The sequence below is a fragment of the Colletotrichum spaethianum genome, assembly GCF_022836535.1.
Source record: "Colletotrichum spaethianum MAFF 239500 DNA, contig09, whole genome shotgun sequence".
Classification (NCBI taxonomy): Eukaryota; Fungi; Ascomycota; class Sordariomycetes; order Glomerellales; family Glomerellaceae; genus Colletotrichum; species Colletotrichum spaethianum.
In genome coordinates, this window is record NW_026054779.1 from 12,905 (window position 1) to 148,820 (window position 135,916).

The 135,916-nt window shown below is 54.3% G+C and overlaps 34 protein-coding genes and 2 non-coding genes across 36 annotated transcripts in view; 16 read left to right on the top strand and 20 right to left on the bottom strand.

The window, feature by feature from the left end:
- Positions 1-2,817, bottom strand: part of ColSpa_04246 (uncharacterized protein) — a gene marked incomplete at both ends in the record, with an annotated part of 2,892 nt that extends 75 nt beyond the window's left edge. Inside the window, one exon of the mRNA XM_049270458.1 lies at positions 1-2,817. This exon is cut by the window's left edge and continues 75 nt beyond it. Within this exon, the coding sequence (XP_049126415.1) occupies positions 1-2,817 (2,817 nt within the window).
- A 1,539-nt stretch (positions 2,818-4,356) lies between these two features.
- On the bottom strand, positions 4,357-5,573 carry ColSpa_04247 (mitochondrial 2-oxodicarboxylate carrier 2; the record flags this gene model as incomplete). Its single annotated transcript, XM_049270459.1, has 5 exons — positions 4,357-5,065; positions 5,122-5,205; positions 5,276-5,319; positions 5,441-5,463; positions 5,528-5,573. 5 exons carry the CDS (start codon positions 5,571-5,573, stop codon positions 4,357-4,359), a joined length of 906 nt encoding a protein of 301 aa, XP_049126416.1.
- Positions 5,574-17,441: 11,868 nt separating this feature from the next.
- On the top strand, positions 17,442-20,365 carry ColSpa_04248 (autophagy-related protein 13; the record flags this gene model as incomplete). The annotated part of the gene is made up of 3 exons (XM_049270460.1): positions 17,442-17,666; positions 17,722-17,823; positions 17,897-20,365. 3 exons carry the CDS (start codon positions 17,442-17,444, stop codon positions 20,363-20,365), a joined length of 2,796 nt encoding a protein of 931 aa, XP_049126417.1.
- A 2,179-nt stretch (positions 20,366-22,544) lies between these two features.
- On the top strand, positions 22,545-24,985 carry ColSpa_04249 (class E vacuolar protein-sorting machinery protein hse1; the record flags this gene model as incomplete). Its single annotated transcript, XM_049270461.1, has 6 exons — positions 22,545-22,587; positions 22,670-22,830; positions 22,922-23,698; positions 23,761-23,833; positions 23,885-24,133; positions 24,192-24,985. The coding sequence occupies 6 exons, from the start codon at positions 22,545-22,547 to the stop codon at positions 24,983-24,985; spliced, it is 2,097 nt and encodes a 698-aa protein (XP_049126418.1).
- Positions 24,986-25,834: 849 nt separating this feature from the next.
- On the bottom strand, positions 25,835-29,233 carry ColSpa_04250 (putative ATP-dependent helicase; the record flags this gene model as incomplete). The annotated part of the gene is made up of 2 exons (XM_049270462.1): positions 25,835-26,218; positions 26,291-29,233. The coding sequence occupies 2 exons, from the start codon at positions 29,231-29,233 to the stop codon at positions 25,835-25,837; spliced, it is 3,327 nt and encodes a 1,108-aa protein (XP_049126419.1).
- A 737-nt stretch (positions 29,234-29,970) lies between these two features.
- On the bottom strand, positions 29,971-31,957 carry ColSpa_04251 (RanBP-type and C3HC4-type zinc finger-containing protein 1; the record flags this gene model as incomplete). Its single annotated transcript, XM_049270463.1, has 2 exons — positions 29,971-31,689; positions 31,820-31,957. 2 exons carry the CDS (start codon positions 31,955-31,957, stop codon positions 29,971-29,973), a joined length of 1,857 nt encoding a protein of 618 aa, XP_049126420.1.
- A 1,027-nt stretch (positions 31,958-32,984) lies between these two features.
- On the top strand, positions 32,985-35,340 carry ColSpa_04252 (eukaryotic peptide chain release factor GTP-binding subunit; the record flags this gene model as incomplete). Its single annotated transcript, XM_049270464.1, has 3 exons — positions 32,985-33,318; positions 33,397-35,159; positions 35,284-35,340. The coding sequence occupies 3 exons, from the start codon at positions 32,985-32,987 to the stop codon at positions 35,338-35,340; spliced, it is 2,154 nt and encodes a 717-aa protein (XP_049126421.1).
- Positions 35,341-43,585: 8,245 nt separating this feature from the next.
- Positions 43,586-44,546, bottom strand: ColSpa_04253 (uncharacterized protein; the record flags this gene model as incomplete). The annotated part of the gene is made up of 2 exons (XM_049270465.1): positions 43,586-44,411; positions 44,494-44,546. 2 exons carry the CDS (start codon positions 44,544-44,546, stop codon positions 43,586-43,588), a joined length of 879 nt encoding a protein of 292 aa, XP_049126422.1.
- Positions 44,547-45,619: 1,073 nt separating this feature from the next.
- Positions 45,620-47,368, top strand: ColSpa_04254 (cytochrome P450; the record flags this gene model as incomplete). Its single annotated transcript, XM_049270466.1, has 4 exons — positions 45,620-45,726; positions 45,755-46,047; positions 46,103-46,329; positions 46,379-47,368. The coding sequence occupies 4 exons, from the start codon at positions 45,620-45,622 to the stop codon at positions 47,366-47,368; spliced, it is 1,617 nt and encodes a 538-aa protein (XP_049126423.1).
- A 262-nt stretch (positions 47,369-47,630) lies between these two features.
- On the bottom strand, positions 47,631-47,702 carry ColSpa_tRNA_122. The gene has a single exon. It is a non-coding gene; the product is annotated as a tRNA-Met (tRNA).
- Positions 47,703-48,091: 389 nt separating this feature from the next.
- ColSpa_04255 (lysine-specific demethylase 8) lies at positions 48,092-48,844 on the bottom strand (the record flags this gene model as incomplete). The annotated part of the gene is made up of 1 exon (XM_049270467.1): positions 48,092-48,844. The coding sequence occupies one exon, from the start codon at positions 48,842-48,844 to the stop codon at positions 48,092-48,094; it is 753 nt and encodes a 250-aa protein (XP_049126424.1).
- Positions 48,845-53,077: 4,233 nt separating this feature from the next.
- Positions 53,078-54,358, top strand: ColSpa_04256 (non-reducing end alpha-L-arabinofuranosidase; the record flags this gene model as incomplete). Its single annotated transcript, XM_049270468.1, has 4 exons — positions 53,078-53,291; positions 53,352-53,400; positions 53,447-53,626; positions 53,683-54,358. 4 exons carry the CDS (start codon positions 53,078-53,080, stop codon positions 54,356-54,358), a joined length of 1,119 nt encoding a protein of 372 aa, XP_049126425.1.
- A 373-nt stretch (positions 54,359-54,731) lies between these two features.
- On the top strand, positions 54,732-54,813 carry ColSpa_tRNA_108. Its single transcript has one exon. It is a non-coding gene; the product is annotated as a tRNA-Leu (tRNA).
- A 1,824-nt stretch (positions 54,814-56,637) lies between these two features.
- On the top strand, positions 56,638-57,481 carry ColSpa_04257 (nuclear transport factor 2; the record flags this gene model as incomplete). The annotated part of the gene is made up of 5 exons (XM_049270469.1): positions 56,638-56,647; positions 56,945-57,009; positions 57,058-57,135; positions 57,204-57,302; positions 57,371-57,481. The coding sequence occupies 5 exons, from the start codon at positions 56,638-56,640 to the stop codon at positions 57,479-57,481; spliced, it is 363 nt and encodes a 120-aa protein (XP_049126426.1).
- A 559-nt stretch (positions 57,482-58,040) lies between these two features.
- ColSpa_04258 (carbonic anhydrase) lies at positions 58,041-58,953 on the bottom strand (the record flags this gene model as incomplete). The annotated part of the gene is made up of 2 exons (XM_049270470.1): positions 58,041-58,642; positions 58,938-58,953. The coding sequence occupies 2 exons, from the start codon at positions 58,951-58,953 to the stop codon at positions 58,041-58,043; spliced, it is 618 nt and encodes a 205-aa protein (XP_049126427.1).
- A 3,683-nt stretch (positions 58,954-62,636) lies between these two features.
- On the bottom strand, positions 62,637-63,577 carry ColSpa_04259 (60S ribosomal protein L8-B; the record flags this gene model as incomplete). Its single annotated transcript, XM_049270471.1, has 4 exons — positions 62,637-62,837; positions 62,901-63,410; positions 63,480-63,509; positions 63,542-63,577. The coding sequence occupies 4 exons, from the start codon at positions 63,575-63,577 to the stop codon at positions 62,637-62,639; spliced, it is 777 nt and encodes a 258-aa protein (XP_049126428.1).
- Positions 63,578-65,093: 1,516 nt separating this feature from the next.
- Positions 65,094-66,281, top strand: ColSpa_04260 (cytoplasmic tRNA 2-thiolation protein 1; the record flags this gene model as incomplete). Its single annotated transcript, XM_049270472.1, has 1 exon — positions 65,094-66,281. One exon carries the CDS (start codon positions 65,094-65,096, stop codon positions 66,279-66,281), a length of 1,188 nt encoding a protein of 395 aa, XP_049126429.1.
- A 257-nt stretch (positions 66,282-66,538) lies between these two features.
- On the bottom strand, positions 66,539-67,058 carry ColSpa_04261 (uncharacterized protein; the record flags this gene model as incomplete). Its single annotated transcript, XM_049270473.1, has 4 exons — positions 66,539-66,559; positions 66,609-66,771; positions 66,838-66,929; positions 67,011-67,058. 4 exons carry the CDS (start codon positions 67,056-67,058, stop codon positions 66,539-66,541), a joined length of 324 nt encoding a protein of 107 aa, XP_049126430.1.
- A 956-nt stretch (positions 67,059-68,014) lies between these two features.
- ColSpa_04262 (uncharacterized protein) lies at positions 68,015-69,469 on the top strand (the record flags this gene model as incomplete). Its single annotated transcript, XM_049270474.1, has 4 exons — positions 68,015-68,693; positions 68,763-68,791; positions 68,862-69,374; positions 69,410-69,469. 4 exons carry the CDS (start codon positions 68,015-68,017, stop codon positions 69,467-69,469), a joined length of 1,281 nt encoding a protein of 426 aa, XP_049126431.1.
- Positions 69,470-69,485: 16 nt separating this feature from the next.
- ColSpa_04263 (histone acetyltransferase mst2) lies at positions 69,486-71,507 on the top strand (the record flags this gene model as incomplete). The annotated part of the gene is made up of 1 exon (XM_049270475.1): positions 69,486-71,507. The coding sequence occupies one exon, from the start codon at positions 69,486-69,488 to the stop codon at positions 71,505-71,507; it is 2,022 nt and encodes a 673-aa protein (XP_049126432.1).
- Positions 71,508-73,780: 2,273 nt separating this feature from the next.
- ColSpa_04264 (epsin-1) lies at positions 73,781-75,633 on the top strand (the record flags this gene model as incomplete). Its single annotated transcript, XM_049270476.1, has 4 exons — positions 73,781-73,853; positions 73,928-73,997; positions 74,050-74,270; positions 74,360-75,633. 4 exons carry the CDS (start codon positions 73,781-73,783, stop codon positions 75,631-75,633), a joined length of 1,638 nt encoding a protein of 545 aa, XP_049126433.1.
- Positions 75,634-77,205: 1,572 nt separating this feature from the next.
- ColSpa_04265 (nucleoporin NUP145) lies at positions 77,206-81,381 on the top strand (the record flags this gene model as incomplete). Its single annotated transcript, XM_049270477.1, has 3 exons — positions 77,206-77,317; positions 77,415-77,534; positions 77,621-81,381. 3 exons carry the CDS (start codon positions 77,206-77,208, stop codon positions 81,379-81,381), a joined length of 3,993 nt encoding a protein of 1,330 aa, XP_049126434.1.
- A 141-nt stretch (positions 81,382-81,522) lies between these two features.
- ColSpa_04266 (nucleoporin NUP145) lies at positions 81,523-83,483 on the top strand (the record flags this gene model as incomplete). The annotated part of the gene is made up of 3 exons (XM_049270478.1): positions 81,523-81,717; positions 81,775-83,373; positions 83,454-83,483. 3 exons carry the CDS (start codon positions 81,523-81,525, stop codon positions 83,481-83,483), a joined length of 1,824 nt encoding a protein of 607 aa, XP_049126435.1.
- Positions 83,484-84,094: 611 nt separating this feature from the next.
- Positions 84,095-84,670, top strand: ColSpa_04267 (uncharacterized protein; the record flags this gene model as incomplete). The annotated part of the gene is made up of 1 exon (XM_049270479.1): positions 84,095-84,670. The coding sequence occupies one exon, from the start codon at positions 84,095-84,097 to the stop codon at positions 84,668-84,670; it is 576 nt and encodes a 191-aa protein (XP_049126436.1).
- Positions 84,671-87,183: 2,513 nt separating this feature from the next.
- Positions 87,184-92,112, top strand: ColSpa_04268 (ABC transporter A family member 3; the record flags this gene model as incomplete). Its single annotated transcript, XM_049270480.1, has 1 exon — positions 87,184-92,112. The coding sequence occupies one exon, from the start codon at positions 87,184-87,186 to the stop codon at positions 92,110-92,112; it is 4,929 nt and encodes a 1,642-aa protein (XP_049126437.1).
- A 562-nt stretch (positions 92,113-92,674) lies between these two features.
- ColSpa_04269 (satratoxin biosynthesis SC1 cluster protein 4) lies at positions 92,675-94,079 on the bottom strand (the record flags this gene model as incomplete). Its single annotated transcript, XM_049270481.1, has 5 exons — positions 92,675-92,794; positions 92,836-93,241; positions 93,317-93,671; positions 93,814-93,850; positions 93,906-94,079. 5 exons carry the CDS (start codon positions 94,077-94,079, stop codon positions 92,675-92,677), a joined length of 1,092 nt encoding a protein of 363 aa, XP_049126438.1.
- Positions 94,080-97,985: 3,906 nt separating this feature from the next.
- Positions 97,986-98,375, bottom strand: ColSpa_04270 (uncharacterized protein; the record flags this gene model as incomplete). The annotated part of the gene is made up of 1 exon (XM_049270482.1): positions 97,986-98,375. The coding sequence occupies one exon, from the start codon at positions 98,373-98,375 to the stop codon at positions 97,986-97,988; it is 390 nt and encodes a 129-aa protein (XP_049126439.1).
- A 52-nt stretch (positions 98,376-98,427) lies between these two features.
- ColSpa_04271 (cyanobacterial phytochrome B) lies at positions 98,428-102,519 on the bottom strand (the record flags this gene model as incomplete). The annotated part of the gene is made up of 1 exon (XM_049270483.1): positions 98,428-102,519. The coding sequence occupies one exon, from the start codon at positions 102,517-102,519 to the stop codon at positions 98,428-98,430; it is 4,092 nt and encodes a 1,363-aa protein (XP_049126440.1).
- A 7,080-nt stretch (positions 102,520-109,599) lies between these two features.
- ColSpa_04272 (uncharacterized protein) lies at positions 109,600-110,804 on the bottom strand (the record flags this gene model as incomplete). Its single annotated transcript, XM_049270484.1, has 2 exons — positions 109,600-110,536; positions 110,773-110,804. 2 exons carry the CDS (start codon positions 110,802-110,804, stop codon positions 109,600-109,602), a joined length of 969 nt encoding a protein of 322 aa, XP_049126441.1.
- Positions 110,805-122,164: 11,360 nt separating this feature from the next.
- Positions 122,165-123,772, top strand: ColSpa_04273 (copper resistance protein CRF1; the record flags this gene model as incomplete). The annotated part of the gene is made up of 3 exons (XM_049270485.1): positions 122,165-122,240; positions 122,470-122,628; positions 122,715-123,772. The coding sequence occupies 3 exons, from the start codon at positions 122,165-122,167 to the stop codon at positions 123,770-123,772; spliced, it is 1,293 nt and encodes a 430-aa protein (XP_049126442.1).
- A 3,249-nt stretch (positions 123,773-127,021) lies between these two features.
- ColSpa_04274 (putative transcriptional regulatory protein) lies at positions 127,022-128,352 on the bottom strand (the record flags this gene model as incomplete). The annotated part of the gene is made up of 2 exons (XM_049270486.1): positions 127,022-127,719; positions 127,794-128,352. 2 exons carry the CDS (start codon positions 128,350-128,352, stop codon positions 127,022-127,024), a joined length of 1,257 nt encoding a protein of 418 aa, XP_049126443.1.
- A 69-nt stretch (positions 128,353-128,421) lies between these two features.
- Positions 128,422-129,856, bottom strand: ColSpa_04275 (glucose transport transcription regulator RGT1; the record flags this gene model as incomplete). The annotated part of the gene is made up of 2 exons (XM_049270487.1): positions 128,422-128,851; positions 128,913-129,856. 2 exons carry the CDS (start codon positions 129,854-129,856, stop codon positions 128,422-128,424), a joined length of 1,374 nt encoding a protein of 457 aa, XP_049126444.1.
- A 1,296-nt stretch (positions 129,857-131,152) lies between these two features.
- On the bottom strand, positions 131,153-132,793 carry ColSpa_04276 (DNA repair protein rhp41; the record flags this gene model as incomplete). The annotated part of the gene is given in 2 exon segments (XM_049270488.1): positions 131,153-132,741; positions 132,760-132,793. 2 exon segments carry the CDS (start codon positions 132,791-132,793, stop codon positions 131,153-131,155), a joined length of 1,623 nt encoding a protein of 540 aa, XP_049126445.1.
- Positions 132,794-133,115: 322 nt separating this feature from the next.
- Positions 133,116-134,011, bottom strand: ColSpa_04277 (DNA repair protein rhp41; the record flags this gene model as incomplete). The annotated part of the gene is made up of 2 exons (XM_049270489.1): positions 133,116-133,127; positions 133,232-134,011. 2 exons carry the CDS (start codon positions 134,009-134,011, stop codon positions 133,116-133,118), a joined length of 792 nt encoding a protein of 263 aa, XP_049126446.1.
- Positions 134,012-134,601: 590 nt separating this feature from the next.
- Positions 134,602-134,820, bottom strand: ColSpa_04278 (putative protein 21; the record flags this gene model as incomplete). Its single annotated transcript, XM_049270490.1, has 1 exon — positions 134,602-134,820. The coding sequence occupies one exon, from the start codon at positions 134,818-134,820 to the stop codon at positions 134,602-134,604; it is 219 nt and encodes a 72-aa protein (XP_049126447.1).
- Positions 134,821-135,030: 210 nt separating this feature from the next.
- On the bottom strand, positions 135,031-135,255 carry ColSpa_04279 (putative protein 21; the record flags this gene model as incomplete). The annotated part of the gene is made up of 1 exon (XM_049270491.1): positions 135,031-135,255. The coding sequence occupies one exon, from the start codon at positions 135,253-135,255 to the stop codon at positions 135,031-135,033; it is 225 nt and encodes a 74-aa protein (XP_049126448.1).
- Between the last annotated feature and the right edge of the window lie 661 nt (positions 135,256-135,916).

Here is a 135,916-nt window from a genome sequence, read left to right on the forward strand (position 1 = left end):
GATGTGTGGATAGACAGGTTGAGAAACCATTTGGCGAGAGGAACTGGACTGAGAAGAGCTTGGATATGACGTCGCAGTCTTATCGTCAGCTTCGGTCAGGTCGATGGCGTTGCGGATATCTAAATCCTCAAACCCCCTCTTTCGAAGCGTTTCTGTCATCGTGGTGTGCTCGCGCTGACTACAGCGTTCTGTTGTTGTTGGCGAGCGAACGAATAGGCCATTGCCGCTGTCAAACGACCTCTCGCTCTCCCTGGACGAAACCGTGACCACGGACACTGCTACAGACAGCTCGCGCTCTATATCCCGTTCGTGCTGGAGCTTGGTCAGTCGTGGAGTCTTTTTAGGCTCGAAGAAGTCCAGCTCAATGGGACTGTCTGCGTTTGACCCCACTAAGGAACCCTCATTGTCGTAGTCATTCGCTACGTTGGCTTCTGTAACAATGGAAGCATTCGAGTAGGCCGATACAGAGCGGGCGTTGAGCACAGTCGCTCTTGGGGTGGTATCGTTATTCTCGGAACTGGAGCCATCTTCCTCACTGTCGTCTCGCACTTCAATGGCGGCAGGTGGTTTCCTCATGGGAGCAGTCTTCCTACCACCCTCAGAGTGTTCAACACTAGCTGCCTTCCGGGCTGTCGTCGCCTTGCGTTTCTGCGTGGAGCTCGTAATGTCTGACATCTTAATATCGCCATCTTCATCCTCCTCACAGATCGCTGGCGAGACGTACTTCGCGTCGAACGCTTCACTGTGTCTGTAGAGACTCTTGACCGCCTTCAGATACTCGTCCGGTGCCACAAAATTACGAAGGACTGGTGTCAAGTTCTCGAACTTTGCCGCCTCAGCCTGATTACCGGTCTTTGGCATAGCCGTCACGTTCTCAACATCCATGCCGAAGGACCAGTCACGGATGGGATGACGGCCTCCGTCTTTGCGAGCCATTTCATAGTCGTAGAACTGAATGAACTCCATTCCCCGAAGCTGGTGAATGAAATCCAAACCCTGGAGTGTTCGAAGCGATCTCGTTAGACGGAAGTTGGGCTGACCAGCGGTCAACGATGCCATGTGCTTGATGTAGCTGCACGGCTCGTGCCCACGTCTGTTGTAATCTCTGCTACTCTCGTCGACGTGGACAACCAGACTCTTCAGACGACGCATCTGACAGAGCCAAGAAACATCCCAAGTTCTTTTGGAAACCCATTTGAGATTCTTTTTGTCATTGCCTTCCTGCACTGGTCTGTTTGTGAGATACTGGTTTCCCATCCAGAGAAGCTCAACATGCTGGATCCGCTCTCGGCGCGCAGCTCCAATGCCAGTGCAGAAGCGACCAAACTCGCCCAGACTCGAGAAGGCAAATGTGTTGAGACCGTAGAAGGCATGAACACCAAGGTAGTGCCATTGCTTGCAGACAGAAAGAAGGGCAAGGTGGTCATTGGGATTGATGGCATAAGTGACGTTGCATGGTGTACCGGAAAGGTGGAAGCGATGAAGCAAGCCGCTTCTGTTGGCGTTGGTCTGAGTAGGCTTTTTGGGGGGCATGTACGGATCGAGACGGCTGATGCAGTGAATTAGTCTGTTCTCCTGAATAAAGATCCATTTGAGGACATTGGCTTGGATATTTGCAGGCAACTGCGCGAATGGGAAGTTACCGAGTACCGATTGCGTCTGCGGTTCCGCAGCTTCCGTCTGTTCGTCATCCTGTACGAACAACGCCTCGGGTCCGTCACGCTTCTTTTCTGCCGTTTCTATGTCCTCGTTGTCTGGCTCGGAGTCAGAGTGGTTCTCTGCGTCATTAACTAAGAGGCCGTCTAGTGCATCTGCCCGAAGTTCCTTGGTTGTAGGGTCTCGAAGTCGCAAGTTTGGATGGACATTTTCGCGTTTGGAGCTCATGTTCTCTTCCTTGCAACAAAGCTTGTATATTTTATCGTATTTCATGGCTTTGCGGTGGTTGGGATTGGTCATGAACAGACGAAGTTCTTTATGCCATGTTATCTTGGTTCTCTTCCCGGTAACTCGTTCCTTCTTCAATTTCTCAATCTGTCGATTCGCCTTGCCAACCTCGGTTCTCAGCTCATTATTCGTGATTGTAAGAGCCCGAAGCCTGTCTTCAAGTGCTTCAACTTGCTTGTCATAGAACTTGACACTCTGGCGGAAGTCCTTTCGACACTCATTGCTGCAGCCAATACGGTCGAGATCGACGGGAGGCTGAGATGAGTTGAGTTCTTCATCGTTGTCGTTTGCACCTGATATGTCGTCGTACCCGTCTCCTTCGCTGCCAGATTCACTTTCTGCGTCGTCGTCTTCTTCTTCTTCATTCACTTCATCGCCAACTTCAGCGTTGTCCTCGCTGTTGTTGAAGGGCTCGTCAGAACCAGACCCAACGTCGCTGTCGAGCTCCAAGCCATCCTCCGATACCACGTCGCCATCATTAGAATCAACTTCGTCTTCATCAGGGTTATAGTGTCGCCGTACTCCCTCGCCCTCGTGGGGATCCAAGACGACGAATCCGTTGGCCTCCAGCTCGGCCTCAAGGTTCGGGCATCTACTAGAACGGTTGGCTTGAACAGTTCGCGACTGTCCGGTGACTTGAAGGCCTTCCAAGGCGGATTCCAGACCAGAGTGATTCGCTGATGACGGACCAGCACTTGATGCCTGCCGAGGATTGGCGACAGTACTCTCTTGGAGTGAAGACGGCTGCACACTGGCCGACCGGTTGCTGCTGGAAAGAGGAGAGATAATTGAAGGCGAGTGTAAGCCTATTGTGGTTGAAGTAGCTTGTGAATTCGAGGTCTCTGCCGAGAGCGACTGAGGAATGGCGTCCATCGTGTTCGCGTGAAGGACCTGCCGGTATCGAAATGGTCTGCCTCGGGTCTTCGTTATCTGAGGCTGAAGCTGGTCGCAGTGTGTGAGATGGATATATCTTGGGGCAATGTGAGTTGAGGTATGCGAGTTAGTGTGACGTGGGAGGTATTGGAGTTGAAGTGAGTGTGTTATCAAAAAGGAGATTTTGCAAGATGGGGAAGCAGATCAATGCCAACAATTGGGTTTCAGGGAAGGAGCAATTCGATCCCAAGAAAGTGCCGTAATACGTGGAAAGAGCCAAAAGTATTTCCAACTAGACTGAAATGCGCTGTCAAGAAGCTTCATCGGGTGCGCATGGGGAGATGGAATATGCCGTGGTAAGTGAGTGTCGCGTTTGTAGTATGACCCTGAATGATGTGGTCACTGATGTATTGAACTGCAAGCGAGGCAACCTAACCTTTCACGTCGGTCCGTGGACGTATCTGAGTGAGAGAGAAAGAGCGAGAGGGACGGAAGTCAATACCAAGAGTGGCAAATGGAGAAGATGGTGTATATTGTCGAATTCCAGAGTGCAGAAACGTAGCAATCTAGAGGTGGTGAGGTGCGAGGTTTGGAAAAGCCTGTAAGTGATGTTGTTGCTGCCGGAAGACACCCAACGGCAACGGCAGGAGCAAAACACTGTGGAGGAAGGGCATGGCTCTCTGAGAGGTACGGCGTGAAGATATAGATAACAAGACCAGATTGAGCCGCCAGACATGCGTATGAGTTCCTCTATTACAAGGGATTAGCCAGAGAATGAAGAACTAGGGAACAGATACAGGAAAGAAGGCAAGAAGCATCGAGAGAAACGCAAAGCTACTGAAGCAGGTAAATCCGGCCACTTCTCCTTGAGACTGTGACCACACAAAACGGCTTTACCCCCATCCAGTCCAGGGCCACGCGGCTCTCAAGGGCAAAACGAGAGTCTAGAGACTACAAGGGCCCTACGTGTGGTCTGGTGAGAGCAACCGAGAGATGCCTCGCCAGCAAAGCAAAAAAAAGACAGGGCCGCCTAGATGAGCGGCATTGCCAAAACAAGTGACGGTACTAAGACGCCATTATAATGTGAATGTGGAGGCTCCGCCTTGAGAAGTGTATTCAGGTACTGCGATATTCAATGGGCTAACAAGGTGTGGCTTACGAAGCAAGCCGACGGAGTAGTTGATGGCGTGTACAAGCGCAAGTCTCTGTAGACCGATCAGCTGGATTTTGCCCCGCCAGTTCGCCGTCGTGGCCAGGAGGGACATGCATGTCACCCGTACGTACTGCTATATTGTCCAACTATCGAAATGGGTGATTTTCCAGCCTCAATGTCTGTCCGCGTGGTCAGCGGCATTTCCCTCGTCACTCCAAGCTATCACGTTGTGGTGCAAAACGACGCTTTGAAAATGATGGTTGCATTGCTGAGCGCCAGAATCCAAAACACCGGTGTTGGTATCTGCCTGTATACGATGTACGATCCCGGTTTTTTTTCCCTTTTGTCTTTTCCTCTCAGATCCTCCTCTTTTTCTACGGTCGAGTTTAAGCGTTGGTCTTGAGAGTGCGGAAGAAGTCCATGACGCCAGTGAAGACAACAAGCAGAATACCACCTCCCGGGCCGAGACGGAGAACCTTGGGCAGGAAACCCTTGTACAACGCACTGAATCCCTCCTCCTTGGCGACGGTGGCGACGGCGGGCCAGGCCCAGTTGTACTTGGGCGTCGATCCGGGGACCTTGGGGCTGTTCTGGATGCGGGACTTGACGACGTCCATGGGCGTGTTGATGACTGTACCGATGGTACCACCGATGGCACCGGACATCAAATCGTTGGTGACCTGGGCAGTCTTGTTCTCGGCCTTGGGGAGCAGCTCGCGGACCTGGAAAATGCAGCCAAAGTAGCCGGCGTTCCACAGAACATGGCGCCACATGGTGCTCTCGAGGCCGTTGTACATGGCCAGGATGCCCTCGGTCTGGACGGTCTTGCGAACGACGTCGAGCATGCCGTTGTACTTGCCGGCAGAAGCCTTGTCCTGTAACCTGATCTTGACGAGCTCGAAGGGGACGACGACGAAGGCCTCGGTGGCACCGGCGCTGGCACCGGTCAAGATGGAGAGGGACTGGTTCATCTTGGCGACGCCGAACAGGTTGCGGTAGATCTTGCCCCACTCATCGTTGGCGGCGAACTTGGTCGCACGCTTGGGAGCCTCCATGAGAATGGGAGCGGTGATTCCGCGGTATAATGTCGCGAAGCTGCGGGTCTGTAAGCTGGCGAACGCTCCAGGGCTAGGCGGGGCCCCATCACGTACCCCTCGTTGCGGACGATCTTGCGGAAGCAGTCAACCATGCCATTGTAGTGGTCGGCACCGACGCCCTTTCCGGTTTGGAGTTGCCTGAGAAGGTCGTGTCAGTCGGAATGCGCGCGCGCACGCAGCAGCAGCAGAGGATCGAGGCGGTACTCACACTCGCGTCTTGACGACGTCCAAAGGGTACCTGGCAACGGTTAGCTGTTTGGCCACGTGAGCGTGTGGCGCAAGGGTTGTGGACTCACATCACCAGAATCTAGAGTCGCGGAAGCGTGAGCATGTCTGTCAATGCATCTCCGTGCGGTTTGCTGGGTGTACTGACCTCCGAGACACCGGCAATGGCGCCTGGATGCAGCGGTCAGTATTTCGGGTCCGATATCGCGGCGGTGGGGGATTTGGCGGAACGAACCTGCGGCGAACTGGTAGACGAAGGGGAGGGGCTTGTCGGTGGACATTTTGGCGGCAGACAACTGTGAATTGTGAGTACTAGCCTTTCGAGAAGAGTGACGGGTGCGCAATTGGGAGCATACCGAGAAGCAAAGAAAAACGGGCGGGCTTGGTGCGTCGGTGGGAAGGTTTTGGGTTTGGGAGAGGGACGGGAATTAGATCAAGCGAAAATCGAACGAGGACGCCGAGCTTGGCGGGAACTGAGGGCGGGCTCTTATCGCAAGGGTCCCTTATCGGCTTTGCAGCAGGTTTCCAAGTTACCGAGCCGCGCCGGCCTCCACCTGAGGCGGGTTCTTTGGCTCTTTGCTCATCGTCCCTGACACTTGTGACGCCCGTGATTGGCGCGCTCTCGGTGAAGCGGCATGGGTTGGAGGTGAAGGGGGCCTGGCGGGTTACATACTGGCAAAATGCTCTGCAAGTCCGGGGGGGTCCATGGGGGATATTTCTTTTACCCCAGGGCCCGGGCCATCATCATCAATGGGCAGCCCCCCCGATATGCGCATCTCTCTGAGACTGTCGAGGGCCGTCTCTTGCCGAACTACGTGCGATGATTCCGACGCATGTGCGACAACGAGGTAGCAATCAAGCTTCTTTCAAGCAGTAGTACTGAGCGAGAACTGATCAATGTTTTCTAGTGGCAACTACTTTACAACTCGAGTGGTTGCTCAAAGCGGACTACCGAATGACATGTATGTGTGAAGTACTTACAATGCGTAGTCCATTCGGCCTTGTTTAGACAGACTTGGGGTCCTGAAAAGTGAGCCAAGAAGAGAAACTTCCAAGCCGTCATGTTCACCGTATCCTTCTCGGCTACACCAGGTTCTTTGCGTTCGAGAAGCAAATGTTGCGAGTTGCCGGGACCTGTGAGAGACTGCAACCAAGGTACCTAAGGTAGGAGGAGCAGAGACTCGGCACAACATAAGCGTGCCGAGCAAGCGTGCCAAAACTGAGCGGCGCGCATATGGCAGCCCGAATGCGATCCCGGCGCTTCCAGGTGCAGCATCGAGGCGGGGTACAGGAGCCGGCCGGGGTAGCTCTCCACACTGATCCAAGACAATGTCACACGCAAGCTGAGCTACCGTCTATTAAGTGTCTGCAAGTATAATAAGCCAACTCGGACAAGTGTCCGACCATGGTTTGGGGAACACCAGCAACGACAAAGAGGGTGGAACGCCATTCGCAACAAAAACCGTTCTCAAGCTTAATGGAACAAGTGATGTGATATAGAAATGAGATGATTGTCAACTCAACCTATGAGGACACAGCATTCAAGGTTCCCGGACCACGACCCCGAGGGACCGTCTTAACCAACAGATGGAAGCATAAAGTTCTTGGCCTTGCTGTCTTCCAACATGCAAGCTTACGCAGGGACAAGTTTACGTTATTCGGCTCCAGAAAGACTTGAACTAGACAGCCAGATGCACTTAGTTTCTGAGCACGGGGTGCACTTGTCACATTGAGACAAAGGTGCAGCCAGTCTTACACCCTTTCAAACAGACTCGACTAGTAACACGTTGCCAGGTGAGACCGTCAGGAATACTATCAACGCCATCCACAACAATAGACCTTCCACGAGGATTGCAGGCATGGCAGGGCCGGTGACACCCAGACCAGCCCGGCTTTGATCGCCATTGCTGCGCAGGGCCACTGCGTCGGGACAAACATATTGCTTGTCCCCGAGCACCTCACTTCCTTCACGTCTGGCCTCACTCCGAATACGGGCACACCAAGGCGGCGTTTTTGTACTTATTGCTTCCTCCCAAATCATATGGGTTGCCACGGATGGTTTGGCCATACTTACCGTAACTTCCCTGGGGCTTTGATTCCCAGTATGTTCGTATTGTCGGCGATTGGGATCCCTCATACGTGTATGCTGGAATGTTCTCATCCAAGGCATGCAGAAAACATTGTCATGCGCTTGACTACTATTAGGTAGAGCAATCTGCCTGGCGAAAGTTATGTCTTGCATATCGAATTACCAAGCTGCCAGGATACATTGGCTACCGGAGCATTTTGGCCCGTAAAGACAAGATCTGGTTGTCGTATGCAAATAAACAAGTCGAGGTTGGGACGATTCACGCCTTCTTCTCCACTGGATCCGGCGCCAAGGTCCGGACTGTACATAATACTCAGTACAGAGTGCCTGCCACTGTAATGTTCAGCGCCTCGGTCCCACTCTGCCCGGACAGGGACCAGGATGTGTCCCGTCCAGCGACCTTCAGTGCTCCTAATTAGAACAGCATGCAGCTGGACAGCACGCTAGCCTCCTGAAGCGAAGCTTGTCTGGCCTGCAACCAGAGCACAAGCTCCAAGAAAGGCGTCCAATTGGCTGCGCGACAACGGACGAAGCCACAAAGTTGTCCCGGGATTTCGCGGCGCGGCGGGCAGTCGGGCGGGCGGGCTCTGACGCGCACAATCGCTCCAGTGCCCTGAGGTTTGAATGAATGCCCTCAATTTCCCATCGTCAACCCCACCTCCCTCGCGACCATTCCTTTCTCCCAACCCGCGCCCCTTACCTCGTCCTCCGTCCAAACCAACTCGTCCAGCCATCCAAACCAAAGCGCCTACGTCCGCGACACTGCCAATTCCACACACGGCTCGACACCTTCAACCGCCATCGCTCAACAGACATCGGAAGCTCCAAGCTCAACGACCAAGTGGCAACATCGATAAACCCCTCTCCTCCTCCAGGGCTTCGTAACCTCGCAACCGACCTGACGCGTCCCTTGGCTGACCGTACCCGAGCCCCATCGATCAAAAACCAAGCGTACCGCTCTTCTCGCGCTCGGAACCGCACCTTTAAACAAGCCGTGATCCCAGAGAATCACAGCGAGGTGCTATCCAAGTGCTGGAAGGGTTCCTTGCTCACACCTGCCCATGAGTCACCTACTTTGGAAATACTACTGGGAAAACGATGTCGAAAGGTTTCGGCGTCTACTGGCACCCGCCGGCCACACGTCACAAACCGCCACGAGGAGTCCGGGGATAGGCGCTGGACCTCTGGGGGAAGTCCCGGCCCGTACGGCACCTCTCCCCGGAATGTCAAATCACGCAAGGCGTCCGCAGCTGGCATCGGCGCTGCCGCTTCCAAGAACGCCAACACGAATCTCGGCAAGGCTGAAGTCAATAGTCGCGACCACGCCGGCCTCACTGTGCTCCTCCGAGCCGCTTCCTCGACCGATTCCGCTGCGATCCTCTTCGTCCAGGCGCTTCTCGACCACCCCGCGATCGATCTATACGTACAAGACCCTGAGAGCGGCTGGAATGCTCTTCACAGAGCACTATACAACGGGAATGTCGCTGTCGCGCGCCTGCTGCTCGAACGAGAGCGCAGGATCTTGACGGAACAGACGCTGGGAAGCTCCGTGGCCAAGGCCGGTCAGCTGATCAAGACCAAAGACCGTGAAGGCAACAGTCCTTTCGACCTGTATAACTCGACTATTGCTGTTCGAAACCTTGGTAGCTCGGGGGAATCCGACGATTCCGACCTCGACTCGGATATGGACGACGCTTCTGATGGAGGCCAGGCGTTGATGCGGTCCGTCGCGGCGCTCGGTGACGCATCTGAAGGCGAGGAGGTCTTTGTGTTCGGAAGCAACCGAAACATCTCTCTCGGAGTCGGTGATGAAGATGATCGACAGTATCCCGAGAGGATCACTCTGAGGCGACCGGATCAACTCGTGCGCAAGTTCTATGAGGAGTATCTTGCAAAGACGAAGATAGCCGCCTACGGAACGCCGAATCTTGCGGTTGAGAACATGAACATGGAGGAGATACCCGCCTTGATTAGGAACCGGCCGCTGCGGATCCATGACGCCGTTCTGTCCAAGTTGCACACAGCCATTTTAACCACCGATCCGGTATCAAACCTGTACATCTGTGGTGTTGGCCGTGGTGGACGACTCGGTCTGGGCGATGAAAATACCCAGTTCCGCTTCGTGCCCGTCCAGGGAGGTCTCGCCGACAAGAAGGTGGTGCAAGTTGCACTCGGTCAAAACCATACCATGGCAGTCACGGATGCCGGCGAACTCTGGACCTGGGGATCCAACAGCAACTCTCAGCTAGGATACAGCTTGCCGCCACCAGCCAGACAAGACGAGGACCCGATGAGCACCACCCCACGACAAGTGTTTGGGACACTCAAGAAGGAAGTGGTCGTGGGCGTTGCAGCATCCGCCGTGCACTCTGTGGCCCATACGTCGACGTCCCTGTTCTGCTGGGGCAAGAACCTTGGCCAGCTTGCACTCATGGATGCGGATTCGAGGTCCTTGGAAGTCCAACAAACCCCCCGAAAGGTTGCTGCTTCACTCTTCTCCTCGCCCATCGCCGCAGTCTCCGCCATCGACAAGGCGACCACAGTCTTGCTGGCCGACAGCACAGTCTGCGTCTTTACCAGCTACGGCTACAACTTTGTCAAATTTCCCTCCCCTGACGTCTTTGTCAACCACCAGTTCACCACGTCCATGTCGACAAGGTACGGCTCAGCGAGAAATCAAGTTAGCCGCATCACCTCCGGCGGTGAGACAATTGCTGCAGTCACCACAAGAGGTGATCTTTTCACCATGACGCTGAACCACAAGACTGATGCTGCGCCCGTGGCCACTTCCACGACGAACCCCTCCAAGATTAAGGGCGCCGTCACAACACCGCAGTGTGTCTGGAACGCTCGGAAGGATGGTGTCAAGTCGGCGAGCGTTGGCGAGCATGGCGCTGTTATCATTTGTACAGAGTCTGGAGCGGTCTGGCGGCGTATCAAGCGTGCCAAAGCAAAGGATGCTGCCATTCCAGGATCATCCGACATCAAGCGAAAAGACTTCAAGTTCCAGCGTGTCCCAAGCGTCACGAACGCCGTTGCCGTCAGGAGTTCCACATTCGGCGCGTTTGCAGCAATTCGCAAAGACTGCGATGTCATGAAGCAACAAATCAACATCGATGAACAGTCTCTCTGGGAGGACGTGGCATCATTGCTCACATTAAGAGACTTCCAGGCGTCAACACCAAGCGGTGGTGACAAGGACACACTTGGATTCTGGAAGGCTGAGGACTTGAAGTACCGCATTGGAGAGCTGGCATACGAGCTTCTCAAGAGTGTGGATTTGGAGCATGATCTGCGTCAGTTCCTGCACATGAGTCCACTGGAGGATCTCGACATGGAAATCCGTACATCAACTTTCCCGGATATCAAGATCCCGGTGCATTCCTGGCTTCTGACAGCCCGAAGCTCTGTTCTGCGAGGCCTGCTCAGCGAATATCGCAACAGTGGAGAGTGCGATATGCCTCAAGTATTGAAACTTGAAGAGGAAGACGGCAAAACGGTCATCACGTTTGACTCAATAGACCTCCTCTCTTTGGTCAACCTGGTGGTCTACTGCTACGACGACACGATCATACCAGCTTGGAACCATACCCGTCAAGCGCCTTCTCTTGCACACAGGTATCGTCATGTTCGAAATGAGCTTATGAAGTTGGCGACCAAGCTCGATATGATGAAGCTTGAAGCAGCTGTCCGTCTGCAAACAACCGCGGAAAAGTCGCTGGACAAGGATCTGTTAAAGGCGACGCAAGACGCGAGGTACTTCGAAGACGCAGACGCCCTCGTTGAGCTCGATGGCAACGAGGTGCCGATTCACAGTCAACTTATGCGCCAGCGGTGCGAGTTTTTCGAAGGTCTCTTCCATGGACGCGCTGGCGGAATGTGGCTCGCAGGCCGCCGTGACGATCTGGACGAGGAAGAGCTCGTGCGGGTGGATCTAAGTCATTGTGACCCCGAAGCCTTCCAGTACGTCTTGCGATATCTCTATGCAGATGTCGGTCCTGAGCTCTTCAACGAGGCCATTGCAGCAAACATTGATGATTTCTCCGACCTCGTCATGTCTGTAATGAGTATTGCGAACGAGCTTATGCTCGATCGGTTGTCACAGATCTGTCAGTTCATCATTGCGCGCTTTGCCAATACTCGAAATATCGCCTTGCTCCTCAACGAAATCAGTGCCTGTTCGGTTACCGAGTTCAAGGACGCCGGCCTGGAATACATCTGTTTGCAGATGGAGGCTGTGCTGGAGAATCACTTCTTGGATGACTTGGATGAAGACCTTTTGGAGGAATTAGACAACATCGTGCGAGAAAACCAGCTGGCTCGCTATCCCTTTGCGAGGAGCGGCCGAGCCGAGTTGCTCTTGTTCGAAAGGGACCCTGATCTTGCACTGGACATTGACGAAGAGCGGAGACGAAGGGTGCGGGAGATGGCGTTTCGGTTTACGCAGCGGGAGGACGAGAAGAAGATGTCGTCTTCCTTCAAGACCACTAAGTTCGGCAGTCTTGACGATATGACCGCTGCCATGTCTCCCAACCTGGACAAAACCCGGCGCAAGTCCAAAGCTGGCCGCAACGAGCCATTTAGTCCCAGCCTGAGACCTAAGGACTCTCAAGCGGACCTGATGTTTAACATGGACGACGAAGGCCCATCTCCTCCTACCTCACCATCGCAAAGGGCTGCCGAGGCCAAGGGTCGATCCGAAATTGAACGGCTGCCATCGCTGCCGGGTCCTTGGAAAGACCACAAAGGCCAGGCTGGGTCGCCTCACTTCCCAGTGCAGAGCCCCCCGTCAGGCACTCCTGGTCAGCTTGGCATAAGCCCATCTCCAACAGACTCTCGCGGATTCGGCGCTCAGAGGTCAGGCAGCCCTTGGGCAGCAGCTTCCTTTCCAACTGAAAAAATGGACTTGCGCCAGGTCTTGACGGATACGCCGACCAAGTCAGCCCTGTCGGCTGGCATTGCCGCACAAAAGAGCAAGGAGGCTTCACCTAAACCAGCCCAGCCCAAGATATCGCAAAAGGAGCGCAAGAAGCAGCAACTAGCCCAGGCAGCAGCACAAGCAGCACTTGAGGCTGAAGCTCAGCAGCCCAAGGTGGCCTGGGACAAGGAGGCGGCTGCTAACAAACCCGCGCCTTGGAAGGTGGTTTCACCCGCACCAAAGACGTCACTCAAGGACACCATGGTCAAGGGCTCGGCCAAGTCTGCGTCACCATTGGCGGCGAACACCAAGCCGCTGCTCTCAGTAGATAACTCTGCGAGGTCGTCACCGCGAAGAGCTGCATCTCCCGACACGCGCTTCCCAGGCCAGTCTCGCGTGAGCAGCTCTCCTGCAGTACCTAGTGCCTCGTCAAGCCAGCCAACGTCGAAGCCCCTGGTACCGCACTCGAGATCGTACATCACCCCGGTCAGCAAGGCCGAGCCGATCCTGGGCTTGAGTCTGCAGGACATCATCGGGCAGCAGAAGCGAGAACAAGAGATTGTCAAGGAAGCCGTCGCGAAGAGGTCGATGCAGGAGATCCAGCAGGAGCAAGAGTTTCAGGAATGGTGGGACCAGGAGACGAGGCGCGTGCAGGAGGAAGAGGCTCGGAGGGAAGCCAAGGACAAGGTGAAGGAGGGGAGAACCCCGAAGGACAGCAAACGAGGGAGACGCGGCCGCGGTGGCCCCAAGAGTAAGGCCGCCGGCCCCCCTGGGCAAGAGCAAGGTGCTGCTGGCAGCGGCGGCGTCGAGGTCGGAGTAGGTCCGGCCAAGGCGCCGAGCGGGCCAGCAAGCAACGCCCGGGGGCGGAGCAGTCGGGGGCGGGGGAGGGGCGGCAAAGCATCGACATCTGCACATTGATTATTTGAGTATTGTTTATAGGCGTTTCAGGGAGTGGGTGCCACGGAAGCCAGGAACCAGAACAAACAAACACACGGGTCAGGCATGGTTAGTTTGGGAACCACAGTTTGCGGGGCGGATTCTTTTTGATCCAAATTGTTGGCCGCCAAGTCTCATAGACGATAGGACGAGACACTGAAGAAATAGAGAGAGAGAGAGAGAGAGAAAAGACTTCTTCACTCCAATTCGTTCGTGGTTCTGTCCTACGATGGCGTGTTACCAAGTCTCCATTAGGGATAGGGACTACTAGATTGAGTGGTTGTGCAGAGGCCGAGCTAGACTGGTTGCACCATGTGACGGGAGAAACGTGGCCAAGAAAGGGTTACTCCGGATCGCAAGTCCCATCGGCGATTTTGTTGCCATGCCGAAAATCGCCATGCCGTGGCTCTTGGGAGATCGGGGGTTGGTTGGGCGGGAAGGGCAGCATGAGTAGTACAAGTACCATCGGAGGTTGGGTCCGATCTGCGGAGGTGCTCCATACACACACACACACGCACAGGCGCGGGGCGGAGGCGGGATGGGGGGACGGATGGCCTTACCCTTATCAATGGGTCGGACGGGTCATGGTGGTGATGCTGATAAGAGATGATGTGCTGGTGTTAGTTCATTGGCGATCCGAGAAGGATGACTCGTTCAGCCTGTGAGCGGGTGAGAAAGAAAGAGGCCGCGCTTGGCTGCTTGGTTGGGGTTGCCGCACATGGCGCCGGGGGAGGTAGGTGGTCTGGGTTATCTGCCTAGATGCTAGGCTGCATAGCTACCTACGAAGAAGGGTAGGTCGCGAGAGATGGACTGGGGGACCGTATATAGAGGACCTTGTGGAGGGGAGGACGGGTGTCTAGGTAGGACTCGGCGCCAGACTGGGACGAGCAGGCCGTCAGTCAGAGCCGGTCGGCGTCACAGAGTCGCAGAGTCGCAGAGACGGCAAGATAAGAGTCGTGTCGTGTACTGTCAAGGATCCGAGGAACGCTGGGCGCCTACGGAGCACACTGTACGTGTAACGCTGGTGACGGCAGGGCCGATTCCCGGGGTCGGCCGAGACGCGGGTGCGTTGGTCTAGATACGTGACCCTGTCCGTTCGGTGCTGCCTTTGGAGTTTGCCTGCTCGACAGGGAGCGGCAGAAGATGATGGGACCTTGTTGGCCTGGCCGTTCACTTGATGGACAACCAGGGGTTGGCTATCAGCCGCAGACTGGACTGGACTGGATTGGAGGCATGGGAAATGGATACATGGATGGACGGATGGGCTCGCTCTGTATGTAATGCGTGGATGACCCCGGGCCCGAATCAGCTGTCAGCTGCCACTTGGGAGGACTTGGACTCGGGGACCCGGCGTCCGACTCTCGACTCTTGCGGGTTGCATTGAACGAGGCGGATTGCGTGCTGATTGTCAATGGTCTGTGACGCAGGCCGACGCCGAGGACAGCTTGACGCATCAACGACAAACAATCAGCGGTGGGCCTGGACCTGAGGCAAAGCTGAGCACAGGGACGAAAATGGGAGAGAGAGAAAGAGAGAGAGAGAAAGAGAGGCTTGGTCTTCCGCGTGACTCAGCAGAACCCTCGATCCCTCTTCTCCTCTCCTCTCGTCCCAGGACCCAGCGAATCGCCTCCGCGGCAATGCATGCGTGGTTGAGGCCATTCTGGGGCCCGGGCTTGGGCACGCCTACCTACTCTTCCACTCCAGAACTTGTACACATTTGGAGGTGGAGGGCAGTCGAGTCTTGGGTGTTGAGCCAATCCAAGGGGACGGTTTTCTACATATACAGCTGTTGGCGGCTACTGTACCGCCGCATCGGGGGCAAGTATGTTACTACTCGACTGCATAGTTCCCGGGCGGTCCCCATACATGCAGCATGCCCACGTCCCAAACAATGGCCCGGTGAACTGTGGATGAGCCTCGGGGGGAGTTGGAGTCATCGAGGTTGGAGTCGATGTCGTGTCGTGGATGAAGTCAAGGTTCAGGTCAATTGAGGAACCGTTTCCCCACCGTGACGCTACCAAAGTGCCTTTTATTCTTCTTTTTATTCTTTCTTTTCTTTTCTTCTTGTCTATTGTCTCGATGTTCTGATAACCGGTTGCTCTAGGGCCTCTTGAGCTCTTGAGGAAAACACAAAAGTAGATCTAGAGACTTGCCATAAAAGAGCGAACAATACAAAAGAAAAGAAGAAAAAAAAGTGGAAGAACGAGTTGTTCGCACCAGGCCTGCAAGGTGAGGCGGCAACTGTGTGCGCGCCCACGATGAACGGTCTAGAGCATGGTACATGTTTGATACTTTGAGGCACATCAGGGTAACGTGAGGGACTAGGTATCTCGTGCATCACCGATTCACCCGTCTGTTCTTCCCACACATCCTCCTCCTGTCTGTTGCAGCCCGCCAGTGACGACCACCAACCAAGTATTGTGCTTGTTGTCTGGTGCCTGAGGAAGTCAAGTCGCAACTTTCTCTACCAGGCCAGGCCAGACCAGACCAACCAACCACTGCTCTACCCCGTCCCATCCCATCCCATCCCATCCCATCCAACTGCATGGCTATGTCTCTCTTTCTCACTTTCTGCCTCTCTCTCTCTCTCTCTCTCTCTCTCTCTGTCAGTGTCAGTGCAGCCCCATCTGCCCATCCATGTCTCTATGCCCCATGTTGCTCCTCCCCCCATGCCCGTAACCTAGCTCACGGATGCTTGTTAGGGGTGCCGGTGCGCTTGCGGATGCGCTGCCGCTGCAGGCCCCAGACCCGTCCACTGTCATTGTCTCGCTGCTCCTGTGCTCTTCATCTTGCTCCCGAACCCACACAACCACACATCACTGGTGACTGGGGGGAGTCAACAACACTGGAACTGGGAGCAGCTGCAAGAGATCCATGTCATCCGCTGTCTTCGTGTCTTGTCCCTGTCTTGCTTCTTGACCTTGCCTGACGTCTATCCCTCTCTCTCTCTCTCTCTCTCTCTCATTCTCCCTTCCCGTCTCTCGTCTCCTCGACCGCCGCATCACCCAGCAACTCCCCAGACGACAATCCCTTTGTTTCGCCCGTTTCTTGCCCTCTTTGCATCATCAATATTGGGTCATTGCGTCTTATCGCCATAGCCCCCCCTCCGACTCTCTCTGTCTCTCCTCTCCTCACCTCGCCTCACCTCCCGCTCTCCGTCTCTTCTCTTTTCAACTCTTTCCCTACCTAATCCTTCCCGTCCCTCTCTTTCTCACTTTCCCGCTTTCCGAGTCAGCATATACCGTCTGATCTTTTCTGGTTTCGTGCCGTCTTGAACCTGGCCCCCCCTGGCTTTCTCCTACGAACGTCTACACAACGTATACACCGCCTTGGTTTCTCGCCTGAAGTACACTCTCCCCCAAAGCAGGTGACTCGATGACGGAAGGGTACTTGTCAAAGATCACGAGGCTCAACCTTTGAGCGTATGACACCAACGCCGACAACCCCCCCCCCCCCCCCCCCCCCCCCCCCCCCCCCCCCCCCCCCCCCGACTCGACTACCACAAGACGGCACCCTCCGCATATCCAACTCCCGCTGCCCTCCAATTCTTCCTGGGCAAACCACCACTGCCAGTAGTGCATCTCGGAGCGACTTGTTTGTGTTGTTGTTGGTGGACGTGCACAGGAGGTCCCTCGCTATACCACCAATCTTAGGCAACCCGAAAGCCATGGTCGAAGCCACCGCCTAGCTCGTCCATTTTCGCCCTGCAGCCCTGCCCACTGCCTGCTAAACGCAACGCAACGCAACGCAACGCCCTTGGCCTGCTCGTGCGGTATCGGTAACGCTCCTCCGTCGCCCGCCCGCCCGCATCGTCTCCACGTTGACCCTGCCTTACCCGCCGTTGCCTGCCTCGCCGCGCCCCAATTCCACATAGGCTCCCACTGCCTCCCTTGCGCCGCATCGAGTTCCCCTCCTCCACACCGAGCGACCCTCCGTGGGCGCACGCTTCTGAATTGAGGCATCGACGTCTTGAACCACCCCTCGTTTCTGTTGTCATGAAGGATGGATGAGCAGGTTCGGTGCCACCCCGACTTCGACACCGCGAATCCTCTCCCGCACCCCGCCTAGAGCCTCTCCTGCGCAGTAGGCCTGCACCGCACCACACCGCATCCGCTTCGTTGCCCTGAGAGACGGCCTCGCCGCGACAGCTACACAAACACACTCTCGCCGTTTCTCCTGCCCTTGGGGCTGCGATCCCGAGTCAAGATGCATCAGCAAGCTCGCCCTGCCCCGCGGGTCTCCTCCCCCGCTTCCGCCCCCCAGACAAATCCCGCCCGAACAAACAACCCGAGAGAAGGCATTCTTGGTGCCCGTGATAGGGCTGGTTCGGGCGCTTCTGGCCGCGACTCTGCTGCGGCATCGCCGACCGCTGAGACACCTCCAGGCACAGTGTCTGCCGATGCCGTCAAAAAGTTGGATCAGATAATCCAGGTAGGTCGGGGAGTCGTCGAGTGTTCGGTCAAGGACGCAGGCTAACTTTGCGCAGAACTTCCATACCAAGGCTGCATCGTTGGTCCTGCATTCGCGCATGAAACTCAAGCCCATATATGCAACCCGTGGATCCGGCAACAAGAAGCTCAACAAATGGGTAAGTGCTGGCCCTTCCGCAGTCCTCGTCTTCTGCCTTTGCGCTCAATCACTGACGTTCCGTGCCTCGGCAGTTCCAAATCGAGACGGAAGAGTTCGACGACTTCAAGGAGGAGCTCCGGATCTGGCGAAACTGCGGCAGCTTTGAGAATAAGCCTATGCCCCTGATCATCGAAACGTACCTCGACACCTCTCGTCTTACCCCGAGCCAGAGTTTGGTCATCGTCGACGAGAACGGAAAGCGGTGGGACGTGATGGAAGCGCTCAACTCCTCTGATTCGAGCGACGACGGGCGCTCAGTGCCCTCCAAGAAGAATACAGAGGTGATTTTGGAAAGATGGCGCATTGAGCTCAAGACGATACCCACCACAGATATGGACGATTTTGGCCCGACGCTACCGACGATTTACAAAAAGAGCATTGTCTTCTTTCGGTCGCTCTTTGTGGCGACAAGGATTCTTCCAGGATGGAAGTTTTCCCAGTCTTCTTTGACCAAAGGCGTCCACCCGTCCTTGGAGCCCCGGTGCCGTATCCGAACTGGCGAGCCAGACACTGGCGGTCTTGACCGGCTTAGGCATCCGTTGTACGACGGCCGGCCGGATGTCGTGACCGACTACGTTTTTGGCGACTTGGAGGTGCCCGTCGGTCGCTTCTATGCATCGGTGACGTACAGGAATGAGTGCAACTTCCGGGTGGATGATTCAGAGGCGCTCCTGAGTTCGCGATTCATGGGTGTTGACGAGAATTTCTTTAAGCCATCACTGCCGCAGCGGCGGGAAAGCACTCGAAGGAACGACCCCGAGGTTGGATCCCTTCCATCTCATCGACGAAGCCGGAATCTATCAGACATTCACCAAACATACGGCAGCCTCTCAACCTTTCACGGCGACGGTGCTTTGGGTACCAGTCCTATATCTGCCCTTAAAGCTGTGAGACCCCCCGGGTCCGACACAAGCTCACCCCCGGAATCTGTACCAACAGGCAACGAGCTAAATCCACCAAACTCGTTGCCCGTCACCGGTCTCGCAACGAGACCGTCCATGAAGGGCTTCAGCACCAGCGGCCGTCGGCCATCCGTCTCGTTTCAACCTTTCAAGGCTGGGTCTCTATCTGGGTCACCCATTCCGCGGACGCTGGATTCCGAATCACCCGCTTCCCCGGTCTCACGTGCCGCGGCTCTCAACGCCCTTACTCAACCCCGCAACCGCACTTCTTTGACAGCAGGAATGCCTGCTTCTCTTCGAGGCGGTCCCCCGCCGGTCGAGGCAGCCGTGATAGGCTCACCGCGGCCATCCTCGACCAGCCGCTACAGCAGCAGCTTCACACATCGCAAGGGACGACTGTCATTCGGTGGCGCTAGCAAGGCCGGCGATGACGAACAGGGCAGCAGTGGACGACAGAGCTTATCTTCGTCTGTGGCCCAGCCGGGATCTGGCCTTCTGGCTGAAACAGGTGGAGGGGGCAGCTCGGGGTCTCTGCAAACCGACGACGACCAAATTTCAGAATTCCTCAAGGCACTGGACAGCAAGAAGACGCTCAAGAGCTTCGAGTCCGGCAAGAAGGGTGAAGGAGCGACGAACCGGACAGTCGCCCAGCTTTCGAGGTTCCACCTCATGAAGGAGTCAAACAATGCCCTGACTGACTCCATGACATCGTCGATGCAGATGCAACGTTCGTCGAGCTCGTCCAGCCGACAGCTCTCCAACGTTCCCAGCATGGCCGCACCGGCTTCAGTATCGGTATCCTCTTCGCCAGGGAAGCCTTTGTCTCCTCATACCCCTCACACGCCTGCTGTTCCTTCACGCCTGAGCGAGAATTCGATCATCAACTACAACACCAGTCAGCCTCGGAGTGAGCGAACCAACCCGAGTGCGGAAAACACACAGCTCGCCAGGGAAGACACCATTACTCAGGACGGGACCACTGCTATTGACATCCCCATCTCACCCAGAATCGGTACTCATCCTCGACGATCCAGTTCGGTGGCTCAACAGAACCGGGCCTTAGTGGACGAGGATGATGGGGACCTCGCGTTTGCCGCGAATCGCAGCATCAGTCTAGGCGCGGAAGACCGCGAACCGCCCACGCTTAGCATGCTGTTGGGCAGACAAACGGAAAACGAGTCGGCATCCCGCCGAGCTGGCACCTCACTGCAACCCGCTTCCGATGTACCGTCCTCGGGCTCGGCAGACATGATGAGACAGGGCTCATCGGAAGGTTCTAAGCCTCCCGGCGGCCTAATGGCTGTCGCGCCTTCCAGTTCGCCCTTTGGTAGACGGCGGTATGCCGGTATGCCCTCGACGGGCGGGCGAGGTCAGACTCCTCCTCAGTCATCAAGAGGCAGCTTCACAGGCTCCAGCGGTCGCTACGGACGTGGCGAACACGACCTGATGGACGAGGAGCCCCTTCTCTTTGACATGTCAGAGATGGACGCGCAGTCACGGAGGAGCTTGGAAGAGGGGCGAGGCGGTGGCAACGTTGGATCTGGGTCGGGAAGCCGCGCCGATTTTGAGCCTCGGGGCATTAGCCGACGAGGCTGGTGAACAAGGAACTCACCACAACGATGACCGTTGCCAATGACATGGTAAAACGGGCCAGGAGAGCAAGAGGACTCCAATTTTTTTTTTTACGTTCTGCGACGGGGCGAGGCTGCGGAAGGGAGCGCGCACCCGGTCATGGGCCCCAGAATGGCCCAGGGCAAGTTAAGGGAGAACTTGCCCCAGAAACATTTTTTCCTCTCATTACAAAGATACATCATAGGGGTTCGGCGGAGAGGGTTTACGGCGTTTGGCTGAGACGGGGATGACGAAGAAATATTCCACTGCCGGCAAAGAAGGCTGGAGTTCCTTGGGGAATCAAGGATTTACTACAGATACGATAGAGAATGCACAAAGACTGGCATGTACACACACTGCAGCAGCATGGCGCATCTGGCGGCAGGCATCGTCACTTTGACGCAGTACGTTTGGAGCAACCTTGTGTGAGTAGGTTATGGCTGACGGCAATGTGCCACGCCATGGATGCATCTAGAGCACGATAATGCGCGCAGGTGTCGCAATGAGCTTCGTCCGATGTTGACGTAGGCATCGGAGCTAGCGTAGGCAGAAGGGCGTTTTCATTTGGCAAGGTTCCATCGACAGGCGAGGAGAAGGACGCAGTCAGGATGTAGCTCGTTTGTGCCATTGCCCCGGGCTCAAGTATTGATGTCTCGAAACGAGCCGCCGGTAGCGTTGCACATGGAAGCGAGGGAGGGAGACCGATGAAGAAGAAGAAAAAGAATCACACACCAAATTGCCAGCAGGTTTGGGTGCCAGGCGTCTGGATAAGGCTCGACATTGTTTTCTCCGCTGGGTCTTGATACTGTCCCGGCGGCTGGGTTCCCCGCAGCTGTGGTGGTGTGGCGCATATATGACTGACGTTTGTTTCTTGGATTGTGTGACTGGGGGGGTGTACAGTCCCACACGAAGGAAGGGAAGGGAACAGACGGCCGCGGCGGATGTACACTAATCATGAGAGAACAGGCTTGGTGATGGGGCCATGGACCATTTTTTGTACAAGGTTGAAAGGGAAGGGAGGGTGAGAAGAGAGTCCAGCAGCTGTTTCTGGGCTGTGATGCTCAATAAACTACCTTAGAAAGAAGCCACTCTGGATTTTAATTGCAACACGCAAGGCACCGCCCAGATACCCACTTCTGTGAGGTGTGAGGTGCATGGCAGTTTATCAAGGCATAAACTAGTAAAAGGCTGTAGAACAGTTGTGGTCGAGTTGGGCTGCAAGAGCCCACGCGGTTGGTTACGCATGCCTCTGGGTCTCTTTGGAGATTGAGCGCGAGAGGATATGCAGTGCATGTCATCCACAGGTGTGGCGGTGCGCAGAGGCGAAGAGCACCGCTTGAGGGAAAAGTCCGCATAATTCGTGGGCGAAACGGCTCAGCCCCTGCTGGGTTGATGATGACGATGGGTCCTCCTCCCTGTCGTCCCTCTCGGATTCCCCAAGGCGCATTCGATGGGTGGAGCATGTATCTTTCCCGGCTGCACAGTATGGGGGAGGTACATGTGGCATCATGCCTCCCCCACTACCGTAGCTGGTGTGTCCTCTGTGACGGCCCATGGCACACCTACTATGTACCTACTTTCTCTGGCCCGCCCCATGCCTCATCCATCGCCGTCCATGTCTATCTGCGCGTCCATCTATACGTCTGTCGGCCCCGTCCGTCCCCATACCTACCTGACCTCGCCTTGCCCGACTACGGATACACGCTTTCTTCAAGGGTATCCAACTCGGCCTTGCCAGGCGAGCCTTACGTACCCATTACTGAACAACCCTTTGGTGACCGGTACCTTGACCTAGGTAGCTTACCACTGTGCTGTATGACGACCGTCCGGGCCACACCCACGCACCCACCTACAACCATCCGACCAGGCTCCAGCACCTTACCAGCAGCAGCCTACCTTAACTGGCTAAACTTCACTCCGTCCCGGCACTTCAACCTCTCATACCTACACACAAACACACACACGCATTCCACCACTCGTCGCGGCAACATATCGCATTCGCCGAACGCTCGCAACGACTTCTATTCCTTGTCGACTCGCCAAGCTTACAGTCCTGACACGAAAACACCCCCGAGATACTTTAAACTGACCGGACCGGACCGAGCCAGCTTTCCCAGACCAACGGTCACTGTAGAGCATCCGCAGCCGCTCGCAGCATCTGCCCAACATGTTTCGAGCTGCCGCAGCTGGTCCCTTTGACGAGGGTGTCGGTACGTCTGTTGCTGTCCAATACACGACCACCGCCAGTATTTAGGGGAATTTCTGCTAACCCGCGTGTCTTGTGTCATCTAGCCAAGGCGACCGATGAGAACCTGACCTCGGAGGACTGGGGAGCCATCATCGAGGTTTGCGATCGCGTAGGCAGCGACCAGAATGGACCCAAGGAAGTTGTCCAGGCCATGATCAAGCGCTTGGCGCACCGCAACGCCAATGTGCAGCTTTACACCCTCGAGGTGAGTTATCCTCCATACGTGCCATCTTGTCGTCGGCCGCCCGCCAAGTGCGACGAACCATCGCTGACCTCATCGCCCCTCCCGCGCACAGCTCGCAAACGCCCTCAGCCAGAACTGCGGCAAGAACATGCACCGCGAGCTGTCCAGCCGAGCCTTCACCGACGCCATGTTGAAACTGGCAAACGACCGCAATACCCATACCCAGGTCAAGGCCAAGATCCTCGAGCGCATGAAGGAGTGGTCCGACATGTTCAGCAAGGACCCCGATCTCGGCATCATGTACGACGCATATTTCCGACTCAAGCAGAGCAACCCAACCCTTCAGGCCCCCTCGGCGCCGCAGAAGACGGGCCTGACGGAGGTGGATCGCCAGAAGGAGGATGAGGAGCTGCAGATGGCGTTGAAGCTGTCGCTGCAAGAAGAGGAGAGGAAGAAGGCCCCTGCCGCGTCCAACGCCGCCGCTTCGTCCTCTTCCGCAGCCCCTGGATCGTCAGCACAGGGTGCCCAGCCGCAGGCTTACTCCACACCCGTGCCCGCAGGCACGACGGCCGCTACGGTTTCGAGAGTGCGAGCACTATACGATTTCGTCCCCTCAGAGCCAGGCGAGCTGGAGTTCAAAAAGGGCGATGTCATCGCGGTGTTGGAGTCTGTCTACAAGGACTGGTGGCGGGGTTCGCTCAAGGGCAAGACGGGTATTTTCCCCCTCAACTACGTCGAGAAGCTCACGGACCCGACTCCCGACGAGCTGGCACGTGAGGCCCAGATGGAAGCCGAGGTGTTTGCGGAGATCAAGAACGTGGAGAAGCTGCTTACGCTGTTGAGCACGTCAAACACGGCGCCGAGGGAGGAGGACAACGAGGAGATCTCGGTAAGTCGGGGAGGGCAAGTGTGTACACCGCCATCGGCTTGATGCTAACAGCGGTCGCGTAGAAGCTTTACCACCAGACGCTGGCCATCAGGCCAAAGCTGATCAAGCTCATCGAGAAGTACTCGCAGAAGAAGGGTATGTCGCTATAGTCTTTTGCTTGAGGAGCTGTCGCTGACCAGAACGTAGACGACTTCACACAGTTGAACGAGAAGTTCATCAAGGCTCGCCGTGACTACGAGTCGTTGCTGGAGTCTTCCATGTCACACCCGCCTCAACCAAGTTACCACCAGTATGCGATGAGACCGGGCCCTGGTGGGTACCCTGGCGGACCAGGAGCAGGATATCCTCCGCAAGGTCCTCCTCAAGGGCATCCCCAGCAGCAGCAGCAGCAGCCGCCGCCGCAGGAGCAGAGATATTACACTCCTGCGCCCCAAGGTGAACTACCTTGATTGCCTTCTTCAGGTGCACCAAGTTTAACTAGTTTTGTATATAGACCAACCCCAATACCCCCAGTCCACGCCCTCGCCGAACTTCCAGCGTCCGGCCCAGGCCACGCCAGCCCCTTTTTACGTAGCCGGTGCAGAAGTCCCTTCAGCGGGCGGTCCGCCTCACAACCAGCAACAACAGTATCCCCCGCGTGACCAACGTCATCCGTCCAGCGGAAAAGCCCAGGTGCCGCCCATCAACACATCGCCCACGCCGTCAGCCAACACGTACTCTGCCTATACCGTGCCCCCTAACCAGAGACCTCAAAGCAACTATGGCGCCCAGGAGCTGGCGACTTCGGTCTACGACTCGCCCATTGCCACCCATAACCCGAGCTCTGCTGCAACGTATACGTCATCCGTCTACTCTCAAGATGACCCGTATAACAAAAACAGCCCTGCTGTGGGCAACTCGACCGTACCCGCGCCGTCTTCTTTCCAACCGTCGGCACCACCGCCTGGACAGCCGTCTCAACCCCCTCAACAACCACAGCAGTCGCACTACCAAAGCTACCAGCCACCGGGAGCCCAAGGCCAGGATAACTACAACAACGCTCCGACTCAGGCGCCGCCGCCCGTGCCAACGGGGCCTGCTCCGCCCGTTCCTGGCTCCGGGCGGTCTGAAGTCTTGACACCGCCGCCTCTGCAGCCTGGTGGCGCGGCGTATGATGCCAGACAAAGCCTGCCCAGCCAGAGCCCTTCGCAACAGCAGTATCGGGCGTACGTCCCGCCGGGCGCTGCTGCTGAGGGGCCGAGTGCGCCACCCCCAGCGGATTACTATCGACAAAGCGGGGTGTACTAGATGACGAGACGGGGGGGGGGGGGGGGGGGGCTGGAGAGCGATTGAATACATAGGCTCCCGCATCGAGGGGCATTGAAACCGTGCGAGAGGGCACTGTTCAGAAGGAAGGGAGGCTACATGATTGTTTAATGACATACATTCATTTCCCCGGATGCTAGCGAAGGCCGTTTGTCTCCTTGTTTTCTTCTCCTTTTCTCCCCCTGTAATCCATTCCCCAAGGAGGCATAGCAGTTATTCGCCGCCGTTCCTCGTGCGGTGTTGCGCAGTCAACCGTCCTGTGTGCGACGATGGTCCTGAAAAGGAGACGAGGGCGGCATATCCGCGCATTCTCCAAAGTTCCATACCCAATTTGCAGAGGCTGTGAGTTTGTCGGCTGGGAGGGGAGGGGGGGAGGGGGCGGTGGTGATTGAGAGAAGCAGGGAAATGCGGGAGTATATATATAATACGCAGAAATCTGTACCATACTTTTTGTCATTCATACTGTTCCGTTGCGATGTGACCGTGGTGGCCCTGGTGCCGCATTCGACGACGTATGGTGCCGCCTGGGACTTGCGCCGACAAGGCCAGCCTGGTTGTCACTATTGGTTTGTCTGGTCAATCAATGCCTTGCAGGAAAAACCATGTTTCGTTCAGCCATCGTATCGATAAAGAAACCCCTCTTCCCTCCGTGACGCCCCCAGAGTCCTGTCTGTAATCTTGCCAAATCATTGCTTTTCTCCCGCGCTGTAGCTTCGGCCACGAAGGCCAGCGGAATCCATCCACCACAACTCCGTGAAACTGCTAACCACCCGCCCAAGTGTTTCCCATCCAAAACATACTAGCATGCCCACCCAGTAGACTCGTATCTGCTTACCATCGCCGGCCAAACATCTCATGCTCGGTCTTCTTGGGCGCCTTCCTAGTCTTACTGGCCAGCAAGCTGGTCTCGGGAGAGCCCTGCCTGCTGGTCCTCGCGGAGGTGGTGCGCGAAGACGGCTCTACGTAGCTATCGTCGCCACGGGACGCCGCGCCGGATGCGTCGCGGCGGAACAGGTCCATAATCTCCTTGAAGCCGAGCCTGAAGGCGTCCTTCTTCATACCACCCTCGATGGCCGTCTCAGCGAGCAGACGCTTCTTCTCCTGCAGCGCGAGGATACGCTCCTCGACCGTCTTCTCAACAGTAAGCTTATAGACAACGACGTCGACTGTCTGCGTGAGGCGGTGGACTCGGTCAATAGCTTGCTCTTCGACGAACTAGCGTATTGTCAGTTTGATGTTGCCAAGCGAGAGAGAGAGAGAGAGAGGTGGAAAGAGTTGGAAGCTTACGGGGTTCCAGAAGGGCTCCAGGATGATGACACGAGTGGCTGCCGTCAGGTTGAGACCCAAGCTGCCGCACTTGAGACTGCACAACAAGATGCGCGTGTTCTTATCGTTACGGAGACGGTGCAGACTGGCTTCCCGCTCGTCGTTCTTCATGCTGCCGTCGTACCGAGTGAATTTGAAACCCTCCTTGCGGAAGAAGGGCTCAACGAGGTCCATCATGGAAGTGAACTGCGAGAAGACGATGAACTTGTGTTGATCAACCTCCTTGTGCAGGATCTGCATCATCTGACGGATCTTGGCGGAGGCTAGGATCTGAGACACCTGGCCGTTGGGGTTATAGTTCGTGTCGTCATCAGAATAAATCTCCGACTCATCCACGCCGGTGTCCTCGTCTGAGTCTGTTTCACTTTCAGAGTCGGTCTGAGATGACGGCGACGACTTGAGCTTCTCCTCCTTGACCTGCGACGCTATCGCCGTTATCGAAGGGAGGCTGTCATCCGATGCGTAACTCTCTTCCACGTCTCGCCCACGCTCGGCTTCGTCGTCCTTGACAACGAAACTATCAAGCTGACTGCCGCCTTCCTCATTCTCGGAATCGTGCTGGGAGTCGTCGGATCCAATCCAGTCGCCGCCGCCCTCTGCATTTTCGTCCTCCTCGCCGCCGGTCTTGCCTAGCCGTAGTTGATCACGCTGATCCTCGGGTACGAGCCAGCTTCCATCTGCTTCTTCGTCGTCACTATCGAGAACGACGTTCCTATTCCGGGGCCGACGTGCTTTGGGCTTGTACGGCGTCTCATCTTCGCCGCCGGCTGCCACGGAGTTCTTCACAATGCTTCTGACTTTGGCCTTCTTGTGCTTAGGCTTCTTCCTCTTTGGCGTCTCATGCTCCTTAAAGTAGGCCAGGTCATCGTAGCACTCCTGGCAAGTGTCTCTGTCGCTGTTGACAACATCCTTGGGAAGGTTTCGCCCGCAGATACCGCACGTCTTTGTGGCGATGCCCATCCCGCCAAACATATCGGCGAGGGAGTCAACGTCTGCTGACGAGTTCTTGTTGGATGTGTCGGTGGACAATGCATCCTTGTCCTTGTCGAGCTTGCCTTCCAGTAGCTTGGGGTGATTGCAAGCTTGTCTGAGCCGCAGAAGGAGAACCAAAGCATTAGCGTAGTCGACCTTCCCCTTGAGCATTCTCTCGATACTTTCGTCAGCTCGGGTTTCAAGCCTGTCATAGAAGCGACGCTCGGCAGGAGAGAACGTTGTGGCGACAGTGACAACCTTGCGTTCGGTGACCTTGAAACCTGTGCTAGACTTTTCTCCCTCTTTCGTTGGCTTGCCACCCGGGTTCAGAGCTCCCTCCTCCTTGAGAATGTCCTTGGTACGACGTTTCATGAAGCACCGTAGGAGACTGTGAAGGCGGCGAATAGCAACGTGTCCTTTGCCGTTCTTCAAAGGCTTCTCAATCTGCTCCTTCCATTCTTTCAGGTCGTCATAAGGCTTGATCCGCAAAAACTTGATAAGGGACTGCAACTCTTCCAGGTTGTTTTGCATTGGCGTTCCCGACAAACACCACCGGTACTCGGATCGCAGTGCGTAGCACGCTTTTGTCGACTTTGCATTCCGGTTCTTGATGGTGTGTGCCTCGTCGAGTACTACACGCCACCAATGGAGGCCGAAACATCCTGCCTTGACGCCGTTCTCATCCTCGGACGAGTGGCCCCATTCAGAGACCAAGACTTGGTAAGTGGTGACGACCACATCGTAGGCGGCGAGATCCTTGAATCTCTTGGTGCGCTGGGGTCCATGATGAACGCAGACATTGAGCCCATGCGTCTTGGCCACCTTTTCCTTGATTTCCGACTCCCATTGCCTGATCAAGGCCAGAGGCGCGACTACAAGTGTCGTTCTTTCGATGCCCTCGAAGTGCTTTTTGTAACCCTTTTCGCCTTTGGCAGGCTTCTGATTGCTGAGAATCAGGGAGATGGTTTGTAAAGTCTTACCGAGACCCATGTCGTCTGCCAGAATACCGCCCTTGGGAACCTTGCCTCTCTTGACCGGGCCGAGCTCGCGACCTCGCATCCACTCAACACCTTCAACCTGGTGGGGAAGGAGCTTCACCTTGAGACCCTCCATAGTGCCATCGTTAACAGTCTCTTCGGCTTCCTTTTTCTGGGCTTCCTCATCGTCTGACTCCATCCCACCCTCCAGCAGTGCCTTCAGATCGGCTGAGGCTTTCGCCGGGTCGGTGTAGAACTCGGCTTCTCCGAAGCTGCCGGGGGGTCTGTACGTGGAGGGATTGGCGTCGGGGCCAATGGAGCTGTACAAAGTGCGCGGCTCCGGTTTCTTGTCTTGGTATAGAGGGACAGATGGTACGGCTACGTTTTGGGCTCTGTGGTGCTCAGGTCGAGATCTGCGTTCGTTGAAGATGCCTGTAGCCTTTTGTTTAAGAGAGGACAAGATCTTAGTCGGGTGGCCAAACACTGGCTGGTGTGATGACGAAGGATGGAAGGCATCGCGACGCTTGGTATCGGAGAAGAAGGATTCCAGCGCATCGGAGGGCAGTATTGATTTGTTGTGCGAGCTCGCGTCGCTTTCCTTGGAGCTTGGTCGAGGCGGTTGCTTGAAGTCGTCGCGGGTTATCTCTACAAGGTCAGGGCTGGTTGGGCGTTGAAACGGCTGACTGCGTTGTACAGACGTGTTTGGAACCGCCGCGGGGGGGTTCGATTTCGGTGTTGTTGACACGCGCATTGCGTCAAATCTAGCAGTGAGGGCATCGGGGTCGAAAGATGGTGAGTCGCTGCTCTCGAGTCGGAGTGGCTCACGAGGGACACCGCGAAGCTTCTTGGTAGGGGTGCCTGTCTTGGGCACTTCGCGTGTGGTCGAGGACTGTGAGTCCTCGTTTGGGTTGATCGGGCGCAAAGGGCCCTTTACTGGGCTCCGTTGGTTGACCATGACTGTGTGACGTGGCCGCGACCGGTCTTCGTAGGTGGTGCTGGACTGTAGTAGCTGCTTGCACGATGGGTCGCTATGATTGGGACGCTCGACCACAAGACGTCGTGTTTTTCGGGCTGGAAAGCAAAGTTGACGCCTAGTTCTCTGTTGTTTCAAGGAGGAGGGGTCAGATGTTGACCTTCGTTGGAGGGGGGCAATAAAAAAAACAAGCGAATGTGGGCTGTACTAACTTCACATTAGTCTTATGAGTGAGATCGATGTAGCGCCAGGACAACAATGGACTCCAGCGATGATCAAGTCCTATTTATGGTAGAGGTCTTCTGCCTTCTCGGAAAAGCCCAAGACGTGTAAGTGTAAGCTGCCGCGATTGATGGGAGACTGTGATTCAGTGTCAATGGGATGTGCATGCTGTTGGTACCATTTACCAATGACATAACTCTCCCCAGCAACGGGTAGGCAACCAACTCGACGCCACGGGGCAGGTGTGGAACATAATCAGGGGTCTCGTGTGGCGGTGCACACCATCCAGCCGAGTGCCGCCTTAGCAGAAGTGGCAGACCAGCATAGCTCTACTTGAGTTGGGGAGACAGTGCAAGACCCGCAGCTGCACTTTGCGCCGTAGACCCCGGCCCCCTTTTCACCGAGTCTCACCGAGCTACAAGCCAGTAAACGTCAAAGAGAAAGTGCATGGCGACTGCTTCCACTGTCATGCGCTTATTTTCTTCTTCTATAGTCTATCATCTAGATGGGGTATCAGTATATGGGTCAAACCCAACACGCTGCTTCGCTTCTGTCCTCGCCCTCAATCGCTCTTCTCCTGTGAGTCCCGTCGTCGACGATTCTTCCAAGAAGAAATTCAGGATATGATCATGCATGGTAAGGTGCGGTGCCTGTTGAAACTCTTGTAGACTCGTCAGTCTTATCAACATCTCCATGAGGGAAAGAGATGTGACAACCGCGCCAAATGGCGATCTCGCGACAAATGACTCCGTGCTGTCCATCTGGTGTTTGGCCAGCTCCTGGGAAAACGGTTGGACCGATGCGGTTGACCTCGTTCCTGTGGCGGATGGCGACGACTGCAGTGACAGACTCTGAATCTGTGCCATGAGTCTCGTGTCTAGCGATGCTCTTGACCGACGGGAGTCTGTTTTGGGAGACGCAATTGCCGAAATTGGGGTTGAGCTCAAGGGCAACCTGGGCACCTCCTCCCCGAGATCCTCGTCTTCGGTCTCACTGCTTTCTGACTCATCATCGTCTTCAAACACTTCTACAGCCAGCCATTCCGGGTCCAGGTGGCTGGGGAAGCTCCTACGAGAGGACTTGGCTGGCATTTTGGGCATTTCCTCCAATATGTCCAGCGCTGCACTCTCTTCTCGAAGTTGACGATCGATATCTTCCTGCTCATCTAACCCCTCTTCATCCTCGGCCTCAGAAGCTATGATGGAGTCGGCTTCGTCACTGTACGCCATCATTTCTTCTTGCATCTCCAAAGGTGGCTTCGCAAGCAGGTCTCTTTTCAACAGCAGGACGGGATTGTTGTCTGTTCCGCCATCGCCAATGTTGAGGATTCGGCCAGTGTCGGCATAGAATATCTTGGATATCTGATGAATCGGGATAGACTCACGGATGCCGGCGCGTCTGATGTCATCGTACGGGGCGGCCTCGGCATCCAGGTCATCGTGAGCTCGGCCGTCGTCCATATCCTCAATGATTTCGAGGTGGTAAGCATACTCGTTACGCTGACCCATGCCATATGCATTCGACTTATAGAACTGAGACTTGGTGAAGCTGCTGGGTCCTGCTCCTGACGGTCGAAAGCCCTTGTTGGGATCGAAAACGTGCCCCATCGGTGTCCGACACAACCGAACCCTGGCTTTATGAATGACCTCCTGCCATAAGGGTTTACGTTCTCCCTCTCCGAGGCCATACGGCGCCGGTGTGTCTCCCGAAGAGTTGTTTTGCGGCTTTTGAGGGGGTTGAGAATGTCCTTCACGATGCCCGGGCTGTGTTGTAGGGGTCCTCGAGGCGTGGCCGAGGAACAACATGTAGATGGACAGTGTGAAGACAGGTCCAATCTGCACAGGACGAGTAGGATCAGCAGCGAACTGACTATCCCCATATGTGAGGAAAGTCCCCGCTTGCAAGAACCGTGACGGCGATACGCTTGGAGACATGGCAGAACTGAGGCTCTCCCCCGACGCAGATATGGCCATGTGCAAAAGGGGTATGTCGTTGTCCAGTTGGGCCAAGAGATCTTTCATATCATCGATAATTGCCCTCAGTTCCTCAAGCTGCTGTTCAGAATCCAGACTCCGCCGTGGAGCCTCGTTGGTTGCTTCGCCAGCCTGAGCTGCCTGCTCGACGCGGCGACCGAGGGCAACGATGCTCCGCCGGAGACTCTTGGCCAGGGGCAAGGCCGATTCCAAGAAGGCATTGCCTCTGCCGGACCTAGATAGCTGTTAGCAAGCAAGTCCAGTCTGCGGCAACGGGAAGATGTACTTGAACTCTATGAGATCTATGGCAGGAGATACGATCTGCAAGCTAGGTTAGCGCGATGGCCACGGCGCCGAAGATGCGGGTTCTCACCTTGATCTTGCTGTCCAACCTCTTCTGGAGCTTCTTGATATCTGAGCGAACAGCCCTGTCGTCGACAGTCTTCATGAGGCGTGAACATTGGGAAAAGGCGTAGGTCGAGGTCAAGGCAATGCCTGACCTGATGGCCATGTTCATTGCCTGGGCTCCCAGTCTAGCAAGTAAGGCATCCATGGTTGTTCAGATTCCATGCTGGTATTGAGAAAGGCCGGTCATGAGTAAAAATTCCTGGCCGGCAGGGGTTTAGTTCGTTTGCGTGCAACAATAGGCGAAGGTCAAGCTTCTGCCTCGAAGAGAGCAAACAAATAGGTACAGGTATGGTAGAGACCCCCTGCAGCTGGCTCTGGTGCGAGTCTTTTGACCGGGATACCTCAGGCAGGTTGCCATAGGTGAACCCAGACGGTGACGGGCTCGCAGGGTCTAGCAAAGCGTGGAAGCTGCCCCTCCACTACAAGACTGGAGTGGGAGCCCAGCCTACGTGGGTAGGTGCCCGATTTGGGTGGATGGGGATGGACCCATTCCACAGTGCGAAGGGGGCACCCAGCCCCGCGCTTCTCACGTGCACCTAGCGAGGGGCATCCAATGTGCTGGGGATTTGGGCGGCGCAAACTACCCCTCAGTTGGCCAGGCACATAACTGTGGACAGTGCGACGTCAGCGTCGAGACAGCGCCGCGACGACCCCGCCGAGCGGTGGAGCCCGCACTTCAAAACGTTCGTCAGGTCTCTACGCTGGCAAAACCTGAGCCGCTGCGTTATATCATTGAAGAAAAAAATTGAGAGGGCCGCAAAAAGCTTCGTAAAACCTGGCAACCTGACGATTCGAACAAAAGACAGAGCCAGAACAGGCATTAATTCGGTGGCAGGCAATAGCCCGAGGTGAGTCACTAGAGCCCAATCCGAGTCACCTTCTTCCCATTCGCCTCCCGCCGTTCCACGTCCCTACTGAAGTCACCCACTGCCTGTGTTGCCGCCGCGGGAAAAATAAACCCTCCAGCCCCTCTTTAAATCTTTCTTGGGCGCATCTCGTTAACGTCCCATCCCACTTCCAGCTCTGACCGCATTCTCTCACCCCCGATCCCGCTTCCGCTCTTTCACCACCTACCTTGCCTCACTTCTCGATAATCCATTCCATCTGCCCCGCCGCTGCAGTCCATCACCATGTCGAACCTCAACTCGTGGGAAGACGACCCTTCGGCCCAGGACGACAACCTGTCGCGCCAGGCCCAACAGCAGCTCAATCTCAACCAGCAGCAGAACCCTCAAGCCGGCTCCTTCCGTCCCGGCGCCTCTTCCTTCACCCCTGGAGCCCAGGCATTCCAGCCCGGTCAGCAATACGGAGGCTACGCCCCTCAATACCAGCAGTACTACAACCAGGGCTACGCTGGTGCTGGTGGCTTCCCCCAGTATGGTGGTCAAGGCCAACAAGCTTTCAACCAATACGGACAGGGCAACTATGGCGGCTATGGCCAGCAGGGCCTCCAACAAGGCTACGGTATGTTTGTCAGGGAGACATGGCCCTTTCCGTCGCAACAAGTCGTCGTAACCCTCACTAACATGAAGGACTTTGTAGGCCAGGGCTACCCCCAGTACGGCCAGCAACAGCAGCAACAGCAGCAGCAGCCGCCGCAACAACAACAGCCCAAGCCCGCCCCTACCATCGCCAAGCGCCCGGCTGATGCCCCAGCATCCGGCTCCGATGCGCCCGCAGCCGCGCCTCAGGCTACAGTGAAGAAGGAGGGCGGTGCCAAGGTCTTGAGCATCGGTGGCGACGCCCCCAAGCCCAAGGCAAAGGTCCTCTCCATTGGCGGCACTGTTCCGCCCAAGAAGGAGGAGAAGAAGGAGGAGCCTACAAAGGAGTCTGGCGCCGCCGCCGCCGAGGCCGGAGCCAAGGCCACGGCTACCAAGGCCATCGAGAAGACGGGAGCTTCTACCACTAAGTCTGGCAAGACCTCCCCCTCTCCCTCGTCCGGCCGCTCGAGCCCTTCGGCCGGTGAGAAGAAAGCCGCCGCGAGAGACGTCGACGCCGTCCAGAAGGAGCAGACCGCCGACGTCGACGAGGCGACCCTCAAGGAAATTTACGGAAAGGAGCACGTCAACATCATTTTCATCGGTCACGTCGATGCTGGAAAGTCCACTCTTGGCGGTTCCATCCTGTACAACACGGGAATGGTCGATGAGCGGACAATGGAGAAGTACAAGAAGGAAGCCAGAGAACTCGGTAACCCGTCTTGGTACCTCTCCTGGGTCATGGACTTGAACAAGGAGGAGAGATCCCAGGGTAAGACGATCGAGGTTGGTAGAGGTTACTTTGAGACCGAGGTGCGACGATACAGTATCCTTGACGCCCCGGGCCACAAGACCTACGTGCCCAACATGATTGGCGGTGCCTCGCAGGCTGATGTCGGTATCTTGGTCATCTCTGCCCGTAGGGGTGAGTACGAGACCGGTTTCGAGCGTGGTGGCCAGACCAGAGAGCACGCCATGCTTGCCAAGACGCAGGGTGTCAACAAGTTGATTGTTGCCATCAACAAGATGGACGATGCTACTGTCGAGTGGTCGCACGAGCGCTACCAGGAGTGTACGTCCAAGCTGTCCCAGTTCCTCAAGGGCACTGGTTACAACCTGAAGACGGACGTCTTCTTCATCCCCGTCGCCGCCCAGCAGTCGATCAACATCAAGGAGAGGATCCCCAAGGGTGTTGCTGACTGGTACGATGGTCCCTCATTGCTTGAGTACCTCGACGGTATGAAGGCTCTGGAGCGCAAGGTCAATGCGCCTTTCATGATGGCTGTTGCAGGCAAGTACCGCGACATGGGTACCATGATTGAGGGCAAGATCGAGGCCGGTGTCATCAAGAAGGGCATGTCCCTTGTCATGATGCCCAACAAGCAGAGCGTAGATGCCTCGGCCATCTACGGCGAGACTGAGGAGGAAGTGCAGGTTGCTCAGTGCGGTGACCAGGTTCGTATCCGTCTCAGAGGCATTGAGGAGGAAGACATCATGCCTGGGTTCGTCTTGTGCTCGCCCAAGCGTTTGGTGCACAACGTGCAGACTTTTGAGGCGCAGATCCGCATCCTCGAGTTGAAGAGCATCTTGTCGGCGGGCTTCAACTGCGTGCTGCACGTCCACGCCGCCATCGAAGAAGTGACCTTCGCCGCCCTGCTGCACAAGCTGCAAAAGGGTACCAACCGCAAGAGCAAGCTGCCGCCCTCTCACGCAAAGAAGGGAGACAGCATCATCGCTCGTCTGCAGGTCATTGGCGGTGCCGGCTCAGTATGCATTGAGAAGTTCGAGGACTACCCGCAGATGGGTCGCTTCACCCTCCGCGACCAGGTTCGTTCCGCTCCGGCCCCACAGCTGCTTACCCGAGGACTAACACGTGGGAATAGGGACAAACCATTGCCATTGGCAAGATTACGAAGCTGATCACTGATGAAACTTCTTAAATTGACACCAGATGACGCGAAACCAAGAGTCGACTTCGGGCGAGAGGATCGAGCTGAGCGTCTCTTGAAAATAGCAGGCGCAGAAAAGCATTCGCAGCAACGGAAGAATCAAGAGGTTCTGGGCCACGACCAACATGCATAGAGATCGGCCTGAACAGTGTAAAAAGAAGACAGAGCGACGTCATGGGGCAGGGCGGCAATGCCGTGACACGGACGGGCCGCGACACGACAGGCTCGGCATGACAGGACCGACCGCAGGTAACTTTCTGGGGGTGGGGGAGGATGGGAGAAGGGACGGGAAGACGGATCTAAAACCAAAAATCAATCTCAAACCCTACAAAACACGCGCATGACGATGGCTTCACGTTTTGACCCTGTACGTGTGTGAGTGTGAGCGAGCTGATGTGGCAGGAATCAGGTTTGTGGGATTCCGAGGTGACTGCGTGGAACAGTTGGGCCTTCCGAGAGATCCCGATGATAAGGGCATTCTCGGGGGAGCGATGATGGAGAGTCAGGGAACGATAAGGGTATCCCCAGCGCCGTCGGACGTTCCGAGATATTCTCGTATGGGAGTGGGCTTGGGGCGGACAGCCCAACTGGGAAACTGACTGGGGGGTTGGTTTTTTTGGCGTCGAGTTCGATTTGTTCGGGCAGAAAAGCCTGTGTGGAGCTGAGATACCTATGACGGGCCACGGCAATCGGCGGGTGGGGTTGAGCGGAGCCGAGGGGAAACCCGGCCTGACGGAGGCGCGCGTCCCAGTTTGCATTTCACTCCAACAGTATCCCCTATTGTTGCTTGTTCTGTGAGGTGTAATACGGATGTCCTGAGACGCCGCCAACTTGGCATCGTGGGGTCGATGCAGAGTACGAAGACGGTCATTTGCCCTTGCGCCTCTGGCCAGACCAGTCCACGAGATGTTGCAATGTCGCTTCCTCATTCCTTTACCCCAGGAAATATGGCCAACGTGCCTGGTCAAGCGACATGTTGGTCCCATGACGAGCTGTTTCGTCTTCTTCTCCTCCCTGTTCTTCATTTCTCGAAGAGTTCTATCAGTCACATGTGCTCTCGGGACGAGGGTCATGTACGTAATGGTAACCATCGTCAAAGCGATGGGAGGGACATGACATGGCTCTCATAAACCTAGCCGGTCTATGTACCAACATTTTCAACAAACCCCCGGCTAAGTTAGTTACCTAGATACGGCACCAGATGACATGGCGATGGATCAACATTTTACCAAGGTGGGCCCCGTAGCCCCTGTCCTAATCTTGCGTGTGCGTGTTTGTGTGATCTGGAAAATGCATTGCATTAGGTGCTGCGACGAATCGCACACTGTCCTATCTTGGAGACGCAGTCATGATACAATCAAATCAATCAAAGACTGAACGAGAGAAGTTGGAATTGTGTGCGCCGGAAGATGTCGGAACACGAAGCTGAGAGTGAGCCTCTTTGCACGGCTGGCGGCGGTGATTGGGCGGGCGGTGGTGGGGCGCGGGGTAACTTGCACTAGACCCATGGAGTCGCTCGGCTACTTTGGGGATTCGCAGCGGGGCTCACATACACACACACCAAGCGGCTCTCTCTCTCCTCTCGATGCAGCGGGCTAACGTCATCTTGTTGCAAGGTTGTCCCGGGGCTCATCCCGCTCCCTATGGAGCAAACAGACGCAGCCGTTTTAGTTGGCTTGCCTTGCACACACTCCGTACCCGTGAAAGCCCGATGAAGAGCTAGGCTGCCTGGCGGAAGGGGTGTGTGTGTAACGCGATGGAAGAGAAAGGGAAAAGGAAAAAAGAGGGGCATGGCATTTTTGTTTTCTCGCATTGCATTGCCGCGATGCGTTGGCGGGGTTGGGTTCAAACAAAGGCAGAGAGAAGCAGCATCGAGTCGAGATCCCGTTCCTAAACATTATCGTAGACGCCGTTTCAGCTTGTTCACTTTGCGCGCAGAGCAGAGCCAACGGGCTGTTGCTTGCCGGTTAGAAGAGCCGAAGAGACAACTTTACAGTCTGGTCCCCGAGGAACAGGAACAGCGGGAAGCAAAGCAGAGGAATCAGAACAGTAGCAAAAACACAAGGGGATTCAAAGAGACGAAACGGGCGCGTGGAAGCCAGGCGATTAGACTTTCCGTGTAAGCGCTGGCTCCCGGGTCCAACTCCAGTCACAAAGGACCCTAACTAGGCAACCCCAGTTCCCAAAGGGAAGATGGCAGGGTAACACGCTGATGGGGGAGCCCGGCAGCAAACTCGCAGCGGGAACAGCGCGCGGCGGGCGGCGGCAGCATCAGCAGCAGAATCAGCAGCATCGTAGCATCGCAGCATCGAGCCACAGCATCGCAGTGCAAAAGATCAGACCAAAAGGGAACCTGCCTATTCGCTCCTTGTCGAGAACTGTCTTGAAATCTTGGCTTGCTTCTGCTGGGCCAGGCTTGGGATTGGGCTGAGGTGGGATTGGGGGGGGGGGAGAAGGAGGGGGGGGAAGGGAAGGATCGGGGCGGGGGGGTACAGTGAGTCTACGCACCCCTTACCCACGACACGGCGACGAGGGGGGCGGGCAGAAGACATGTGAGTCTCGTGCTCCCCGGCCAGGTACGGCACGGAACGGGTACTGGATGATTTGTTCTTGCTTGATTCTTTATTGTTTTTGAGACGCCTTTTTTTGTTCATTTTTATTTTTATTTTTGCACTCTTTACACCACACCTGCGCAGAGCGCTGTTTGAGGCTGACTCGGTCACGCATCGAACAAGGCAAGGGAGGAAAAGTCAGTTGGCCGCCAGCTATGCCTACCCAATGCACGGTTTCGTAACTTTGACCGCGGTGAATTTGCCCCTTGGGAAGAGGAAGAACAAGATTTGAACAATTATCCGGGCGAGCGGTGGGATAATCGATCATCATGGGTTCGTCGGGTTGGGCGCTGGCTGCATGGCCACACGGACACACGGGCCACGGCACTACCTACACTACCTACTGCCACCAACTCACCTCGCACACACACACACGGGTGCGTAGTATGTGCTGGGGTAACGGTAGCATTCTCTTGTACAAAGTGCATTGCATCGTGATGATTCCTGGATCTTTTCGGCCTCGTCATTCCAGAAACCGAACAAGGCTCGACTCGACGACTGAGGAACGTCCCGGAGGCCGCCTGAACTCTTGTCCTCCCGTCTTCGATCCTTTGGGGAGGCCGATGTACCTGCAAGTACACAGGCCAAATGCCACACCCCCAAGCACCGACCAATAGTAATGCGGCAATCTGTAACCGGCAGAACTGTGCTTTGTATGCTATGTAGAAAGAGAGCGCGTGCACAAAGACGTAGTTGCCGTACTGGGAAGGCGGGCGGGCGGCTTCGTGTCTCGACGGATGCAAGAGATGAGGTAAGTTAGCCAGGATTCGGAGCCCCAAGCCGACGCAACGGAGACACACGGAAGAAGCCCGCAGATTGTGGGGGAGGCCGCCTTGGAAAGGGGGGGTAAAATGTGGATGCAGAATTGTGCATGTCCACGTTGGAACTTGGGTGAGAGACTCTCGCGAGAGTTGCTGGCACTCTACGTACAGAATAGTGTAGATACGTACATACATACATAGTACAGAGGGAAATGTCGAATTGTTGCTTGTTCCTCCCCCTTGCCATGTTGCCATGCTCACTTTACCGTAACCAGTTCCCGATTCCCACCCGCATGGCACTTGCCCATCGATTCGTCCCCTTTCTCGTTGCCGTTCTACCCCTTCCCCCTAGCCCCGCGCGATATCAGGGCCCGAAAATCAACGAGAGACAGGGTCGGGTCCTCGTTATCTTGGGACGATGAGGCAATCCAAGAATACTCTGCACCTCACAAGTCTCCTTTCCCTTGCGCTGCCCACACACCCTACACGCCCCTCCAGCCCCCCGGCACCCCTCCACACTCACCATGTACTATGTACCATGTCTGCTAAGACACCTGCGCCGTGTACCATAGCACGCACCCGCTTCTCCACGAGCCCAGAGGGACACACCGGTGACAAGCGACAAGTTCGAGTCTTCCCGATCCTGTCCCTAATCCTCTTCTATCCCGAACCCGCAACAAGGATCTACACCCCTCCTCCGAACCCGAGATAATATCGTGAAGCGCCCAGCAACGACAACTCGTCCAGTCACATCGTCGTCCTCGTCCCCGCGACTCCACACGCCGCGCCCGTTCTTATAAGTGGGAGACCCCATTCTGGCCTCTCTATCCTCGGTCCCAGCTCAGACCAAGCCACCAAGCAGTCTTGTCTACACCTTGTACTCTCACTCCATCTACTCCCATCTTGCCCTTTGCCCCATAGTGCTCGTACTCCATCAAGAAAGTGGATACGATTCCTTTGCAATCCCTGAAAGCGGACGAGAACCACAAGCCCTTCCAAGCCTTGACCCAGGCCATCTTCACCCGATCTCAAAGAAGCAAACCGCCGTCTTCTCAATTCTTTATAACCATGAAGGATCCCATCCAGAGAACCGCTTCTCCCTACACTGATCCAGCAGTAAAGGGCCCCAAGTCGCAGATTCTCCACGAAGGAACCCAGGCAGATTTACGCAAGAGTTCGTCTATCCTCTCCCATCCCCCTTTGCTCACGTCTCCCTATCCCGTCCGTCTACTCTACAGGATATCTTCCACTTAGACGCAAACTCTGTTTCCGTCTTGACCTCCCTTGCCCTTCATATAACCCCGAGAACCCTCCCACAATCATCACACCCTACTCGGAAACGACAACCAGTAGCTAACATGGCCGCCGTCAAAGTGATCGCTAGCAACGTTAACAAGACCCCTCTCCACCCCGGTGGTGTTGCGTATGTTGATTCCTCCCTCATTTCCATGGTTCCAAAGGAGGCCTGCTAACATGGCATTTACAGTCCTCACCATGAGCACACTGAGCTTGGTATGACAAGCCTCCCATCCCCGAGCCGATCCTCTGCGACGGTTACAATCGCCAAGCACCGTAGACATGTCTAACGCATCGAAACAGAGGAGGAGCTCCACGAGACCGCGCACATTGACTACGACCGTGTGGCCATTGTACGTAGAAGCCGCGGACAAAGGAGCGCGCTCGGACACTCCGCTGACTGTGGCCCAGATCCCCAACGCCTCCGTTCCCGCTCTCTACGAAGATGCCCTCGTCTACGAGACCGGCTCCGCCATCACATCAAGTGGTGCGCTGACTGCCTACTCTGGAAAGAAGACTGGACGCTCCCCTCTCGACAAGCGAATTGTCGAGGAGGACAGCTCCAAGAACGACATCTGGTACGTTTCCCCTTGACGGCCAGTCATGACACAACCGGCGGTGCGCGAGCGCAGCTGAATGGCTGGTCGCTGACCATTGAATGCGTAACCATTTGCTAACAATTGGATTTTCCAGGTGGGGTCCCGTCAACAAGCCCATGTCAACCGAGGTAAGAGAAACACATCAAACCCCAAATCGAGTCATGGTGCAGTCGAAGTCGGCACGCTTCCCGTCCGCTCTTTGTGCATCCTCAGCCCAGTCTAGCCCAGCCCAGCCCAGCCAGCAGTAGCCGCATTCCCCAGATACAGGCACAAAGACACGTCCGCTCTTGTCACACGACCAATCGTTGGCACAAAGACACTCCGCAATGTCTTGGTTTTTCTCGTCTGCAGCTGTCAACTTGGTCCAAACCCGAGTCAGCACAAGAAAACTCAAGCTCGCCGAGAATGTTGCTGTAGTCGACGAATACGTCATGCTTCAGATCGGCACTGCAATGCCCTGCGCAATGTTTCCACTTCCCTTTGGTCCGCCAGGCGGCGTAGGGAAATGTGAGCTGATGCGTATTGGTACATGTGCGGGGAGGATCTCATCGAGATGCTTTCGTCCAATCTTTCCCGATTTTCCCCTCGTTCTGTATGCTGGTATGCTCTAGGCGTGGCTTGCGACCGGGGCAGTGTGTCGTCATAGCCCTGCAACCCCTCCATTGCATTGTTCCCCCTTTTTTTTTTGTCCTGACCCGAGAAAAAAAGACGGATTGCCGGCCCCGCACTTTTCTGCGCGAGTCGAGCTAAGCCTCTTTCCTCGCCCCTGTCCAAGCTCCACCCCGCAATTCTCCGTCACCTCCACACTCCTGCTTTTCCCGGCGCCTGGGCCCATGCTTGCACCCGGCTTCAACCACTTATTGCGCATCCGCTGACATGTGAGATTCTCTAGGTCTGGAAGATCAACCGCGAGCGTGCCATTGACTACCTGAACACGAGGAATCGCATCTACGTCGTCGACGGTTACGCCGGCTGGGACGAGAAGTACCGCATCCGCGTCCGTGTCATCTGCGCCCGCGCCTACCATGCCTTGTTCATGAGGAACATGCTTATCCGCCCTCCTCGTGAGGAGCTTGAGCACTTCCACCCCGATTACACCATCTACAATGCCGGCTCTTTCCCCGCCAACAGATACACCGAGGGCATGACCTCCGGCACTTCGGTCGCCATCAACTTCGCCGAGAAGGAAATGGTCATCCTTGGTACCGAGTACGCCGGTGAGATGAAGAAGGGTGTGTTCACCGTCCTCTTCTACGAGATGCCCATCAAGCACAACGTCCTCACCCTGCACTCCTCTGCCAACGAGGGCAAGAACGGCGACGTCACCCTTTTCTTCGGTCTGTCCGGAACCGGCAAGACCACTCTGTCTGCCGACCCCCAGCGTGCCCTGATCGGTGACGACGAGCACTGCTGGAGTGACCGCGGCGTCTTCAACATCGAGGGTGGCTGCTACGCTAAGACCATTGGCCTGTCCGCCGAGAAGGAGCCCGATATTTTCGGCGCCATCCGCTTCGGCTCCGTCCTCGAGAACGTTGTTTTCGACCCCGAGACCCGCGTCGTCGACTACGACGACTCCACCCTGACGGAAAACACCCGCTGCGCCTACCCCATCGAGTACATCAGCAACGCCAAGATTCCCTGCCGCTCCGACTCGCACCCCACCAACATCGTCCTCCTCACCTGCGACGCCCGCGGTGTCCTGCCCCCCATCTCCAAGCTGGACCGCGCCCAGACCATGTTCCACTTTATCTCGGGTTACACCTCCAAGATGGCCGGCACCGAGGACGGTGTCACCGAGCCCCAGGCCACCTTCTCGTCTTGCTTCGCCCAGCCCTTCCTCGCCCTGCACCCCATGCGCTACGCCAAGATGCTCGCCGACAAGATCGAGCACCACAACGCCAACGCCTGGCTCCTCAACACTGGTTGGGTCGGTGCTGGCGCCGCCCAGGGCGGCAAGCGCTGCCCGCTCAAGTACACCCGCGCCATCCTCGACGCCATCCACTCGGGCGAGCTGGCCAAGGTTGAGTACGAGAACTACGACATCTTCAACCTCCAGGTCCCCAAGACCTGCCCCGGCGTTCCCAGCGAGCTGCTCAACCCCAAGGCTGCCTGGACCGCTGGCAACGACAGCTTCGAGACCGAAGTCAAGAAGCTCGGCACCCTCTTCAACGAGAACTTCAAGAAGTACGCGAGCGAGGCGACCGAGGAGGTCGTCAAGGCCGGCCCCGTCGTTTAAACACAAAAGCGTCAAAGCAGAGCGCATGCTGTTGTGTGGAGCGCAAAGCGTCGTCATTATGGATTTATGATTTTTTTTTTCATTTAATCATTTCTTCGGGTCTTGTTTTGGGAAACTGGGAAATGTCGTCGACATGGTCCGACATGAACATAATGCCGTGTGAGGAACCGCGGCAGTCTTGGTGGGGGTTTTCTTGTCTTCCTTTTTTTGCTGTTAAAAAAAACAGGAGGCAAATCTGTTTTTGGGCTTCATTTGATAGAATGAGAATGGAAGCAAACTTGAAGCAATGCGTCGTATCCTCTTGCTGTGAGACCGTGACCATGTTTCCGCCCCTACACGCCGTCGTTTCCCTTGCTTCATTGCTGTGATCAAGAGCTGATAGAGGAATTCTGTGTTGAGAACCACGCGTAACACCTTATCAAGCGGCCCACCATGAATCTACGCTTCAACGCGGTCGTTGTGATGGGCTCCCTCGGGAAGTTGATTGGGAGGAAACCACTCGACGCGTTCGTTTTCCGGGCTAAGATAGACTACTGTGCAGAGGAGACAAGACTTGGTTTTCCATGACTCATCCGTCTAGGAGACGAGGGGTGTGTATGCCTGGGACCTGGCGGCATGCCCATCTACGTCCCTTCTTTAACACAACTGCCACGTCCATTGGTCTTCATCTTACTGGGGAACGCAAATTGGCGGCAGTGTCTGGCTACATTGCCGTAGGGCCAAAGTATCTGTGACATGTCACAGATACATTCTATTCAACAACAAAAAACCAATCCGATTTCTTACTTCACCCCGTAGTCTCACCAATCCCTGGACGAGATCTTCTCGGCCACGATCCAGTTCACATGCCCAAAAGGCGGCATGTGGGGTTCGCTCCCGCTCTTAAACTCCCAACCGTCGGTGCGAGCGCCGCACGACTTCATCAGGGCCTCGACCTCATCCGGCGTCCTCGTCCTCAAGGCGGAAATATAGCCGTCAAAGACCAATACAAACGGCAGAATGGGGATGAGGTATGTGAAAACCAACACGGACAGCGAACGTAACCTCCATGCGTGTAAGGGCGCCAAGAGCAAGCACCCGATGCCGAGGACGGCGGGCATGAGAAAGGAGTATAGGTCGCGGCCCTGCAGCTCGAATATGGCGAAGCCGTCGGAGGTCTCGAGTGTGTTCTTCAGAATCGCCCTAGCCAGCGGATCATCAAAGTGGTGGAAGGCTAGGTTGAACAGACGAAAGACCTTCTTGCCCCTTGACGTATACCCTTCAATGAGCTCACGAGGCGCCGCGGCGGCGTCGACGCTGTTATGCTCGTAGCCAATGTGCTCGCTCTTCGCCGCGGCGCGGGCCCAGGCGTCGGTGTTGGGGTGCAGGTCGGTTAGGACAAAGTCAACATTGGGCTGCTTCTGAATGGTGAGCTGGCGGTTGACGTAGCGCTCGATAGCCGGGGTTGGGCCGCCGGAGCCAGCGCAGAAGTCGATGAAGGTGTAGGAGGGAAGGCGCGGGCCGAGCATGCGATGCAGGATCTGGGCGGCGATGCGAGCTGGGGAGGCTGTCTGAAGGACGGGAAGCTTTTGCACCCAGGCTGCGTGGAGGCCTTCTTGGACGTAACCGCGGAGGAAGGACGGGAACCTGTTGGAAGGGCGTGTTAGTTGCGCGCGAAACCGAGAGGAGGCGGAGAACAGAGAGGGAAAATCAACGCGGTCATGCGCACCATGGTTGGTCGTCGATTTCGAAGAGGTGGAATCGCGGGACAAGAGGTGCCATCTTGGTGACGTCGAGAGGAGAATGGTTGGTGTTGCGGACAAGAGCCGGGAACGACAGCGGTCGAGAGGGTAATTGATATACTGATTATGGTCGGGCAGCAGAGGTTCGGCAACGGGGTTGCATTTGCTTGCAAAGGTTTCTAGAAACTTTGTAGCTTGGAAGCCAAATCGAAGCTACGAGGGTTGATGTTACGGACGGGCGATTGGTTCTTGTTGAGGAGCATTAAAGGAATGGAATCGGTAGGTTCTTTTGGTCCTGCCCCTAGCTGGCGCGGGAGGCGGGAGGATTGTCGCATTTGCTACGCCCAGCTCGAGACAGGGAAAGCTCCAGAACGAGCAGGGATAGGTAGGGACGGGCCCCTCTCCGCGCCAGGAAAGTACCTACTACAGTAGAAGTTGGTTGTTCATGGTTGTGGCACGTCCATTGATGCGTTGGACAGTCCAACGGAGCTACGGATTGCTCCGTCGGTGCTTCCTTGGCGGTGTCTTCCGTTGCTGTCCTGGTTCACGTTAGGCGGTAATGGAATTGTGAGGTGAGGATGATGAAATGTTGAATGAGAACAAGAGCATGACGGCAGGGAGCTACAGGGGGGCAAGGGGTTGCAGCTTAGGTTTTAGGAGTTTCGACAGGGCTTCAGTGGAGACGGGAGCTGCGGGATCGTGTGGAAGCCGTGGAACACAGTTCCAATTTCCCATGTCGACGACCCCGGAATCAACCACCAATTGCTTTCCTGTCACTGGCCGGTCTGGACAAAGCCGTTGAGTTTCCGTGTTGGGCATTGGATGATTGACATCAGACCATTCCCGACACACCCACCTTAGTGCCTAGGTATACTACGGTCTCGGCCAATGCCACTTTGTTCCCGCTGTTGGATGCTTCCTTTGGAGACTGAATGAAGCGAATCCGAGAAACAGACCAACGACCGGATTCCATCTCATCTCATAGTTCATGACACCTTCCTTCGAGCTTTTCGCCCAACTGTCGGGGCTAATTTCGGGATACTGAAGCATCAGTACGACTGATAGGACTATTCGCTCGTTACCTCCACGGCGATTGCGGCTTACGGCGCCAAAATGGGCCTCGTCAACCCCTCAACAGTCCTTGCCGCGGGCATTGTCTCCGTCTTGTTGTATGCCATTTTTGGCCAGCCCAAGTTAAGAAAGCATGGTGTTCCATTACGGTAAGCCATGGACGAAACTCCCCTGCAGATGGCACGGACAGGTTCGGGTCCAGCAGAGCATTGACTTTTTGCCCAGACGACCTCCTGGCACCCTACCCCTTGCTGGCAATGGCATCAACTTCCTCAGAGATCGGCAAAAGTTGTTCAAATGGTTCACCAAGTGCGAGCAGCTCTACGGCTATGAGACGTTGCAGATATCCGTGCCAAGTCTGCCACCTGGCGTCATCATCAGTGACCCAAGGAACCTCGACTACGTCTTCAAAAACGAGGGCATATTTGCCAAAGGCGAGTTCTTCAAAGGGCGGTCGAGAGACTTGTTCGGTCAGTGCCAAGGTGAACCATCAGTGGAGTGTGACATTTGCTCACACAACCACAGGAAACGGCATCATCAATGTTGATGGCGACTTGTGGAGATTACAGCGCAAGGCCGGGCTCAACTTCCTCAACACGTCAAACTTGAGAGTCCTGACAGATGTGGCTCTGCCGGAGTACCTATCGAGGAGTGTTGCCTTCCTGAAGAGCAAGACCGACAAGGATGTCGTTGACCTACAAGCCGTTTTTCACGAGATCACCACACAACTCATGGGAAAGATGGCGTACAACGTAAGTTTCTTTCCTCATTGAGTGCCACCCAGCTCCTGTTCCGGTCAAGCTAGCCATTGACAATGACCTTTCCGCTGACTCGTGGGCCCAGATGGAGATGCATGCCGAAGATGAGTTCGGCCTGGCTTTCGACTACGCGTCTGGTGTGACCGCCGAACGCTTTCAAAATCCTCTGTGGATCGTCACCGAACTATTCACTGGCGCTCACCTGCGGAAGTCCATATCGGTCGTGAAATCGTTCGGACAGGGCATCGTCTGTAGTGCCATGAAAGACAGGAAAATCCGTGCTGAACCCGAAAAGAAGGTTCCCAATGTCGCCAGCAACGATACGCTGGATCATATCTCGGGCAGTTTGATCCAGTCGTTCTTGGACTCTATTGGGGATGAGCAGCTGGTCGCTGATGCTGCGTTGAACTACCTCTCTGCCGGCAAAGACACCACGGCACAAGCACTGACGTGGACGTTTTACTTGCTAATGAAACACCCCGAGGTCATGGTCAAGGTTCGCGAAGAAATCGATCGAGTTACGGAGGGCAGCGAGGATTTCCTCGAGAAGGCCATCTCAGAACGGGCCAGCCCAAATTCGATGCCATACGTCTTCGCAGTCTTCTGCGAAGCCCTGCGCATCTTCCCGCCCATTCCCTTCGAGATCAAGCAGGCGGTACAGGCGACCACTCTACCGGACGGAACCTTTCTGCCTCAAGATTCCGTCATCGTGTGGTGCACCTGGGCAATGAACCGATCACGCGTCACATGGGGCCCCGACGCGGACGAGTTTCGCCCTGAACGTTGGCTGGTTGATGGCAAGGTAGTCAACAAGAGCACCTCAGAGTTTCCCGTCTTCAACGGCGGGCCTAGAACGTGCCTAGGCAAGAAGATGGCAGAGATTATTGCCGTGCAGGTCATCGCCACGGTGGCTGGCCTTTTCGACTGTGCAATAGTGGACAACTCGACGAGGGTCAGTAAGAGCAGCCTTACGCTCCCGATGAAGGATGGTCTTCCTAGTTTTGTACGTCGCAGGGCTGCTGTCTTAGAGTAACAAGTCTTTTTTGACATATGCTGAATACTTATTGCATAATTACGTCAACAAATACCCTCGCTGAAGAGACAGTGAACGCTGCGGTCTGCGGCTTAGTGGGACCACAATAGTAGTGAAGCTACACCGCGCAACTTTATCCTCGTCAGAGGTTCATGGACCCCCAAACCGATCCCTGAGACAAGAATGATTTTTAATCATCTGCCATCAAGTATAAAAAAGACGACTGCCATGTCACGCTGCAAAATTCAAGATTGAAGATTGATAGCACAACCTGGTTTCGATCCAGGGACCTCTGGGTTATGAGCCCAGCGCTCTACCCCTGAGCTATTGTGCTTATAGGTGGGTCTTAACGTTACGTTTCGTCATCAATTGAGAGTATACAACGTCTAGGATTATCAGACTAAAGTTTTACCTACCAATTGCACGTCCAAGTCCGTAAAAATAAGAGGAAATAACATGGATAGGAGGACTGAAGATCCTAGATTGCGCGCACTTGTCGCGGGTTTTATAGGTCACTAGAGTTGTACATTTCCTGCATTGTTAGCTCACATTTGAGGTTGAGATTTGGAGGCTGCACTCGGTCTGGAAACCTCTCAATGAGAACTGGTATCCAGATTTCGTTTTCATTAGCAATTAATAGACTTTCGCTTGCGAGCCTTTTACAAATAAGTATACACGGTGAAATCTCTTGAAGCTTATCACCAGAAATACATATCTTTTTGCTCATCTGAACCACCAGTTCACCGACGCATTCAGTCTCCCATCAGTATGCCCACTCTTAACGCTGTGCCACCAACCCGTCGGGATGAAGAGAGCATCTCCAGGGCTCAGCCTGGCTTCCAAAATGTCCTCAGGGCCTTCCATGCCCCAAACGGCCGTGTTCATGACGACTCTCTCACGGCCTTCCATCATCTCCGCCGTTCTGATGCGGCTGTTCCCGGACTGTTGAATCTGCGTCTGTACCCTGCGATACAAGCGATCTCCAGATGACGGAGGCAGTAGACGGATGACTTTGTTCCCAACGAGCTGGCAGAACAGATTTGGATTTGGGTCGCGGTGAAGCGGGGTATACGTTGGCTCCAGTCCGAGCCACACGCTCGAGTTGTAGACGTCGCCTTTGCCGGCCTCCATCACGATGCGCGGGACCGGGAGGTCATCCTGAAGTTCCGGCGGGAGATCGGGGAGTTGGGCCTGGGCTACATAGAGCTGCTTGATTTTCTTCTCGTGCAGTCTGTTGAATTCAGCGGCCTTGAGTAGAAGCAGTAGGGGCGCGGTGAAGGAGGAGAAGTGTGGCTCTGAGGCGTCTGGGTGAGTTGCGGCGTGAACAATGCCGGCCAGCACCGCACCTATCGGGTCTGAGCCTGCAGCGAGCCAGGTAAGGAACTGGTTTGTCGTGTCGACAACGAGACCCGTGTCTTCAGATAGTTGGGGGCTCATTAGCTCGTAGGGTAACATGTGGTGAGCGAATTGGTCCATGTAAGGGGTGAACGTGACGATGGACTCATCTTTGAGAGCCTGGGGGTATAGGGTTTCATCGTGCTTGAACCATTTTGATGATGCTGGGAGGGGACTCGTATTGGAGGATGTGGCCAGTTGTCTGAAGAGAAGAGGTATGCCCGACCTAAAGGCTGACTCTCGGAACTTGGGGATATCGACAGCGTTAAATGGCGTGTCTATGACTTCGACAGAGTTGACGGTTGAGAAGCTTCGGCCTGTCGATCTTAGGCTGAGTGATCTGATTGCCAGGGAACAACCATGTATACGAGGTCTCATGATAAAATGTAGATGGAATAGAATCGCTCTCTTCTTTTGGGAAGTGAAAACAGATGGATAACCAAGATAGCTACATCAATCCAACAAGACATACATTTTCAATATTACATCACGTGGTGGGTTGATGTGACCTGAGCTCTAATTCGGTGAGCGGTAATAGATGGCAGGTGAGACGGAAGGTGCTGCCTCACCGAAGCCCTCGGCGGCTGGATTAAGAAAACACCCGCTCACCGAGCAGGCGCATGTGCACAGACCACCGTAATGATTGGGCGTAATATCCTGCTCTAAGCGGGCTGGGCGGTCTTCGTGAGGCACCGCAGTCCACAGCCCACCCACCACAACTTCAGCTTTTGCTGAGAGGCCCAAATACCACCGCCTTCGCCCCCAAGCAAAAATAAGGACGAATAAAAGTATATCGCAACTCAACTTTGCTAAGCGAGCAGCATTCCATCTTCCGCGAAACTCGCCCTCGACCCACGATCCCCTCTATCGACGACGTCGACCTTTGCGCCCGATATGCGCCGCGTCTGACCCTTCCGCACGCCTGCTAACTACCCCGCCATATTTGCGCCCCTGCTGGGAATACTACTATCCGATATCCAAGTAGCCGTATAGAGGCCAGCCCTTGACTCCATCCGACGATTATATCGCGCGAACCTGTCCGCGCCACGACCTCCCCTTTTTAAACCGACACCCCGTCAATACCACCACCTTGGATTACCTCGACGACATGTCCACCTCTTCGGGGGCCCCGGAGTCTTGGATATCTTCCTTCTGCTCTCTACTTGGCCACGAGTACTTCGCTGAGGTTTCTGAGGAGTTCATCGAAGATGACTTCAATCTCACAGGCCTGCAGAATCAGGTCGCGATGTACAAGGAAGCACTCGAGGTATGTCTTGCAGGATTTCCCGCCTCCTCTGAACTCCCCTTTCTCGCGCCTCTCTGCTCTCCTATGCTTCTCGGTCGATTTCAGTTCTAACCAAATTTGCACAGATGATTCTCGACGTGGAGCCTGAAGAGGACGAGGACGAAGAGGAGGAAGAGGAGGAAGACGACGAGGACAATGATTCGGGAGACCAAGACCGTCTCGGCCCCAGACACGATCGGAGACAACATAGCCGCATGGCCAGCGACCTCAGCGTCATCGAGTCTTCCTCCGAGATGCTCTACGGCTTGATTCATCAACGGTTCATCTGCTCACGGGCAGGGATTCAACAGATGAGCGAGAAGTATGAGCTGGGTCACTTCGGCTGCTGCCCCCGGACGAACTGCGATCAAGCAAGAACACTCCCGGTGGGACTCTCTGATATCCCTGGTGAAGACACTGTGAAGCTGTTCTGCCCATCATGCCTTGACGTCTACGTCCCCCCCAATAGCCGCTTCCAGACTGTTGACGGAGCTTTTTTCGGTCGCACATTCGGTGCCCTCTTCCTTCTCACATTCCCGGAGTATGACCTCACCAAGCGCGGAGCGGAAGTCCTCAGCAGTGGCGGCGCACGCATCAACGACGACTCGGTCGAGATGATCAATGGCATGTACGCCAAAAACATTGCACCCGGCCTGGGTGCTGGTCGGATATACGAGCCTCGTATCTACGGGTTCCGCGTGTCTGAGATTGCTAAATCCGGTCCGCGGATGCAGTGGTTGAGGGACAGGCCGGACGACATGACCGAACTGGACGAGGCGCGCCTGTATGCAGATGAGCACCCCGATTCGGATGAGGAAGACGAGAGCATGAACGGCAACGGACGGCCTGGACCCCGGCGCCGTGCCCCACGTGGCAATGCACGCCTTCGCACGCAACGCCAGGCCCAGAACGGCAGCCCCATGAATGTCGAGACGAATGGTGCGGAGTCGGAGCTTTGAAAATTGAGCCGGACATTCAGGGACATACTCGTTCTTCCATGATCTCTACGCAGTTTGCGCAGGCTTTCGACGACGATCGATGGCACACATGGGTGCTGCGTCAAGATAGAGGCACAGATAGTTGTGGGCAGTGGGCGGTGGAGCTCGCACGGAAACGGTCAATACGGATGCCCTGCATAAGGTAGAAGGCGTTAAGGAGGCAAGTCCCGATCTCCCTCGACGAATGGGGCACGTCGTTGGTAAAGGGGAGGTGCATTACGGAAGCAAAGAACTCACGCCGTCAAACGAACTCGAGTTTCGATTCTCTTCGCAGGCAACAGTGCCTGTTGTATAGGCTTAATGCGACGGCCATTGCATTTCTGGGCCTCGAGAGACAGACTATAGACTGCATGCAATTCGTCGGTCGATCAAGGGAACCACCCATCCTGCAACCCCCGTGATGATGGCCTATATGCGGATGTGTTTTGTCATGACTTGAACGAATGTTCGCCATTCCCTTCCCTTGACGTTTGGTTCTTATCTACCTCCTTCTGACACCATCGAGAGACGGCAGGCCGACATAACTAGACATTTGGATGACTGCTTAGTTGATCCCCCTGAACTCAGCGGATGACCATGCAAATGAGGCAAAGATCTGATGTCCTCCCGCTCTCTTCTCCACAGCAAGGTAGTCAGCAAATATTCCATCTCCACCCCCGCGTAATCACTGGCTTGGATCTGACTGCTGGCCACGTCGCACTGGACTAGGATTAACAATCACATCGCCCCCTCTTGTCTCCCCCGCATTCTTCTAGTGTCGCTTCAATGCAGGATAAACATCTGGGAAGCGAGCACATGGAGACTACGCAACCAGTTTTTTCCAGAGTCGTCCGAGTGGAGGTTCTACTTCGGGCCAATGCATCACGAGATCGCTCTCTCACCATTGTCTTCCTGCAGCTACAGTTCAGCCGGGTGATGTCACCCCGTACGATCGAAGCGGGGTCATGGCTCGGTTCGTCTGGGGTTGAAGTCTTAGGATACCTCTTAGCTGGAGCCGGCGTGTTGAGTTTATTCAGGACGTATATAAGTCCTTGATGTAGCTCTCTGAGCCAGATATTGGCGTTTCGGTAAAGGGCTTCTTCTTGAACCGCAAATACCCACGTGAAGATGATGTCAACTCGCGTGGTTTCGTTCTTGTATCTGACGGTTTTTGCATATTCTTCTTCACTCCTCGCTGAAGCAACACAGGGCTCGAACTCGACATTTTACAACCCCATCATTCCTGGCTTCCATCCCGACCCGAGTTGTATATTTCTACCTGAGTGGGATGAAACCTTCTTCTGTGCTTCTTCGAGCTTCAATGCCTTCCCAGGTATTCCGCTTCATGCCAGCAAGGACTTGCAAAATTGGAAGCTGATCGGTACCACCGCCTCATTTTCCGAGGGGAATCGTAAAAGTTGACTTCCCACAGGACACGTCCTGAACCGCAAGGAGCAGCTCCCACGGCTGGCTGAGACAAACCGTTCTACGAGGCAAGGGTTCCGCAACTGGTTGAGACCATAAGCTGACATAGCTCAGCGGCATCTGGGCACCGACATTGCGTTATCATGATGAAACATTCTGGCTTGTTACGACTCTCGTGGACGACGAGAAGGACGCGGCGGATGCCTCGAGATGGGACAATGCGAGTCGATCTTGTAAATTTCTGCATGGCTGTAGTGTATTGACATGAGACCAGATCATCTTCAAAGCCAAAGATGCCCACGATCCAGCATCGTGGTCCAACGCTATCCATTTCGAGTTCGAGGGATATGATACGGAGCCTTTTTGGGACGACAACGGAAAGGTTTACCTGAATGGGGCCCATGCTTGGAAGGTCGGGTGAGTATTGGATCCTAACATACTACTCTGCAAGGTTATAAGCCGCTGATAGACTCAAAGTCCATGGATACAACAAACAGAAGCTAACCTTGAAACTGGGGAAGTTGGAGAATGGATGACCATCTGGAATGGGACCGGTGGCATGGTAAATCGCGACGGCCGTGGTTGTGACCGTGACTAATACCATATCAGGCACCAGAAGGACCACATATGTATCGCAAAGATGGATGGTACTACCTCTTGGCCGCAGAAGGCAAGATTTTCCTATGTCAGCGTGAAATAGTATCAAGACAGCTAACGGACCGGACAGGCGGCACTGGGCTCGGCCACATGGTCACGATAGCTCGGTCTAAACATATTGACGGCCCCTACGAATCGAACCCAGCAAACCCGATTCTTACAAATGCAAACACAACCGAGTACTGTAAGCGTCGCATGATTTTTCGCCTATCGCTTCGTCAGTGACGCGGCTAACAACAAGTAGTCCAGACGGTTGGACATGCCGACCTGTTTCAAGATGCTTCCGGCAACTGGTAAGCATATATACTCGTAGAAACAGCTACTAGCTGATTTGAACAGGTGGAGTGTTGCGCTCGCCACAAGATCTGGGCCGGAGTGGATCCATTTCCCAATGGTGCGTGAAACAGTGTTGACTGCTGCCACGTGGGAGGAAGGGGAGTGGCCGTACTTGACCACTATTGCAGGCAAAATGAACGGTTGGAAGATGCCTTCGTATAACCTGGAAGTCGAAGGGCCTGGGTATGAGTTGAATCGTCTCATCTCCTTCTATCGATGGCAGTGGCTGACCGTCCTAGCCCCTGGGTCTCTCTAGGAGAGGTCCAAGGTGACGATATCAAATTCGCCCCGAACTCGACAATTCCGGCTCACCTCACGCACTGGCGCTATCCAATTGAGAACTCATATGCGATTTCACCCCCTGGACACCCTAACACACTCCGTCTGGCACCGTCGAAACTTAACCTCACAGCCCTCAACGGCAATTATGCTGGTCCAGAGGGCCAGACCTTTGTTGGGAGACGGCAGCAGGATACACTTTTTACCTACAGCGTAGACATAGACTTCACGCCAACGGTGGCGGAGGAGGAGGCAGGTGTATCGGTTTTTCTCACGCAGAACCACCATTTTGACTTGGGGGTGGTTTTGTTACCGGCGAAAACAAGCACACAAGCATTTCCCGGACGGAACTTGACGGTGATAGAGGATCCAGATGGTTTGAAGCTTCACTTCAGGTTCCGAGGCGAATCGTATGTTCCTGTACCCGCTAACATCGTAGCACCCGTCCCGGAGGAGTGGGTTGGGAAGCCCCTCCATCTAGAGATCAAGGGGCTAAACGTGACCCATTACTCTTTTTCTGCTGGTCCAACCGGAGCAGCTTCGCGCATTCAGACTCTGGTATATGTTTCTAACGACGCTCTGAGCTGGGGATTCACTGGTGAGTGTGCACTTAGCCTTGAGCCAAGTGTGAGTTGACGACTGAATAGGGGTCTTCCTCGGCGTCTATGCAACTAGCAACGGTGGGCCGGGGACGCAGTCTGCCTATGTATCGAACTGGAGATACACTCCTCAAGGACAGTTCAGAGATTAAAGTCCTTACCTCTGTTCCCGTCGAATTGGAAGTTACTGATGTAACTAGCCAATTGGAGCCATGGTGCACTTACCAACCCAAGTACAGGGACGGCGCTCGAGAACATTCGTATCCCTCTAGAATCAATGCACAATCCCAAGTCCGTTCTATGCTCTGCAATCTCCTAAATCACGTTCATCGCATCTGCAACGCTACTGCTGGACCCGTCCTGTATGATTTGTGCTCCCCATCATGGCATCTCCACATCTTCACGATGACGGCAAGATGGCCGAGCGGTCTAAGGCGCTAGCTTCAGGTGCTAGTCAAGTAATTGGCGTGGGTTCGAATCCCACTCTTGTCAAACTTTTTGCCCTGTCAAGAGGCTGTCTTTGTGAGCTGTTGCGTTGTTGCGTTGCGGAATGGTTGCTGGTCTGACTGATGATCGTGGCGCCAACCCGAAAGCCAGCTGTGTGCTACATCACGACGTGCAAGGATTGTGGGAAAGCACAACAGGGAGTTGATATCGAGAAGTGGGTAGTTGAAGCTGCTGGAAGATATACGACCGCTGGCCGCTATCAAGGTCTCAACGTCAGCACAGGTTCTGAGATCACGTCAAGGGCAAATATCAGTGTCTTCCTGGGTAATAGACACTTGAAGGTAGGGACACTGTCATACCGGTAGTGTGCAGGAACCGACTTACACTATGATGTGCTAGACTGCCCACTTCGTTTCTCAACGCCCTAAAATCCTGTTTCGGTCAGATATCTATGTTTCCGCACTCATTCCCCTCGCTTGAACGAATGGATCATCTTGTCTTTGCCCTTGTGTATGAAACCACTCGAAGCTGCAAACGCCCATAAATATCAGAGACCCAATTTATCACGCCCACTCCATTTGTGCTGGTGCTAGTTTACCGGCGAATGTTCCTAAACCTGGCACAAGGCGCACTCGGCATCGACTTTTCTCCAGTATCGAGTGGCGTCCAGCGCCTCAGATTTCAAGAGATTTTTAATGCGTGATAGCAAGGGTCAAACCAACTGTCACACATTTCTTGGCAGCGCTTTCGAAAAGATCACCAATCATTGATAGCGAGTGAGAAGTGTCTTATAAGCAATATAATGTAATACCATTGCTTTATCTTTGTAACTAGTCTGGTCAAGTACATGTTGTCATAGTAATTCAGATCCGGGCGTGGGTGAACCTGACGAAGTTCGAATTAGCAACTATTTTCAATAACGAAATGCTTTTGAAAAAGTATCATGTATAAGCTACGTTCAGACTGTTGAGCTTGATATATTTTGAATCAACATAATATTTTCTGTTGGCCGTTCTTAATGGAAGAGTTGATCATCAACATAGCAACCCGCGGTGGGGTTTGGGTGAAAGAAAGAGAAAAAAGGACCAAATGCTTACCGGGCACAGAGGTTTTGGGGTGGTAAGCTGCTCGTCAAACCAATATCAGTCCACAGACAGATTAGAGCCGTCGCTTGAATAAAGCGGCTCGAGATGCTACTCGCATCAACAGCAGTCCATTTAGACCGCTATTGCTGGAAAGGAATATCGTGATGAAGAAGGAAGACGCAGCGAAAAGGAAGAGGAACGAAATTTTTGTAGCTGGACGAGATGTCTGCGCACGGCCCCATGCGGGCTCGCTTCGGACGGCTAGTATTAGGTAAGCAGGTGCTCGATAAGGTCGGGGAATGCTTAGTTGCATCAATTCTCTAAGATAGGGGCTACCCTACCATTATGGGTAAAGAGGTCTGAGCAGCTGCGCAATTGCATATACCAATAATTGAAGACGTTGCCCACTGCGACCAAGGCAACCCCGCCGTCAACAAGGAAAGCCAGAGCCATCGGGTACACAGTGCAGCTGCCCTATGCTATGCCCGAAAGTGGCCCGACAGGCTAGGTACCTCGTCAGCCTCTGTGACGTGCGTTAGGTACCTTACCTCCCAACTGGAAACTTCCTTGGGCACTCGATGTGTGCGCCGTGCCCCTGTAAGGTATTGGCCCCCCGCCCTTCAGTCACCACCCCTCCTTCTTTTCTTCCCAGCCTGACTGCCTTGACGAAAGCTCTCCCATCCAAAAAAAAAAAGCCCACCAAACCTCTTGGATCGCTTCTTGCCTACCGTAAACACACCGACTACGCCTATAACGCAGCTGTCCTTCTTTGAAATCAGACAAAATGGCTGGCAGTAAGTCAACCCGCCCTCGTCCATGACCTGTGCGCCAGCTTTTGCACTCGCGCTTCGCGTTGCGCTGGCTCTGTTTGCCCCGCTCCTCTGACATATCCATGATCTTCTGTTCTTCTTCACCAGCCTCGCGTTGCAGATGGATGTGCGGAGAGATGGCTAACTGAGACACAATGGCAGACTTTGAAGAGGTCGCAAGTAGGTGCTCCCCTTGCTCGACAGCTCGAAGCCTGCGTTCCGACGCCGTCGCCGTTCCCCTACGACCCTGAGCCAGACTGACTCCTTCCCCGACGCAAACAGAGCAATTCATCGAGTTCTACTACAACCAGTTCGACTCGGACCGCAAGGGACTTGCTAGCCTCTATGTGAGATATCATCCGTTTCCCGGCCGGCTGGCCTTGCCATGCTAACAGCACCAGCGCGAGCAATCCATGCTGACTTTCGAGTCTGCTTCTTCCCTTGGTGTTAACTCAATCGTCGAGAAGCTTTCGGTACGTGATCCCCGAGAAAAAGCGCATAATCAACTCTGGATCACGAGTTGACACTAACACCATTACAGTCTCTTCCCTTTGAGAAGGTTAAGCACCAGGTCACGACGCTTGATGCCCAGCCCACCCTGGAGGGCGGCATCATCATCCTCGTCACCGGCCAGCTCCTGGTATGTACTAACCCAGAATATTGGGGTTGATTAGCCGTATCGAGCCCTCTTAACAATTGGGAATTTAGGTCGATGAGGAGCAGCGCCCCATGAACTACACCCAGGCTTTCCAGCTGCTGCGTGACCCTTCCGGCAACTACTTTGTCTTCAACGACATCTTCAAGCTGGTTTACGGCTAAGTGTTACGATTGTTGACGAGATACACGCGCCACGTGCCCTTACAACCCGGGGCAAGAGGCAAGAAGCAAGACTTTTGGCAGTTTAGAGGAGATGACGACTTGACGAGATCCAGACATCCGACTTCGAGGAACTGGGCATGGATAGAGATAGGGCATGAAAGCCCCCCTGCTCGATTTCTCCTTCTCTCTCATTTACTGGGGTTGGGCGAGCACGTTGGCAAAGAACGATATTATCCCAGGACCTTGCAAGGAATCAAAAACGGCTCTGTTCATTTGCGTAGCCCCTCAAAAATGGGAAAATACCCTTATTACCACACATGTCTAACACCATTGACGCCCCATGATATCGCGAATGATTTTGGCCTCGCTGTACCGTCTGATCCATGTCCAGCGCCATGTACAGTTTTGCTTTCTTGACACAAGGCTAACATGAAAGATGAACCAAAGATGAAATCCTCAAATATAGGTGTGTCCACCGCTAAGCATTGCCTCACACGGACGAGGATGTGAAGAGGGTATGTCCAGATAACGCCGTTGATAGCACACCGCTCTCTACCCCTCAGTGGACAAGCATGGACGCATCTCCTCCATCACGGAACACAAGCTGGGCATGTTTTCCGCGAACAATCTCTTCCTCCTCGCCGTTCGAAATGATGCTGCTGCTCCGATGGCCCTTCGGGCTCTTGGTACCAAACCCAAGGTCTCGGATACGGCCGCTGGCGATATCAAAAATACATCCATGGACTGTGAGACCGCGCTCCTTGATGGCCTCCTGGACGGTAAAGTTGGCCATAAGAACCTTGACCCCAGTCTCGACGTTCATCTCGGCAATCCTGACGGCCCGATGGTCTTCATTCTTGATTCCAGCGAGCTCTTCGGCGTTTTGAGCGCGGACTGCTTTTAGGGGCGTGAGCCAGGTGTCGAGGACGCCTCCGACGCGCGAATCGCCCAGCGCCGCCTTGGCACCACCGCAGGCGGAGTGGCCGCAAAGAACAACGTGCTTAACCTTGAGGTGGGCGACAGCATATTCGATGACGGCCGAGGTGTTGATGTCTGTGGGCGCAACGATGTTGGCGATGTTGCGGTGGACGAAGACGTCGCCGGGCTGGAGCCCGAGTATAGTTGTCTCCGGCACTCTCGAATCAGAGCATCCCAACCACACTGTTGGCATCATTCGTTAGCGGCACGATAATTAATCATTCGGAGGCTACGGGCATGGCTAGCAGACCGGTTCGCGCAGAAGCAATGGAACCTTACAGATTGAGGGTGACTGCCCGGAAGCGAGGTTTTTGAAAAAGGCAGGGTTTTGGTGCGACTTATATCCCGCCCATGCCTGGTTCGAGCTAAGAGCGTACAAGAACTTGTTTTCTAAATCGAAGACGACCCTGAATCAGCGACTTGCGGGAATAGACTTGGCCATGCTCTTGGCGATATAGGACTCTTTGCGGGTACTTACGGTCTTGGAACGCCATTGCGGTCAAATGGACGGCGAAGCAGCCCGACTCGACAAGATTTCCAGGGGTATCAACGAAATCAAAAAGACAGAAGGAGCAGCAGGTGTCGCCTTATTGCCGCCCTTGTATTTGAAAACACTGCGGATGGGTCCTAGCTGAGACCTGCGCAGCTGGAGTTGCTCAACCAAGGAAGCAACTGTTATATGAGACCCCTTGGTAGAGGCTAATGTTTGATAAGAAACAGAGAAACCGGGCCGGTCACGAAAGTACTGTCGCTTTTCCAAGTCGACAGTGAAGAACAGACGTCAAGCCCAAGCACCAGAGAATCTCGTCTAAGAGGTAAGCTGCCGGTCGGAACAGGTGGGGAATACAATGGCGTTGAGTCGAAACAAGCAGGCTTATTTTCCAACGGCCGACAATATGCGCAGGAAGCTGGTTGGAGGGACTCAAATGTCTGGGTAGAGCACCTGATTCCAAAGTGACAAGGAGGGCGGACACCGAATGCCGTGGTGTGACTTTGAGTCTTTTCGCAGAATAGTCGTGCCACTCGAGTATAAGTAAGCGGTGCTAGGCTAGCATGCGTCTCGAAGAGTCAGCATATGCAATGGGACTACGAGGCTTCGGCGGAGAAAGATAGGGAGGAGAGGGAGAAAGAAAGAGGGGGTGCACGAGGACTGTGAGTGACAGAAGGCAGAACGTGGGCGAGTTATGTGCTAGTGCATGGCATGCAAAGGGCGACCAACAGTGTCAAACAAGACTTGCGTTGAGATGGGCAGACTTGCAGTTTGGCGTGGGATATGAGGGGGGTTCCCCGATTGTATGGGTGATTCAATGAAAGAGAAGCTGTTGAGACCAACGCAACTGGACTTTGGCTCCTCAAGGCAAGCAGAGGTGAGGCAGGCTGTATTAGGAGAAGCCACAAGCAAGGTAGTTCGAGATCCTGCAGAAGAAAATGCGATGCTGCAAGTAGATGTCATGAGATGACATGTCAAGGGCATTCGCGTAGGAGATATGGAGGCAATATAAGGGGAGAACGATGACACATTGCTGGGAGAATATAGGAGGGTCACGTACAAGACAAGAGATACAGACACGACGGGGGACAAGGTAGTGCATCTCGCATCCTTTGGGACTGGGACACTATGACACTTGATGGAAACCTCTCCGCACTTGGAGACAGAGCCAAACACAGATCCAGACAGCCAAGATTTGGACGAGTCGCCCCGGAGTATCGACCGTGCCATCCTGGAATCACCAGGGACGAGCTCACGGCAGACGGTGAAGATCGGAGATGGTGGACTCAGGGGGGGGGGGGGTGGCGGAAGGCATTCCCTCCGCGACTCCGAGATGCGCCTAGTCCGAGTTGCGACTCTAGGATTTTGCTACTCCAGACAAGAGACCATGCATAGTCTGCCACTATCTATCTCGCGGCGCGATGTATCAGTGATTCTGACTGGTGGGCACAGCGAATTCTTGGCGACGTTTATACTGGCTGTTCGGAGTAGGTGAATGGGCTATTTATGGGACAAGAGGAACAAAAAGAAGAGAGAGGTCTCCTCGAGGGACAGACGAGAGCACAACCTTGGCTGGCTACAACTTCTGCGCCAGCCAAGAATCTCACCTCCGTCCCAGCACAGTTTGTATCAAACGAGCATACTATACCCTGTAGGCAGCCACTACCTGGATTTGACAGCTCACAACGACACGAGGCGCAACGAAATAAGAGGAACGCCCGTCTGATCCGCGGTCCGCCGGGATAGCTATGAGGCAAGTCGCGACTGGTGAGGCGGCACGGAACAACTGAACCAAGGGCGCCTCCCGGCTCTGAAACAGTCGCGTGAGTGACACACCTCAACATACTAGCATGGACAAGGTATCCTTCATGATACCTTGCCCGCTTTTCCAGCAAATCTCATGCTCTTGCCCCGACTCCGCCATCTGCTTGAATACCATGTTCGATCAGCGTTCCTCTGACAGCTTAGCGTGTGCCGCGTCCCGAGAGGCTGGCTTTTTCTTATCACGACCTCCCCACCCGAGCCTAAGTGCCCCGGAGAAGCGTCGGCATGGATCATTGTTGGTCAAGCCGCCTCGCTTCAACAACTGCAGGAAGGGGTAAAGCGGAAAGGATACGCAGAAGAAGGCAAAGAAGAAATGCTACAGCGCAACTGATGGTTGCCGACGTGTAGCCTCAAGCAGTTAGTCATGTCGTACTCACATCAGATGTATGGACCACCAGCACGCAGAGGCATTAAGTGAACGGGCGGGCACTTCCAACGCTTCTATACATCCTCCTGCTAGTTCCTTCCCCGCAGAAGGAGTGAGGTGACCGGGAAATGGTCCGGTCGTGGTGGGACAAATGCTTGTTAAACTGCCTTCGTCCTGTTGTGACAGGGAGGACTCAACACGCCTCAACACATCCCAAAGCGCAAATGACGACTGTGCTCAGTTAAGCGTGACGAGAGAGCAGGTGGGGCCTGAACAGAAAAATGTAATAAGACATTTAAAGTTGGGAGCAACGAGTCAGCTGATGATTTTGTGCTCATCAATAGATTTTGACTCCAACGAGGATAAAATAAAGGAGGACTCCCGTCGACAATCCGGACCAGGTGGATGCGGTCGATGTAAGTATGAGGCAAGGAAACACACACTCTCACACACACGCGCGCGCACACATGACAGCCGGAATAAGCTATCCTGGGATAATGACCGGCTCCGACCGGGTGAGTCTAAACAGGCGCAGTGCTTTTTGCAAGTGAAGGCGGCCATAAGGGAGACAAAAGTAGGGTTGAGAACGGTATGGGGCCGGAAGAAGACAAGCACTCCCGGCCAGAAAGCGAAGAATACAGCACACAAGTGAGATACACGGCAAGGTTCATGGGCTTGGCATGCAACAGGTTCTTAGCATCCACGGGTGCTCGAGTGCAGGCCGCACCATCTTTGATTCCTTGGCAATCATACTCGTATCTATAACAAGGCTATTCTCAGACGTTGATCTCGCCTCGTTGAAGCACTTTGAGTTTTGTGTCGAAAGACATTGGCAAATTGAAATTGGTCTGAACCAACCCCGGCTCTGTTGGAACTGCCCTTGTCGCCGATCAACCCCCACCGCCAAGTGTGACATGATGCTTTATTCAACTTCCGCTCTCATCTCCTTTGCATCGTGAAGTCCACTCCAGCAACGTTGCGAGGCTGCATTGCTACAATAACTGGCACATGACTAGATAGGGAACTTGTCGAGCAACTGACTTCCGTCCGCCTTACTGTCGATGGTAGCAGCTCTGTGAGCCTTCCAACAATGCCCAGTAAGTATTTACAACTGACACACGTTCGGCATACAATCAGGCGGTGCCTCCGTTATTGGAAACGATCAAAAGTTGCATTAACGTGCTAGCTTCGAAGGTCTGTCTTCCGTGCTCCGACTAGACTTTTAATATATATATATATTTCGGACTTCCGATAGATGGTTTGGGTTCACCTTTTCACTCGATTCTGGCATCTCGTTTCGGTCGCGGTGAGGGTGGAAACGGCGCATTTCGGCACAGAAGTATTGCATCGCCGGAACACAGCATCATGGAACCAAAACATGAACTTGAAACCCAGTAGAATAGTCATCCCGACGCCATGCCAAATTTTTATGAATCCGATAACCTCCAGTGGTCTAGTCTCCTAATACACTAAAGCAGTCTGGGTATTGATCCATCTTAGACCTTGATGGCGTTGTCGAGAGCCTTCTGCTTCTTCTCGGTGCGCTTCTGGGCCTTAGCTCCCATGATACCACCTCCCCACTGCTTTCTCGCGCTCTCGGTCTTCTCAAGGTAGCCGTCCTTGATGGCAGAGACCAGCTTGGAGAGCTCGGTCTTGTCCTCGGAACGGACCTCGGTGATGGCGAGGACAGCAGCAGTCTGAGACGTCAGCATTTGAACTGGGAGCAAAGGACTGCGGCTGCAGCGGGAACACGGGCATACCTTCTTGTGGACGACAGTGCCGAGGCGGGCCTTGCCCTTGATGATGGCGAAGGGGACACCCATCTTGCGGCAGAGGGCGGGGAGGAAGATGACCAACTCAATGGGGTCAACGTCGTTGGGGATCAGGACGAGGGAAGCCTTCTTGTTCTCGATCAGACCAACGACGTGGTTCAGGCCGTACTTGACAGTGTAGGGCTTCTTGGAGACATCCTCCTTCTTCTTGCCCTCCTTGATGGCGGTGGCCTCCTTGACGAGACGCTCCTTCTTCTCGGCCTTGGTCTCAGGGCGGTACTTGTTGAGGAGCTTGAAAGCCTGGGCGGCAGTGTTGCGGTCGAGGACGTGCTGGAACTGGGCGATCGCAGGGGGGACCTTGAGGCGCATGTTCAAGATCTTCTTCTGGCGTTGAAGACGGACATACTCGGGCCACTTGACCATGCGGGCCAGGTTGCGGCGGGGCTGGATGTCCTGGCCGATGCCGAAGTTGCGGGGCTTGCGCTCGATAAGAGGGTTCTGCAGATGGTTGTCAGCCACAATGGTGCTGCGCGAGCATCGGGGGAATAATAGACATGATGTACTGACCTTAGGAGCCTTCTTAGAGCCAGCCTTTCCCTGAGGGAAAGGGGCAGGAGCCACCTTCTTACCGGACTTGGGAGGCTGTCATTGAGAAAGAAAGACATCAGCGAGTTGTTCAAATCAACTTGTGTCTTCCCTGAACTCTAAAGAGAAGGACGGCTAAGTATCCGAGACGAATCTCCGATACCTCACACATCATCTCCAGCCAGAATCATCATCATCACCCCCGTCCCCAGCACGCAAGCGCGCCAGGAATAGATGGATAGATGGAAAAATCAAATCGCAGCGCACATGAGAGCGATCGCTGGATGATGGCCTCGAGGGCGAAAGAAGTCGTCGACGATTCAATGTGTACTCACCATTTTGTCGGTTGTCGTGATGCTGCCTTGGGCGGGGATGAATGAGGGACGGACGCAAGTGCAAAAGTCGACAAGTTTCGGCAGCCGAAGAAAAGACTTTGGGATTCGCGCTGTGGGCCAAAAGGAAAAAAAAATTAGGGCAAGAGTGGCAGTGGGCTTTCGATAAGCCGTCTCCTTCCGACCTAGGCGACAGGCTAGTCTTATCTCCACGTGACTCTGGCTTTCCGACACCCTTGCCGCCGCTTGAGCCATCACCGAGTGTAGCAGCCTCTGCTGGAAATGTCACTTCAGCCTCCCAGTTCAGCTGTCCGAAAATTCTATAAATTGTCCATGGCGCAGTAAGAAAGACTCTCTGAGCTTTCCCCGTGAAGGACAGGCCCCACGACTTGCGTGTTTGGCAACTCTAGACTGCTACTTTCATGATTCGGCATATCGTACTATCAGGTTCACTCTGTTGGTGGTGAATATCGAACCAGAATCGGGTCAGTATGTAGCCTTTCATGAGTGGTTACGAGTGAGCAATGGTCGGTCATGTATAGAATTCGATTGGCACAGTTTTTAGATAGCTTGAAGCTCGCAAGAACGATCACATGCCCATGTTGGCTGCCTGGCTTTTAGTGGTTTCCTCTCATACGATAGTCAACAATGGAGTCTTTTAGAGATCGTCCAAAGCATTACTCGGCATGGGAGTCAAGTGGTAAAGGAAAATAGTTCTGTCCATCCAGTTGCCTGCGTAGTGGAGTTCATTGAGATCCAAGGTGACCACTGACACTGGGCCGGACAGTCCAGACCATCCCACCTTGCGGTACGTACCGTGAGGACATTAGAGTTGCTTAACATTGCGAAAACCCCGTCGAATCTTGCCTCACTTCAAGGTCATCAGCGCTTGTGACACATGCGGTTCTCAGCTCCGCCTGATACTCGACCCAGAACAATCTATCTCCTCAAGTAGATCTGGCTCATCTGCCAAATCTACCGACAGCAACCAGAAGTATCCAGCATTTATTCATTATTTTTGCTCGTCCCTTCATTCCAAATCCGTAACCCGTTCTCTGGCCATCACGGTGTACCGATTTCAAAGCTTGTGACTTTGACTGAGAACAGCCCCCTGTTCAAGATTCGAGCAGAATCTAATCACCGGCAGAGATACATTTACTTCAGTTTAATCCAGTCGCCTTCTGCAAAGAGTCAGCACATTGTGTCTGGCTATCAACACCAAGGTACTGCTGTCGCCACAACCTTCCCGAGAGCAGTCACCACTATGGCCCCTGTTCTATGCGCAAAGTGCAAGACGGACCGCGCTCTCGTCAAGCGACCCAAGAATCACCAGAAGCTCTGCAAGGGTTGTTTCATTTCAGTCTTTGAAGAGGAAGTCCATCATACCATAGTCTCCTCGTCGCTCTTTTCCCCAGGAGAAAAAGTGGCAATTGGTGCGTCGGGTGGCAAAGACTCGACCGTATTAGCGAGCGTCCTCAAAGACCTCAACGAGCGATACCAATACGGCCTGGATCTTGTGCTTCTCAGCATCGACGAGGGAATTAAGGGCTACCGAGACGACTCTCTGGAGACTGTCAAGAGAAATGCCGTTCAGTACGACATGCCTCTGACGGTCGTTGGGTACGACGAGTTGTACGGTTGGACTATGGACCAGGTTGTTGAAACCATTGGGAAGAAGGGCAACTGCACATATTGTGGCGTGTTTCGCCGGCAGGCACTGGACCGTGGCGCCAAAATGCTGGGCATCAAGCACCTCGTCACCGGCCACAACGCAGATGATGTTGCCGAAACCATCCTAATGAACCTCCTGAGAGGCGACTTACCTCGCCTGGGCCGCAGTACAAGCATCATCACTGGGGATGACACATGCGATGTCAAGCGTAGCAAGCCTCTCAAGTATTCCTATGAGAAAGAGATTGTGCTATACGCCCACCACAAGAAACTCGACTACTTCAGTACTGAGTGCATATACAGCCCAGAAGCATTCCGAGGGACCGCTCGTACCTTGATCAAGAACCTTGAGCGGGTGCGCCCAAGTGCCATCCTAGACATTGTCCGCAGTGGCGAAGACATGGCCCGTCTTGTTGCAGGGGGACAAAGCAGCTCCAATGCTTGCAAGGGACCTTCTGCCCGCGCCGCCGAGGACGACTATACCGTTGGGTGTGGATCGCAGCGGGGTAAGGCCTCACAGGGGGAGATTGCTCAGTTGGATGCAAGCCTGAGCCAAGCAACTCTTGACGAAGGCCTCGAGACAGACTTCACCGGCACAGTAGCGGCGAAGAACGGAGCGCAAACCAAGGGTCGGCCTGTGCTAAACCACGCATTATCCAGTGCTCCCTTACAGACGCTGGGCAAGTGCGAGAGGTGTGGCTACATGTCCAGTCAGGCTGTATGTCAAGCTTGTTTGTTGGTGGATGGGCTGAATAAGAATAAGGCGCAAATCCGGATATAGATTCGAGCTAGGTTCCGGTTCGAGAAGGCCGTTGTTACGCCCAGTTGAGTCTCAGTAGCCTACGTGATCATTCATTCACCGAGTCCTTGATATCCGGAGCCCGCACCACCACATGCTAGGCCTGCCATCAAGTCGACTGGATCAGTGACTAACTTGATAAACTGAAAACCGGGTTCAATTGGGTAGCTGGAATAGACGAGGCAGCGTGGGATGCCATAATATTTTGATAGAATACATATTTCGATGACCACCATCCCCTACGAGATGCGCTTCTCTAACTGCGATATGATTAGCCCTATCCAGGAAAAACCGCCCAAGCAAACATACTCTCCAAGGGTTGTTCAGCTCGAAGCCCGGAGGCGCTTCGTGGTTGCCAATTTGTCCACGCAAGTCGCCCGTCAGTCTACGGTCTCGGTCCATCACTGTAAGCATTTCTGTTAGCTCGAGGTCGAGTAATCGGTAGTTAAGTTCGCCGGGAGTATATACTTTGCTGTAAAATACAATCTGATTAGCATTGTGTACGTCTTAAGAACGAGTCCAGGTAAAGAGCACTCACCCGATCCCACTGGTCCAAACCCCAACGGGCTTTTTCCCACCATTCTGGATGCCCTTGATGACATGCAGCCCGGTACCGGTGACGCCGAACATCTGTATCGACCTTAGTTTCCAACTTGGCAGCCGTGTCATCGTGTCGCGCAGGCGTCATGACTGGCGTAGGATAGCTCTTACGGCAATCATGATTCCATAAGGAATCAGCGTCTCGAAAGGAACAGGCATTATGGCGGGCGGCCGTTCGGCGGATTGCGGTTAATTGAGTATCTGAGGTGTTTCGAGTGAATGCAAGCCTGACAAGAGCGACAGCTTGTGGTTGGTTTGTCGGTAGAGGGGTCGGGTGTCGTTGAACTCCGGTATCCCAAGTTCATCAATCTGGTTGAACGAGGTGATGCGCTGCCGCAAGCCCCAAGCAGGCTGTCGGCTGGTCGGACTGGGCCGTTATTCATCACGTGATCCAATTCAATTGTCAATGTTTATATATCGGATGTGATTGGCCTGTCGCGGCTCCACTGTTGTGCATCGTCCGAGAAGCTCACCATTGGTCACTGTGCGAAAATGGAGGCTTGAGACGATTGCTCCCCAAGCTGTACCTGCCTCTCTTCCTCTCGCACTTTCCTAGGTCCCACACTTTTGGGGATCGATCTTTCGCACACCAAACGCATCCTTGTTTCCCCGTCTTATGCCTCCTGCCCACCACAGTGTCTAGGGCCCAGATTACTGTACGCGCCACGGTTTAACACAGCCGTGGAAGCTGCATCCCTTAGGTTGCGCCAGCCTGAGAGCCGGCAGCGTGTCACTTTGCGCCTCGAACACGACTTGGAAGCCGCCGCTGGCTTTTCTCCTGCCTTAGAAGAAGCCTTCGCAACTATCGCTCAACAACGCGTCTTTCGACTCTTAGCTGTAGCATTCGCCGACTGCAGAAGACGGCGCACTACTCCCGCGCGACGCTGTCCACGGCTACACGCGCTCGTTACCCTCTCCGCTGCAACTTTCGCCTAGGGATAAAACGAACCACCAGCGTCCTTACGCGCCGTTATCAGTCGACTTATTGCCACTCCATGCTAGCTATGGGCTGTGAACACCAATGTTTTGTTCATGACGGACGGATCCAGATACAATACCTCTGAACGTGCAACGATCATCGCAACAATCCGTAGGGGCGGAGCACCTTCGGCAAGATGGCAAGCGCACAACTCACCGAGGAAGAGCTGCAGCAGAGCGCGGTTTTATCAGAGGAAGACGCCGAATTCGAAGATGCACCGAATGTGCCCGCTGGTCAAATACCGCAAACGACCGAAAGCCCGTTGACGAATCCTAATACCTATGACGACGAACTCTCAGATGTGGTTGGCGACGAAGAAGAGGAAAGAGACGCAAGCGCCATTGAGGATGACGTTGAGATGGGCGAGAACCCGGATGATAACAGCGAGCTATCCGAACAGGAATCACTGGATGAGGAGTTGGATCACCAGTCTGATGAGGATATGGATCAGCACATGGAACAAGACGAAAGAGATGGCGCTTCAGGCGGCGCGCGAAGCCGTAGTAGTAGCTTGCTGGACGACATCGAGGAGGACGAGGCAGAAGGTGTCGGCGCCGTCAAAATTCGACCGGGTGAAACTGACGACGAGGAGGCAGATGAGCCTGAGAGTGATCACTCGGATTCACACAGCGAATCTGGCAACGAATCCGATGGGGACGCTGCGTGGGACGAGGTCGCTGCAGCGGATGACGATGATGAAGAGGGCTCGGAAGATGCCGCACCTAACACATGCATGTTCTGCAAGCAAGATGAAGAGCACGACCCTGCCGAAGACTTTGAGGATTTCCTGACTTGCGTCGATTGCGGCGAGAACTGTAAGTTTGATTGCTTCAGAGAGCAGCAGGACAAATGCTAAGGCATCTAGCACATCAACATTGCGCTAGGGAAGCCGGCGCTCTTCAAGATTCAAGCAGTATGTTGTTATCCCTTTCCTCGAAAATAGTTATTGCTGACGCGTCATTCCAGGAGCTTCCCAATGGAAGTGTCTCGACTGTGCATTGGGAGAAGATGCGCCAGTTAACGAAGCTGAAGGCGAAGCTGCTCAGGAGCAAGAGCATGAAAACGCCGATGAGAACGAGGACGTTAAGAAGCGCGACCCCGAAGTCGATCTGGAACTTTCGCCATCTTCCAGAAGGTCAACAGCATCTCAAGTTGCACGAGACTTGCTTCCACCCCAAAAAGGCAGTATTAAACCCGACTCTCATTCGGTCTTCAACCACCTGCTTCTAGATGGAGACCCTATGGATGGATCCCGCGTGCTTCGTAAGCGTAAGACATCATCCATCGAGGCGGATGATATCGTCATGTCGCTCCGAAAGCGCCGGCGTAACACCTCCAAAGACCGGGAGTCAAGCCACGGTGCGGGGACGTCACAAGATGGTCCAAATGGTACTAGAGAAAAGGGCTCACGGCGCAAGTTGCGTCTCAACGCCACACGCAAAGCCCAATCGGTTACGGTTACCCGGCGAACTCGCTCCATCGTCATCAAGATGCGCGTGAAACCTTCAGCTCTCCGTCGAGCCTTATCCAGAAAGTCTACGTCAAGCCGAAGAAGAGTGGAGAGGGCAGGTACGACTGCGTCGACTCATGATGGGCTAGCCGCCGCAATGACGGCTTCCTTCACTTCATCAGATTACGCACATCCCTTCTATTCCTTCTTCGACCGGGAAACCGATGAAGTCAAAACGAAGCCTTACGGCGGTATCCTTAGTGAAGCCGAGGCCGACACGTCAAGAACACTACCCACAAACGATGATCGTCGGCGGTTCGATGAAGCCAAGCAAAAAGCAGAAGAGGTCTGGCGGGCTCGTCTCCATAGCGTCCAGCTCAATTTAACGACGCCTGCCAAGAGGTCCAAAAAGAATTCTGGGCCGGCGAGCCAGATCGAGTGCATCGATTTCGGCGGCTGGGAGATCGACACCTGGTATGCTGCTCCTTATCCCGAGGAGTACAGCCGGAATCGGACTCTTTATATTTGCGAGTTCTGTCTCAAGTACATGAACTCGGATTATGTTGCCTGGCGGCATAAACTCAAGTGCCCTGCCAAACACCCGCCGGGAGACGAGATATACCGCCACGGATCCGTCTCTGTTTTTGAAGTAGATGGCCGAAAGAATCCGGTCTATTGTCAGAATCTTTGCCTACTTGCCAAGCTGTTCTTAGGATCCAAGACGCTCTACTACGACGTTGAGCCATTTCTCTTTTACGTCCTGTGCGAATACGATGCACTTGGCTATCACTTTGTTGGTTACTTCTCAAAGGAGAAGAGAGCCAGCAGCCAAAACAATGTCTCTTGCATCCTGACGTTGCCTATACACCAGCGAAAAGGCTACGGAAACCTGCTGATCGACTTTTCTTACCTGCTTACTCGCGTGGAACGTAAGACTGGATCGCCTGAAAAGCCACTTTCCGATATGGGTCTTGTTTCCTACCGCAACTACTGGAGGCTGGTTCTGTGCCGGTATCTACTGGACCATGTCGAAGAAGATAAGTCGGCAGCCCCAGGCTTGAGTATCCGGCAGATGTCTGACGATACCGGACTGACTCCCGACGACGTCATTTCTGCCCTCGAAGGCCTCAGATGCCTGGTGCGCGACCCACTAACGGAGTTATATGCTTTCCGCGTCGACTTGGCATACTGCACTGAATACATCGCCAAGTGGGAGGCCAAGAACTATGTCAAGTTGAACCCGGAGGCGCTCACATGGACACCGTACGTCATGGGACGAGGGAACGCCACAAACTTTGAGCTTGGCCCTGCCATCAGTGCGATCGCACCGCGAGAAGAGGACGACAGTCACAAGCCAGCTCAGGAGACAGTACCAGCCATCTCACAGCAAGAATCAGTTGTTGTGAATGGCCTCCCGATCAAGAGCGTCGTCGAGAACCCTCATACCCCCGACGGTGCCTCGATTGCCAGCGCAGAGGGTGCTGGCAAATACACTAATGGCTCGAAAGCAGAGCCTGACGTATACGAGTCGACGGAATCACATCATGATGGTTTGGTGAACGGCGAGAGTGGCCATGAGCCAGTCCACAAAGAGGCGTCTCGACCCAGTGAGTTACCTCATCCGGCGACTCCCGGACAATCAATTGCACAAGATTGGGCCAGCATGTACAAGGACGTACCTCCGTCGAGGTTCGAAGTCTACCCGCCTCCTGGCGGCCGACGTTCCGACCGGCCGCGGGCAAGCGTTCCCCGGCCATCTGTGCCGCGAAACGCAAGCAACAACTCGCGACCACGTCGATCCGGTGGTAGCAGTAGCACCAGGCGGCCTACCGCGAGCCGGCCCAAAAGCAAAAGCACGTCGTCATCATCGCGTCGGAAGACGGGTGGAACTGGGCGCGGACCGGGCCGGTGGCCTAAGGGCACTAAGAAAAGCGATTATGGCAACGCCGATAGCGGACCTGGTCTTCCACCGGGTTGGGTCAGAGACAAGCAACGGCCTGCGAGTCTTGGGGCAGCCAAGGGTCAAGAGGACGAAGGACTCAAGTCTGAGAGCAAGGAGACGATTGATGTGGTTCGGGTGCAGTTCGAGGACGGAGCGCAGGTGGCTACGGGCGGAAAGGTAGCTGGGGGTGATCACAGCAACCATGGAAATGCCGATGACCCTGCGGAGGATGAGTGAATGCCAGACAGCCGATACCCCCTACTACTGTTGTCCGCGATGGCGTTTTAGATGGCCTTGTTATATAGTGTACCTAATAGTGCAAAAGCGGCATGTTATATTTGAGCCCTGCCTGAAGCAGCTCTCGTAACGTGGCAGGTGAAGTGACGGGCTGGTAGATGCCAATCTCCGTAGCGTAACCTTGACATGTTGGTGCAGAGATGGAATGCTCGGTTCCCGTCTGTTCTCTATGCTTGTAGTCAAGTGATTCAGCCTAAGCAGATTCTTGGGCGTAGCATAGAAGAACAGTAGTTGGGCCAAACTGCGAAGCAGCCTTGGGGCATATGATAGAGAGGCTTCGTGACTGATTATAAAGAACGAGCAAAGGAGGGGGGTTCCTCCTTTCGCTTGATTGTTCCATCAGTCGTATTTCAGTATTGTTTGTTTAGCCGACTGTTGCTGAGGGAAGCTCTCGCACTCGGTTGCAGCAGCGCAAGTACTCACGAGGTATTATGATCCTCGGGACAATACCAAGGGGCCTGGTCCCATGCTTGGACAGGTGCGGGAGAGTTTTTTGGGCGCACGGCGTTGCAGATCACTCGTGAGCATCAGACATGAATCTCGCAGCCCTTCCCCCCAAGCTGTACGGTAGCATTGGAGTGGAGGCGTCTGAGCAGGTGAACGCGTCACTGCTGCATGCAGCTCACGGGGCATAAAGAAGCTCTGCTACTTGAAGTATGCCAGTGCCGCTACAAGGGTATTGATGCCGATAGCTGCATATATCGATCAGATTCGATAACGAAGAGAGCGGTTGACGGGGCTAGGAGTCTACGGCGGCGAGCTTTCTGCGCCTAACTCGAGGTGACTGACTGATTAACGGCGTGTTTCTTCTGACCTCATAGTCATCCACACTTGCCAGCCACTCCACAGTCTTCGCCAGCCGTTCCGACCTTCCACCGACAGGGTAGCTTTGATTGATTTCCACATCAACCTCTCACCAGCATTCTGGGCTATGTAACGAACATACCTCGGCATAGTGCACGTTGCACCTTGCAGTTAAGCTCACTCAGCCTCTCTGGATTACTTGTCAGCTTTTCCATTCATCGCATGCAGCTAACAATCCTGGAACTGAAGCCACCAAGCCGTGCACGCTCTACCTTACACAGCGACTACAGCGCTGAACGTGACGTTCTGCTTCTCAATTTCTCTTCCTCGGGGCCATCATTGTCACTTCGCCATGCCTGCTACTCTTGGGGACCGAGATTCAAGAAAGTAGAATAAAACAAAACCCTGGGTAACAATAGAGGCAATGAGCGACAGTATTGTGCCTCTATCGTTCGGCTCGGACGTCCCGGCATCAAGGTGTCCGTCAGCGCCTTGCCCTTCAGGGTACTTTGGATGTATCACCTCTGCTACATAGCGCTCTGGTGGTACTTGGAGTGTGGCTGGAGGCCGACCTTACACAGCCTACAGGCCATTCGTCTCCGCCGCCTGCCAAGTAGCATTACGCACACGCACCCGTGGACCTCAGAGGTGGGTGTGCAACACTTCAACACGCTGCAAGTATTGCCGCCCGGTGCCACAGCTAGTGCCAGTGCCAGTGCCTTGTTTCTACCAGCATCCGATCAAACCAGCCTGGACAAACTTTACTCTTCTCCAAACACCATATTTCCCGGATCTTGACCCTCAATCACCAACCAAACAGACCGTCGTCGCGAAAACGCTACTTGATTGTCCGCCTGCCCTCTGTGTGCCGTGCTTTCGACCTCACGTACCAAGACCCGCCCATCGTCGCCTGGGCTTCTTCTCTCAAGGTGCTGGCGAAGTCGGCCCTTGCGACCCGTATCCCTCAGTGTTTCTCCTCCGAGGACCGACGCTTGGCCTGCGACGCTCAGTGCTCAGCCGCCCTTCGATTCGTGGGACTAAGCTGTCGTCACAACCGCCCCTCCCACATCCAACCTCCGCTCTCTTCCATCGTCGACAGGTACTGTTCCTTAGCCGCGCATCAATATCGCTCTCCGACAACACCATCAACGACAACCGAGTTTTGGTGCTTTTGCCCGTCGCATCATCATTCTGCCTGCTTTGGGCCCAAGCGCTCCGCCGCCCAATTGCACTTGGCTACCTGACCCTTACGCCGTTGTCTCCTCGTCCAGCGTATCCGACAGCCCACTTTCCCCGAATCACATCCAACCTCCTGCCAGACCGGGCATCGCGTGCCAATCCCATCGCTCCTCTTCAAAGATACCACCACCCACCCAGCTTCCCGTTGACGACCAAACACAACCGCCAAAATGTCCAAGGTCATGCGAAGCGTCAAAAATGTGACCAAGGGTTACTCCAGCGTCCAGGTCAAGGTCAGAGAAGGTGCGTCGCTCTGCCTGCTTCCTGCCCCTTCTTTCCCACCCCCCCTGTTCCGTTGCTAAACGATGCTTCTTCAGCCACCAGCAACGACCCATGGGGTCCGACCGGAACCCAGATGAGCGAGATTGCTCAGCTCACGTACAACACGTAGGTTTCCCGTGTCCAGACGAGCCAGGCCGAGTACTAAATGCGATGGCAGATCCACCGAGTTCTATGAGATCATGGACATGCTCGATAAGCGACTCAACGACAAAGGAAAGAACTGGAGGCACGTCCTGAAAGCTCTGAAGGTTTTGGACTATTGTCTGCACGAGGGTTCCGAGCTGGTCGTTACGTGGGCGAGGCAGAGCATCTACATCATTAAGACATTGCGCGAGTTTCAATACGTTGACGAAGATGGCAGAGACGTCGGTCAGAACGGTACGCGCTATCTGAAGACTTTCCCCATCGCCTGTGGGTGTGCCTTGCTGACAGCAGAACAGTGCGTGTTGCTGCCAAAGAACTTACAGCCCTCATCTTGGACGAGGAGAGGCTACGAGCCGAGAGAAGCGATCGCAAGTCATGGAAGTCTCGCGTCACCGGCCTTGAAGAGTTCGCGCCCCAGCACACCAGCCCTACCCAGCCGCGCGTCCGTCGTCGGATGAGTAATGAGGACGATGCCGAGTACAGACTCGCCATCGAAGCTAGCAAGCATCAGGAGGAAGAGGATCGCCGGAAACGAGCGAGCCGCGCTGCTCACGAAACCGAAGATGATGATCTTGCCAAGGCCATCAAGCTAAGCAAGGAGGAAGACGAGCGCCGCCGACGAGAGTTGGAGGATAACAATGCTTCGCTACTCTTCGACGACACCCCAGTCCAGACGACGCAACCCCAGTACACCGGTTTTAACCAAGGTTATCAGCAAGGCAGTGCTGTTGACTTCTTTGCGAACCCGATCGATCAAAACCAGCTCCAGCCGCAGCCCACCGGCTTTATGCCCAATGCCTACACGGGGTACCAGCAGCCGCAAGCGACCGGTTTCCCCAACGGCTACGGTGGTGGTGGATTTGGAATGCAGCAAAACATGACCGATCCTTACGGACAGCAGCAACAGGGATTCCAACCGCAGCCAACGGGCTACAACCCCTATGCCCAGGCACAGGTTCAGAGCCCCGCCCCTCAGGAGCCCGTTGCGCAGCCTGGGAGCAACAACCCTTGGTCTACAGGCTCGATGAAGCAAGGCAATCCGATGAAGCCCATGCAGACGGGTTCCAATAACCCGTTCGCCTCATCATTCGGTCGGCCGCAGCCTCAGAGCCAGTCTTCCATGCCTGCTCTTAGCGCCCTCCCGGAGCAAAAGACCCTGTCTACCTTTAGCCAACCCAGCTATAGCCAGCCCAGTTTCAATCAACCTCAGGCGACTTCTAGCCAAGGTACCAACGCTTTCGGCACCCCTCAAAAGGAACTCACGGAACACGAGGTCAAGCTGAATGCTTTGCTTGCCGGAGGAGACGGCATGGATACGTTTGGTAACACAGGTCAGACGCGCATTCCCGCGCAGCACACGGCCCCTGGGACGTTTGTCAACAGCGCGGGCACCGGGGCGCAACGCCTCACGGCGGAGGCGACCGGCAACAACCCATTCCTCCGATCGCAGTACACGGGCATGCCCAACATCTCATATGGAGGTGCACAAATGCCTGCGGCGACGGGTCCCGCCGGCATCAATGGCAGCAACAACCCGTTCGCGGCAACGAGGCCACAGCAGCAGAACACTCAGCCGCAAGACCTCATCCAATTTTAGGCTGTGTTTCATGGATAGGAGTGCCTGGTCGGTGCCGACTGCTTTTGATCGGCATTGTCCAAGCAGGTTGCAGTTGGGGCGTGATGACCAAAAATGCTTCTTTTTATTGTTATTAGAGACTTGGGGGGAAAGGGGGATTTATTTTGCGATGCGGACACATACCCGTCAGAGGACTCAACTTGTTCCTGTTCATAGTTGGCTGGCGGCTTGCTCCTTCTTTTACATTTACACAGCTTGCGCATATTGCTCCAGAATGAGCCAACTATTCTTTCCACGGTCATTGGCGTGATGCTAGAAGCGGGCGTTCGAAGATGCTTGTATTGACGGCTTCGGTTCGCTTGAATGCGCGTATCCCTGGCTTCGACGTGACAGGAGAACATCGGGAGCAACCTGGTTTTATGCTGGCCATATTAGTCCATCCAGCTCGGATATTTTCGTTGGAATCAACGAGATGAAACCACGCCAGGTGACATGTAGGAAAGAATCAAGAGGGGACAAGGACACATCCGCAATTAAGCACTGTCCGCTTCAGCAATGTATTCAATTCTTAAATCGATCCGATATTTTTGGTTTCCTTTTTATTCATATTTTATTCTTTGATAGCTTCCCGTCTGCCTGTATAAGCCATCCTGATGTTGTCAAAAAGTGTGGTCTGGTGACCTAACGTGACCAAGCAAGGCATTCTCGCAGTAGCAGTCGGAGTGCGTGATTGGACAGGCTGAGAGGTATACTTACTAATGGATCGGGGCGGATGCTACATGCTCCTGCCTACCTACTCCTGCTGCTCCTGCCTGGAACACCTTTCGAGCTTGTTCATTGGTCACAATCTCGAGCTCTTTCATTCGGACGAATCAGAGACGGTACCCGTCCTCAGGCAGCAATCGCCGGAAGCTACCTAGCCACAGGAGCTACCACCTGCTCTTACCTAAGCTACCCGCGCTATTCTTCGTTGCAACTCGGGAAGGAAGTGTCAAGCCCAGCCCAGACAGACTAAAGCTGTCTACTCGACCTCAGCGCCGCCAGCCTACTTAAGGTATTCGACTTCTTCGCATCGGCACGCGAGACAGACGTACAAACTGCCATTGACATTTTCGCAGCAGCAACCCTCCACCGGCCAGAGGAATTTGCCCTTGCTTTGCCGCCGTTGTTGAGGCCTTGCCTACCTGCGTCGCTGACCTTTTTTCTCCCTTCTGTTTTCATCCCCCCTGCCTGGCCCCTTTCGAACCCGTCGCCAGCGCGCGTGCATCCCTTCCACCCACCCCAGCCACTTTTTCTCCACGTATCTTTCCGTTCCTTTGCGCGGCACCCATCGAAAAAAAATCTCGACTACCGGCAGTAATCAACACACCTCACACCAAGTCACGTCGCGAACCGGTTCAGACGACGCGCCTACAGGCCATCAACACCGTCGGCGCCTTCCGATCGAATTGCGCTGCATGTCCGCCCGTAATTGATTGTCGGCGACACACCCAGCGTCCACGAGTTGGCGGACCTTCGCCTCGTCGCGCCATCTATCCTATCCTCCCCATCCTCGACCGCATCACGAACCTTCGCTGCTAGTCATCGCCCATCATGTCTGGTTTTGGCAGTACCGGCTTCGGCGGCTTCGGCTCGACCAATAATCAGCAATCGACTGGCTTTGGAGGATTCGGGGCCAACAACAACACAAGCACTACCAGTACCGGTAAGTCGAAACCCATTTCGTCGCAACATACTTATTCATTCTGTTCCATCATCTCAACTCCCCCGATGGCCTGCCAACTAACTTCCGTGTGCTTAAGGCTTCGGCTCTGGCAACACAACAAACAATGCCTTTGGATCCACCAGTAACACCAGTACTGGTGGCGGCTTGTTTGGTGGTGGTGGCAACACAACCAGTGCATTTGGCGGCACGTCATCGGGTAGGTTGTTCACGCTGTTGCGGGGAGTCTGCTAAAATCTTGAGCTGGGTCTGAGAAAATTGGTATGCTAACTTTTACTCTCATAGGCGGCTTCGGATCTAACACTGGCACAGCCTTCGGGGCCGCGAAACCTACCTTTGGTGCCACCCCGTCCACCGGAGGCGGCCTTTTTGGAGCCTCAAACACCACCAACAACACAGCTACGACGTCCACGGGCTTCGGCGGCTTCGGCGCCAACACGGCGACGAATACCTCGTCCCCGTTCGGAGGAGCTTCCTCCGGTGGAGGTCTGTTCGGCGGCGCCAACAAGCCCGCTTTTGGCTCTACCACCAACACGAGTACTCCCGGTAGCACGTCGTTGTTTGGTGGTGGAAGCACGTCTGGTGGCTTTGGCACCACTACTACCGCTGGTGGTGGTTTCGGCGCATCGATGAACCCCGGCATCGGCTCCAACGTCGGTGATCCGCCAGGTACCGCTCTTACTCCTTTCCAAGCACACCAAGAGAAGGAGACTACGGGAGCAGGCAACCAGTCAAACTCATTCCAAAACATTCTGTTCCAGGAGCCGTACAAGAAGTGGTCGTCCGAGGAATTGAGACTGGCTGACTACGCTCAAGGACGCCGTCACGGCAATGCCAGTGGTACAGGAGCTTTCGGCGTTTCCAACTTTGGTAGTGGTGGATTCGGCTCGACGACCAACCAACAGTCCTCGGGCTTCGGAACGGGCACCTCTACCGGAGGTGGTCTCTTCGGAAGCGGAAATAACGCCACCAACACAACATCAACAACCGGTGGTTTCAGCGGTGGCTCTACCGGAGGGTTCGGTTCTGGCGGTGGTGGTCTCTTCGGAAACAATGCCGCCAAGCCGGCTACTGGAGGCCTCTTTGGCAGCGGCACTACAGCCACGTCGCAACCTGCTCAGTCCGGCGGGCTCTTCGGTGGCGGTACGAGCACTGGAGGCGGCTTTGGGACTACGGGCACGACCGGCGGATTCGGCGCCACAAACACCAACACAACCGGTGGTCTTTTCGGCTCGAACACCAACAACAACGCAAACCAGAACAAATCGACAGGCTTCAGCTTTGGAAACACTGGAGGAGCCACTACTGGTGGCTTCGGAAGCACCACAAACACTGGCTTTGGAGCGAACAACACCACAACCAACAACACCGGCTCTACGGGTGGGTTGTTTGGCAACACTGGCCAATCTACCGGCGGTGGGCTTTTCGGCAACAACCAGTCGCAGCCCCAACAGCAGAGCACGGGCTCCGCGTTTGGTGGAGGTGGAGGCTTTGGCGCACAGCCTCAGCAGACCGGCGGTGGACTTTTTGGAAACGGCCAGCAGAAGCCGGCAACGGGCGGCGGTCTCTTTGGAGGCGGTGGGACGTCGAGCACCGGAGGAGGCCTGTTTGGCGGTGGCAACACTTCTTCGAACACCTTCGGTACTGCCAATACCAACAACACCGGCGGTGGACTCTTTGGGGCAAAGCCAGCAACCGCCGGCGGCGGTCTCTTCGGATCCAATACGGCTGGCCAGAACACAAACACTGGTGGCGGCTTATTCGGCGGCGGGTTGGGTACAAACAACCAGCAACAGCAGCAGCAGCAGCAAACCGGACAGACATCCCTGTTCGGCGGTGGTCAAAACCAGACGAAGCCAGGTGGGCTTTTTGGCTCTTCTCAGCCTGCGGGCGGTGGCTTGTTTGGAGGACAGAACACGCAACAGCAGGGCTCCTTATTTGGAAACAACAGCCAACAGCAGCAACAGCCCCAGAATTCATTCCTCGGCGGCTCACTCCTGGGAAATTCCCAAGGTGTCAACTCCGGTCCTCAATCCCTCACGGCTAACATCAACGATGTGTCTGCGTATGGTTCGCCCTCCTTGTTCTCCAACCTCGGAGGGTCTGAGACGCCCAATCCAGGTCCGCTTGCTACGCCCCTCTCTAGCAAATCCAAGCCCAGACGCAGCTCCATTCTGCCCATGTACAAGCTGAATCCTGCTTCAGCCGCTCGTTTTGCGACTCCTCAGAAAAGAGGTTTCGGATTCTCTTACAGCACGTATGGTACTCCTGGTGGCAGCCCTTCGAGCGCAGCAAGCACACCTGGCGGGGCGAGCCGGAGCTTGCTTGGGTCCTCTTCGATGAACCGAAGCTTGAGTAAAAGCGTATCAACCAGCAACCTAAGGAGAAGCTTTAATGCCGAAGACAGCATCCTTGCGCCGGGTGCTTTCTCAGCCAGCTCTGGACCTCGTTACTATGGTCAAAATGGCAGTGTTAAGAAGTTGATCATAAACAAGGACATGCGCAGCGACCTGTTCTCGACCCCAACGAAGGAGAAGCCTTCTGCCGACCAGGCCAACGGCTCTCGCAAGCTGTCCAAGAGGGTCAGCTTTGACACTAGTACGATGGACGCCCCCGACGGCGATGACAATGAAAGTGCCATTGCGTCTACCCCCAGGGGTGGCGCGATTGCACAGGACGCAACGCCCGCCGCTGCCAATGTCAGCGGAGCCAAGCCATCGACCGGAACTTCCACAGACTCGGACCCAAGCAAGGGCAAGGAGCTCGCCATCGTTCATGAGGAGGAGGCATCTTCACAGCCTACCGAGGTTCATAAGGAAGGCTTCGACGCGGCTCCTGGTGCCTATTGGATGAGCCCTACCAAGGAGGTTCTTGCTTCCATGAACAGAGTGCAGCGTCAGCAAGTCACAGGCTTCACGGTGGGCAGGGACAACGTTGGTAGTGTACAGTTCAAGGTACCTGTTGATCTTACAAACATCGATCTGGACGAGATCTTTGGAGGCATCGTCATTCTGGAAACCCGGTCGGCGACTGTCTATCCCATTGCAGCCAAGAAGCCCCCCGTGGGCAAGGGCTTGAACGTTCCTGCTACTATTTCCCTGGAGCAGTCTTGGCCGCGTGGTAGAGACAAGCGACCCAGCAACGATGCCAAGCGATTCCACAAGCACATCGAGCGTCTCAAGCGCATTGAGAACACGACGTTTGAAAGCTACGATCCTGAGACAGGCGTTTGGAAGTTTTCGGTTGAACATTTCACTACGTACGGTTTAGATTACGACGAGGACGAGGACGAAGTTGAGCAGCCTGTTGAGGAGCCGTCCCGCGAAGATTCGTCTTACAGCAATGCATCCCAGCAAGACTCGTATGACTCTGAGTCAAGCCCCCAGGAAGACGACACCTTCGATTTTCGCAGGAACAAACGTCGCGCCCTGCCCGGTGCATTCGACTACCGGGACGAGGACTTCGGCGAGGCTGAAGATGCGCAGCGCCCTTCTCAGCGCCAGTCTTTTTTAGGGGATAGCTTCGCGGGTTCGGCGTCCAATGCGCTAATTTTGTCGACGGAAGAGGAGGTCGACGACCAGGACAACGGATATGGCATGTCTGAGGATGAGGACACGGTGGGAACCCCCCTCAGACGCCATCTCGCCGCGGAGCAAACAATCGACTCGCCAGAGAATGATGTTGTAGCCCCAGCAAGTGAAACACCGGGTGGCATTCTTAGGGCTAGAATGCGTGCACTCAAGGGCTCGGCTACGCCCATGAAGCTTCAGGTTGCTGGGGGAGACGAGTGGATGGATATGCTTCAACGCTCTGTCAGCCCTCAGAAGAGGGACAGAGCATTGCTACGAAGCGTGAACGAGGCGGCATTGCGGCCGGCTGCCGAGGAAGTTGAAGCAACAAGCCAGAAAGGCCGAATTGTATCGGACGGATGCGGGTTCGCCACGAGCATCGATTTGATGAACTCGCTGTTTGAGAAGGCCAAGGCGCCCTCTGCGTCTGCACCCTCTAGAGGATTCGTTCAGGTTGGTGAACACTTCATGGTCTAAGGATCACCCAACCCCGTTTGCATTGCGTGGGCTGGGGCCTGAATGGCTTTCCTGTATTAATATGTGACCATTTGACTAAGGCGAATATTAATCTAGTGGCCCTATGAACGACAGACCAAGTCCTTTGTTGACCAGTCCGACATGAGTGATGCCGACCGCTCCTTTTACAACTCGATGAGGCCTAGTTGGGGACCTGACGGAACTCTGGTTTTCGCCTCTACCCGCTCGGCCCTTGAGGGCGCTGGGAGTAAAAACACGGCTGACAGCCTCATGATCACGAAGAACGTCATCCAAGCTCAGGGTCGCGAGATTCAAGTAGCCAAGTTTTCCAACGAGGTAGGTGGTGATTCTCTAGGAGCGAACGTGGAGGCAATGGCTAATTGGTAGAAACAGGCGTCCGCGAAAGCCCTTGAGAATCAGATCCAGATGACGCGGATAGAGCTTGCCGGAGGCGTTCCGGAGCCATCGTTGCACCCTACGACGCTCAAGTCCATTTTCCACGACCAGGACGCCAGCAACCCTGCTAACATGCACGAAAAGCTAGTCTGGGAGCTTGCGAGTATTCTCTTTGACGCAGCTGGAACCGCCAACGGAGCGTCTGAAGCTGGACCCCGCAAAAACACCCTTTCCCAGTTTTGGGCGACACTCGTCGACTCTGCGTCGTCGCGATCCGTCGCTCTCGCGAGATCAGGTGAAGAAAAGGCCATTGCTGCCTTGTCTGGCCACCGAATTCAAGACGCTTGCAAATATCTTCTCGACGGCAAAAACTTTCGGCTTGCTACCTTGGTATCTCTGATTGGCAGCAATGATCAATCCAAGAAGGACATGCGCGAGCAGCTTAACGAATGGCAAGAAGCCAACTTCTTGTCTGAGTTTGCCGATCCTATCCGGGCAATATACGAACTTCTCAGCGGTAACTCTTGCGTTTGCGAGGGAAAGAAGGGCGTTCCCCTCGAAGACCGTATGGAATCTTTTGTTATCTCTGAACGGTTCGGTCTGGACTGGAAACAGGCCTTTGGCCTACGTCTCTGGTACTCCATCTCACGCGAGGACGATCTTTCTGCCGCCGTTCGTGTTTTCCAAGATGACGTTACCCAGGATAGAGAGCAGCGGCCGCAAACATGGTATCTCGAGCAAGGCATTCCAGCGCTTTGGCAAGATCAAGACCAGGATCAGCGCGAGGACCTCTTGTGGGGCCTTCTCAAACTCTACGCGGACGAGCAAACCGATCTAGAGGCTGTGTTGCGTCCAGAAAACAGCCAGCTGTCGCCTTTCAACGTCCGTCTCAGCTGGCAGCTCAGCCGCGCCCTGCTCTCTACCAACAAGGTGTCTTATGGTGCTGACGCAATCGAAAAGGCCGACGCCTTGACAATCTCTTTCGCCGATCAGCTGATCAACGAGGGAAGCTGGCTCGAGGCTACGTTTGTCTTGTTGCACCTGAGCCAGCCCGAAGTCAGGGCCAAGGCTGTGCAAGACAATCTCTGTCGCCATGCTGGTCTCTTGGGGCCCGAAAACGGTACAAGCTTTACAACCCTCACTCAAACCTTGAAGATCCCGTCTGCATGGATCTGGGAGGCTCAGGCTCTCTACATGAGGGCTGTCAAGAAGGATGCTGCCGCTGAAGTGCAGTGCCTGCTCCGGGCAGGATCATACCCGGAGGCCCACGAGGTTTTCGTGCACAAGGTGGCACCATCCGCCGTCATCAGCCGCGACTATGATGAGCTGGCTTCTATCCTGTCTCGCTTTGAAGGTCACGACGACGACATCGCAGGCTGGACTCTTGGTGGCGAAGTTTACAAGGCGTTCCTGGAACTGGTGAACCGTCGCAGGCAGCGACAGCAAGCCCTCTCACCTGTTCTCGAAAAGTTGGTTGCGGGTTTGCCTGCCATGCGTGAGAATGCCGAAAGTGCCAACATCACGAGCTTGGCAGCCATTTTTGAGATGGGGTCGACCGTAGCTAAGGTGATGGTAGAAACTTCTAAGCAAGAGCAGGTATGTCGTAACTCAAGTATGCGCCCACGTTGGACAGTGCACTGACATATTGCTACTGTAGGACGTTCCCCGAGTATTAGGTCTTCCTCTCACGGAGGACGCTCACCTAAAGCACTCACTGCACCTGAGCCTTTCCTACTATGAAGGACTCATGGCTGGGGCAAGATAAATAGATTTTGCATAATGGAGACATGGTTATGTGGGACGAAGTAGAGAAGGCTACTTCTTTGGAGCTGGGCATTGTGTTATACATGTCCGCAGGGCAGGGGAAAAGGAAGCAATAATGTATTATGTTGTAGGTGTAGCTGCATTCTGGGATATCCAGAGCACATGTGCGTTGCGAGTATGACATTGTCCATAAGACAACAATTACTTCTCTTGTCCAACTTCTAAGTATCCTCATAGTTTCACCCGGAGTTGTGGGATGTAGGCAGTGTCCGTAGAGAGGTGAGGTCGTCCGAACACGTCTCAACGCGTCGCCTAAATTCAAGACGGACATTGGATGGAACCCTAGGTAGCCCGAGCGTCTAACAACAGACATATGGGTGGGGTCGACCCTCTCGTTCTCAACCTCTGCTTAAGACGGGGCAGGAAACTGTGCCGGTGTCCGAACTGAAAACCTGTCAGCTCAATTGTCGGAAGAAGTCCGTCGACTCGGCCTAATTTATTCAAGAATACCGTAGATCCGATCCCAGGGAGAAAGAGAAAAACGCGACACCTCATGGCACAGCCTAAGAACTGGCCGGCAGGGCTCCCGTATCTCTCAGCCCCGGCACACTCCCGGCTCCTAACCCCGGCCCAACGGCAGACCATCAGCCAGAAGTCGGCAGATCTGCCTGACATCCCGGCGCAGGCCACGGTTCTCCCGAGCCCGTTGGTCAAAATCACGCCCATCACAGACGACACGCACCCAGCCAAGGGTCAGAGCGGTCTCTTCGCGGCGCGGCACCTCAAGCCGGGGACCTTTGTCTTGCCGTACCTGGGCACCGTACACCCAGAGATGCCGTCCGAGTCAGACTACGACCTGTGGCTGGACCGGGAGGCCGAAGTCGCGGTTGACGCGGACAAGAGCGGCAACGAGGCGCGGTTCGTGAACGATTATCGGGGAATTGCGGAGAGGCCCAACGCGGAGTTTCGCGAGGTTTGGTGTCAAAGATTTCGGCAGCGGTGTATGGCGGTTTGGGTGCTGCCTGAAGGGAAGAATGGTCGTGGGAAGGGGGGCATCGGGAAAGGGGAGGAAATCTTGATTAGTTACGGCAAGGGGTTTTGGGGGACTCGGAAGAACGAGCAGGGTTGATGTTTGAAAAGGGCGATGGTTGTTGCTAACTCTGCCTTGTTGCTCGACCGAGGAATAGACTGCGATTCGGAGCATCGTCCATGAGAAGACGCACCAAATTAGCCCGCAATGAGATACATGATGCTCAGTCGGGAGTTAAGCATATCTAGCCAAATGACACCGAGACTTTTGTGAAACTTCTTTAAGGACTCATCAGTGAACACCTTCGTCCCTCCCCAACAGTGTTGCAGTACTCATTTAACCGAATACATGGGGATGAGGACGGGGGCATCCGTGCACCCGTGAACAACAGAGATAACAGGAATGAGGGTGGTGGAAGCAGTGGCGTGGCGGTAGATGATACAATTTCTAAGTCATTATGTTCATCTTCAGCGACATACCACCTATCTGGCCCGTTTCATCTCTCGGGGTCTCATATCTATCTTCCAGTAGACCAACTACTTGGGTTTGCTGTCACGTCTTTCTCCTATATCATCATACACTATTTTACTCATCGGGTATGCTTGGCCTTGGCGAACCTGGCGGAGCTGAGGCATTCGGCAAAAGTTTCGTGGCGCAGTAGGTCGGCAGCCGTCAGGATGCCTGATATCGGCATTCCGTGCGGATGTCGAGAACCTCTTGAGCACGTTGGAGAGAGGTGGTCTTCTCGGCGATCCGCGGACGGTTACATCTGCCAACTTGTAGTGGAGCTTTGGTAACAACCAGAGAGGCACATGAGTCGACTAGTCGGTGTTGGAAGGGGCGACTTCGGACCGACAGCACAGCGATTGGTGTCTCTGGTCGGTGTCAAGGGCCGCCCAAGTCTTGACCGACGTCAATGATTGTATGCTACCACTCAGACTTAGCTACGCTATGCTCTTAGTAGTGGTGCCCACTGGCGCGCAGTTCGAGTGCGGGAACCAGAGAAGTGAAATAACCGAAGGCGCAGCATCCACACGAACGGTCCAACTCCATGTGACACAACTGAAAAGCAGACAGCGAGGTGTCCTCAAGATGCAGATAAGTGGTCGAACGAGGTTTGGGGGACACGCGTCCTAGCCAGACATAGACGCCGAGTCATCGTATTCTCCATCCCGACTCGGACAGGTGTAGATGTGCGCGACGCCTCACTGGAGCCTGGCGTTTGTGCTATAGAGCCCCCGAGACAAAACGGTGCTTGTCGTATTGCACAAGTCATGAAATCAACACGACTGCGGGAAGCCTACGGCACGTAGCATGCATGGTATCTTGCACCGACCGGCGTGGAGATAAGATGATGGGTGTCGCACACATAAGTCCCTTCCTCAGTGGAGGCTCAAGCATTCCACGACCCAAAAGCACCATGACTTTTTGCCCAAGACTTGGGCTGTGAATCATGAATGGAATGAATGAGGCTGCTTCTGCTACTACCTACCTTGTTGTCAGCCCCGCCCAGACCTCGCATACCTAGGCACCCTACCAGTTGCCTGAGCTCATGGTGCCAAGTCGCCCGCAGATTGCCCAGATTTGCCCAGACGCCCGGTTAAGCGAGGTCGAAGGATCCGAGCAGACGTTGTCAAGAGTGAGTGCAAAGCGGGTAAGAGTGAGATGAACGTGTGCATGGGACTGGAGACGGTGGGGGCCCGGAGTTCGGGACAATTGTTCTCGTTCAGTGGAGAATCACCGTAAAGACGACGCCCGACGTCCACTCACACACCTTCGTCTCATTAGGTAGTACAGTTATTATTTTCTGTCTCGGCAGGAGGCCCCCGGTCACTCAAAACACAAGAGTCGGAAGGAACTGATGGGAAAGGGGTCCGCCATTGCCCTTTGGACGGGTGGCGTTTAGCGCGTTCAACCCAGATCCTCCACAACACGCCTTTACCCTCACTCACCACTGGCACCTACAACTTCAGGTCCTTGTTTGGTACTGTTTGTGGCCGCAAAGGTAACAACAGTGAGCCGTTCTTTTGTTGCTTGATACTGCTGCTTCATCTGGCTCCGACCCGAGGAACAACCCTGGTTGAATAAGTTCATCGCAACTTCTCCTCTTCCACCATCTGCATCGCTTCCTCGCGCTTGTACTTAGCTCGGCACGTCACTTTTTTGAGATTCGTTCGGTTGTTGCCCCCGCTTCTCGAACGTCGAAAAAGAACATCATCAAAGCTCTCTTCAACTTTTCATCCATTTCCGTCTTTTTCGGGAGTAACCTCCGCCCACTGTCAACCGCCCAAGAGGCATATCATCATCTTCGCCCAGGCACCCCGGTCTTTCACGATCTTCAGGCGGCACCGACAACAATACTAACAACACTGTATATACCCCATGCAGCCAACTACTTTGACTGTTTACGCCTCTGCCTTCATCCTTCTCCTCAAAGCTCCGACGTCGTTACGTACCGTTGATAGACAGTTGTAATAGCTGGGGGCAAAGGGATCTCCCAAGTTCATTTTACCCACCTCAAGACTCGATCGCATCTTTCGACAACGAAGCCAACGGCCCCTAGAAAACGATTGAGAACTTCAAGCACCCGCCTCAGGCGACTCTCGTCAATAATGGCGTTTCTACGCCAGACGTCGACGCTCACGGTGAAGAATTGGAAGATTATACTTCGCCACGCCGTTGCCGCCGTCTTCATCGCATTCATCCTGCCCATAGCTCTGACGACCTTCTTCAGCTTCGCAAAGAACCTGTTCGTGCCGCCAGCCGTCTACGGCATCTCAGACCCACGACATATTCGATCCCTTCCGGACGCCCTCAACGTTGCGGCAGGCTCCGGTAGAGAAACCGTTGTGTTTGTGAACAATGGGTTTTCCGGAGGCGACATCGACAGGGTCATCGACGCCCTAGCAAACTCTGTTGAAAGTGCCGGCAAGACGGCCCTCCGCCGCTCATCTACCACCGATCTTGGCACCGATTGCCCTACTAACCTTCGCGGTGTCTCCCAATGCTACGGAGCCGTCGTGTTCCAAGCCTCTCCATCGGAGGGCCCAGGTGACTACTGGAACTACACCCTCCGCAGCGACGGAGCTCTGCGAAGCATTGTCGTCGATGTCGATTCTGACAGGAACGATGCCCAAATCTACCTATTGCCACTGCAGAGAGCAGTCGACGTGGCCATTGCTTCCGTTCAGTCCGGTTCATCGTCCGGGTCCGGTCCGTCGCAAGTAGAGCAGGGCCCCCTCCCAGAGACTGTCGACGAATACCCCTTCACGTCGATCACCCAGGAAGAGCGTGCCGTAAGGATTCGCATCAACTACCAAAGTGCCATCACTAACTGGATGGGCGTGGCTTTCATGACCAGCGTCCTTTTCGTCACGTACCATCTCACCGGATTCATCGCAACCGAGCGCGAGAGTGGCATGATTCGTCTAGTCGACGCCATGATGCCCGTCAAACGCAGATGGCACGCGCAGGCTGCCCGTATCATTTCATATCACATCTCGTTCAGTCTGCTTTACATTCCGGGTTGGGTGATCGGGTCATTGGTGTTACGCGCTGGTGTTTTCGCGCGAACCGGCGTTGGAATCGTCTTGATATACCACCTACTCAACGGGATAGCCATGGTATCCCTCTCCATCTTGACCTCTTCGCTCTTCAAAAAGGCTCAGATCAGCGGCATTGCGGCTATACTCGCCATCATGCTCCTCGGAATCCTTGCACAGTCCATATCTTATCCGAGCACTGCCGCCGTGGGGTTGCTCAGTCTTCTATTCACGCCTTGCAACTACGTCTACTTCATCACGTACATGGCGAGATGGGAGCGAGAAGATTTGCCGACTAACCTGGCCGAGGTTGCCCCAGGTAGCCCCTGGCAACTCTCTGGTATTATCCTCTGGGTGTTCCTGATTATTCAGATCTTTGCCTACCCTTTACTTGGAGCTCTGATTGAGTCATATCTTCATGGCACTACTACCAAAGGCAGGAAGATAGTCTTCAATCCGACCAAGTCCCGGGACGGCGGAATTGCGGCCGACGGACCCCGGCCGGACGATACTGCTGTGCGCTTGCAAGGTTTCACCAAGATCTACAGCCCTTCTCGAATCCGCCGTCTCTTCTCCTTCATCTCACGCCCCCGCGATCACGTTCGTGCCGTAGACAACCTGACTCTAGAAGTTCGCAGAGGACAAATCTTATGTCTTTTGGGCGCCAATGGCTCTGGGAAGTCTACAACACTGGACTCGATTGCTGGCACAAGCAAGCTTACAAGCGGCACTATCACCATCGATGGCACTGGCGGACTCGGAATTGCGCCCCAAAAGAATGTCATGTGGGACGACTTGACGGTAGAACAGCACATCAAGATCTTCAACAGACTGAAGTCCCCCGGGCAAGTCGCTTCCAAGCAGGAGATTCGCGACCTTATCCGGTCCGTTGACCTAGAGCTGAAAAGCAAAGCCATGTCGAAGACGTTGTCGGGGGGCCAAAAACGCAAATTACAGCTCGGCATGATGCTTACTGGAGGGAGTGCCGTTTGCTGCGTCGACGAAGTCAGCAGTGGCATTGACCCTCTCTCGCGACGTAAACTCTGGGATATTCTCTTGGCAGAAAGGGGACGAAGGACAATAATCCTAACGACGCATTTTCTGGACGAAGCCGATCTCCTCGCAGATCACATTGCCGTTCTGTCCAAAGGTACCCTCCGTGCTGACGGCTCCTCGGTCGAGCTGAAGGACCGTCTCGGTGGTGGGTATCGAGTCCACGTGCACAAGGATACAGGAATCAAGAACGCTCCCGATGTTGAAGGAGTTCAAAAGAAGATATCTTTCGACCTCATCAGCTATATTTCCCCGTCTTCAACCCTAGCCGCCCAGGTGATTCGCACTCTCGAGGCTTCTGGAATCCACGAATATCGGTTTTCGGGGCCGACCATCGAAGATGTGTTTCTTCACTTGGCTGAAGAAATCCATGGAGAATCTGGCAATGTGATCCCCGATTCCGGGTCGGACCTGAACGAAAAGAAAACGTTTTCAACTGCATCGGCTGAAGCCCTTCCCGTCGGTGCCCCGCCTCAAGGGGGGCTGCAACTGCTAGATGGTAGGCAGATTGGCTTCATGGAGCAGGCAGCCGTACTATTCCGGAAGCGCATCACCATTTTGAAGACCAATTGGATTCCGTACTTCACCGCATTCGCTTTGCCTGTAGCAGCTGCTGGCCTCGTCACTCTGTTCATTCAAGATCAAGGGCAAAGTGGATGTGCGCCTTCCGAGGATCGTTCACTCGACCAGGCAGAAGGAATCAGCCTCACAGATTTTGCCTGGAAACTGGTGCTTGGCCCGACTTCGAGGTTCGATCTCAACACTGCCTCTAGCGTCCTTCTCCCAGTGTTCAACGCTGCTGCTGGCGGCTCCGGCTCTGGAGGCTCCGGCTCTGGAGATGCAGCGCGGATCCTGACCGAGAATGCCACCTTCGTAGAAAGTTTCCAGGCCTTCCAAGACACCATCTTCGAGCGACGGTTAGAAACCCTGCCAGGCGGAATCTGGCTGGGTGGCGATTCTATGGTACCAACCATCGCGTACATGGCCAACTACAATGGCCTCATCAACCCGCTGCTCACCCAAAATATCTTTAACATGCTGCTTAGCAATGTCACGGTTATGATGTCCTGGGCGCCCTTCGCCACCCCCTTCGCCAGTTCGGATGGAGACGGGCTACAATTCATCGTGTACAGCGGCATCGCTCTGGCTTGCTACCCAGGGTTTTTTGCACTGTACCCAAGCCTCGAGCGACGACAGGGGGTGCGCGGGCTTCAGTACAGTAACGGTGTCCGTGTCTTGCCTCTGTGGTCGTCTTATCTCGCATTCGACTTCCTTATCGTTCTCGCGTCCACAGCTCTTGTTACCATACTCTGGGCCGCCTTGTCATCCGTCTGGTATCATGTCGGCTTCATCTTCGTAGTGTTTTTGCTCTACGGCTTGACTGCGATCCTCCTGGCGTACGTGATATCTCTGTTCTGCAAGACAGCGCTGTCCACGTATGCCTGGGTCGCGGCCGGACAAGCGGTTATGTTCCTGGTCTATCTGGTCGCCTATATGTGCACGGTAACATTCTCGCCCGTCCCACGAATCGACGACAACATTCTTGTTGTTCACTTCGTCATCTCAGCCGTCGCGCCTATTGGCTCAGTCGTACGGGCCATGTTCTTGGCCTTAAACCTCTTCTCGACGGCCTGCGACGGGCGGCATCTTGCATCAAACCCGGGTGGTATTCTTCAATATGGAGGTCCCATCTTGTACTTGCTCCTGCAGTCTATCGGCTTGTTCGTCATTCTACTTTGGGCCGATAGTGGCTCTGTCGGAACGTCGGCCCGGCGACTTTGGCAGCGACGTTACCATGACGAGACGGAGGACGCAAACGCATCTGACGAGGAAGTCGCAAATGAGGTGGCTAGAGTAACCACACAGAGCAGCGATGACGGCCTGCGGGTCATGCATCTGACTAAAACATTTGGGAGGAACACAGCCGTCGACAATGTAAGCTTTGGTATTCAAAGGTCTCAAGTGTTTGCTCTTCTTGGACCAAACGGAGCAGGCAAATCGACGACCATTTCTTTAATTCGCGGAGACATCAAGCCAAGTCGAAATGGTGGTGAGATTCTCATCGAAGACAAGTCCGTCATTCACGATCTGCCTGCTGCCCGCGCAAACCTTGGCGTGTGTCCCCAGCACGACGCGATGGACTTGATGACGGTTCGCGAGCATCTCGAGTTCTATGCTCGTGTACGTGGTATTCCCGATATCGGCCACAATGTTGACGCTGTTATCCACGCGGTCGGCTTGCAGGCATTCTCGACACGAATGGCCCACGCTCTCTCTGGAGGCAACAAGCGCAAACTGAGTCTCGGCATTGCTTTGATGGGCAACCCGAAGGTCCTCATCCTCGATGAGCCGTCGTCAGGACTGGACGCCGCCGCCAAGCGGATCATGTGGAAGACGTTGGCCGCCACGGTTACGGGCCGATCCCTCCTATTGACCACGCACAGTATGGAGGAGGCTGATGCTCTCGCAAGCCGCGCTGGTATTCTTGCCCGACGCATGCTTGCTGTCGGTACGACGGAGGACCTCCGTCATCGATTCGGCGATGCCCTGCATGTCCATCTGATCAGCAAGACGGCGCCACACACTACACCCCAAGAGACCGAACATCTCCGCCAGTGGGTCATGGCTACTCTCCCCGGAGCCGACGTGGAGGAGAAGACGTACCACGGCCAGATGCGCTTTTCTGTACCTGGAAAGGAGGTTATCAGAGCCTTTGGAGGCGATAAGGTCAAGGAAATCACACCAGCAAATGATATATCATCAAGTGCGGTTGGCCAGCTGGCTGTAATGTTGGAGGAACAGAGGGAGTATTTGGGTATCAACCATTTCAGCGTTTCGCCAACAACACTTGACCAGGTCTTCCTTACCATTGTTGGGAAGCATAACATTCAAGAGGAGGGATACAAGGCGCCCGAGAAGAAGTCCTGGTGGCGATGCGGCTTTTGAATGGCCAAGCATGCATGAAGACAAGCGAATGGAAAGAATGATGGAATTAGAGCGCACAGGAATGTCATCGCTGCTTTCTTCTGTGACTCCAGATACCCAGTACATTAATAATGCTACCAAAGTAGTTTCCTAAACTTAATATAACATTAATTAATTATTGTCGGGGGATATGAAACGGTGAACCGTGGGCGTCTGTCGTTGCGGTCGCCCCTTGTTCTCTGTGCTAGCGCCATTGATATCGCACAAACACTAGCTGGTGACATGATATTTTCTCAAGAGTGATGTCCTCCGAGTTGAATGACGCCAACGTTTCTAAAGGCTGCGAGGCTACGCTTCCCGTCATCGCTTCGGTTCCCTGGCCGAGAAAATCCCTGCCACCACCACTCTCATGATCTTGCTTACTAACTTAACCTTGTTTCTTATATTGGCGCCATCGTCTTTCTCGCCGGCTTCGCCGTTCCTTCCTCTCTGTTAAGTCCCCTTGTATTACGATAATGATACCAGTATGGCAAGAGATGAGGCAACAGGGTAGAGAGGAACAGGAACAGCGAAAATTATAACTTCATGATTCTCTCTCCCGGTCTCCGGTTGCGTGCCGGCTCAAAATGGAGTTCCATCTCTCCGAAACTGAGACGGCTTGGTAGAGCTGGAAGGACTCCACACCGGTCGCGGACTCAGAGGACTGGAGTTTGGCTTAACAGGGGTAATGGTGTCCTCACGTACGCTGGCTAGACCGAAGATGGTCTCGCTCGACTCGTTTGTTTGCTGCTTATAAGGCAAGCCGTAGGTGGTCGACCTGTCATCCCTGAGATGGCTTGACCGTGCGCTGGACATTCCTGATTCGGCAATACCCTTTTCTGTATCATGTGGCTTTGGAAGACTCGAGTACGCCCGCGTCGGCTGGGTATGTCGCGTGTCAGTCTGGTGGCTAAGGACAGATGAGAGGTTCACTCTGCTCATCAGCCCCGGGAACATCTTGGTCAGGAGCGGACGGAGAGTCGGCAGACAGGCGCATGTTACGGCCGACGAGATCTCACCGAGAGACCAAAGGGAGGCTTCAACGTTGGTCCAGGTGAAGTCGGCCGATATGTTCAGAAATTGCACTCTGACAATGCTGATGGCGACAGTGCTGGGAAATGTTAGCCCATCGAGCTATAGGACAAGGTGTTCACGCATAATGAGCAAAGAATGTTGGCAAACTTACAAGAACCCTAGGCTGAATATACCTATGAGGAGGATCTTTTGCTTTCGCGGCAGGCTGAGGTGCCAGAAGATGGGTATCGGCAAGGCGAAAACAGCGACGTCGGTAATGATGTTTCCCGCGGCGTTAACGTACCACTGCGGCTGGTTCGGAATGCACTTGGCTTTCACCGACTGATCCCAGAAGCCGGAAACTGGCATGCATTGGAGTGCTGATATAAACAGCTGAGAGGTCGCCCAGGCTCCCACGACGAGCAGGGCGACTGCATAGATCTTGCGAAGCCTCGGGACAACCATGACTCTATAGTATTGGCAGAGGAAAGAGAGTTTGATGAAGAGCATGGCAAAGTTGTAAGTAACTATTGATATCCAAAACAACTTCATGTACTCAGTAATGTCTTGTGGGGTTAGGAGGACAATATGTCTCCCAAGGCCATGAGTCGTCACTGTTCTTTAAGTCAGCTGCTTGAGTTTCTGCAAAAAATGTCTGAATCAACTCACTAAGTGCGATGGTAGTGCCGCAGGCCACTGTGGACAACTGGTATTAAATGTTAGTCTCAACGTTCTGTTTGAACAGCAATAGCTTTACTCACCAGAGCAGCAACGGCGAGATAATCATCGACGCCATACATTCGAATGATTTTCGTTCTTGTATAGGCTCTCAAAGCAACCATTGTGGTTGCGAAGAGAACACAGAAGACCACAGATCCGATGACTGTCATTCTCTTGTCGTCGGCGTACACTTGCGGAGGGATAGACGTATTCATCTTGGCGACGGTGTAGTAGGGTCGTAGTGCAGATGTGAAGCAGAGACAATGGAATATAAGCCAGAATTCAGTTGAAACCGACAAACTGACGGGCGCCGCCCGTGTCTGAAGGTCGGTGAATAAGAAGGTAGAGGAGCAAAGATGAGTCGGTCATCTCAGTTGGAGATGGTTACGAGCTCATCGGGGATATTGGAGAACATATCAGAAGCAGAGACCTCCAAATAGAAGCAGCGTCAGTAACGAACCGGTTCAGGGTTTACTTGGAGAGTTCGAAGTTAATGACAGGAACGAGGGGGTGGCTAGAGTTTCCCAGGCAGCGCTTTCGTAAAGGATTACCTTTTGAGCCTAGAACGAGTCCAGCACAATCCCTCCTCGTGTGCTGCTGTGCCCATCATCAGCGAGTCATTTCTACGCTGATAGACTAGGAGGTTCGTTATTCCGAGCATCTCATCCCGGCACGGGCACACAGCCTTCTTCGCAACAAATGCGCAGCATATTGCTGATCAAGATGGAAAGAAGGGGGACAGAGTAACTGGGCCTCTCGTCGTCTCGCTACTCGCTTTAGCCGTCTATATCACCTGAGAAACCACGGGCAGAGTCGTAGAACCGCGGGGGACACACTTCTTTCCCGGGTCGCAATTGCCATTGATCGAGGGAAATGGGGCCAGAGAGAGGGGGAAAAGAAGCCTAGTGGTTAGTGTCAGCCAGAGACGGGGATTGTTGGCATATACCTGGCTCACGGTGGGGGACGGGAAGTCTGCGCTTCCATCTTTAGTTTGTATATCCCGTTCAACTTCGCTTCCATCTCGATGTTGCTTTCAATGGGCTGCGGAGGGAAAGATACGTGGGGGCCCTGTGTGGTTTGCGGAAGAGGAGAGTTTCCATGGCGGGAAGTTAGTTGAACGTTTGACGCAAAGAAGCGAAATCTGTCGTCGAGGGCTCATATACTGGCTTGCAGCAGAGAAGACGAGAGCCTGCCCAAGGTTGAACATCGGATACAGGGTTGAGTTTCTTTCTGTCGACATCCTATGCACGGAGGCTCTTCGCGGACTGGCCGGGCTGCCCATGTCAGGATGGGCATCTGTTCAACTCCAAGCTCGGGCTTGCTTCATTGGCAGCGAGAATGACCTCGGCCCCTAAGAAAGAAGGAAAAGCTGAAGCCCAACGCCGATGGGAAGTTAAACATGTATCTACATCTGTGAGCTCGCGATGGCAGCGGGGAACCTTGTTTGATGGTCCCGGTTGGTATGGCATGTCGAATCAGCATAAAGCATTGAGATGCTTGAGTTCAGAGAAACGCTCAGTCCTCAATCCCATTACCCTGCCATTCCAAAGCGGAGGGTGTGCTTTGCTACAATCTCGCGTGCTCTTAGCTCGAGTGTCCAACTCGTTTCCTCTCATCTTCCTCTGCTTGCGGTTCTTGCCTTGTTCTTGTCACCCCACCCTCCGTCTCTGTTTTTACGTCCCGGCTGCCCTCAATCCCGTGTTTTGAGACAGTGACATTGTCACGATACAAAGGATGATGAAGACAGGAGAGATTATCCAAGACTGAACTGGACGATTGCAGGAGATCATTCATTGTCAACCTCTGACAAAGTCTATCTGACACTATGCACCTATTTTTGTAAGATTTTCTCCCTTCTCTTTGACACGACACGTGGGGACCAGAAGCGTCGACGCAGATCTTTGGGATTGCCGGTAGACGGATCAGCGCGATTTGCACTCGTCCATCGGCAGCGAATCGTCACGGAAGCCAATGCAACCGAGCGTCCGGGTTCCCTGCCTCTATGATCTACTCCAAAGGCCGATTCGAGGGTCCGAGTCGTGTCCTTGTTATTCTTGCCCAGTTGCCGTTGCCGTTGCCGCCACCATCACCATCTGCCCTGGGCCGACAGACATTCCGGAGTGCAAGGGTAAAAGATACGTGGGCTCGTCCTGACTATAGACGACGAAACCGGGAGGTTTTCTCTCATGCTACGGTGGTACATTAGGACAAACCCGCCAACTCGCGGCCTAAAGTTCATGCTCGTCGTCCTCGGAGTCTGGTCATCTGCAAGGTCCTTCCCAACCACATCCGACGCACCGGCTGCTTGGACCAAGTCTTGAACTGCACCCGCACTCCTCCACATGCCGTGTAGCTATTGCTTGCGTCCGTCTTCTGGTCCTCTCTGTCTATGCCGGCGTGTATCTCCTGAGGTGACAAAAGGAGCTTAGCCTATTTTCCGTCGCACCTTGTCCGTCACATACCCACAGCTCTCGAAGTTGATTGGGCAAGCAGGACGTGAGCGGTTCACTCACGTATCGACCGCATGGAGGGACCATCGCGTCATAAAGCCCGGACCTGACACGTTTGACGAACCCCAGCGTGCCAAGCGCGTTTGAATGACATCGCAGCGTCCAAATCAAGGAGGAGAGTTGTTTACCATCGCTTGCGAGACAGAAAGTCGATACCACCTTTTCTTCAGCGATTCTTGGGGATAGTCGTTAGCCTGACAAGACGATGATAAGATAGTCGTCCGTGTTGTGAGTGCGAGCTAGCCCCCAAGGCATGTATGACTCGAATGTTGTTGAGTCCAAGGGTCCATCGCTCGACTCCTGTCAGTCATAAGAGCAAACCTTGTCATGGCTATGTGCTAGGGTGGCAAAACGGATGATGACCCATTTTCACAATGTGCCTTCACCGCGACGCCATCTGAACCGACTCTGATTCGGCTTGCGAAAGAACAACAACGGATTATAGCACGCAAAGAAGCTAACAGAGGAGAGGCTTGATTCCTAGGTTTCGTCTTTTCCATTTGGCTCTTCCACTTGTCCCTGATTCTTGTGCCCTGGCTTTTCTTTACCTTATTGCTCACCTAAAAGGGCATGGCTAAAGAAAGGCAGAGACAAGAATGAGTAGGGTTGTAAATACTATACCTGCGTATCTACCGAGTCAATAATATGATAGGGCCGAATACTCAAAATTGCCATCACTTTGCTTTTAGGTATACACTGTTATTGGTACTGATAGCTTCAGTGCCACGAGTAAGGAAGCTAATGCAGTAATAACGTCTCTGCACATATCCGGAATGCAAAGTCAGGTATTGAGAAATAGCATTTTCCCTGCTTGCACTAAAACATTGTTTTTATCTGGTTCTTCATCCTAGAATTTGCGTGGCTCTCTGGAACAGAGATTCGAGCCTTTGTCGTGGTGTTACTGACTTGACCGTGAACGACCAATTAGTGTTAGCCAAGTAGAAAGGAGGTTAGGGTAGAAGCTCCCCGAAACGAAACATTGTAGGCTGTATATAGAGGAAGAAGCAGTCCAGGCTGAAGCGAGGTTAGCAATCCACCTCAAGGCATGAAATCAGTCAAAGTCTACCACAGAGAAGAAAAAGAACCGGGGTGGTATATTGCACTGAGGAACTGTAAGATGTGACATTTACAATATGCAAATATAAAACGCCTCCCAGTGCCGAGCTTTATGAGCCGCCGGGCCGCCGGGCCCCCTTTCCCTTTCCCTTTCCCATGCAATCCGTATGCTTTTGCCATGGTATCATTTCCGTTTCCACTTTGAATCTATATCATCACGCTTCAACAAGCCAATGCCCGATTTTAAAACACATCCCGTCACTTGGACTACAAAACTCCGTGTTCGCGAGACGCCATCACGGTCGTCACTGGTGTACTCCTCGCGGAAGAATTAGTCGCCAGCGCAGCTCGACGAATGCTAGCTGAACCGCCAGCGTATCTGCAAAGATGCAAATGAGGGAAAATTTACAAAGTCCTGCCATCATGCGGATGGCGGCTTATCATCTTTGCCACTACCCACATACTCGCATGGCACCCAAAAGAAATAGAAAGAAGATAGTGATAATACGCTTTCCAGTTGCCGGTTCGGCTCGATGCTGTGAAGCCAGCAGGTTCTCAACTTGGAGCGTCAGGTGTAGAATCGGTAGTTTCCTTCGACAAAAGGTCTTTGGTCGGGACCTCCGGTGTCTCTGTCGGCGTCGTTTGGACGTCACCGTCCTTGGCCCTATTCTCTCGGAGGTTGAACCAGCCACCATGCTCCCACTGGCCTGGGGCATACAAGCATGTCGCACGGACGTCGTCCTCTACGATACCTAGCAACAAAGTGTTGAGTCGCTTGAAATCGATAGGCTTGAGGATCCAGCCATCGAAACCGGCATTTATGTACTTGTCCATCTCCCGCTCGATGAGGGATGCCGAGACAGCAAAAATAGGTATTCTGCCGTTGTGAGAGGCTATTGCGGAGTGCCCATCATAGTCACTAGACTTCTCGAAGGCGCGTATCATTTTCGTGCTTGTAAGCCCATCCACAATTGGCATCTATAAATCAACGAACCGGTTAGAAAGACAAAGTTGACGAGGCAAACAAACGGGGCTGATATACCTGCATATCCATCAGGACAACATCGAAAGCCTTAGGCTTCTCGTGGTAAACGGTTGCGCAATCTTCGCCATTGACGGCGTGAGAGACCTGATGGCCAGACTTCTCCAAGCGCTTTCGCAGAATTCTTGAGTTGATCGGATCATCCTCAGCGATGAGGACCTGCAACTTGGTGTTATCGGCGCCCGAGACAACGCTCGGGGCAGTGCCTATAGTGCCAGCGTCTGATGTCCCTGGGGCCTTGGGCTTGTCAAAAACCTCGAAGAGGACTCGTGAAGATTCGCTTTGCTGGGGCCTTGACGGCTGGTCAAAGTATTCGTCAGGTACCTTGACCGCCCTGACGGGTGTTTTCGTATCCGCAACGCTCGCGTAGCCAATTTCGGGAGGCTTTGACGACTCGACAGTGTAAATACTCGGATTACTTCGCCGCGAAATTGACGAACCCATCAGTCTGGAGGCCGAGGCAGATGAGGCATTGTTCCCCTCCGAGGATGTTGGTCGATTGCAATGTTCCTTCGAGTACTGCCGATGAGCAGTTGGCCGGTTCGGGTCAGTTTCTCCGATAGAAAGAGGCGTCTGGATTGCGTCGATCAACCGTTCAGCATCGCTTCGAGAGCTCCGCCCACTGTTCTTGCTACCTCCTGTAGCGGCGCTCTGCTTGCTTTCCAGACTGTGCGTCTCGGCGGCCCCCTCATCTGCCGCTCCCTCCTGGAGAACGGACAGTCTACTTCCTCTATCGATAAGCGTCAACTCGCCATCGTTATCCGGCAATATCGCTGTCGTGACAGACGCGATGCTGGACGCTGTATTAGACTTGGCAGACTTCTGACCACCTTCAGCAGGCACAGGGGCGTCCTCGGGGAGATCGAAGGGCAACTGAATAACGAATCTCGACCCTATCCCTTGTTCTGACTTCAAGCGCAGCTGGCCGTCCATATTGCGAACGATTCTGGCAACAACGGCCAATCCCAACCCTAAGATCCTAGTGTCTTTGCCGGGTTCAGGGTCTTCCGAGGTTATGAAGTTGGACTCATCGATCTCTACGCTGACTTGCTCGAGGTCTCGGAATAAGGTGTCTAGTTGCTTCGCAGTCATACCTTTTCCTGTGTCTTCAACAACAATTTCGATGCGTACCCGTCGATCCAAAACCTCGCTAACGTATAACTCGACTCTCACTGAACCCTTCGAAGTGTTCTGTACAGCATTGGCTGCGACATTGGAAATTGCTTGTCTCAGCCGTCGGCTATCACCGCAAACATGCTGGGGTAGACCAGGATGCTCAATGACCCGATACTCAATGCCCTTCCTCTTGGCATCGTTGGTGAACGGATCGGTCGCTTCACGGATACACATTCCAAAATCGAAGACCTCATCCTTGATCAGATTCTGTCCTTCCTCTGTCTTGGTCAAATCGAGCAGGTCGTTGATGACGTAAATCAGCGACTTGGATGCTGAATGGGATTTAGCAAGGTTTTCGCGGGTCTCCTGGTCGAGCGAGCCTTCCAATGCAATTTCGAGATAGTTGATGATGGCGTTGAGTGGCGTCCGGACCTCGTGGGCGGAGTTTGCGAGCAACAACCGTGTAAGGCGACTGCTCTGCAACGCTGCTTCCTTCTGCCTCCAAACTTCGATAAACTTGCCATAGACCAGACAAAGCACCGCGGCTGTCTCGACTTGTTCCTCTGACCATTCTCTGCATTTACCGAGCACCGTCTCATGCCAGGTTTTAAAGCTCTTCCTGGGCTCCAAGTATGCAGCTGTGCCTTCGCGTAACGTCTTCTCGTACGGATTTCCGGCCCACTTGACCTCCTTGACCTGACCTTTCCGAAAGAATACGATGAAGTCGTTACCTCCAACACTCAAAGGAACATAAAGCAGTCCTGCAATAACGGTGAACCCCAGAGGGTACCGTAGATCTGGAAAGTCTTCGCGAATATCCTGGGACGTAACAACGGATGTCAACTCGCGCAGCCGCAGGTATTCGAGCATAGCTAAAGCCTCTTGCGACTGCTCAAGGTCGCCAAGAATCTTTGTTTCTCCTTTGATGGATAGCATGCCGAAGTCGGCGTCGAACAGCTTCAAAAGATCGTCGGAGGAAGCGATAATGTAGCCAGAGGGATTTTTCTCGGTAGGCGCTGTGTTGATGAGTTTCCGTGCCTGTAGTCGAGTGGCATACGACAGTCTTTCGATATTGCGGGAAGCGGTGTCCCCTACCAGACGACACATTTTGCGGATGGGAAATGATACACGCATGCCCTTGCGGCCGTACGAGTGACAGGCAATGAGGCCCCACAGTTCGTTGAAGGCGTTGATCGAAACCGACATGGAAGACCGAACGGCCATGTTTTTCAGGTACTTGAGGTGGATCGGCGACATGGCGCGAAGGTATGAATGGCTGAGATCTAGCGGTACGTCGAGGTCTTCCTTTGCTTTGCAAACAAGACGGGCGGTATCCAAGTCCCGGTCGTAGAGGAGACGTACTTTGTTCAATTTATATAGCTCGCGAGCCTGCCGTGGGATATCGGAGGCAGGGAAGTGCAAGCCCTTGTACAGATCTTTGGTATGCGTGGTGTCGACGAGCTCTGTAACAACCTTACCATTGAAGGATGAGTCGAACTGGTAGATCATGACGCGGTGAAAACCAGTCAGTTCCTTGACGATGCCTACTAGGATCTTGAGGAAGCCCTCCAGGTTTGGCGCCCCTGCGAGTTGTTCCTGTACTTGGGACATGATGTCAAACACCTGCATGGCCCCAGCGTCACCTCTGCGCTTGCGTGCACTCCGTAAAACTCTCAGGGGTTTGCTCAAGATCTCAGTGCTCTCAGCCAACTCCTCGGATGTTGGGTTTGATTGCAGCGTATCTTCAGGGGTCATGGGTATGGGCTCGTCCGGCGGCCGTAACGGGAACTGGTGGTCGTCATCGACTTCGAATTCGCAGATGATCAGATCGGGATGCGCCGGGTTGATGTGGATGGCACACCACAGCTTGACGCTCTTCTTCTTAGGTGGGCGAACGGATATGCTGAAGACCTCTGGTCCGTTGACAGCTGGGTCGGCATCTTCGTCGCGGATGAAATCGATATGGTCAAGCAAGTTGTCTTGCTGTTCCTCGCTCAAGATCTCCAAGAAGCTGTTGAGGCGGAACAGGTGCTGTGGCGAGTATCCCATTAGCTTCCCCGTATTCTCGCTGGCATAACGAACGGAAAACCGCCCATCGTTTTCTTCGCGAACAGCCACCAAAGCACCAAATCCCTGAATAGAGCCAGGAGTGTGGATAGGTTCATCTTCGCACCGCTGAAGAACACCATCGGTGCCTGTAATCACATGGTGACCTCCGTCCGTCATGACGTACTTGAATCGCGTCGTTAATAGGCCATCGTTGCCCGTGTCGCCGAGTGCGCCGGTGGAGAGAGACGTTTGGTGTTGTGAAGAATCGTCTCCTGGTGCCGAGTCCTCCTCGCCCTCTGACGCATTATCTTGAAATATTTCGAGGGGTTGCGAATTGCCTTGACGTGCGGCATCGGCTTGAACGCTGGATATTGGACCAGATCCTGCGATTTTCCTTCTTGTCTGGACTCCTTGACGGTCGCTTGGCGAAGTCATACTGGACAGTGGTGTAGAGGCGGAATCACGACGAGAGAAGGATTCAAGAGCGGCGGTATCGATACGGGGGTTGGCCGGACGGGGGGCTTGATACTGGCCATGGTCGGGTACTCGCGGGAAGTAGTCGTGCTCACCGGAGGTCCTACCAGTGCGGTCAACGCTCACAACGGAGCGGATTGGGAAGACTCGATCTGACGGATCAGGACTGGCACCATGGCCCAGCTGGCGGTCGGAACCGGCACTCCATGATGAACTACAGCTGGGTGTTGCAGCGGCGGCGGAGACGGGGGCGGGAGCTGAGGTGGTTGCGGCGGATGGGTTTGGCAGCTGAGGCGCTACAGAGTCGGGGTTCACGCTCGCTATGGGAGTCGCCTCGGAAGAATTGTCTGTCGAGGAACGGTCGCCGAAGGTTATGGAAGGCCGCTGCATGTCGGACTGGGAGTCCATGCTTAGGAATCAGAGGTAGAGACCTAGAAGTCTATAAACACCCAGGTGGTCGCGAGCAGGACAAGGCCTTGCCGGAGGCTCAAAGGTCCGCAGTGACTGGGATTTGGCATGAGGCAGAAGCGCAGGAAGACGAGAACCTTGGTTGGATAAAAAACCGGTCACCGTTCCAAGGCGTAAAGGGAAGAAGGGTGAGGACCGGGGATATCGAGGATGAAAAAATGTTGGTGGAGAAGAATACCCCGGGAACTCGACGGCGAGCCGTCGCCGTGATCGAGCCCCTTGTTGTACGTGTGCTCGCTTTTCGCTGGTTGTTCGCGGGGCACTGCGTTTGCAGTGCGCGGGATCGCCTGCTCGATCAGTCGGGTTGGCGAGAGAGGGGCGTGCGTTGCGGTATGGAGATGTCGGGGGGTAGGATGCGATTGTGTGCGGCGACGACCGACGTTGGCGGTGCAGTGCTTGGCTTGGTCGGGGTTGGGAAGGATGGGTGTGCGTGCAGGCAGGGCCGGCTCGCTACGGTCGACGAGCAGCAGTAGGAAACGAAGGAGGAATGAGAGTCGAGAGTGTGAGACGTCTCGATTTTGGTTGTTGGCCTGTCAGAAGATGCAGATGCGGATTACGCGCGCGTTGTAGAGAGGGAGAGACGTGCAACTCTCAGCCCTCAGATTCCTCGATTTTCGGTCTGCGGCGGTGGTGGCGTAAGAGGAGGAGAGGTAGTGAGTAGGTACTACTACAGAAGTGAGGTAAAGTGTGGGTGGCTCCGTGGTTTGGTAGAGCGGCAGTAGTGGCAGGAGTGGCAGAAGCAGCAACTACCTGGGAGCAGTGAAAACAGCGAAACCAGGACGCTACTGCCTTTCTCTCTTGTCTCTTTCTCTTTTCTTCTCTCCTATGCTCGACGTAAGGTTAAGTTACCGAGCCGCAATGTTCAGGATGTGTTGGGGAGATAAAGATATACGAAGTAGGTACCCTAAGCCAGACGAGAAGAACCGAGGAAATGGGACGGGAGGCGAAAAAGAATAAGGTATCAGAGAGGCAGGTTAGGGAAACAGGTAGCCAGTCCAGTCCACTGTCGCTGCTGTGGCGTGGCAGCAGAGAAAGAGGCGGGACGAGGATGATGGCAAGCACCTTGGCCAATTCGAGAGTGGCAAGGAGGAATCATCATAAACGGGCAAGGAAGGCAAAGGCAGAAAAGCACTGCACTGCTCAACATAGCATAGGCCCAAGGGCTGCAAGAATGCAACGCATCCAACACACGGCGGCATGCCCTGCAGCTTCAGGTAAGGCGAGACAAGGCGAAGAAGTTAGGTACCCGACGGCAAAAGCTCAGGTACCTTCAAAGTCTATCGGTAGCATCAGGTTGAGTTAGGTCACGTCAGGTTAGTTTGCTGCAAAAGGCAGTCAGTATCCGTCCGGTAGGCAGATGCTGTATCCGTACTGCAAGCCAGGACAAGTCAGATAGGCATGCCCGAATCCGTCTGGATCCAAACACCGCCAAGGAGCGCTCATCAGGTGTGTAGACAGTGTATAGTACCGAGTAGTTGGATGGAGAGGGAGAGAGAGGGGAAGGCAAAAGGCCCGTACAGCACAGCAAGCAAAATCGCAGCATAAAGTCGAGAAGTAGCAGGACAGCCGGGCTGGGCTGGGCTGGGCTGGGCTACAGGATGCCAGAGCACCAGGGCCCTTCACTTGGACATCCCCGGTTACTGACCACTGGCGAGTACGCTACTGTGCGCGCAGTACCCCTCCCCGTATGCGACGTACATAGCATGTACAGGTTAGTTCTCCTCTTGAGGAATGGGGTGCGGTGTGGCCCCCGGTCTGGTTCCCAAATTTTGACCCAGCTTCTTCTCCTTGACGAGTTCAGGTCAGGCCAGGCCAGTCCAATCTGCAATCCACTTGGTCATGGATTAGCTGGAAAGAATATTAGAGTAAGTACCGCGTACGTGCGCTTTGCATGTCCGGTCCCACACATGTAACAGCCTTCAGGAACCTGACAAGCTCGGGTCAAAGTCCAGGCTAGGGTCCACGTACTTGATAAAGCAAGATGAAGCAAAGCAGAGTAGAGCACCATCACCAAGCGGTAGAGAGAGTTGGCCAAAAGCGTACCTATCCATCCGTGGCGGCTGTTTACCAAGATCTAGACAAGGTCAGTGGGTGGGTGTGAAAAGGGATAATGGATATGCGGCCTGGGCTCTCTAGCGTGTCGATCACTGGTCAAGTGGCCCTTCGTGGAACATCATGGACCAAGGCCACTAATCTGCCATTTGTACCCAGGTTCCACCTTCCTTCCCCCGCCAAAAGAAATACGTACACTACTGCACCTGCTCGAGCATGGCTCGGGGTATAGAGTACGTACCGCTGACGTTTGCAGTACCGACATACACTTCGTCCCGTTCCTATGAACACGAGACCCAGAGCCCTCGAGCTTAAAAACGACAAGCCCTCTCAACCTCTCCCTTTGCCATCTATCAGGACCGGGCTCGAGCCACGGCGAGACGCGGCGCATCGCGGTGGGGTTAACCCTGGACTCGACATGAGATGATGTTTCTCTCCTGACGCTCGGCGTTGAGGGACCGACGGCACCAGTACCCATACTGCCTATGGCCCCCGTACAGAGCCTCGGTCACAGCTGTCCATCACGGCTGCCGGTCAAGGACGTTTTTCTCCGCGCCTCCAATACTAGTACACTTGTTCGAGCAGTGACCAGACCGGCACCGTCGTCGCCGACCCCTCACTTGGTACCACCCGTATCGTCTCGTTCGGCGATACGAAGCGTCATGCAGAAGATTATGTGGGTGTTCATGGGATCATACATAAACATGGGAAAGTCATGGGTACTCGTGCCGCTGGACAATTCCCATTCCTCAGTGAAGGGTCAATCAGGGACACTCCCAGGTGCTTGTATGAAAGTAGCCAGGTGCCCTGCGAACACAGTACGTGTGATCCCGGACTGCCAAAATCCTTCGGCTTGGGGCCAATTCCAACCACGCTCAGCCCAGCACAGCACCGGGATACAGAGTCAAAGGCTACTGCGGGGAGAGGATCCCATTACCACAACGGCGTTTCTCCTACAATATCAGGAACTCGTCTTCCACAATGGTGAAGAAGAAAAATCTGGTCGAGATGGAGAGATTTGCGGCATGGAGTTTGTCCGTCAACCTCCGGGATTGCAGTGAATGCGCCGTCAACCTCGTAGCCCCACCTCTCCCACTCAACCACCACCCAGCTCCAAGCGGCAATTGTCCGAAACGCTGATCCATGACCAGATCCACGGGGCTCGATGCCACATGTCTCCCTCCGTCGAGGTGAGCGTTGAGTGTCAAGTGTCAGTGCTGGGGAGATGCCGGGTCTCTTGAGGACGGCTACTGGTAAGCAAGAATGGAGAGTAGAGAGGGGAAAGCCGGGAAGAGAGCCAGGGAAACGAAGCCGCATCGCAGCGGTGGTTTCATATCGGAAGAAAGACAAGCACGACGAAGCTGTAGTTGGCAAAGACAGTTGCCCACGCAAGTCCCATGAGGTAGAGGTTGATCGAAGGTGGCCAGGCCGGGCCCGGCATGCCCAATTGCCTGCACAGGGACACTGTGCCTGGGAAGTGACACGCCCGCGATTAACTGTAGATGTAATGTGTGGTGATACGCAGAGCTACCTAGGTGGAAAGCACGCAGGCCTGTCCTGCGACTGTCGCAGTGTCGAGAGTGTCGTGGCGGGCAGGGAGGTAACCTTTGTTTGCCTTTTTCCTACTGCAATCCTGGAAGCACCTGGCAAATTTACATTTGCATGCCCCAGAGCAGCGAGGCCCGTACTAATGGGGATGGTCTATCCGTCGAGCTGGGGTGGTTTCCATTTTCTTTACTCTCTTATTCCTCGGCCTCCGGGTGCTCTAGGTGCCTCAAGAGATAACTGTTCGGCGCCTGAGCTGTGGCCTGCTGGTCGCCCGTGGGTTGTCAAGTCGGGCCTCCACCATGTCTATACCTCGCCAAGTAGTCCACTTGGCGGCATGTCCACTGCATCGTGAATTTGGGATACACAGATGGTACGTGAAATGAGGCGAGCTAGGATACGATGCGACGACGAACCCAGCCCGTCCAGGGGTGAGAGGGGGAGAGGGCAGATCCACGCAGTCGCAGTGGGGGAGGTGTGTGAAAATGGGTGGTGCCGCAGATGGGGGACGATCGGGAATCCCAGACTTTGAACGGGCGGAAGTTATGAAACCGATCTTCTCTTGTCGCCACCAATGCTGTGCCGTCCAGCCGTCATCTTGATCTCTTCGGTCTGTCGCTTATCCAGTCGTCTGCGGGCTGCTCTCACTGGAAGCGACAGACATCGGCCATGGCATAGGTTCGACAAGACAACTTGGAAAGCCGTGCATCTTACATCAATATCTAGTCGGTAGCAGTGTATTGATTGCTTAACTCGGCCCACTTGGACGTTTCGATCCCGTAGAATGAATCAATAACCGCAGCCTGGAGAAGCATGCTCATCCGCTCCAACTGATCCGTGCTGCACTCTCGGAGTAGTTTTGCTTTACTTCTTGTTTTGTTTTTGGTTCATCTTTTCGACTGCGGAGGGGTAATGGTCAGTGGCAAATCGAGGGTCGGTGGTGGAATTAAAATGGGAATTAGGACAAGCAGCAAACTTGAATTCGTGGTCTTGATGTGAATGGGATTTTCACAATCGCCTATGCTCAAAGAGGTTATGGTGAGTGTCGATCTCTTCCTTGTAGGAAGCGGATACCTCTAGTGGATACCTGCCTAGGATGCGATGCTAGTCGATGGAGAATGCCTGTAACAATCCGTGCTGGGGCAGGATTTTCTTACCTGTACCAACAGACAACCAAGCCAAGAAACAAGAAGGGGGGGGATGCGGCGCGCGCAGTGACTGGGCGGGTGAGAGCCGAAGAGCGTGAGAGCATAGGCGACGGGAAGCCAAGGGAACAGACGGACGAGATGGGGGCACCCGGAAGACATTGAACGGGAGGACAGAATAAATGCCACCAAGGCTAGACAACTAGTGGGCCTTCGGGGGCCAGGGTTGCAGCTCCAGCTGTCACGATTATGAGGTGTCACAGGCCCAGAGGAGAAGGCAGAGAAGGGCAAGGGCAGGGCATGATTTCCCAACTGTGCAACAACCGAACCCGACTCACTCTCGCCACTGCACCGTACAGGTGTCCCGCGGTGCAGGAGCTGCTCATGATTGACGGACACTGCAGGCTCCAGTCGACCTGCTTCATTGGATCGGGGGAAGGTACTACCTATGTAAAAGGGCGAGGCGGCCGAGATTCCAGCCGGGCCTTTGGACTTCAGCGCCCTCTCCCGCGGACATTGCGACGACAGATATGTGGCTGGATTCTGGAACGCGGTCTTTGATAACGCTACGTTGTATCCCCATCCCACCCCGTCCATTCCTGGCATTGCACTTGCGAAATTTTCTTGGTTTCTTATTTCATTTCCAATATTTCGCAACGACATTCAATACTTTTTGTTCCAACTGCTTCCAATCTGACCTGAAAGTCAGACAAAGATAACCGACGAGGTCGGGCTCATTTCCTCAGTCCTGTTCCTCGCGTGGCAGGCGCCTGTCCGAAGCACGCGGAGGAGGGCTACGCCAGCAAATCTCCGAGCTTCTCGCCCTTCCGCCCTTCTAGCCATGCACGCCTGCCTAGCCGGGCCCCGTATCACTGAGCCTTCCGTCTGTCAGGAGCAAAAGTGGGAAAGACGTGACCAGGACCCTCTCAGCCCCTTGCAAGTCATGCCGTCATAATGGCCCGTGCTTCGTACACTCAGACTTCGCGATCCAATCAGAACCCGATCTATCCCACTCCCACTCATCAGATCCGAACCGGTTAAGTCCCCCACCCGACAGCCCATGCGTTGCACCAAGGCCATTTCCTGCAACCTGTGAACGCTTCCATTCTCACTGCCGTCTTCTTGCTTGTCTCCATGCTTACTATGTATTCATGCTCAACTCCCATGTAGCCTGTCTGTCCATACGTACTGCTGTTCGCGCAGGCTTGCGTCATGTCGACGCCACCGCCACACGCTCTGTCAGCGCCTGTGAAGAGCATCATCAGTTTCAAGACAACGTCAGCCCACCTCGTTGTGGCTGGCGCTTTCATCTCCAGAGTCTGCCTCCCCCAAGTCTGTTGACTGATCTAGCTTAGCTTAGCTAAGGCTCCTGATCTAACATCGCCAACAGTCGTCCACGGTCGTCAACAGCCCGTCTTCGCACCGGATGAACGTGTCTGCGTCTACCGCTGCGCTCCCGCAAGTGACGTTCCCATTCCCAGTGTGGCATAGGCCTAGATCACCAGTATTATCGGTGGACCCTGGCAATAAATACCTGCTGTAGTGCGGGTTGACGGCAGGCTGGAACCTCTATCCTGTGTCCTTGTTGTGAGACGCCAGGCATCTACCACTCACGTGCTTCCCCCTAGACATATCAGCCAAACCACCCCCCTTTCCCTCTTCTTCTCCGAGGCTTCTAGCGATGGTCAGTCCAGCCCCCAGATGCGTTGAGACTGATGAAGGATCGGATGAGTTGCTAAGGTTCGCGATTCGACACATAGACTGTGTGTTGGAGTCGGCAGCGCTCACCAACCTCCATTTCCTTAGAAACACTTGCCTTACCTTGAATGATTCATCCGCGCGGACTTGCGTCCTCTCACTGCTGAACCTTAAAGGCCCTCGACCTGTTCGCACAAATATCACTGATCCCGGGGGGAAAAGGAATGCTTACGACACTGTTCATGTAGTGCAGCCAACCACGGCTATACTTGTTTCTCTTCTCAATTTGAGTAACTTCGGCATCCTCACGGGTGTGTGACCGTTGCGTTGAAGCATACAGGCAATACGTAGTGCAAGAGAGCATCAGGTCTCCCTGCTCCTTCACACGGAATTCGGGTGCCGGTGTCGGCAGTTGGTCGTGATGTCGAACACGACGCATAGCATTGTGCGTGGCAAGGGAGGCCAATCGTGGACTAGACGAGACGACATTGTCAACCTCCGCACACAATATATATATGTGTGTGTGTGTGTATAATACATGCATCCTTTCGGATGGCATGTGACTGATGAGTCCATGTATCTACAGTCTTGGCTTGGTGGTCCTCTCCTCGCGCGTCCTTTGCGCGCTCTTCAAGAGTGCATAGAGAGTCTGCAGACGCGGCATCTCAACCCCGCGTGCCCTGGCTATCCTCACCGGGTTGCCTAGAATCACCTCCAGCTCTAACGGCCGTCCGGCCTCCCAGTCGAGCAACATGCTAGGCCTGGCCCCCGTGTTGCGCTCCGTGCTCTTGACGATCCGATCGGGCTTGGCCAGGTCATCGGGAAATTTCCTCCCCAGTATCTTGGGCACCGCCGCTCTGATCTCGTTCATGATGCCTACCACATGCTCCCGTAGCTCCGGATCCGTCACCATGTCGGCATTTCCCCTTCCACCACTTAGTACCGCGCTCGGATTGAACGCCGCGTTGATGCAGAGCTTGTGCCATCGCACCGTCTGCAGCCCAATCTCGTCGTGAGGCTCGACATCACGGATGCCACCCCAGCCCGGACCCCACCACATGCTGAGCTGCTCGACCGCATGTGTACCGAGCCGACCAAGTTCAGGGTCACCCGTCCCGAGTCCATTTGTGTGCGGACCGATGCTGACCCGCGTCCATCGGTTCTGACGGATAACGCCTGGCGATGTCTGCTCGGCGCTGACGACCGTGACGGCACTCACAATGGGGTTACCAGGGAACCGCTGGCGGAAGGGCTCCTCGACGCCAACACCGTTCTGTATAAGAACGATACTCGTACGGGGACCGATGAGGGGAGCGATCATGGCCGAGTCATCCGAGCGATCAGGCAGCGCCTTGGTGGTTACGAAGACGTAGTCCCATTGCGTCTTGGAGCCGCCCTTTCCTGTGGATGCCGCAGCTTCAACCGAGGGGAAGGCTGCGTGTGGTTTGAAGACGTAGTCGCCAAAAGAATGGGTCTGAAGCTTCACGCCTGAATCGTTGATGGCTTTGTAGTTGGATCTGGCCACGAGTGAGACATGGACATTGCGGTCAGGCTGGTGGGACAGTTAGCTTGACCAAATTTACGATGACACTGGATTAAGGACGCCTACGTGATGCAGTCGCGATGCATAAAAGCAGCCTACGGCGCCAGCTCCTATGAATATAATGTTCACAGCGCTGTGGATGATAATCAGCATCAGCACTGTCAAAAGCATGATCACACCCATCATATATCGGGCCAGGGAAACGCATACCTGTCGCTGTAATTGCCCGTCTGTGAACCCATTGAGAATGGGGAAAGGTGAATAGATGGTGTTTCCCACGTTATTTGTGAGCGTGTATTTGATAGAGGCCAGAAAATCAGAGCATTACCTGTCGCGCGTAGAGTAGTCGAGCTTGTAGTGACTGTAGTTGACCGAGGTATTGGCAGACACCATCCCGAGAAGTTGCCGACTAGCACTCATCCCTCTCAACCCCACTTGGTGATGTCGCCATTGGGCGCTCAGGTCGAGCACTGACAGCGCCAGCTGTGGGCAGCTGTGAAACAAGTTAATTGTCCGAGACCTAGCGTTTGACTCGACATCGTATTGAACGGCTTCAGCACACAAACTGCTTTTTAATATAAGATGGCTACACTGTATCTTGTTTCTCTCTTTGGTTTCGAATACAGTATCTGTGTTCATATATGAGGGTTCGAAGCATACAGTCCCAAAGAAATCCATGTACAGGAAGCTTTTCATAGCGAGTAAAATTGAGCGAATAGGATGGTTCGGGTCTCGATATGCAAGGACTTGGACGGTAATAATTAAAACTGGTTGGTTTTGTGCCTCAAAACTATTATCAGCGCTTAGGTGGGTAGACAGGCCTTCTGCAGAAGAGATGACTTATTAGGTTGAATTGACTTGATGCCCAGTGTTCGCCTTCCCGGCTAACCATCGGTGTTTCAAGCCAAATTCCCTTTTCAATGAAAAAGGGTCAAATGTCAGATATTCAGTTCCGTTACCCTTCTTAGGTTCCCGATGCTGAATGGTTGGTACATAGAAGAGTGGAAGAATAGCGCCCAACGCTGCGCTTGTCCCTATCAGTGACCCCCCCCCCAGTCGAGGCTTCCAAGTATTTTCTGGGCTTCTATAGGGTATTTTGTGAATGAATGAAATACACGACGTCTTCGAGGCTTACTATTTGCCCCAAGAAGGAACATAGTTAGGGAAACAAGATCTCTCCGAGCAGATTGGGGGAGGCAGGCGCCCTTTGTGGATTGATGTAGACCTTGGAAGCACTTTTCAGCTTTGAAGAGTCATTGAAAGTGGGCTGATACCCATTGGAGTGCTTTTGCCTTTCTCCACGACACATGGAGTTTGTTTGAGACGTATGATGGTTCGCAGATACAGAGGCGCATATCCGCTGGGCCAAAGCCATTGACAGCGTATCTGAAATACTTGGAACGACCATGCGGCAGTACTTTCATATAGAATACGGCAGAACCAGATGAAAGTTACTCCACTATCTTACGAACGTACAGTCACTCCGAAATAAACATAGGAGGAATAGATGAAGCTGTGCCGTCAACAAGGTTTGTACTGTTCACTCTCTCCAGGGAACCTCTGAAGCGCTTGTGGGTAACACCGTAAAGACTAAGAAAGGGACCTGACACACGCTATACATTAGACTGAATGTATTGTGTTGAGTTAGAAGAAAACTCTCAGCAGGTTCACAGAGCGGCATGAAGCCTGCCATATTGGAGACTGTACAGTCGCGAGCTCAACTGGCAACTTATAACCGCCAACAAGATCGCTAGGCATTCACGAACCGCAGACGGTGAAACCATCTCGACAACAGGTCTCAGACCGAAGAATGAGGAATGGGCAGTTTGGGGTACACAAGTACACTCACGAGCATCGAGCAGGTGTGAAAACCATCCAAGTGGCATTTCAAGCCGAAGATGACTTTCTGATTTCAAAACCTATGGCTAGCATGCCATCCTTGAGATCTGCCTTCCAGACCCACCAAGTCATGTCCCGATGAACGAGACTTCATCGGCAAAGCTGGTGCCCAAGGAGTCATCACCGCTTGGTCTTCAAGGAGTTTTACCAAGGCAGCTTGTTTGTCCCAAGGGTAATCTGGAGTGCGGAAACGATGGACTTCAAGTCGCCGGGACAGATTCGTACAAGCGTTCGAAGGCACACCGTCGTTCCTCACCGGTTGCTCGGTCGACCTCGGGATCTTTGCGGATGGCTCTCGATTCGAATACCATATGGCTTCCCATATGTGACCCCCCTGTCCCGGAGTACCAATCGGGCTTGTTAGTATTTCATGGAGACTGTTGAATCCAGCTGTCTACATTGGACACAAAAGACTGAACTCACTACCATCACATCGAGGCAGGAAACGCAGGCGCTTACACTAGACTACAAGTTCCACCAAGGGGTTGCCATCACTTACTCTCTGTAGACCAACAACAGATCCTCTCCAGAGTCTCCTTTGGCTCGAGCGCTTGCGATCTGAACCTAGTTGTCCAAGAGCTTTGTTGACTGTCGCGTTTGGCAGTTCACTTGCCGTGGGCAGCGGCATCTACAGGAGACAGCCGACGGCTCAATGTGCAGTCGTAGAAAGATGCGTCGGTCTTTTCATATTCAGCGGCCCAAGGATCGGTGTATAGCCTCGTCGACGACATCGGCTTCCGAGAACGAGACAACGACGCAGAGCATCGTTCGCCAAGTCTGGAAACTGCAAACGTGTTACGCCTCTTACAAGTCTAGTACATAGCAGAAACAGACGTCAGCCGCAGCCCCGGAGGAGAAGTAGATTGATGGCAAGACTCATATATGATGCAGCTAAGCCATGGGGATGGGCAGCGGCACCTTTATTCTAGCTTTACTTGCCCTCGATGGGCAAGTCGGAAAACCTCATACCAACAAATCCGTCCAATCTTTCACAGTAAACATTGCCGATACAAGACGAGAATGGCAATATGTGCAAGCCCAAACCAGCTGTCTCAAACCCGTTGTTACTCGACATCTTCAAAGGAAGGACGGAGCTGCCAGATTGGGCCATGCCGAAGGGCACTAAGAACGAGCATGAAAGGATTCCTTTCTTAGCCCTACCATCCAAACGATGCGACTCCCGCATGGGTGGGGTAGCAACAAAGTGCGGAGTATTAGCTTGAGGACAGAATTGGATGGCCGTGCCGCTTTGGAAAAGAAAACTGAGGGGGCGGGGAAGGGCGTGGAGTCGTGGGCTGGGCGGACTCGAGCAGGCCCCTGCTCGTTTCCCAGGCTCCAGCTTACCTAGAATAGGCTGCCGATTCTCGACCGCGAGAAACAAGAGTCGAATCTGGCGCAGTGTTCAGTCGAGACACGAGCCACAAGAAAGAGACATGATCTACGTGCTTCGCGAACTTATATTGTTCTAGTCACGACGAGGTACCTCTCGAGACAAGGAACTTTGAACACAATTCCACCAACTTCAGGGTCTCAACCTACCCCTGTTTTTCCGTAGGCGCGAGACGCTTTGCTCCCGCTGCCGCTGACAACAGCCTCGCTTCCATCTTGCCAACGGCCTTCGTGCCATAATCATCCGGAAGGTGCAGGCGCGTTTGCGTTTGCATTGCATGCACCTGCCTCTTATCGGAAGGCGGAGTACAGTGACGATGAATGGTTGCACCCTTCACCTTACTACTGCCAGAGGACCGCCAGCAAGAAGTTTGATGACCAGTGTAGGTGACACTTACCCTGACTTTGGAACTTGCAGGCGTTCGGGTCTCTGCGGATGCTAATGACACCACTTTTTGCCTACTTAAGCAGCTTGCAGCTTGTCCAGGGATGGTTGGACCTCTGGTGATGTCTTGGGAGGTCTTGGTCGACGGCATGATGGCCTCCTCCGGGTCTCTGATCGTCGCCCAGCTCGGAAGAGAACGGCGAGGGGCCCTACCTCCACGGCAGCGGATAAATCGAATCTGACCCGTCCCATGGCGCATCCCCGGCACGGGTATTTCACTTTTGTCTTGCCTAGGGCATGTTCAGCAAAAAAAGTGAAGACCCCCGCGAGCCTCACCTGCCCTTCCGCCAAGAACGGCGATGGTTATTCCGCCATCAAGACTCTCCCACTGATTGGCACATGGGTGTCTGCTTGAGGGCTTTCAGTTGAGCGTTCGCATTCCTCGGACATGCGTGTAGAACGTGGAAACAAAAGGCTGCAGATGAGGCTCCCATTCTGCGCCACCTAGTGCATATTCTGCCGGTCCTGCGGCCACTTTCCCACAGACTTGTCCGTGAAGGCACATCCCCTTCAAGTGCTGTCAAGTTTCGTGACCCCGCAGGGCCACGCCTCTTACATTGGAGTACGTTAGACGCCTGGCCCTGCCGCGCCTCGTTGACTGGGCTATCAACATCGGGACTGTTCGCAATAGTCCATAGTAGCTTCGCATGGGGTTCCCAGTGTCTTTCAATAATAACATTGTACTGTGTCATGAGCGGTTGTCCTGCGCCCCTTTGGCAATGCAACTGAGAGTATGAGAGCCCCGGAATGTCTCGCGGCTGGCTGTTCATGTGTCAAAAACCCAGACAACCTCCTTGCCCGTTTAGAAAATGTCGTGGATTCTATGTGCAGCTAGCTGTTTTACCAAAGGGGACTCCTGTTGGGCCAGGCTGCATAATGAGGCGAAGAGTGGCCAGACCATATGATGGAAGGCAGGCGACTCAGCAACAGAAAGATGCGGAGGCGGTGGTGCCACTGAATCCTTCCATCCGCCTCGGGTAGCAAGAAGAACAGCCACGGTGCAGACCCATCGCATATGCCTCGACTCTCTCACCCAGTAAGCAATAGATTAGCCAGATGGGCTCACCGGCCTGAATCAGTCGTTGGCTTCCCGCCGTTGCAAACAAGAGCATAACACCAACGGCAGGCCAGTAGTGAATGCTCACCTTACCAGCTCGCACTATTGCCCAAAGAGACGGCAAGAGGGTGACGAGAGCGAACCAAAAACATGAGGAGACCCTGACACCAATGCAAAGCAAGGGGAAAAAAAAACCACAACAACCAAAAAAAACCGACAAGGCCGTTGACGGTTGCAGTCATGGATCAAAGATGGGGGAGATTGGCGGCCAGGGACGAGGGTCACGCATAATATTCTGATCTTGCTGATGTGAGGCAAGGTGAAGCATGGTATATGAAAGGGAGCCGAGAGGTATGATAGAGCACACAGTCAGCGAGCGAGCAGTGGAGCGCTTTGACACTGTCATAGTGGGGCCGGATATCAACTTGCACTGTGATTACAGTGACGGGACAGTCGGTGACAAAACCGATGGGAGTTGCCAGCTTTCCATCACATCCAAACACCAAGCGCATGGTTGGCGGAAAGTAGGTACTTGCTTAAACCTGCACCTGCACCAAAAATTATTCGTACCTTCTGCTTCTGCGGCTTGCACCTTGCACCGACCCCCGAGCGCGTTAGCTTCGATAATTTGACGGGCAGAAGGCAGCCAACCAGATGCCAGAAGGAAGGCGTCATGCACCATCATTTCCCTCCCGTCGGTTGGACCGATCTGGTTGCCTTCCATGCAGATTTCTAGAAGCTGTGCCGCACACTCAAACAGACCAATGGCAAGACCGCCATCATCCGTTGGGAGCTTTGGATAGTCTTCAGATTTTGGACTTGCAGATGAGGCCTCGATGAGCCGAACTATTGGTGCCGGTCGAGCGTGCTGGTCTCGCCCCTTCCGAGCGCGGTGGGGGGTGGGGGGGTGGGGCCTAGAATCAGGATTTATTGTCCAGATTCTTCTGCCTGACCCCTGCGTGCCCTGACCCTTTCACTGTCATCTGCCCCCTTCCTTATCTTATCTGGAGCCAAAGACATTCAAACCTCAGGCCCGACTTTTGGGGGGGGTTGCTTTTGTGCCTTAGGTCCAGGCTGTCAAGACCTGCCGTCACCACCCCACGTCTTTCACATCATCCCGCCGTCTTTCTTGGAGCGAAAATTTTTCCCTTCCTCCTGCTTCCTTCATCATTGCCAACAACCATTACATCCTGCCCAGTCTCAAGTCGCCCTCGTTCAAACCTTCCAACCCTCCGCTACCCTCCATTGCCATTTACCTACCATTTTTTGTCTCTTTATCCTTTTCGCCACACTCATAGTGTCAAGCCTGGCATCGGTGGACGTTGCAACCAACTAACGTAGCCACTGCTCTTTTGAGCATACCTGTTAGGTCGATAGGTCGATCTTCGGGCTGCATGGAGGCACCGCATCCATGACTTCTCAGGAAGAAAACCCGGGTTGCCACCGGAGTAACGGCCGACGCCGTACAGATCGGATCAGTGTGCCTCTGGATGGAATATGATACTTTCCGAACTTGGTGAGGCTCAATGCATCGTCAACGCCGACTGACCAGTCCGCGATGCGCGTTTTCAAAACCAACATACCCAACCTCCTGTGGGCTACTCGGAGTTCAAACCACACGTAAGTTTTTCCACGTCGGAGTGGCGTATCCGATGTCCTGGAGGACATCGAGAGAATGTGTAATCTTTGCGTGTGTTGCTGTTCCGTTGTTTTGCACATGTGATGAATTTGCCAGACCTACGCTCTGCGTAGATCGGCATCAACTGTCGTATATTCACTCGATGTTGGTGTTTTCGCTCCTGGCATAGAACAAACTTTACAACCCGTTGCTGGGCACCTGGCTTTGAGCAGTCGTCTTGACTATCATGAGAAGTTGGGAATCAGCTGAGGTCACATGCACTTTCATACCAAATTCATTAAACGTCACACCCGCACAAAAATCCGTCGTTGCACGATACACACAACTAAACATGTGTGATGCTACATGTCGTTGACAGGCTGGTTCGCGTACCCATTGGTTGTGGATGGGGCGTTGAGAGGTGACAGTGTCATTCTTCATCTAGGCCGGACGTCGGCGGTTACAGGCGTTGGGCCCGTGACGACGAAGGGGAAAAAGACGCTGACGAGCTTCTCCCGAGGGAGAATCCCCAGTCTCCAAACATGTGGCAGGTTGTTATTTCCTTGTGGATATGGACTGGTTCCATTACCTACGGTGATTGAGTGGACACGGGGCTGTGAAGTAAACTAGCACTTCCTCTTGGCAAGTGGAATGCCCTGAGCGGACCACTCAGGCCTTGGGAAGTACATTAGTCGTGACATGTGCACTGGTGTATCCGCATCTGCCCTGGTTTGCACAAAGAGGAGTCATTAGTATCAGCCAAGGCCAGCTTCGTTGCTTTCTGGGATTACCTGATATCCATATGCCACTTTGCGGTGCCCCTTATCGCCCAACCCTAAGCAGGGCTTGGCAAATGTCCTCTCTCTCTCTCTCTCTCTCTCTCTCTGTCTGTGTGTGTGTGTGTGTGTGTGTGTGCGAGTTAGTGGCGGCTGCAAGGTTTGACCAAGATGTATTGTATTCAATATCTTCATCAAGGATGCTGCTAGCCTTTCTCCCGTAATTATCAGACATCCTGACCGTTGGGTTAGCAACAAGACGTTAGAAATGGTGCGTTCCTGTTTCTCACTGGGAATAGCGCTCAGAGCGCTATGCGGTGCGGTGTGGTGCTGTGTACAACTGATTGCCTCTCGTCCCTCATCCCACACTTGTGTCTCTCCCCACAATGTTTGTCCCATTCTCCCCCTCCAACATTGCTGAGGGATCCCACATCACACGTCCCTCCCTACGCCATGTGCATACTCAATTGCGAGGTCCGATCCAATAAGGTGTTTATTGACGGTTATTATGCGGTTGCTCACGCAATCTTGAGCTGTCGAAGGCCCTGGACGTGCGCCGTAGATTTGGTCGGCGGCGGCCTCGTCTCACTTCCTGGGCGGTCGACCAGTCTGTCTATCCGCCAACCCCCCTGTTCCGGGTTGATTGATGACTTGGTCACGGAATGTTTGTTGTACCTTTCTGCTCGCTTGCTGTTAAACTCATCAATGTGCTGCTGGACAGAGTATCGTCCCAGCGGGCAACGGTGTTTTGTGTATTCTACAACGTGATATTTCGCCCAGTCACTAGCGCAAGCTTACAGAAGTGTCTGTTTTCTGGAGGGCAAGGAAGAGTACACACCATTTCCCTTGCTTCGTGAACTACTTTAGTCATGGTGGTGGAACATGACTGTGATGGCCAGTTCCGCCATAGCCATATTCAGTCTGTGAGGAAGCGGTGAGCCATTCTTATTTCACCTTGGACTGTTCACTACTCATGTCATGTGGCCATTGCTCCCTGAGGCGGCAGAATGGGAGTCAGTCAGCCAGTCAGCCCGTCAGCCCGTCAGCCCGGGACGAAACGGTACAGGCAAAGAAGGATATGAGACCCTCTTGGCCGTCTCGTTCTTAGTCGCACGAGGTGCATCCTCCTTTCCGGCAGGTTTTGGGGCCTTCTCTTCCTCCTTCGTTCCGCCTGTACGGCCGGGCAGGCTAACGTGCGGACGTTGATGTGGTTAGGGACGAACGGATTTTCCCAGCCGTGGTTGCGAGCCGACGTATGAGGTAATGAAGAGTGAGACGAAGTAAAAGTAGGGATTTGTGGTGATGTCCCTGGACTGTCTTTGGCGGGGTTGAGTGGTGTCTTTCGCCTCCTCTCAACGTCTCTCACCTGGATTGCATTGTACGGTGTGCTTTGCTGCTGTTGTTCTCCCCTCCCCTTCTCTTCCCATTTCATTATTGTTGTCCTTAGTGTTTATGATTAAAAGTTTTGTTTTGTTTTCTCCCCTGCAATTCTCAACCCCAACTCCTCCCTCCAATGTCCTCTCTCTACTTGTACCTCAGTCTCTTCCTCCCTACACGTGTTGGGTGCCCCAATTAGGACCCTCGAATGGGATACATTTCTCATGTGTGTCCTTCCCACAGCGTCCCCCACCACCCACCATCGGTGACCATCCACACGTATCCCAATCCGTCCTGTCACTGTCCACCCACAATATCGCATGGCCCCGGCCATCGCCATCGCCATGCTCTGCTATCCCGTGCCATTTTCTCCTCGGGCCCGGCCAGCCCCCCCACAGTTAATCCCACCATCTTCACACCGGGATGTGAAGCAGACAGACAGAAGACACACCCACATGCACACACCAGACCCCGGACAGGGCCAACGCGCCGCCAACACCGGCACCAGCAGCGCTGCGACTAGAATCAGAGGAGGAAGCTCCAACAGCCATCGCTGTGCCGCCGCCGCCGTCTGTCTGATGTGATGCGCTCTGCCTTGTCTTGCCATGTCTTGCCTCGCTCTCTTCCATCTCTCTCTCACTCTCCTAGTCCATGGTCGCAAGCATTGAAATAGCATCCCACGTCCGCTCGTTATCTAGTCTCGCCATCCTTTTCCTACCCTTTTCCTACCCTTTTTGCCTCTGCCTTTCAACGTTCCTCTGCATCCTCCTTCTGGTAAGGCGACGCATTGCTCTCCTCCTTGACTGACAAGGCAGGACATAGCTTGCGCTTCGTATACCATTGACGCGGGCAGTCGTTGTGCAGTCGCAAACACGAAGCGACTACTTCGACCCATCCCCGAGTGACAGTCGCCCAGTTGCCATCCCTTTCTCTCTCCGTCAAGAACAAGATATCTCAACCATTGTTACATCATAGTCCATCGCCATTTTGACAGGCGTCAGCCGGTCATCTGCCACCGCCCACCACATATCCCGCCTTGCTGTTTGTTCCTTCTCCTCTCATCACTCAGCACAGCGCCAGATAACCTGGAAGACCAGCCAGACACTGCGACACCTAAACCGAGTCATCACTCATCCCCAACCAATCACGGCCGCGCAACCAAGGTACAGACACACCGTATGAATACCCGTATCCAACTCTGAGCCCCCAGGTCCTTTCAGCCACATCGCGTTAGCTCCATCCCTCAGGGAGCCATTTCCGATACTTTGCCCTGAACTCGCCCTTGGCCGACCTCAGGCTCCTCAGCACTCTTCTACTTCGGGCTTCACCACCGAAGGACCAAAAGACCGACCAACCGCCGTCGCCCCCAAGGCTAAGGCCAAGGACGACATCGTTTTGCGTTACCCCATCCCCGCTGAGGTGGCAGCGTCTCCGTCGTCTTGCAGCATCGCATCTGCACCCGTTCACACGAATTGCACTCTACAGATTCTTCGCCTTACCTCGGGTTACTTTGTTCCCCTCAATACTCTGGCCACACTCCAATCGGCCGTCCCTCAGCTGGCACATCGCAGCAGACTAGGTACCCGCACAGGGCAACCCTGAGGCATCAACGACCTTTGACGTCGTTCCGCTGCAGAGCAGCAGCACGCGCGCGCGCCCTCAACCTACCGCAGTAAAGGTTGGGGGGAAATAACACACCAAAACCCCCACCCCGTTGCACCGTTTCCAACCCCTCCGGTCCTCCCACCCTCCACGACTGGCTGGCAGGGTTTTCCTTTGGTTCCAAGTCTCAGTCTCGATTCCAGTCCCTGTAAATCCCAAGTTCCGTCCAGTCCTAGGCGAAAAGAGCTGAGAAGGCGCCAAACCCGGCTATCGCTGCACGTTCCTTCGTCGTGAACCACGGCCCGCCACACACCGACCACATCCCGTTCATCCTTCATCGTTTTTCCTCTCAGTTCTCCCACACAAATAACCAAGCCACAAATAACCAAGCAACCAAGGCAGTCTGGAACGTACTCTAGGACCGGTAAAAGGCGAAACTTTGGCGTCGCAATCGCGCAGCTACCGACGTACCTACCTGCCAATGTTGCGCAACTTCGGCTCACCTTCCCGCTTGTGAGGCCGCGTTCACATCCTGTCTTCACGGCTCATCCGAGAGAGTTGGAGAAAAAGGACCATCTTTCCTCTTTCCTTCTTTCTGCCTCTTACCCGCCCTGGTTCGAGCGAGCAAGCAAGACAAGACACGACACCGGACAAGCGATCCAAATCTCCACTCAACATCCACCCAAACTAAAGTTACCCACTTGTTGGAATTTCCGGCCGTTGACATCGGTCAATTGGTCTGAGTGGTCCTCGCGTACCTCCTACGGCTCCAGAACACAAGCTTGGCCGACCCTGCCCTTCCCTCGTCTTTCATCTCTTATTTTTCATCGGATTTTTATGAAAATCTCTTAGCAGATATACCCCACGGACATGTCCTATTCATAGACCCCCACACACTCTGCTGTGCTCGGCGTCACTGTTACTCCAGTCTTTCCCCCTCTCCAGGGCTTCCTGTGTCTGAGTCTCTCCAACTCCGACCAAAGGCTCCGTCTACCCTCCTGACCAAAAACCCTTGGCCGGATTCCCACTACCAGCCGCAGCACCAAGCACGCACCACGACCCCGTTCGGTACGGTCTCTCGAAAGCCCTTCTCCAGCTTCCGCGACCGGCCGGCCCTGCCTTTGGCCATCGCATCCACGGCATCCCAACCAGGGGGACTAACACGGCCCCCCCCCAGCCCACGCCAAACATTCTGTAACGAGACCGAAGAGCTCCCGCTCCACGTCCCAGGGCAAGAAAATCCCACTTTCCAGGCCGACCCGACCTACCACACCCTCGTCTTGCCTCGACTCGACTCGACTCCGACCGTATCTTTTGACGCCGGCCGCCCGATCATCTCGATCTCCCTCCTTCCCAAATCCCTTGTGGCGGGGAACTTAGAATCGCTTTTTTCCTCCCAACCCTTCCTTTCGCGTTTGCTGCTTGCTTTGTTGCCCGGCATGATCATTGACGGGGAGAAGTACGCCTGCGAGGCCTGCGTTCGGGGTCACCGTGTTAGCAATTGCCAACACTCTGGTAAGTCGTCTTGTTCTCGTTCTTCATGGTCTTTCCTTCAATTGCATCCGTGCAACCTGGGCGGACAGCCAAGCTAGTCGGCTGTTGCAATTGCACAAGCTGCTTCGACGCTTCTTTGTTTACTTTGCTTACTGAGGTGGTGGCTTCTATTCCCCCAAACCAGTCAGCCAGTTAAAGACAACCCGTTGGTGAACAAGACTTGTGCAGCTAACCGCTCGCCTCGCTGCAGATCGTCCCCTTCAGCATATCAACAAGAAGGGCCGCCCCGTCTCCCAATGTCAACATTGTCGCTCAATGCGCAAGTCGCGCTCTGCCCACATTAAGTGCGACTGCGGCGAGAAGACAAGCAAATGCGCCCACCTGCAACCCACGGTTGAGGGTCATCGAGGTGAGTCTCCTCCGGGACGAAGAACCCCTCCCCTCAGTGAGACGTGAGGATCATGACCCTCTAACACCGACATTCATCACAAACAGAAACCTGCTGCTGCAACCATGGTGGTCGTTGTACCTGTAGCCACAAGAAGGAGCCAGCCCTCGACACCGTACCCGAATCCGACTCCGACAAGGAAGCTATTGCTCCTCGACCGAAGCCGCCCATTCGTAGACGTCGCGCGAACACGGTTCACTCTGATGGCATGTTGACCTTCGACGAGCACGGCCATCACAAGCCCGCTCACAAACACAACAAGGCCTCTCAGAAGTGCGGGCCCTACCAACTCAACCGTGTGAACTCCCTACATAGCACCAGCAGTCTGGGTAGCCACTCCCCTGAGCGCATCAGCGACAACCCTCTCAAGGACCCCGTGACTGGCCGTGTTGCGCCCGTCCGCCAACAGCGACTTGTCAAGTCCGAAGCCGCCTCTCCCTTGATGAGAGGCTCTTCTAGTTTCCAGCAGCTCAACAACCAGCTACCGCCGCTTGATCTGTCCGGCATCGAGTACCCGTCATATGTGCCCAATGGCTCTTTTGACCTGTTTGGAGGCTCTGGAATGTCGGATCACGATGCGCCCATCTTCAGCGCCGGACTGAGCGCTGCTTCAGTGGACTGGAGCCATATCGATCTCACAGACAGGACGGACAAGTTTGCTCCCTCAAGTTACAGCCAGGCCGGTGCGCAGAGCTTCAATGGCATGTTCGATTTCGGTACCGGCTCCGAGCCGGCCCCCACACTGGCAGCGACAACCTCGACGTCAGGTGAAGTCTCCGAGGTTGAGGACAACTTCATCGCAGGCGACAGCGATTACGACGGCTTTGGTACTGGAAGCAGCAGCTTCATCCACCCGGCAAGTTACCTTGCTACCGGCGCGGATCTCAGCACGATTGATTACGATAGCTTTGCCAAATCATCGAGCAACAAATTCATGACGGCACCCTCTTCGTTTGACGATGGCGGCCCTATTGCTGGTGGGTCCCTTACGTTTGACGATGACCCGGCATTCTGGGGCCAACAGTTCAATGACGGCATCGCCACTTACCAGGAGTCTCCGGACGGCCTGCCGCAGTTCCACGCCGATTCTTGGACCTTGCAATGAGGCGTTTTGTTATGGAAGAAAAAAGTTTCGACGCTTGCACGCCCATGATATCCCGCCCATCGATTTAGACGGCAAGCACAGGCGCAAGGATTTCGAGCATAAGAGAGATGAGATTTACGGTGGACGACTGGCTGGACGCCCCATCTACGATCCGTATCCATGGAGTCGGCGCAGACATTGTTTTACTCCATCTTGACAGCATCTGGGCTTTACATATTTTTATTCTTTTTTTATATTTCTTTTCTTTCAAACGTTACATTTGGCTACGGTTCTTAAAAATGAAAAAAAGAAGGAACGGGCGGCTCGAAAGAGAGTGACTTGCATCTTCATTACTATCATCATCACCAATTGGACTTGGCGTCAGGCATGTGGGGAGCATTTCGGATGAGGATGGAAGGGCGGTTGACTGGTTAGACGACGAATCATGTACGTACGCTGGAAGCTGGGAAGGAACCTGCCCGTATTCACAGCCATCGATTGTTTTTCACTGTAGATGGACAAGCTGGTATATAGAAGGCTCAAGCAGTATAGACTCGAAAGTCTTGAGGGTACTTAGAAGAGAGGACTGGTGAATCGATTGGTCCATGAACACAGAGGCACAGACACACGCTTCCGCGGCTGCATAGTTTTGTTGTTTCCACTACCACATCGCCATTATCTCTCCTCCTTGGAAACCCTTATATAGACTGTGATGTATGTTGCAAGGGGTTGATTGGGAGTGAAGGCAGAGAACTGAGGCACATGCATCCACCTACTTGCCCTACCTCTCTGCCTGAATGGGGCATGAGTCGTTCGAGATTCCAATCAACGGCCTAAATTCAGTCTCATTTCCGGCTCGTTTGACTCGAAGCTGTCCGTCGTACGGAGAGCAGTAAGGCAACTGAGACCGACAAGACCTAGGTCCGCCTTGTTAGCCAATGCCAAGGTCATACATCATTGTCCACTTGAACCTGGACAGTCGACGTGGTGCGTGGATGACAACTGATGGAGAGATGAGTGAGGGTCACAGGCCCAAACAATCTACCACAGTGATAGGACACAATGCAAGATACGTAGCTTTCTTCTGTGACAGGGATCCACTCCAATCAGATAAAAGGCCCTTGCAACGGCGATTGAGTTGTGTATTTACCTGTGATACCCCCTGTGGAAGGTCTACTATGTATTCGTTCGTTGCCCTTGGGGACCAACGGGGATGAAACGAGGGTCTTGTCCGCCTGTCCGTCGCTGTGATTCAGCTTAAGCTGTGTTGTGGTCTGTTGGTGTTCTTGCACTCTCTCACCGTTGTCTGTCCGTCATGGCAATGGAAGGCCGGTCATGTCGGCTTTGTTGGCCTCTTGGAGCAGGGCGACAGCACGAGGCAGGGTAGGTGGCAACTCTGCTGCTGCAGCTGCCGGCCGCTCGCAAGAAGTAGGGCTCATGAACCCAGGTCCTCTTTTTGGATGGCGGGCTGCATGTTTTCCCCTGCATGCCATCAGCTTGCATCGTCATGTCATCGATATTCTTTCGGGGGGGGGGGGGGTTAACCACCTCGAGTCTGGTCTGTGTGTACGCGCAGCCCGTTCTGTGACCGAAGAGGAGGATCGAGCCCATCTTGATTTGGGTTAGCGGTGGACTCAACGGCACCTTGTCAAGGCCTTGACCGTCCAATCTTCTTTCAAGGAGGCTCCCCCTGGTCGCCGAATGGGAGGAGCTGGTCAGGGGAATGGATGCCGAAATGGTGGTTGGTGCCGGCCTTGGGTAGCATGGCTCCTCGGTGGACGATCGGCGATGGGATGTGTCATCAATCGTTGTCAGCACCGGCGCGGCTCTCGGCGCATTTTTGAACCCCCATAAGAGGATGCAACCGGATTGGTTCCCGTGTACATACTGGACCAGGACGGGGAGGAGGGAGGGGAAGAAGGGGGGAGAGAAAGGACGGTTACATTACATAGTATACATGCAAATTCCCCCGTTGTAGGGAGGTGATGTCCCGTAGATGAGAATCAAGTCGGGGGGCTCCCCCTAAATGCGCCTGAGAAGCAAGGACAGGCGGATGTGACAGGGCGTCTCGAGTCGTGGCGGCCAATCCATGAAAATAACCGCCACCAAGATGTTCGGCAAACTCGGCAGCGAAGAAGCCCAGAGCCTTCATGCTTGCTTACTTGAAGCATTCGTGCTCTTTTCATATCGCAAACGAGCTATCTACCTTCAGTGCTAACGGCTTCCTGTGACGTTTCCTTTTGGGTCAAGTCTGATCAGGAAACAAAGGGCAACGGCAACGGCAACGCGATGCTCTCCCCCATCTGATACGCCGTACCGCACGTGGGAATGTCTGACCCCACGGAAATGCCTATCCTCTGCATTGACAGATGGCTCAAGGCATAAGACGGTGAGGAAATCATCTACCAAGCGGTGGGTGAGTGGTACGTAACGCCGGCATGCCACGCGGGTGAGCAGAAGAGCTGGACACAGCTTCTATCGGCTCTCCAACCAAGCCGTCTTCAGTGCTGCCGCCAAAGGGAGGATCCTCGTCGGGATGAAAGCCATTCATGGCAACGGCGGCATCCGCGTGAGACTGAGGGTATTACACGCGTGACCTGAGATTGGAGACTGGAGAATGGGGGTGCTGGAGATGTGGAGAGACAGACAGCACAAGGACTGGGCTGCCACTCGCACTGCCTCACAAAAGTGACAACACCACCCTTGCGGTGAATGGATGAGGCTTGATACGCAAACATGGGGAGCAAACTGAGAAAAGCGCACGAAAGAGTCAGGTTTACAATTACACAGTACAATACACTTTTATAATATAATACAAGCCGTCTAATCGCCCGAACGGGACGGTTCAGATGAAAAATTTGGCAGACGCCTTTCTGCAGACCCTTGCCGACCTAAGCGCGCTCATTTCCTCCCCTTAGCGCACGCGCGTGCTCTATGCCAGGAAGCCCGCCGCGTTCATCTTCGAGTTTCGCCAGGAGTACATATTGCTGTCCGGATCCATACGTGCGGAATTCATTGGGGTTCCTCTATCTAATGACGCAGTGCCCGAATCCATTGCTCCAGCTGTTGCTCTTCTAGCTGCTGTTGCGATGAGTAATGCAACTGTTCCTGTTGTTGACTGCTCTGTTGCGAATCTTCCTGTAATTGCAGTTGTTGCGCTTGCAGCTCTGCCTCCTGAGCCTCATACAGCTGCACCCACTGTCGTTGTAACCTTAGCTTCATCTGCTGTTGTTCCTCTTGATGTCCGGCATAGGCAAGATGAGAGCCTCCCTAAGCTGTCTGCTGGGTTGCACGGACAACATTGAGGTAACCGACAAGTAAAAGTGGCCGAGGGTCGAAGCCCATATCTTCATAGTTCGGTGCGGTGCGGTATGTGTGGTTGCCCTCTGTCTTATCCACGGCGGCCGATGAGAGCGTCGCCAAATCGGCCAAATGTTGTAGACCCTGACTTGCAGCCGCCTCCATTGCTGACGGAGCCGAAGCCGCAGCGGTACTAGTAGACGGACGCAGGTGGTCGGCAATTTTGTCCCGGACCAAGCCGTCAAAGACTGACGCTGGCAGTGACGAATCACGGTATTCACTAAGAAGCCGTGTAGCATCCTCCTTTGTCCTGTCCACCTTTGCAAGCTCAATCAGCGTCAAGACAGCAAGCACAGTGAAATGATGGTGCAAGGGCGTGATGAGTTGTGAGTGGCTGACGAGTAAGTTAATCAACTCCTGGCTAGGCCAGAGGGCATCCGTCGATTTGGCGGAGGGGTTGAGCAGGTAAGCTAGCAAGCGACAGTGCCAGTAGACTAAATGGACGACAGGATATGAGCCAGCCTCAATGTGAGCGGGCAGGTCCTCACGGAAGTCCTCTACCCAGGCGTCCATGAAAGAGCCTACCATACGATCGGCAAAGGTCGAATTCAAGGGTTCTTGGAAGTTGGTGATCATAACCGATGCACGGCTCAAAAACTTTGAGGCGCCTATGATGATGGTTAGTATTCGGTTACCGCTCCAAAAAAAAAACAAATTTGGGCAGCTTGCGGCCTGAGCTTACGGATCAATAGATATTGGACCTCTCCAACAACCACTCTTAAGCTGGATGAAACAACGACGCTCTCGTCACGAATCAATGAGGGCACTGCAGCGCCCAGTGCGTTCCATCGGTCAAGCATGACCAATGACCACCAGATTCTGACGCGAAGCTGACTCTCGGTATCTGATCCAGCTTCAGCCTCGGACAAGTCCGCCTTAGCCTGATAGAGCTTCAGGGCATTGGAACTCGCCACTGCTCTCCCGAGGAGTGATTCTTTGGGTGCACCGATGGAGCCCAAAGGTCGGTTGTCTGCCTCAATAATCATCAGGAGGAGGGTCTGAAGGAAAACCAGGTTCGCAACAGGACTTCGTGCTGTGGAGTCACTAGCCTCCCATTCTACCAGTAGTGTGTGGGCGAGGCGAACATCTCCAGGGGTGCCCGACTGGAAAGAAGGGAAAGAATGAATAGTTCCCGAAAGAGCTTCAACAAAAGCTTCGCGAAGAAGACCAGGGCACTGTGCCAAATAGTCCTGGATCAGCGCCTTGCTGCTCGGCAAGAACGGGAGGTAAGGCTGGATCATGGTGAGATAACTAACAACCCAAGGTTAATTTCGTTGCTGACGAGAGCTAGGGCTGCCGGACAGAGCCACTTACCCGTTGAACACCTCATCATCTACATCTCGAGCCTGGTCAATATCGGACATATCCGTGACAGGGCCATCCATCGGAGCAACTGGGGGGCGAGGCTGCATGTCATTCTTGATAGGCATGGGCTGAGGAGCCAAGCCGTTGGCAGTGAAGGGGGACGACTGGAACCGGTCCGATGGCGTTGTCATGGGCTGAAGAGGGCGATGTTCCGTACCCCAAGTAGCCTGTCTCTGTGGTGCCGGAGTAGATAGGTCGGCACTGGAAATGCTGGAGAATGGCCGCTTGCGAGTAGCGTCCTCACCAGGACCTGATGTCGAGTTAAGTGCTGCCGCAGATGTCCAGTGTACCATTGGATCGGGTGGCAAAGACTCACTCTGGATCTCCAACTTGCCCTCGATGCTGTTGATCCTGTCGGCAAGTTCTTTAATGTATCTGAACAGTCAGAGTTAGTCTAGGCCTGGTGCAAATATGAGCAATAACGGTCTCAACATACCCCTTGCTTGGGCCACGTTTCTGAGGAACACGACTGAACATGCAGCGGATGCCAGAGCGCTTGCAATTGGAGCATGGGTTGTCTCCGGAATCGGACTGAGCATCACATTTGACTTTCTTTCTCCGACACTCGTCGCAAGCGCGAGAGACCTTGGATCGCTTTCTTGGGGGCGTACTGTCGCCAAGGGCATATGACTGAGCAAGGTGATGATGGTCCATTGCTACAGGCACAGCCACGTGTTGCTGGAGAGGCTCGGGGAGGGACTCCTCAGGCACATAGGAGCGAGGAGGAGGGGGCGGCGGAGGAGGAGCCTGGTGCTGAGGTTGAGGCTGAGGCTGAGGCTGAGGCTGAGGCTGCTCCTGGTGAGGGTGAGGGTGAGGCATGATGCTGCGCAGGCCGGGATCCTCGACATTCATCCCAGGATCCGTGACATGCATCATGGGCTCTGCCGCCAAGTCCTGGCCTAGCTGGGCAGCTAATTGCAACTCCTCGACGCTGGCAGAGTGAGAGGGCTGCTGCTGGGGTGTAGGAGGCGGCTGTGTGTGGTCTTGTTGTGTGTCGTCCCGTGGACCAGCGTGATAGTACGGGCCGGTGTCCTGTGCCTCGGTGGAGGGAGAAGGGTAGCTTTGTATCCGGTCGCTGTCTTGAATTCGTTCCTCGGGCATATGGGGGGACGGGTAGCTTTGAATTCGCTCATCCTGCATGCGCTCGTCTGGCATGCGCTCGTCTGAAAGGCCCTCGTTCGGGAGACGCTCGTCTTGCAATTGGTCGTCTTCAACTCTGTCACTCTGGGCTCTTTCATCTTGGATGCTCTCCTCTGTTATCCGGTCCTCGTGAATTTCCTCTTCTTCTTGCATCCTGTCACCTTCCAGTCTGTCCTCTTGGAGACCCTGCACCTGCAGTCTTTCCTCCTCGATCGGGTCACCTTCGCGCGCCGAACTCATAATGGCCAATGTACCAAAATAAGTTCGCTAAGAAAGATGTATCGCTTTCGATAGGTAGTGCTGCGCGGAAGGGTATAGCACGACACCCTGCACAAGCTACCGCCAGGTCGAAAAGTTTGGTTTGCCTCCTGGTGCAGGTGACACGCACGCAGCTTGTGCTGATGAGGTCAATAGTAACTTGGCTGCGCAATGGCAAAACAGCGTTGAGGAAGTGGGCGAATCGACCGCCAGATGGCTGGGCGGCTTTTGGTATTGGCAAAGCGCGTCAAGAGGGTAATGGCGATGGCGATTCGATTTCGGGTTCGCGCATGCACAAGGCGCGTCGCAGTTCGGTTGCACGACAAAACGGCAAGTCCTCGAAGTCGAGGCGAGTTCAATTGACTGTGGAAACCTATGTCTTAGTACAAAAATATTTTCTTCCAATTTTTCTTTCGTTCTCTTTTATCTCGCTCTCTCAGTTCCAGGCGTTGACGGGACGAGATTCGAAGGCTTGCCTTCCAAAGCTCTACGACGCGGACGCGGACGCGACAAGCTCAAGCTCCAGCTAGGCCGGTCGTAGAGCTCAGGCTTCATCTGTCAATTGCTGCCATCGCACATCGCAACATTGCGGCGACGATGGCATCTGCGCCGGATCCTCTTCCATCGCGCAGTGCCGCAACAGGATTGTGGTTCCGGCAGCAGACGCGTTGGGGAGTTTGGGGTGTGAAACGATTGATTCGGGCTGACTGACCTCTACTATTTCTTGGAAATAATCCGACGCGGGCTTTCGTGATGGATCTGCTTAGAGAGCGATCTGGTGGACGGAATAGGAAGAACCAGGCTGCCGATGGAGGTTGGAAAGGCGTTGATTGATCCGGGGACGCGCTGAAGTTTTGACCTTGGGGGGTCCTTCTCTCAAAGAAACGGTTAGTCAGCACAGTCAAGCCTGGTTCGTCAGGGACTCGGACCTCAGGGCTTGGTTCGGGGCACGGCCAGAGTGGAAGAATTTTCCCAGTGTGCTCGGCAAGACCACGCTGGTGCTGCCGACACTGAAATGGTGATCCATAAATTTGGCAGTACCTACAGGGTAATATACTGATTACATCAGCAGGGTATCCCTGCTGCGAGGCTAAGATGTCTTGGGAACTCTGGATGACTCCTTTAACTTCGATAAGGCTGTTGAATGGCCGCACAATGGCATTGAAGAAATGACGAACTGTCGTGTGAGTTTATCCGTGAGCATGAAAATTTCCTGCTGTAAGGGTATCGATATCGGAACCATTCGCCCTGCCTCCAGCTTCTAAGTCGTCGCTTAGTCTAATCCACCAAGAACCCTCCGCCACCCTCGTCGTCTTCCATGTCATACTCTTCAGTGACATCGCTAGGCGCATCCTCGACTTCTTCGTCGTCCGGCTCCGACTCAAATCCGCCCCAATCTTCTGTCTTGATTCCGTATTCTCCACGCCGACCTCCGGCTTCGTTATCGTCCCTAGCTGCACGGCCTGCCTTACTTTCATCCTCAACGATGAGTTCATCTCTAACGTTATCCATGGTCGCATCGTTTACAGTGTGAGAATCGATGTCTGCATCATCGTCGTCGTCGATGAACCCGCCGCCGCTTTCTGCAGCGTAATTGTCCTTAATGTCCCTTGCGTCAATCTCGACACCGACTCTGCCTTCGGCTGTGGTTCTGGCATCGTTACCGGTCAGAGGCCCGTCCTCGACAAAAAATCCGCCGCTCTCCTCAATGTCATGGTTGTCCACTTCACCATTCGCATTGGCTTCGGCTGACCCAATTAATCTTCTCTCGTCCTCAGCACGCTCCTTAGCATCCACGCCTGCCCATATTCGCTCCCGGATACGGAGAGCCATGAGGAACCGCCTCCACATGCGGATAGCCACCAATGACCGCTTGCTACGTTCTGCTTGCGTATCCACATCTTCGAAGCCTGCCATCACTGCACGCACAGCCTCTTCGTACTCCTGAGCTACCACTACGCCGTTAAAAACTGCCGTACCGTGCTTGCCTTTGAAATGGAACCCTGACAGAGCAGATGCGTAGTCTATGCCTAACGTGTAGGCGGCTCGTGCAGCAGTGTCGAACTCGTCGGGTATATGGACGCCACCCTTCGGCACCATGGTCGCAACGTAGACGTCGATGTTGCCAAACTTGTTCTTCGGCACTCGCCCATTGACGACCGGAGGGGCGCGGTATACTTCCGTCTGCTCCTGTGTGAAGACGGGCGTACCGGCGGCGTTACGCTCGTCGCCTCCATAGCCGTCGTCGACGTACTCCCCTGGCTTTGCGTTGACCCGTCGCGGCAAGAACTTGATAGGTATCTCCATTGGCTTCACTTCGCGCCCCATACGGTACCACTTGTCCCGGCTTCGGGCCATCCGTACGTCCTTCCGTCGATACACTTTCTCAAGCGCGGCTCTGTTCCCGACCGCGACCGTTCCTGCGGGTTGCGCATCTGGAATAAGGACCTCGCTGCGCCTCAGATGCCTTTCCAGTGCAAACACTGGGTGGCCTTTAAAGTCTGCTACGTTGCGAGGCATTGGCTCGCGCCTTTCAATCGCAGTCAGCTCGTTGTCTTCAATCTGGTCAAGGTCAGTGGGCCAACGCCGGGCAAACGGCTTCAGCGCTTTTCGCCACCACCGATCCCCATGTTCAATAGCCGTTTCGATACGCAGCCGCCGCGTTTTGGCCGCGTAAGCCTTGGAATATCGTTTCGTGACGTCTCGTGCCGTGCCGTCGGTATCGAACGCAATCACATAGGTCAGAGAGTTTTCCCTGTCGGTACCTGGTGGTTCTAACGCTTTAGGCTTCCACATGGAATTCGTGACCAGTGGGTCCACGGGTTGCCATTTCTGATGGCCAATATCTAGTACCTCGACCCAGTAGACTGGGAAAGGTGACTCACGGATACTCTTCGGCGTCTCTTTTGGCTGTCGCATAGTCGGTGGCGGAGTTGGTACCAATGGCAACCGGTAGGCCGCAGCATTAGGGTGGCCTAGTCGTCGAAGTGGTGAGGTTAGACTTGAGACAGAAGACAGTGATCCTTCTGCAATAGTGTTGTACTGTGATAGCTGGGTTCGTATTTTTTCCTCCTTGGTTGGCTTCTTTGGTTGCTTTGTTTCCCGACTTTTTGGTAAACTGGGGCCGCCCTGAACGAACGACAGTGGCTGTAATGAGCAAACCAAGCGAGCGCGGACTCCGACAGACCGTAGTAAAGCACAATACAGCTGAGCACCAACATCTCGGGATCCGCAAAGCTTTCTAGCTGCGTCTCTGAAGTCCGAACGGTCCATACATGAATCCATGTTGGTGGGTGGTTCATACTGGGAGTAGTAGGTCAGCCATTTTGTTCGAGCGGTGGAACAACATGAACTTACGTTGGCAAGATGTTCGGGATCCTCTGCCCATAGGGGTCGGCATAGCCCTCGTTCTGTAGTTTGGAACTTTGACTTGAACACACTGCCGGCTTGTTGCAGTCCATTCCTTAGCGACTCCGTCTGCCCAAACTGTGGAAGACTCGGACTTGGTGTCAGATAGTTGATGGTCTGTTTAGTTAGAAGAGGGCGGAGGCTCTTCTGGACCTGCTCATCGTCACACCAACGGTTCCTCAGGGCGCAGTGTAATAAGAGACATAAAAGATGCGTCTTGTGAATGGAAATGCGGCGCTCTCTCTCCTCTTTCGTAAGAGGCTTTCGTTTGTTGACTCCCTTTCGCGCCGCAGTCACAGTGCTACTGTGTTCCGACAGATTCAGCGTGAGTTTGTTGGTTTCTTCGAGAGCTTCTGAGTTAGGCTGCACAGCCCCGAAATCGATATCCTCAAACTCGATTCCATCCAGGTCCTCTTCTTCTTCTTCGTCGTCTGAATCTCTGTACATGGTCTGGACCGTCGCCGGAGGAAGAGTTACGTCTTCGAACTCGATATCTTCATCTTCATCAACGTCGTCATCAACTCTTTCCACCTCCGGCTTCTTTGTCGTGGTGGCAGCAGTCTCGGACTTCTTCTCTCCGGGTCTTTTAAGTCTTTTAGCCGGTCGCTCTACCAATGCGGAAGGACCAACGTCTGCGGCGGCCTCGGCCAGCATTTCTTGATAAACATCCGGTACATCGGATTTTGGAGCCATGGACCGGGTGGTCCTAGTTCGTTTCCGATCCGCCATGGTGGCACCTTCGCAAAACCAATAAGACCAGACTACTGGGTTAACAAGTATGGATAGGAGCGTGTTAATAGGGGATGCAATAGAGTTTGAATCGCACGATTTTATGCTTAGGAACATGCCGAAGAACTGCCTAGACTCGTCTTGAATTTGCCCACTTCACAAGCTGACAAACAGAAGCTGCGACGTCATGACGGCAATGACCATGGGAGCGCGAACCCACGTGACCGATCGGTAAGGTACTAATCATGCGCTCCACGGCCCCACCCGACTGCTCACCCGGCACTCACCTCAGCCCAGCGCACTTGGCTAAGGTACTTTGGCCGCGAATGTAAAGTTCTTCCGCCATCTGCCTTCCGCCGACGCCCTCTTCCTTGCTCCTATTCATCCTGCACACTTGCAATCCTGTATAGATGGACTAGGTTGTGCCGCAGTCGAGGGATTGGGCCGTCTACTATATGTATTGCTTTCGCCTCGTATGACACCTGATACCATCTTGTCTTAACATCATCGCCAGAAGCATCAATGCAGGTCATTTCTCATGCAGCGTAACATGTTTGACGGGCATTTGTTTTAGATATGGTTTTGTTAAATTACTGTTGATTGCGGTAGAAGACTGTTGTGTCCAAAGGCAGTTTCTCGCCCATCCAGGTGGCTCGCTGTGTGTGGTTGCGTAGTTCAGTAGCGTTGTGGTCTTGACCATCCTCAGTTGTGTTGGGGTGGATGAGAACGGACAAGGGACCTCTGTAGATGGTCAACCATGGAATGAAGGCACCAAACTGGGCCGGCGTGAAGATGTTGACTTCGAACATGGCCACAGGATGTGGGCCAACAGGCTTCTCCCAGAATCGATAGATTCTCAGTTCAGGAACTGGACGTGTGTCAGCGGAAATCTCGTTCAATCGAGATGGGCGGCAGATGTTTACACTCTCGCCGAATACGTGCCCAGAGGTCTTTCGCATGTTTGACTTGCTCTGGATTGGTTTGGAAATGGTAGATGTGGATATCGCTGTATTGCCGTATTAGTACCCAGGTTTCCTCTGAGAAAGCTGAGAAGTCACGAACAAGCCTCCTCTGCGTCCGTTATCCAATGGCGCCGGAAATGCCTCGTAAGCCTTACTAAGGCCCTCCCGTGGAGGGTTCTTGAAGCTCTTGCCATCTTCATTGAGGTCGTCTGGCAAAGGGGGAGCGTCTTCGTACCCCTCGCGAGGGGAAGCGTAGGTGTAGAATGTGGGGTTGGAGGCCATTGCGAGTCGCAGAGGCGCAATTTCAGGTAGTGGACCCTGGAGCTACGGGTGAATAATGAATACACTCAGCGAGATAATGCAAAGCACTGATCTGTCTTGACTGCTGTGTGATTAGACAGGGTTTGGCGGGACAAGCGTATTTATGGACAAACCTCAAAGAGTAATACTGGAAGAAAGCACTTGAGTATTGTGAGACGAATACTCAGTCGTGAAATACCTGAACCGGCCCTAGCGTTAAGTGCCTTCAGCGTCGCACTGACGCCATCTCCCACAATCAACGCGGTGAGATCCACAGATTTCTAAGCAACCGCGCGCGTATCACTTCAAGCAAGGTAAACGCCTTAAAACATCCACATCCGCATCATCTCCGGCAGCATCTCCGGCAGCATCTCCGGCAGCATCTCCGGCAGCCGGGGATGATCGTAAAGCTAGGCACATACGAACATCCGGGTAGACTCGCTTCATCCTATGAACCTGGGTTCAGGGCCATATTTCTACTATAAAACGACACTGAAGCATACAATCACTGCGCCACCCATATTATGCACGGGCTGGTTCATACCCGATCAACATTCACACACCGAACACGCCCAGCCCTGATTCAAATGGTCATGCCATGGAAAAGAATGCCGTTTCGCCTCAAAGTCGCAAAGAAATGTCC